The following is a 123,963-nucleotide window of genomic DNA, read 5'->3' on the forward strand; positions in this document are numbered from 1 at the left end:
AATTTTTCCATAATAATTCAAACCATGAATGAAAAGAAAGCTATGTATGTTGAGACACATCAGACAAGGCTGCGGAAGTACAAAGAAGAATATGCAGTAGAAATGTGGTAGCTCTTGACCAATATACATTGCAAAAGAGGGCAGGTTATGTCATGATTCAAAATGTGCAACAAGCACCCTCTCGTCAGAAGCAAAGGTCAAGTAGCCCATCTGTAGCTCGCTCTCCAAAAAGGCAAAATTAGAGTAGGGGTCTTCTTCTTCTCAAAAGGAACAATATTCCCCAAGCCAATCCCCAATCCATATAGATGATGAAGCATCTCTAAGGGAACAGCTTAGACAAATGGGTGGAGAAGGGGATGTGATTGTCACTTCTATAGACCTGGATGTTGGAGAGCCACAAGAACCTCCTACACCTTCCTTGGACCTAACCATTGCTCATTACCAAGGTAAGGAAATTGACCCCATAGTTGCACAAGCTTCTGAAAGATTTATTAATGATGAAAATTTTGTAAGATCTAGGGCTTTTGCTCAATTTTTGTGGAGATTAAATATGGGAAATTTTGAGAAAGCCTATGAGAAAATCAAGGCTGAGCAACTAGATAAACCTGACTCTGTTATTAAGGGAGAGGTGAAGTCAAAAATTTTGAATGATTTTGCCCAGTTTACTCCTAAAGCTGGGAGGCAAATAGTTAGACAGTCAGGAGTCCTCCTTCTTCCAGAATGGGATATAGCAAATGCTATTGTTTTTTATTCAGTAAGGAAGCAGAAAGATGTTCAACTAACAGCTACTGAAGAAATATTATAGGCTCATAGAGGAGTCAAATTTAGTGATAACCACCAAGCCCTTGTTATATGGTCCATGGAAAAGAGAAAAAATACTAGGATGCATGAGTTTCCCACTGCAGAGCATACTGGTACATTGATAGTATACAAAGCTGGTGAAGTAAGTAGTAAGAAAATAATGGGAATGGCCTCAGAAGTGTTGAAATTTGGTGGTGGTGTATCTAGCCAGGAAGAAGATAGATTTACCCAACTCAATGCTAGGTTTGAAGAAGTTTTAAAAGCATATGAGGAAAGGGGTATACAGATACAGTCACTGGAAAACAAAGTGTCTCAAATGGAGAAGATACTTGGGAAGAGAAAGGTGGGAGAATCCAGTGCACCTAGAATTGCATACCCTCCACAGTCATTTGATAGAGCAACCCCTATTGTTGAAATACCAGACACCCCTAAAAGGCCCCAATTCTATACTGCAGAGGACTTTGAAGAAGAAAAAACCAAATTACATGAGTTGCAAGTAGAATTAAAAAATCAATATGAAGGAAAATTAAAGCAGGGTGTGATGTATTTAAGGGATAAAATACAATGGTCAACCTTCTTTGATCAGTTGACAAGAATTGCAACCCTCATGGATGAGTTAAACAGAGATAAGGATAAATTGACTCCCCTTGCACATAAGTGGAGGGAGAGGAATAATGATATCACAATTATGTGTATATCTATCGTCCAAATGCCTTATCATCAAGTAGAGAAAATTTTTGATTTTTTAAATAAACTAGAAGATTTTGATGATAAAAGGGATTCTTTGCAGAAAAGATTAACACATTGTTTTTCCCAGTATATTGCTGAAAATTTCATTTTATTTCCTTGTGCTTTAGAATCTTTTGATACAATAAAGGAAAAGGAAAAGTGGAAAAAAGAGTTGGATGAAATATTTTATGAAAGGATCAAGAATATCATGAGTGAAACTGGCCACTAGTTCTGGGCAAGGACAAGCGAAGAGTTGGTAAAGATACAGTTATTTTATAATGCCAAGAGAAAAGAGTTTGATGATTTAGAGGAATTTGCAAATTCTTTAGTGATTATACAAAGAGAGGCTCTAAATTTTGATTGGCCAGATGATGCTGCTTATAATAAATGGAAAAATCAATTTATAGAACAAATGTCAGAAGATGATGAGGAGGAAAATGCAAAAGTAAAAGTTACCCTCATAGTTAGTAATGAAGACATGGAAAATCCCCAGATTAAAGTAAGTTTTCAAGTAGTTGAAGATGATACGTCACTTTTTAACCTCATGGCCACTTACTCCGAGGATGAAGAATTAGATCATATTTTCTTGTCTCAACATTTGAGAAGCATAACAGAAAGGGACCCACCAAGGAATGTTTGATGTAATAGCCTTTCTATTATTTGCTTTTGTCTTTTATGACAGATGTATGTTAGTATCTTTTAGAAGACACCTATCACTTTCTTTTAGCTTGAAGCTTGTTGCATCTCACACTACTTAAGTGAGATTCCAAGGCTAAAGAATGGTCTGAATTCTAATTTTCTAAGTGATATTCTTAGTCTGTCTTTGGTCCAAATTTTTGAAAGCAAGTTTATGATGTATTTTCTCTGTCAATTCTCTGAGAATACATGAATATAGAATGAGTTGTGTTTCTTTCTAAAGGTCATTTTGAGTCTATTGTAAATGATATACAATTTTCAAAGAAAATGAATACAAGTTGTGAACTATCCCCATATTAGTTCTTTATGAATCTTGTCTCCTTCCAATTACTTGGTTATCTTGATATTGTATAAGTAAAGGCTTGTGCAATTGAATGCAATCTAGTTAGTATATGTTTATCACTGCTATTAATTCAATGGATTAAATAAAAGCTTTGATGAATGTGATAAGGTTTCTTTAGTAATGGAAAGGGTTTTGAATGATAAATTCTGATAAGAATTGTTGATAGAATTTGTTGTAAGGCAACAAGTTAGATCTAAGAATTTGCTACAGACTCTGAACCCCAATAGATTAGGCACTAATCAAATTGATTCAGCTGAAGGAGAAGTATGTCACAAATGGTTGTCAAAAATGTAGAAATAAATCAATTTTACTTTTGTTTCCTGTAGATCTTCAAAGCTGGCCAGTACTTGTCTGCATGGAATGTTTTAGCTTCAGTTAGCCACTATTTTTAAGAACATCTGCAGATCTATAGAAGAAATTTTGGCCATATCTGTTATATGGGATGTGTTTATAAAGTTATTAAGAATTATGTATGTGTTTGAGGATTTTGAGATGAGAATCAGAATGAAACTAAAAATAATCCTCATACAGTTTTCCCAGTCTTGAATCATCCCTAGGTATACCCACCCTGGTTTTGCAGAGCCAAACGAGTAGAAAACCACCTTTGGTTTTGTTGAAGTTGGGTCCAAATGCTTTACATATGCAATTGTTAACAAGAATTTGCTGACCTTTAGATTGTATGAGTATTATCATCTTGGTATTAAGCATTTTGTTGCTTAGTAGTTTTAGTCCTTTTAAAACACCAAAACTTTCAACACAACACTCAAATAAAGTTATTAGCTCAATAATTCACTTTTAATACCTAACATTAAGTTTCCATATAACCACTTGTCATCATTATAGAAATTATATATACAATTTTGGCCAATAATCCTCATAAAGGTAAATATCAAATTGTGTTAACCTAATAACCAACCAAATCGATTGTCCCTAAGTAAGCATGCAATATCATGATATCTTCAACATATGTTAAAGTATCAACCACATCAAGTTATTGACAAATAGATTCTAAATTTACAACATCAACCTAATATAATCAAATGGAATCATGAAATTAGGTGAGACGCTATGTGTCATCGTTGAATAGGTTCTCACACTTTTTTACATGGATAAATGGTATGTGATTTATAAGAATATTCCCATGGAAGTTCATTCCTTATCTCTCAAATAAAACACCACATCTCATATATTTAGCCTTTCTAACCCTTTAACAAGGAACACATTCATAAAGTTATGGTTTCATTTAGTGCATAAGAGGAGGGGTCTTATACCCTAGTTTCAATAAATATTCAAATAAGCCATAGTGTTTCCATGTAATCAATATATTCTCCAACTTTCATAGTAATTTCAACCTTAAATACATCATCCATATATATTTCATCAAAAAAAACCCTGATCATGGGATATTGCCTCCATGCAATCATCCAGTGTCCCCTTCAAATATTACAATTATAGAACACACTCAATTGGTCTATTCATAATATTGATTATACAATCCATTTTTGTCGCTGGTATTGAGCCCAGATCACTCATGACTTGGCATTGATAAAAGTGGACACAATAGTTTTCTACCCTAATCTACCTTCAATTCAAAGCCATGAGATTTAAGTTTTAACCTCCCCCACATTCACATTCTTATCCATCTCTGCACATAATTCTGTTTGTACTTTATACCTTTGCTCTGCACCATTATCTTGTATTATTATGTTTTAAAAGTTAAATTAATATTAATATTTTCATTTGATATGTTACTTACTTTTATATGATATATGTTATTATATAATAATATTATGATACATAAAAATACATTTTTAATTATCTTAAATATTTAAAAATATTATTAATAAAACTTACATATAATAAAATATTTAAATTAATTAAGGAGTTTTCTCTACATGAAATCTTATTACTATTCATTTTTTATGCATTTCTAAAAGTTAAATAATAATAAAATTATTGTAATAAATAAGATTTTTCTGCATATCAAATATATAATTTATTATTGGCCCATTAAGGGACTTTCAAGGGTTCAACTTTCAATCAAAAATCATGTGGATAACTTATTTCCACTAAAATGACACCTTGGGACCACTTTTAGGTCCTCTAAATTCTCTATCAAGTTTGAATTCAAAATTCAACATGATAGTGACCTCTCCTAACACTCTCCCAAGTGGATTCAAATTTAATACTTAATGGGGTTTAAAATTTAGGTTAAGTGACTTCATGCCCCAAAACCCTAAATGACATGTCATCCGCACATGGACTATACAAGTTTCAAGTGACACATTAAGGCACATTACTGTGTTGGAAACAATTCTTCAAATTGTATGTTGCCATTGATGTTACACAAATGTTAGTATTAACCAAGCAATGGAGGACTTGCGGTATTAACCAAGCATATTCAGTGTTGACTGAGCAGTTGGGTATGAAGGGCATTCAATGTTAACTAAGCATTTGAGAAATGAAGGATATCCAACTTTCTAGTGTTAACCAAGTGATCAATCTTAGTATTGATCGAGTGACATTAGAATACACTTTTCTAATAATTAACTGATTGAGGCAAATTATTTGGATGTTTAATGATTATTTGAAAGGGTATCCAAGCTAAATTGACAAAGCTTATGATATATAAGAAAGATCAAGTAGTGAGGAGAATGTGTAAGTGGTAAGATGTGGAATAATAAGGATATATGAGGAAAGGAAAAAAGCAAAGCAGGAAAGTGTGAAAGATAAGCTACAAAGAATATTCTGATTAGTAAGGATGCAAAGCTCTTGCTAGAATAGAGATTTGAATCTACAAAGGAAGTTGCTTCATAAAGCAAGTCAAATTACTATTACCCTCTAACCATTGTAGCAGTGAAGAAATCTCTTAACAGAGGTAACTTAATGGCCATATTGTAAATTCTCTAGCAAGGTAACATTTCAAGATTGAAGTGTTTGAAGACCTCTAACTAGGCCACTCCTAACAGGGTGATCCAAATCCTCTAACATGGTCGTACTTAATAGTATGTATTGTAATCTTTAACAGGGTTGTCTCCTAACAGGGCTCACTTCATAAGAGTGAAAAATATTGTAACTAGTTGCATGGTGCTTTTCCCAAATTGGGTTTCCACATTAAATCTTGGTGTCATATGTGTTCATGTTCATTTTCTTTATGATTTATGTTTCTACAACTAAGTTACTAAAGGTTAAAATAGATTAATATTAACAAGACAGGTTTGTTAATTGAGTTTCAACATTATCTTAGATTTAACTGAGCTAGACAAGTATTACATTATCAGTGAAAAGTTTGATTTGACATCTAGGGACATGGAATTATTTTTTGGTAACTAATTCACCACTCCCCTCTTAGTTACTCTCTTCATTTCCAAAATACAAGTCACAATGATATGTCTCTAATTACACATGAATTTAAATCTATTACACACATACAATTCATGTTTATGAAATTAAACACATAACAATGAGATTTCAAATCTTCCAATAGATTCACCTTGGCTATATCGTGTTCACATAAGTTTGGGCCTTGGCAAACTCTGATTAAATTTCATGTTTCCATTCCCCGTACATTAAACTCAAGCATCAGTAGTCCAATAAAAATTTATATAAAGGTACATGTATATATATGCATAATAGCATTCGCCTTAAACTTGCATACTAATTTATCACAATTAACATTCCTTTCTAAACATTATCATATGAATAATTTGTAACATCAAGATATCATAATCTGCATAACAACCTTAATTCCTACTTAACATTACCAAATAAACATTTTGAATATCATCATGATTTATTTTCTATCATAACAATGAAACACTTAAACCATATCTATTAAATCATCAAATCATATAAAATAGGTCCTAGTATATAACATAGGTTAAAATCACCAAAATGTAAACATCAAAACTAGTATCTTTTCAATTCACTTAAACATAGTGAAATTACTATTAGTATCCAGTTATCATCATGAGATAACACATCATAAGGTGCATGTCCTTAAAATCAATTATGTCAGGTAATCAGGATGCTTTCATAGTCATGTCAACATATCATCCTAATATAACCGAAACATATCATCTTACATCCCTAACTTTCTTAGCTTTCTATCATATCCATGACATTTAGGGTTTATAACTAACATTTATGTCTATTATTGTTGGAACATCCTCTCCCTTCTTCATATCACTAGAGATTATATTGGTTTTTGTAGGCTAATGTATGGCTCTAGGTGTCTAAACATATATCATGGGATGATAATACCATTGTACTACACTTGACACACCATGTTATAAGACAAATTGCCCCGATACTCTATCATAGTAGTATGCCATGATCATAGGACTATGCCATACCTCTAGAAATCTCCTCCTCTGTGAATATCTCATTTGGTATCTATTCTCAAGACACTCCTCCATCTAGAGGTAAGGTCTCTAAACTATTTCATCATCTTGCATCTTATTAAATCAAAATCTCCAAAAAAGTGTGTCTCCAACTACCATATCTCAGCAAGAGGATATGCATACACTCTCAAAATGATCTTCTCTAATGTCATTGGAACTTTGGTTGGCCTTGTGTATATAAAATTCTCAAACAACCATACCTCTAAGAGTGTGCACATAGTCAATCTATCTCTCTGGTATTTGATAAGTCTTCTCAACTATGGATATAAAGTCATTAGCATACTCCTACCCCATGAAAAAATTTCTATCTCTCTCTACTACTTGTACCAAATTTATAAAGGTTATAGAGATATTTTCCCCTTACTATTTGGGGTCATGGTGCAGGATAATATACAACATATCCTCCATGTTAAAGCAGTATCTCTTTCTATGAAACCATGTAGATCGATGTGATATTCTCTAGATCACATCTATGGTCTACCTCTTAGACAATACAAGCATTCTTTACAAAAATATGCTTTGCATCTTTATCAAGATGTGTTCACACTAGAAGCCCTCTGAGAGGGAGTCAAAGTATCTAATCTACATCCTCTAAGGTCACATTGATCTCTCCTATGGGAACATAGAATGTTCATGTATCCTCATTTCATCAATTTATCAATGCTATCATCATGCTTGATAGAATTTCAATTATGGAAGTCAACCTACCGAATATAGGCCTACATCTCTAAGTAGTTGGATGTCCTCTTTGCTGATATCTAGCACTATCAAACTGACACTAGTACATACAAATCATAGCAATCAATAATAAACATTAGAAACTAAAAACTATGATGACCCGATCAATTTGGACAAGGTCAACTTTCCCCTTAACAGGGTCATCTTCCTCATGATCAAGGTCAACCTCCATAAATAGTGTCAAAATTTGTCCACCCTAAACATTAAATTCTCTGGTAGATATGAAATATATAGCATAAAAGTAAAAACTATGAAGCAAAAAAGTCAAAGCCATGCATATCAAAGTAAAAATCACTCTACATTATCACTTAGGTAAGGAAGTTGATCACTAAATGCCACTACTACTCTCAAAACCTCCATTTGTGTTCTCTCTAGCTCCTTCATTTGCACCACTCTTATTCAACTTCTTCAAGCTACAAATCTAAAACATGAAAGGTAAGTCTCTCTATTTATGATGTTTTGAATGTATATTAGGGTTACAATTAGGGTTTTCTTTCTATGCATTTAGAATAGGCATTCACTTTTATCATAAGTTGACCTAGATACCTCTAATTTTTTCATTGTTAGAAGTGTTGGAATTGTGATTTAGTTGCTTTCCCTTAGAAGCTAGTTTAGTGAAGTTCTTCAACCTTCCTTACTAGTTTTGATAGTCTTTTTCATCAAATTGTATTTTTATTCATAGGGTTAGTTATATCACCTCATTTTACCCTTTCCTAAAAGAGCAAGCCAAAATGGGAGGGGGGTACATATGGGCACCTATGAACCTCACACAATAATTCTTGGTAAGCTCTAGGTAATTTTGGATTTTTACTAATGCACGTGTTATGCAAGATGCGAGTACCAAATCTTTCTTCTAGGATCATGGTTTCTAGACTTTACTATATCCCTTTTATGGAAATAAAAATTTTCTTTTACTTGAGTTTGCATATTCATGTATTATCATATCTAGATAAAGTAGGGGCTAAATGTACCGTCTTAAATTGGAAGAACTTCAAAATATGACCATTGAGTACCTATTTAATGTAAATAAATGGTAAATATGCATTTAAGATGCATATGCAACTCCCTCCTTTCCTTTTCTTAATGGGATATAGGTAGGACCTTATAATTCCTCCTTGGCATTCCTATCTTATAACACAAAAATTGAGGTAGGATCTTTGTACTTTGGTCCTCCCCTTTCTCCTTATTTTAATCATTTTAACTCTTTTTTCACACCAAAATGGGATTTCCTCAAAATTTGCATTTGATTTATAAGTCCCAAGACCTATTTTGGGACCCCAAGATTGTCCCTAAGATTGCCACACCTAGTTGTTAGGAATGAAATATGCCCATATTGGACCAACATGCGTCCCATTTTGGGTCCCAATCATTGGTCCCTCCTTGAGATTTGGTATGAACTTGTTTTTTGAGCCCTATCAAACTACAGGAGAAAATTAATCTAAAATCCTTTATAAGCACCCTCAATTAATTCATTTGGCATAGATACACATGTGAATGATACACTAATCCTTTGTGAGCTCACAATCAAGAAAGATAAATAAATAAAGCACAAGCATATTTCATGTGAACAAGTCATTGAGGACATTTTCTCTTACTAAGTCTGCATTGAATGAGCTTTATAATAAGACAATGAGATGGTTCTTGCTAAGTATACATCCTAAGAGATACATAACAAGGTTATGATATGGTTTTGGGTTTATGAATTAAGGATCTACTTCTTAAGTGTTACTATAATGACTTTATCTCAATAAATTAAATCTCTCTTGTTAATCTCTTTAGGTTGAGTTTACAAAATTGAGGAGTTTTGATTCCTCTCCTAAAAGTTCAAAAGTAAAATTATCCTCCTTAAATATATTTTCCAACCTACTCTACTATATTGGTTTTCCCTCTATTATTCTTCTAACAATTAAATTGTCCTCATATCCATTTTCCAACTCACTCCAGTATATGTGTTCTCTCTATTAGCTCCCACAAACAATGTAACTCATTCTATTATATTGGTTTTATATTATCTCTCACAATCAATTTTTTTTATGAAATATAAGTTCTTTGTCTTTAACAAGTAGATATTATTCTCCAAATTAATTTACATACTTATTTCAATAAAGGCATTTTCCATATTATCTCTCAATAGAGTACTCACTACATTATAATTATGCTTATTAGCTCTCAATGGAGTTCTTACTAAATTGCACAAAATTTGTCAAGTGTGCACATTAAAAAAATGAAAAATTATGCAAAATATTTACTAAATTTTTTTCTTCTCTATTAGCTCACAATGGAGTTCTCACTAAATTTTGATTCTCCCTATTAGTTCCCCCTTATTTAAATTGTCATTATTGGCCTCAGGTCCAACCAATGGCTATGAAATAACTTTTTTCCAATACACCCAAAAGGTTTTTTTTTAGCACTTCCTTTTGACTATAGTAATTCTTGAAGAAAATAATGAATAGAACCCACTAAATCATTTGGCAAAAGGAGAAATAAAGCCCCATCTCTTTTACCAAACAAAATGCAACCAATTGTTCATATAATTCCAAGATGAAAGCCTATTATGGTCAAGTACCACTAGAAAGATAGTTGTATCTCTAAGTTCAACCTTCTCATTGTTCAAAATTGTGGCCATTTCAGAATTAGGCATAATGGTGAGAATAGTGTAAGAAGAATGCTTACCATATTGTCATCCATTTGCAAAAGAACCCTTGTCTAGGGCTTGAGTGGAAACAAACTTGGTGCCCCTCAAATCCTCGTGCATATTCTCTAAAGTTGATTTGAAAGTCTTTCTATGAGAAACAACAATGGTGCCTGAAGGTTTTGGAATGACTATCGAGGAATCATTTCATTAAAATAAAAAAATGGATAAATTGACCCCAAAGTCACAATAAATGTGACAATGGGTAAGAGTACACATATATAGTCACTTTTAGACAGATTGAACAACTACCTAATCTATATATAGTGACTTAATTCAAAGATTGGAAAAAAATATTTAACAAGATATCTTAGGATGAAGTGGCATAACTATGTAGTTGGCCAAAAAATTCTAGGTTGTGGGAGATTTATATTATTGGTTAGAGGCTTTTGTTAGGGACATGTAGCTCATAAATCAGTGGTTGTTCTCATTTGCTTAGAAGTCTATGTTCAGTTAATAAAGATCAGTCCCTTCTTTTGACCCACCACTTTGCTCTTATGACCTAGAAATTTAAAAACTACGCATGAAGAGATCTATGAGATGTACTTAAAGGGATAGGTTAACTAAGGATTTTTAACTAATGGCTTTTTTGTAGGGATTTAGATGAGATAGTTGAGTACAAATTTGTTAGAAAAAAGATATAGCCAACCTTATATGCTATAAGATCAACACTTCATAGGATAAACATAATAACATATGTTTTCTGATTACTATAATCTAACTTTGAGTCAACTCTCTAAATTCATGATTGTATCAAATTAAACGAATGCCTTCCATAGAATCATTAAGGTACCCTTAAATCAAGCAATATAAGGCATTTTTTGCAAGCTAAAAAATTATATAGGAGGGAATGAGAACATTATATTTATATGAACATAGGCATATTGTAATAAACATACAAAAACTAAATGTTTTATGAACAAAGTGAGGAGGGTTTAGAATTGTTCCTCCTCTACAAGCATATTTCCTACCATTGTACATGGTCATTATAGTAATTGAGTGCCCTACCCAAATTACCATCACACATCCTTTGCATTGGGAAAATTCTCAGCCTCAAAGCATTGTAGTTTTCCCTCAGGTACACATTTTGACGCCTTACTTGAATCTTGAAAATAATAAATTATAGAGCTCCAACCTGCAAGTTGTGTTTGGTTTAGAGTTGATTCCCCTACCTAAACCTTAACTAACAAGCAAGTATTACACAAATAGAGAGGAAACTACAATTTTAGAAGATAATAAACAATAGGATAGAACATTAAGAATTTTCCAGTACACACATAGTAGGCCCTACAAACATTATAGGAAATTGACGATTATTGTAGCACAATAATTTACTCCCTAACATTAAAATGTATCTCTAGCTCTAATGCCCAGTAACCAAGTAGTAAGAACAATTATGTACTTCTTAGGCTACTAGTACCTTCTTCCTCTATGTAAATATCAAAAGCTCAAACATATCAAGTGTAATTACATTCCTAGGAAGCATAGCACCCTCATGAGGCTTAATAATAATAATTGAGTACACCTTAAATAGTCACTATGCACCAGTGGTCGAATCATGGCTGCAACTTAATTAACTTTTACTTTGCATACTAAATGGAATAGAAATGTAAGATTTTAGAGCTTATGTGATGAAGGATCCCATGTGGGTTAGCATACTGTAATTTTGAATTTTGTAATTCCACATTTACGGCGATAAGAAGAAGCCCATATTTTGTTCTCACAAATTGCTATTGTTTCTTTGTTTATGTTATGTGTTTATGGAATTAAGGGGAGAACCCTTCATCAAGTGGTATCAGAGCTCAAGTTCCTAAGTGAGTGGATAGATCACCAACTGTGAGGTAGTTCACACCAAGATTGTGGTTTGAGCTAAGTGTGTAGACAGGTCACTGATTGTGAGTCAATTTGTACTAGAGTTTTAGCAAAATTGCAAAGATGTAGCTATTACAGCTAAGGGTTTTAGAGCCCTCTAGAGACAAATGCAAGAATTTCAAGAACAAATTCATAGAGGAATGAATCTGGTCATAGGAGATGACAAAAGTGAAGATAAGAGAGAAGAAGGAAACATTGATCAAGTAGTAGAAGATGAAGTTTTCAACCCAAAGGAGGAAAATCTTTTTAAAGCCATTTCCAAGATTGGAAAAAGACCTAAATGTGATATTCCCGCATTTTTGGGAAGTCTTAACATAGAGGAATTGATTGATTGGATCAATTAATTGGAAGAGTACTTTGAATATGAAGATATTGAAGATCTAGATAGGGTCAAGTTTGCAATAGCCAAATTGAAGGGTCACGCAAAGATTTGGTGGCAATAGATCCAAATGGAGAAAAATAGAAGAGGGAAGGACAAAATCACTAGATGGAATTGAATGATAGCTAAATTGAAGTGACTATTCATTTGTGTGGACAATGAGCTTTATTTTCTGAAGAAAATACAAGAGTTGAAGCAGTCAAGAAGATCTATTTAAGAGTATACCAAGGAGTTCTATTGAGTACTCATCAAAACTGGCCATGTTGAAGTTGACAAGGAGAAAGTTGCATGTTATCTTAATGGATTAAGGCCAAGCATTTAGGATGAGCTAAGTCTAGTTCAAATGACCAATATTGAGGAGGCATACCAATTTTCCCTAATAGTTGAGGAGAAGCTAAGAAAAAATTTTGATAAATGAATAGTGGAAGAGATCATGGTGGAAGATCTAGAAAATGGTCTTATGGAGGCCGAAATGATGATCAAAAGAATAAGATGAGGCAAGCAGTAGCAGTCAAAACTAGAGGCAAAATAATTCCAATCAGTTCCATGATAAGAACAATAGAGATCATAGAGGAAGACGAAGAGGGAAAGGATCTAGAAGAGGGGGTTTCAGTGGAAAATGTTTTCACTATGGAGAAGAAGGGCATAGAGAATTTAAATGTCCCAAGGAAGGATATATCAAAGAGAAAAAGACTAGGTGAGAGTTGCACATGTTGATAAAGATGGCAAAACATCCCATTCTAAAGATGTTGAAAGAGGAGAAGTCCTAATTAATCTAAGAGTCTTGCTAAGTGGTGAGAATGAACCTGATCAAAGGAGGAGTTTGTTTCACACCAAGTGCCAATATAAAGATAAGTGTTTTGATGTGATCATTGATGGTGGAAGTATTGGCAATCTAGTGTCAATAAAAATGGTCACAAAATTAAAGCTGGAGGGGCAAAAACACTTGTGTCCATACCATATTTCCTGGGTGCAAGATGACCTCAAGGTCATGGTCAGTGAGCAATGCTCAATGAAGTTCAAGATTGGAAGCTACGAGGATGAGGTTTTGTGTGATATCATACCTATGTACATATGTCATCTGTTGCTAGGTAAGCCATGGCAGTTTGACAGATATCTTGTAGATGATGGGCAAGAAAATACCTACACTCTGACAAAGGACGAAGTGAAACATAAGTTGAAGTTATTGAAGAAGAAAGAAGAAAAGGTATGTAGTGCCGCTAGAATGTGTTTTGTTGATGGAAAGGAGTTTCTCAAATGTATGAAGCATAAGTAGTATTTTTTTTAATCCCAAAAGATGGTAAAGAAGAAGTAGAGTAGGTACCTATAGAAGTTGCAGATTTATTGGGAGAGTTCCCTAATATTGTTTTAGATAATGTACCTGATGGATTACCCACAATGAGGAAGATCATTCACTAAATAGATTTGGTTCCGAGAGCCAACTTTCCAAACAAGACAATGCATAGAGTGACATCAGTGAAAAGTGAAGAGTTGAACAGACAAGTTCATGAGTTACTGTAGAAGGGGTTGATTTGAGAGAGTTTGAGTCCATATGTTGTACCATCAATATTAGTACCAAAGAAGAATGGAGAATGGAATATGTGCATAGATTCTCATGCTATCAACAAGATCACGATCAAGTTTAGATTTACATTGCCAAGGATGGATGATAATATGGACTGTTCGAGTGGAGCTATGTATTTCACAAAGATAAATTTGAAGAGTGGATACCATCAATTTTGCATCAGAGAAGGTGATGAGTGGAAGACTACCTTCAAGACAAGGGAAGGATTATACAAGTGGTTAGTCATGCCTTTTGGGCTAACCAATGCACCAAGAACTTTCATGTGACTCATGAATGAGGTACTGAAGGAGTTTCTGGGTAAGTTTTTCATCTTTTACATAGATGATATTTTGATCTTTAGCAAGACATTGGAGGAGTATTTGATGCATATTTAAAGGGTGTTTGATAAGTTGAGGGAAGAAAAGTTGTAGTACTTGGGATTTGTAGTATCAACAGAAGGTCTGAAAATGGACCTAGAGAAATTGAAGGCTATCCTTGAATGGCCTCCTCCAAAAAGTGCTACAGAGGTAAGATCTTTTCATGGACTTGCCAGATTTTACAGAAAATCCATAAGAGTTTTTAGCAGTATTTGTGGACCCTTGACTGAAACAATGAGAGGGGATATAGGAAATAATTTAAGTGGACTATAGGAGTAGATAAGAGTTTTACCATGTTGAAATAGAAAGTTATAGAGCAGCCTATTTTAGTACTTATAGATTTTAACAAGGTGTTTCAAGTAGATTGTGATGCTAGTGGAAGTTGTTTTGAGCCAAGAAGGTAGACCTATTGCTTATTTCAGTGAGAAGTTGAATTATGCCAAAAGAAAATATTTTGTTTATGATCAAGAATTTTATTCTATAGTTTACGCATTGAAGAAGTGGAGACACTATCTTCTTTCTATGGATTTTGTTTTGTATATTGGTCATCAAGCTTTGCAATATTTGAATAGTCAAGGAAAATTGTACCAAAGGCATTTGAAGTTGGTTGAGTTTTTGTAGATTTATACATTTTTTTTGAAACATGGGAGTGGGAAGTCTAATAAAATTGCATATGCTCTTAGTAGAAGACAAATTTTGCTAACAGAAATGTAGATTGATGTGATAGAAATTTTGTGAAGCATGGAAGGCTTGTACAAAACATGTTAGACTTGACAGGACGATGTGGTTGGACTTCATAATCCAAGATGGTATGTTGTTCAAAGCAAGTTAGTTGTGCATTCCAAGAAGTACAATGAAAGAGAATATCATCAAGGAGAAGCATAGTGGAGGATTGGCTAGACACTTTGGTAAAGATAAAACTATTACTTTGGTTGCTAAGAATTATTACTAGCCACAATTACAACAAGATGTAAAGAAGTTTGTATAGATTTTTAGAGTATGTCAGATCATCCACGGGCTGATGGACAAATAGAAGTTGTGAATCACAGTTTGGAAAACTTGTTGTGATATTTGGTAGGAGATTAACCAAAAGGATGGGATCTAATTTACCACAGGAAAAATTTGCATATAATAATTCTATCAACATGAGTACTGGTAAATCGCCATTCTAGATTGTATATGGGAGTAGTCCCATAAATGATTCTGAATTGAGGCAATTGGATAAAGGAGAAATAAGTAATGTTGAAGTAGAAGAATTTATTGAACATTTGAAGAATATCCATGAGGAGGTGAGGAGGGGAATTACTAAGATGAATACATAGTGTAAAGCTAAGGCAGATTTGAAAGAAGGTATAAGAAATTTCATATTGGAGATTAAGGCATGGTTCATTTGATAAAGGAGTGTTTTCCAGTGGGTACATATAATAAGCTAAAAATGAAGAAGTTCGGACCATGCAAGATAGTGAAAAGGCATGATTTTGGAAATGCCTATAAAGTAGAGTTGCCTACTGAATTGAATATTTCACCAGTATTTAACATTTTAGATTTGATAGAATATTATGAAGGAGGAGATGGATTTGAACTTGCAAAAGTGCAGTGATGTATTCCAGCAGCTAGTTTGACTACCAAGGAGATTGAGGAGATATTGGGCAGTCGTGTTGCCAAAAGTACAAGGAACAAAACTTATGAAGAATACCTAGTCAAATGGAAAGGGAGGCCAATAAAAGATTCATCATGGTTAGCAATGGAGGAGGTTAACCGTCTTGGTTTTCCTCTAAATACTTGAGATGTGACAAGGTCACTGTTGAAATTCTTTACAATAACTTGGGGGGGGGGGGGTGTGAATCATATATCCAATGTCCAAAAGTAAAAATAAAACATTTCACAGCTTAGTGAACCCATATCCATAAAACAATTTCATCATGCATGTATCCATTAGATTATGCAATCATTCAAACTTGTAGGTTATTGTCATATCAATTTGCAAAAATGTAAACATGAAACATAACAGATTCAATAACACATTTGATAGAATGATTTAACGTGGAAACCCAATTTGAGAAAAACCACCAGTAACATGCTACTCATTCTCACTCTTCCGAAGTGATGCCCTTTGAAAGGCCAACCCTATTAAAGGTCACAATGCACATTGTTAAATGTGACCTACTTAAAGGATTTCAATCACCCTGCTAGGAGTAGGCCTTGTTAGAGGACTTTAGATCATTCAATTGGAATATCACCTACTTAAAAGATTTACAAATGACTGTTAGGTCAACCTTAATCAAAAGTATTTACCCTAGAATGATACAATGATTAGAAATTAATAGCAAGGCTCGATCTGATAACAACTTACAACACACTTGCATATTATAGATCTCTATTTCAGTCCTCCATTCTACTTGGCTTTCACACTCTTCAGCTCTGATTGCTTGTTCACCCTTCAAGCATCCATACCCTTAAGCCTTCTTGCTTTGATTTCCAATATAGTCTCTTCTCTTAGGTCATTGAATGAAGCAATACTCTTAACTCATTTTCTTCTTTAGGTTCTCGCACATGACAACCCTTGCTTCTTACCAACCATCTCTATAAATAGAGAATTAAGATATTTTGTCATTCATCCTCCATTTTCCATTTTAGGTTTAGATTAGGTTAGTTAGGATTCAATGAATCTACCCCTTATTTCATTTCATTTTCTTTGAGAAATTTCTCTTTCAATTCTCTTTGAATTCACCTCAAAATGGTTCATCTTGAATTTTGTGCCACCAGCTCATCAATCTTATCTTCCACATGGTTTTACACAATCCAAAAAATCAAACTTGTTAGCTCATATTCATTGAATTCTTGATCTTTCTCATAATGCTGACACTTAGCATTAATTGGCTTCTAATGCTCAACACATATTACATTGCTTGGCATCCACTATCAAAACACTCGGCACAAACTAAATTTTACTGGTGCTCGGCATCAATTAAACTTTACTCGGCTTACACTATTTCACTCGACTTACATTGTTTCACTTGGCTTACATTGGAATTAAATTTGCACGGCTCTAACTAATTTTTGTTTGGCTTGTACTAACTTTTCTTGGCACCTATTGTCCACTTGGTCCAACTTGGTAGACAAACTCCATTTAACTTGTTCTTCTAAACTTAATTAGTGTATCCAACCTTTGCAACCTTAAGTAGATTATCAATGCACTATAATATCACTGTCTTAACTAATTCTTGTACTTATTTTCATGTCATAACTCAACCTTTCCTCTAGGTGCTCTTGTTACCTCATTTGAGCAAATTCTCTTCATCAATCAAATAAATGATAGTACTTAAATCATATAAGAAATTGTCTTGCCAGCAAGTAGCAGGTTTGACATCAGTGACAAAACAATGATTAAAACACATTTATCATACTTATATCAATCTATTTTCAACAGTCACTTATCAAATTACCCTGTGTGTTTGATGCAGGACTATCCTGAGTGTAAGAAAAATCTTGCATCAACCAAAAATATTTCCTTTTAGTTTCTTGAATAAGGGTTGTCTTAGTGTAGAGTTGTTGTTTCTAGAGCCTTGCTACTTAGGAAGTTAGACATACAAGCTAGTAGAGTCCTAATTTTAGAGGTAGATGTTCATCTTAGATATACCAGCCTACCAGTAGAGGCTTAGTGCCATATCATGAGTGTTCATAGATTTATTGTAGATTTTTGGTTTGCAATTTTGGTATAAAAACTTCATGCTCATCTTTGAAGGTGTAAATGTGCTCAGATGAGGCCTGAAAACTCGTCGGATGGGCACTTGCATGAAAATGAATCTATAGATCAAAAGTTGAGGTTTTCAAAAAGTGGTTATAATAGCCAATCAGAGAAACGATTCGAGAGTTATGGCCTTTTGAAGTTGGGTTGGCCAAAACTTCCAAAATAAACATCAAAAATGTATTTGGCTAACTATACATGTATTTTTAGGGTCTATTGTCCCTAAGTATTAAGTTTGAGTGTCTAGAACCCTCCTAGGCGGCATAAATTTGCCTATTTAAGAAATGCCTAAACATTGTCTAGGATAGCTCTAGGTGATAGTTCACAACTTTATCTTGCAAATTACTGTAATGAAATTGCCCATGTGGGTTTGCATATTGTAATTTTGAATTATGTAATTTCGCATTTGTGACGATAATAAGAAGCCCACATTTTGTTCTTGCAAATTTCTATTATTTCTAGTATTAAGGGGAGCACCCTTCATCAGTTTGACTTTAGATAATTGCTAAATTTAGCTTTTATATGAGTTCATTATACCCTACATTTTTGTGGCCATAAACAATAACCAATATTCACATGATGTACCCAAGCTCCTATAATGGCATAGACTTATGCACTTATTCAAAGAACATACTTGTACCAACTATATAACTGTAATGTCCCTTCTTTGGGGGCATTAGAATTATTAAGAAGAAATGAATTTACAATATTAAATTTGACTTTGTAAGCTAGAGTTTTATTATTAAAAGTCAAATTAATATTCCATGTGGTCACAAGAGGACAAGGAGGAATAAGATGATTTATCACAGAGAATTTGAAGAGTCACAAGAAATAGGACGAAGGCCAGAGGGGAGCTGAAAAGTCTCAGGATTGTGTAGTAAAAGAGGAAAGAAGTTCATTGTTGGTAGGCTTGATTTTATTATTCAGTTTAGATTTCTCTCTTAAGAGTCTCAGAAAGCTTCAACTTTTAGCTAGTTGGAGGACGTAGCCCCTCATGCTAGTAGACAGTGGACGCAAACCCATTGTCTCAAGAAACATCACTTCAAGTGTTTCATTTGCGCTTACAATTTCTTATCCTATTGTTCCAATTCAACTATTAAATTTGTATTTAGAATTGGTTTTCTGTGTATTGGTTATTGTATTGTTGTTGTATAATACAATAACGTTTTAGTTGTTGGTTTCTATATTGTTGTTGTATAAGGCAATAACATTGTTTAAGGAATTATAAGAATTTGTTGGTTTTATATACCAGTTTGTAATCCATGGTTGCATGTTGATATTTTGAATGTTATTGCAAAATAACGGGTTATATGCTTGTGGAGAACTTTCTAGTTTTATTATAGCATTGTAATCCTTTAGCCTAAATCCAAATTGAATGTTATATCCAAGGAGAAGTTAGTCAAATTTCTATTGGGATTTTTGCTAAATTTCCTTGTACTGAAGTACATCTGCCATATTTTAGTTCTGGTCATATTGTTCAAGGAGAAAGTTAGTAAATATCCAATTAGGGATATTAGAATTATTAAGAAGAAATGAATTTACAATATTAAATTTGACTTTGTAAGCTAGAGTTTTATTATTAAAGGTCAAATTAATATTCCATGTGGTCACAAGAGGACGAGGAGGAATAAGACAGTTTATCAGAGAGAAGTTGAAGAATCACAAGGAATAGGGCAAAGGCCAAAGGGGAGCCGAAAAGTCTCAGGATTGTGTATTAAAAGAGGAAAGAAGTTCATTGTTGGCAGGCTTGATTTTATTATTTAGTTCAAATTTCTCTCAAGAGAGTCTTAGAAAGCTTCAACTTTTAGCTAGTTGGAGGACATAGCCCCTCATGCTAGCAGACAGTGGACAAAAACCCATTGTCCCAAGAAACATTGCTTCAAGTGTTTCATTTGTGCTTACAAGTTCTTATCCTATCGTTCCAATCTGACTGTTAAATATGTATTTAGGATTGGTTTTCTGTGGATTGGTTATTGTATTATTGTTGTATAATACAATAACATTTTAGTTGTTGGTTTCTATATTGTTGTTGTATAAGGCAATAACATTGTTTAAGGAATTATAAGAATTTGTTGGTTTTATATACCAGTTTGTAATCCATGGTTGCATGTTGATATTTTGAATATTATTGCAAAATAACAGGTTATATGCTTGTGGAGAACTTTCTGGTTTTATTATAGCATTGTATTCCTTTGGCCTAAATCCAAATTGAATGTTATATCCAAGGAGAAGTTAGTCAAATTTCTATTGGGATTTCTGCTGAATTTCCTTGTACTGAAGTACATCTGCCATATTTTAGTTCTGGTCATATTGTTCAAGGAGAAAGTTAGTAAATATCCAGTTAGGGATATTACAATAACCCTTAAAATAGCTTTATACAATGGATCTAGTAGCTTAAAAGTTCCATTTCCAACAACAAGAGCTCTTATGTCACTCTATTGATCCCTAATCACAATTGTTGTGCAAGTCATTCGTCTCCAATTGCAATCTATGTTTAGGCTTGGACATTTTTTGCATCTCATATTTAGTCTTGAAAGTGGAAAAGAAAAATCATGGAAAAAAAAAATTAAAGTTATTCTACTTAATTTGATAGTTCCACCTCACAACATGAGAAGATTGTTCACATTTTGACAAAGTTGTAGATTCAATGGGCTCTTGGTCCATTGGTGAAGTTAAATGGCTCATAAAGAGACAACCATTGCTAAGTGCAAGGCTCCGACATCATAAGGGATGAGGTCAAGATCATGCCTGGGGTGATTTTGACAATGTGGATGCCCCTCAATCCTTGGCTCTAAGTTGAAGAGGTTGGCATGTGGGCCCGTATTGGGTTCCTAAAATGTTTATATGGGTGGCCTTTGCTACTTAATAACTCCAATGCTTCATGCCTCTACTAAGCTGCCTCATATGTCTAAAACCTCCATATAAAAAAAGATGCAATTTAGGTATTGTCAAATCAAGCTTAAAATATGTTTTCTATTAGCATCTTCCTTTGACTTTTGTTTTTATTTTAGAGTGGTGCATTCAATTTCAAACCATATATAATAGCTATAAATTTTAGAACACTATTTGGTGAATATTGTCACTACCATAATAATTGAATTCAGAAGGATGTGAATGAAAATGATTGTTACCTTAACTAAACAATTTTTTGCTTAGGTGTGACACATCTCTCTTTTTTAGATCATTCATTCAAAATAGTTATGAATTGAGATAATTTTTTGCATTTCTAACTAACAAATCCCATTGATTTTCCAGAGAATTCACACACCATGGTGGTTCACAACTTGAAAAAGGATTTTTAGATCTTCAATTCACACAATATTTTTTAAGCATTAGTTGTAGCAGAAAGCTTTTCAATATAAGGTGCTTTTTGCAAGATGTAGAACACTATAGTAGGAAATGAGGATACCATACCTATATAGGTTAGAGTAGATAAAGATTACATATTGTAATAAACATAAACATATGCAAATCAAATATCTTATGAACAAAAAATGTTGTGAGGGTTCAAAATTATTCCTTCTTTGCAATGTTTCACATCATCGTATCTATATGATCTCTCGATTGACAGATCTAAGTAGTGGAAAGTCCCTATCCATGGCCATCATAGTAATTGAGGACCATGCCCGAATTACCATCACACCACCTTTGCACTGGAGTCTGCAATGCAAAGGCAACAATTTTTAATTTTTAAAATATCACAGGAAGATGGTGACTCCAAAAAACTTTTAGAGATTGACTAAGGATTGGACAAAATTTATGCCTTCTGTTTTCTTTATTTTGTTTCATGTGTTGCGGCTGATGATTGGACAAAAAGTCTAGATTTTCCATGTATGGCTTTTAAAACTTTAATAGTAGTTTTAGCAATGGTCTTTATATTTATGTTTTTATAATAAACACTACTATGAACATTATTAATGGGGATGGGTTAAGTAGGTTTTATGTTGAGGGTGTGCATATTTTTATCATTTTGGGTTGTTTGTTGTTAATGGGTTTTCCATCATTTTGATCTAAATATCAAAAATAAATTGTCATAAATTACATTATTGAGTGGATTCAATGTTAGGGAAGGGTAATTTATGATTTTAGGAGTATATATCATCATGGGTTATTATTATTATTTGTGTGATAATTTAATTATTTAAATTTTCATCTTTACAATTACTATTTTTTAATTTTTTAAATATCACCATGTCACATGTAATAGCTTGAATTGTAAAATGTTATAAACAAACTTTTATTAGCTTCAAGAATATTTGTTTCGTATATTCTCTACTAACAAGGCCAACCACGTGAATAATGCATTCATGCTTATTATTATACTAATCCAATTATGTATTAATCATGCAAGAGTTGCTTCATTTAGATTAGTTATTATTATTTGTGCCTAATAATTTAATTATTTAAAATTTCATCTTTACAATTATTCATTCTTACTTTTTTTAAATATCACCATGTCTTTATATTTATGTTTTTATGATAACTATTGCTATGAACATTATTAGCGGGGATGGGTTAAGTAGGTTTTGTGGGGTGCAAATTTCTATTGTTTTGGGTTGTCTAGAATTGGGGTGCAAATTTTTTTGTGGGGTGAATTTGTTTTGGGTTAATGGTTTTTCCATCATTTTGTTCTTTATATTTATGTTTTTATGATAACCATTGCTATGAACATTATTAGTGGGGATGGGTTAAGTATTTTTTGTGGGGATGGGTTTTTGATATTGTATGTTGTGGGTATGCAAATATTTATCATATTGGGTTGTTTGTTATTAACAATTTTCCATCATTTTGTTCTTAATATTGTCACAAATTACATTGTTGAGTGAGCTATTATTATTATTTGTGTGTAATAATTTAATTATGTAATAATCATGCAAGAGTTGCTTCATTGAGATTAATTATTATTATTTGTATATAGTAATTTAATTATTTAAAATTCCATCTTTAAATAAAGAAGCTTCTCTTAGCTTCAAGAATATTTGATTCACATATTCTCTACTAACAAGGCCAACCACGTGAAGGTGGATGCTTATATGGCCTTCCTTGAGAGACCTAAACACAACATCACACGAAATAAGACAACCCATAACACAAAGCCCCATAAGTTCATTTTATTATTTCATTGTTTTACATTTTATTATTGTATATTATTGAGTTGCTTTTGTGATATGCATTGTTTAAAAGGAGAAAAATTATTTAAAAGTTTTTAAGGTTGTTTAGTTGTGTTGTAATAATGATAATATGTGGATGTCAAATAGCACATTTTTATCTATTTATTTTAATCACGTGTAAATAAAATTAGTCCTTTAGAATTTAATATATGATTATACGAAGTGTGAGGTTAACACATGTTTATTATTATGGTGATATAATTATGTCATGTTAGTTTGATAACAATTGTTTAAGATTGTTTACCATTAATAGTCAAATTATTTATGAAATTGTGCTTTGTAGCTTTAATATTAAGATTAAATTATTTTAAAAACAAACACTAAATTGATAATAATTATTTAAGATTATTTACCATGCATGACCCATTTCTGGAGGTGTCCATTAATAATCAATTTATTTATAAATTTTATATTAAGATCTATATTAATAAATTATTTTTAAAAATAACACTAAAAGAAACAATGCAAGAGACCCAAGTGGCTTACCTTAAAGAATGGCCTTGACCTATAAAACCATTCTTTAAGCTACCAAAAAAAAAGACTTAAGGGATAACCATGGCCAACGGGCATTCCCTTAGTCTTTGAAGGGTTTCAACTCCTTCCAATAACTTTCTTTTATTGGCCATTGTATTTTTACATGTTACAAAACTAGATCAATGTTTGATCAAAATTTTACAAAGGAAATGAAAAATGTCTAATAGATCCCTTGCTGCTCTGAATTTATACCAACAATTTACCTCTTATGATTGCACCTTCAATAATGGTGAAAAGAAGTTAACTAAAAAAAGCCTTTCGCCCTAAGGATCCTCATACTCCGCCTATCATTATCAATGACAAGATGCAATATTATGTATATTAAGAAGAACAATGCAATGAAATTATATGCAAGAAAGAAACATATAAAACAAGGATAGGTATTAAAGATACGAACAACAACAACAAATTTAAACATCAAGATTATATTCATACCATGTCTCTTTTTTCTATTATTTTCAACAACACCAAATGCATCAACATCAATAATTTCAGCTTTTATGTATTGTATCAACTCATTGAAATTCTGATAGCCACATAACTTGAATAGTTCCTGAATACAAAATACATAAGAACATAATAACCTGAACATGCTGGTGATTAAATAATGACACTACTTAATAGATATAAAGAATTTGAAGAAAAACAAAAAAATGAAATTTAAAAATGAAAAAGAAAATACAAACCTAAACTTACCTTTGAAGCGTTTCCTCAAAAATGTTATCTGTAACATCATAAAAAAAAAAAAGTATAAATCAGACCATTCTTAAATTTCAAATAAAAACTCAAAACATCCTAGAAAAACTAAAAAGCTGAAGAATTTTGATCCTCACGGATTTGCTTTTTAGAATTTCTAGTCACCAATACAGATTTACAAGAATTCTGGACAATCAGGAGGTTGATTGCCACTGTTTTGGGATCACCAGTACAGAAAAAAGTAAAATTTGGACACTTCTGAAGTTGATAATAACCCAGAAGAATTGAAGGTATGAACATCACTGTGCATATGAAGGCAGGAGTGGCGGAGAGGTAATTCGGCATTAGGCTCGTCAATGATTGAAGAATCTATCTGATATTGAAGGTATGAACATGACTGTGCATATGATAAGTGACTCTGATGTTTGTGAAGCCAAGCTCGATGTGGATGTTTGAATGAATAGAGGATGCTACAATGCATTTGTGCAGAGCAAGGCCAATCACTTCGATTTGATGGGATTCTCCCAATCTTGGCATATGCACTCATAACAGCTACAAATATATCAATAAAATCATCAAACTCCAAGAGCACGATGGCAATCGATTGAGACCATGATCAAAGGTGTATGAAGGAAGTACGCCATATGTTCGACAAAATGTCGATGACAAGTTAGCTTGAACATAATTCAATGGCAGTGACCTCCAAATGGCTACTTTGAGAACACGAAAGGCCTGTGAATTCCAACTTCGCATTAGGCTCGTCATGATGGCATTAGTCTCGTCATGATGGCAAGAGTGTCGGATGAAATCCTAAGATTCAGAGAGGTAATTCGGCATAAGGTTCTATGCTCACAAAGCATTTCAGTTCCTCCCATTTTGTAAGCTGACAGGATTGTGAAATTGATACCCCATCCAAGAGTAAATTGAATAAGTCGAAGCCCAAGGAAGATGAATCCAAGAATGCCCCAATAATGGAAAGCGATATGCGATGAAGAGCAGGTTGAATATTGAACATCAAGAATATAATTCAAGTCAACAAGGTAAACAATGAAAAAGCTTTCTAGTTTTGAAGCCGAAAGGCAGAGTAATCTTTCTCTTATGTTGCAGTGAATACAGAGAATGGCCAAATTCACCCCAAATGCACACGTTAAAATTGTGGTCCATTCACATGAAGAAGACTATGAAGTGGAAATTTTATTTCAGTTAGGGGAATCTGTTCTGAAACAAACGCATGCAAACTATAACGCTTTGAAGCTGGGGAATCTGTTCGCTTATGGTAACAAATGTTGTGATAATCTATTGGGCACTTTTCCCCATGGGAATTCCTTACAAACTAGTAGATTGAAGGTTCTGTGACTGTAATTTGACAGTGATTGAATCGATTAAATGGATAACCTAACATGTGAATACATGATTTCATGGTGACAGTTATGAGGAATTGGCAGACCTGTGTAAAACGCAGGTGTTGAATTATGTCTGATTGAGCAGTTGATTAGGTGTTGTGTCAATTTATAGTGGGATTGGGCTAAATATCCTTAGGGGAGAGAGATTCAAACCCTTTTCATAGTTATAGTCTAACAATTGCCTTACATTACCAACTTTCCTTTCAGAACCCTAAATAGACTAATTAAAACTGAACCTAACACCAAAATCACTTCAAACCATACAATATAAAGACAATTAATGAGAATTATGAAGTCATCGAATGTTCAGACTAAAATGAAAGCTTGAAAAACTAGAAAAAGTTTCAGATGTCTACGATTTGCCAATGTTTGTGAAAATGTATTTGACAATCAGCTTACCTGGAAGAAGAAAGGTTATGGGTGAAGAACTAATTTGACCTTCGTCCACTGCTGCTCCTTCCTTGCCCTGCCTCTGCAGAATCCTTTGCTACCCAAAAAACACAAAAGCACAACAAGAACATAAACAGAAAAACAGAGACCAGAACTCAAAACCAAAATCACCGATGAACATAAATAACAAACAGACCAGAGGAACAGACACCAAAAGCAAAATCAAAATAGAAAGACCAGCGTGGACACTGTAGAAAGAAAATTGAAAGATCCTAAGGGAAAAAATGCTTAATACGACAGAAAGAAATGAAAAATAAGAAGAAAGTATTCGAGAAGAGAAAATTTCACAAATAAAAGAAACAAACTGTGATTTTCATTAAGGATGGAATTATTTATACTACCCTTATTTTCCTTTTTTTGCACTCATGTTAAGTTCAAAATTTCTTACCGTTGGCATTAGATATTTCACATTTCAAATTGTTTTGAAATTTCTTTACCATTGGATGTTTTGATTTCAAAAAAATTGATTGAAATTTTTGAAATTTAGCCGAATTCTGTGATTGACCATTTCAAAGAAAAAAAAAAACGCAATTTTAAGTTCCAAGTAGCAGTTTAAAATGTTTTTTTGGAATTTTTAGTTTCCTTTGGCAGTAAACTAATGGAATCATGAGGTTCCATATTAGTTACATACTCTAAAAATTTCAAGATATACTAATGTTTGCAAAAGCTATATTAATTTGCATGTTTTTTTGGAATTGAAAAATACAATTTTTTTAAAAAATTATTGACTCGTGATGAAAAAGGCAATGAAAAAATTCAATTTTCTTCAAGAAAAATACAAATATTTTTTCAAACACCTTATTAATGAATGCATTAATTGTAACTTTATCTTTTTCACATTTGTGACAAGTGGATAAACTTTTTTTTTGTTTAAATCATTTTTATAACACCTCTTAATGAATGCATTAATTGCAACTTTATTTTTTCAACATTTGTGACAAGTGCATTAAAAAAAAAAAATTTAAACAATCATTTGTATCTTCCACTTCACAAATATGTCTAATAATTTTCCTTACCAAGTTCAAATATAGACTTCAATGTTTTATATTTTCTTATTTTAAATATATTTATTACTAATTTTACATTGATGTTTATTTTTGTAATTTGTAAAATGTTATTCAAATATAGATATTTTAATCAAATATAGAGTTAAACATATTTCTTACTTTAAACACACTTATTATCTTCTATTATTTTACAATTTTGCTCAAATTTTTTGTACCATTAATACTACCCCTCAAACTTACTACATAATGAACAATTTTTTTAAAACTAAATATTTCAACTTATAATTGAATTGGTAGAAATGAGTAGTTCATTCATATAATATAATTTTTATTGTTATTTATATATTTTTTAAAATAATAAAATTATTAATATTTTTCAAATTCTCTTCAATTCTCTCTATTATTCTACCTTTACTTGTCCTAATAATAACATATCATTCTCTCTTTTAGCTCTCTCTTCATATAACATTATATCACATGGGCCATAGGCATCTTTGATATCAACACTAGCGTAGTTGTATACATCCAGATAAATGTTATCAACATTTCCATTTTAAAAGACACTTCAACATTTTCTATTAGTTCCTCACTAAACAAAAAAAACTAATCTTGAGCCATAAGTTTCCATCAGTAAAACACAGAAGCGTTGACAAGATAGAGATCACTACAAAAGCTATTTCAGTCAACCATAAAAATATAAAGGCAGGAACTTTGGCGCATGCACCCATTGTTTATTGTTATTATTAGAAATATGTTTTTCCTCTTCAAACAATATTTAATATTATTCGAAGACCTTTTTATATGTTTAATGTTTATTGAATTTGTGTTTTTTTAACATATTTTAGTTAAATTATAAATTTATTTCTAATTTAATTATTTTCTCTCTAATTTTGGTAAATTATATTTTTTGATTGACGAGTTATCAAAAGGAATTTTTAAAGGAAGATTATTATATTTTAATTCAATTTATCACATTTTAAATTTATTAAAATTTAACCTTATTGATAATGCTTTTATAATCTAAAGAAATAAAAGAATAAACTATGAGATCTTAAGGTAGACGAAGAATTTAACGTAGAGAAAAAAAATGAAATGAAAGATTTTTAATGAAGTCCATAAGACCAATGATTTAAGAGACCAATAGAAGACCCATTAATCAAATTGTTCTATCCATTTTGTTGTGGATCTATGGTAACAAGATGGTTACCTTGTAAAGTTTTGGTCCCTCAAAAAGTTCTTTTGTGTTGTTCACCCGTAAGGTGTCTTTGTATTGGTTGCAGATATCCTCATATGCAATACAATCTTTGACATAATGTCATTTTGTTTCCATCACCCCCTTGTTGCAAAACCTATAGATTATTTCCCCCCACCCTTCTCTTTAGGGACCTTCCATCTACCAGTTTCACATCTCAAATGGTGTGATCCGAACCTCAATTGAGGGATTAAAATTTTAGCCTTTCCTTTGATGTCAGCTCCTAAGTGTTCTCTATCGCCATGTTCGCATGTGGGGTTGAATTCTTTGACATAGTAAGTTTTTTTCCTACCTATCTGATTTATCCACATGGCAGCCCTATTTTTTTCTAACACCCTTTTTTTTTTTAATCTCTAAACTGGTTTCCAAGCACTATAGGTAGTCAATGTTTCATTTGTTGAACCATTTGCTATTTTGTTTCCTCCACATCTTTCTTCGATAATCTAGCTCCTTGCCAACCACCATCCTAAGTCGATGATGTATATCCATATTTTCCACTTTTCTTAAATAGCTTAACAAGCAAATAATTGTTGAGGCCTCCACCAGGAACATCATGCCTGCTTCTGCCAAGAGAATCTTGTAGGGAACCATTGACTTGACTTTGAGGTTAGTGGTAGTGAAATGTTTTTGTATTCTTTCTATTTGTCACCATTTATTGTTTGATATGTTGCTCCTCACTGTATTGCAAAGGTAGACCACTTGATTACCTGATGATGACTTAGTTGTTTACAAAGTGCCACATATGGGAAATTGTTGGGTTGACTTCAGAATATTGTGTGTGGGAGGCATGATCAAAGATGAATCCCACAACTTGGTCAAAGACGAAGACATTGCAAATCGAAGATACACCTGGATGAATTGTTTGCTAATCTAAAGTCATTTTCCACAGCATGACAGGTACCTGGGTGAAAAAAGAATCACTGCTAATCAAAACTGCAACAAAATTAATAACATCCATTATTAGATTATCCCTCAGTCTGCTCATGGTACACAAGCAAACAAATGAATTGTTTCAGCTTTTCATTGACAGATTAAAACCACATGCCAAATTTTCCATATGCTCACTCAGTCTTTCGCAAAAAGGAGTGGGTGATCTATGGAAATATGTGGTGTCAATTTCTTTTGAAAATCGGAGGGACCATTCCATTTCATACACTACATGTTTGGGGCCCCGTATTTGATCTTTCAAGACACAAGGCAACATTATTCTAAACATTTATAAGTTGCAGATCATTATTTTTTTGGTGAAAGTAATTTGGCATATATCCCACATTGGATGTTTGGGGGTTTCCTCTAATACTTCTATATACAAATGCAAATAACTTTGGTGTCAAAAGAAATGCACTTATGCACACAAGGTGAGTTCCCACCTCGACCCATGAGGCATGCCTTAGCAAAAAAAAGGTAATTTTGATGGACACGACAGTGACACGACAGTGACATGAGTGATGACATAGAAACCAGATAGCTAATAGAAATTTGACATGTGGAACGCACATCGAAATGATTGAGTTGGACGGAAAACCCATTGTAGCTTCACGATAGGCTTCCATGTGGCATGCAGAACCTACATGATGAAATCAGCAAGGAGGCCACATGTCACAAGGCCGCAATGCCGCAATAAGAAAGTGGGTTCTAACAAAGTCATTGTAGCCTCGTGATGTGTCGACACATGTCCGTGAGGCCTGACACAATAGTAATGAGGTGTGAAAATGGGCTAATCAATGCTTGCCACGTGTCACTTCAAAAGTTCAACCAGTTGACCGCATTGAAAATCAAAAAGAAAGGCTATTTCAAGTATTTCAATAGAAGGAAACATTTAAAGGAGCTTAAAAGGACAATAAATTAAAAAGAGATTAGAGTTTTGTGCACCTACATAGACTTGTACGTGCATTTCTTATAGAATGGGGTTTTATTATAAAGTTTTAAACATTATAATAAAATGAAATATTTTAAATCTTTCAAAGGGCATGCTCATTGTACAAGTTTGTACACTTCAGATGAATGTTAGGGCTGCCAATGGAGCCCAAATATGAAACTATCATATACTGTTGGAAAGGTCTCAGAGTGAGATTTTTATTTTTGGAGACCAAATAAGTGTAGGTCTTACTGTATGTGAGATGTTCTCAATTTTTTAAAACAAGGGCTTTCTCAATCTGTATCTCTTATTTCTTCCATTGCAATTCAAAGTCAGTTCATGGACAAACCATCATGTGGGTTTGTCTCAAATTTGGCAGAGATGCTCCTCATTAGGTTATTTTCCTTGGGAAGCATTTAGTGGGAATTTCATAGGAGATTTTATCATTAGTTTGGAGGTTCTTCCAGTAGGGGTTTTCTCATCATTTGGAGAGATATTTTGCAAATTTTTTTGTTGAAATGATGAGATTTGATCTGGTTTTTTGTTGGGGAGAGATGAGAGAGGCTTTGCAACAACATAATATGGAAAATGAAGGTGACATTTGGCATCCAAAGATTAGATCTGACCCTCTTCATTTTCCTATATCATCTTCTTTCTTCACATTATATAGGGTTGGTTCTAGCCCATTGGACAAGTTTTCCATTATTATGATTCTATCATTCTCTAGCATTCTCTTTTGTATGAACATCATGTTGGACATTTCTTTGAGCAAATATATGGATCTATGTTGAGTCCTTGGTAGTTTTGTGAGTTTATTGAGTCATATATGTATTGTAATTGAGGAATAATAGAGTGCTAACGAAGATGTTGATTTTCATACCTCTCACTAAGCATCATCCCCATTCCCATCATTAGCCTATACAAGCAGTCAAGGCATGAGAGGAAAAAAAATTCAACTTGTCTTTTTAATGTGCGTCTAAATATTTTACACGACTTACAATGAGTTACCCTTACAGTCACTTTGGGTTGTGACCACCATTGCAAGTCACTACCATAAGATGCACCTAGGCTACCTTCCCAAACCTCACAAGTCACAATTGTGTCCTATACCATAAAAGCATTGACAATCAAATTTGGTTCCATGACAAGCAACTCAAAATGCATTGGTTCTCAAGACTTGAGTCATCATAGATGTTCATCAAAATAAATCTTATAAACATAAATCTCAATTTGAATCATAAAATACATCATGACATCTAGTCAAATAATCATAAAAGAAATCTCAAAAGGCTTGGGTGAAAATCCTAGTTTGGACAACTATACAAGTCACATAAAACCATCACGTAATACATTTCATGAGATTTCAAAAAATATATAAGAAACACATAGTTTTCAACCATACTGTTTACTTCCATCATTTGCTATCTTTAAATCATTAATGACTTATACTGTTAGGTTGAACATTAATATCCATTACATTTTTAAAATATAAATATGACTTCTATTTAAGTCCAATATTAATATTTACTTTTCTTTTAATTCATAATGCGACTACAAATAACTCAAACTTGAAATTCTAATTCTAATTTTTTTTTATAATTTCTCTCATAATAATAAATATTCATAACTAGATGATTACATAGTGAACTCCACCATAACTTCTCTTAAGTTATAATAGAACCACAAATATATAGGTATTAACTTCCCACTTGCATTAATAAATATAAAATCACTTATATACAACTAATAGTTTAACTAGACTTAAGAAAATATTGATACTAACATCTACTTTACAAATAAATGAATAATACTTATTTAATTTTTGAAATTAATATATAATATTTTTTTTCATATACATACATACATACATACATACATACATACATACATATTTATTTATTTATTTATTTATTTATATATTTATATACATATACATATACATATATACATATATATACATATACATATACATACATATATATACATATCCATATATACACATATACATACACACACACACACACACACACACACACACACACACATATATATATATAAAACTATTCAAAAAAAAAAAAAAAAAAAAATTTAAAGTGATAAGCATGCAATTAGTATCTTCACATCTCTATGATCTTCTTAAACATGCAAACATAATATACTTAATTTTCTATCTTGAATGCATCTATTTTTCATAAAGATTTTCAACCAATAATTATGTTTAAATCTGAGGCAAATATATATTTTGTTTGATAAATCTTTACAAGGGTTTCCATTGAAGTTTTTGAATAATTTTTTTTTAAACCTCAGTAGATAATAATCATTTTCCTTTAAAATTTAATATTGAATTTTCATTGGTTGCTTAGATTTGGGTTTTCTAAATCAATTTTCAGCAACATAATTGTACAATTTACATTTGACAACAGTTTCCAAACAACACATGAATAAAATTCTATTTCCTAATTGCAAATAAGAATTGTACTACATATTTTATTCCATAAATTCTAACAAATAAATTTTAGCAATATGGTAGACACGAGGTAGATAGATATTCCAAAATAATTTACACAAAGGAGTTCATAAACCCTACCTCATTCTGAGAGCTGAAACTCTAGAGAATCTGGTGAATACATGCAAATCCAAAAACTCTCAAGCTTTCAACAAGTTATTTAACTTTAATTCTCAAATCGCTCTCCTGAACCCTGTGTGTCATAAAATTAACTACAAACCCTCTAATAAAGAGTCATAAACCCTAACTAGGATTTCTATTCCCTAATTTTCTAAAAGTCATTCAATTTTTTTAAATACAAATATTTTAATTGTTTAATTTTTCCATGCATACTTAAATCCACTTTTAATTAAAAATATTCTTTTTATTTTCTTTTCTTCCCTTAATTATTTATGCAAGGCACTTTTAAAAACATAATCTATTATTTTGTTTATAATAATTAGAGCTTGAGATTTACAATGTAACTCTATTTTTAATCATTATTAATTAAATAATTATAATAAATCAATATTTACTCTTTAATACTTTAATTCTCTTTTTACTCAACTTTCCAATTTAGACTTTTAAATTAAAGCACACATTTACTTAATTTCCAATTAATCAAATACCATCATAATTTAATTTATCCTTTCTAAATCAAATAATATTTAATAATTCAAAATTTATAAGATTAATCCAAGCATCATAATTAAATTATTTATCAAGAAATTTACATAGCCAAACCCAAATAAAATCAACATAAGCAAAACTGACCAAAGTTAAAATAAAACAACACACACACACAAAGAAAAACTCTCAAGTTTCAAAAAGGGTAGACAATTAGATACATGTCCTCCATCTCAAGACAAGTAATTAGGCTTTGGCTATGATTGGACCTGTTGAAATCTAATTGAAAAGATCACTATTCAAGAAGGGAGATTATTGAAAAGAAGGATATTGTTGATAAAGAATGTTTTCAGTCATTATTTTGTCACTGATATCAAACCTCCTATTTGTTGGAATGACAATTGCTTACAAGATCCAAGTACTATCACTTAGGTGATTGATGAAGAGGATTTAATCAATAAGATGTAACAAAAGCACTTAAGGGAAATGTTGAGTTATGGTTTTATAATGAAGTATAAGGATTAGTTAAGACATTGATAAAATGATGTATTGATAATACACTCGAAGATATAGAGGTTGGCTACACTTAGAAACTTTAGAAGAATAAGTTGTAACAAAGTTGTCTGCAAAGCTTGACTAAGTTCATCAGTGGGTGCCAAGCAGATTATTAGTAAGTGTTGAGAAAATGTAAAATCTAGTGTGTTGAGTGAAACAGAAGAAGCCGAGCAAGTTCAAGTGCCGAGCACGTAATAGGTATTGAGCATCAGAAAAATTTAGTTGATGCCGAGTGAATTCACAGTAGGTGTTGAGCATCAATAAAACATAGTTGGTGCCGAGTAACACAGTATGTGCCGAGCATCAAAAATTCAATAGTGTTGAGCTATTGCATTATTTGAAAAGTCAAAGATTCACCAGATCTGAGCGGACAAGTTTGTTACCTTGAAGTTTGTGAACCAGATGGAAAATAAGAATGATGACCTAGTGGCACAGAATTTTAGGTTAACCATTTTTAGGCAAATACAGGTGGATTCTACAAGATGTTTCTAGAAGAAACAAGATTAGGGGTAGATTCATTGAATCTTACCTAATCCATTTGAACCAAAATCAAGAGCAGAAAGATTAAAGCGGGAAAAGTATTCTAGACTTCTATTTAAGGAATTACAGGTCAGGAAACAAGAGTTGTTGAGTGGTTGGTTGTGGTGTCAATGAGAAGGCATCGTAAGGGAAGAATAGAGTACAGAGACTCTACTTCAATAAGTGGCCATAAAGGAGACAGTATTGGCACATCGAGCATGGAGACTCAAGGAGACAAAGCTTGAAAGAAGGACAAGCTGTCAAAGCTGCAGAGACTGAAAGCTAGGAAAATTTGTGAGCTGAATTGAGATCTAAAATCTACAAGTTATGTTGTGAGTTGTATCAGATCAAAAGCCCTTATTGTTACTCTCTGACAATTGTATCAGTTAGGGTAAAATCCTATGGACTTAGGTTGGTTTAATAGCCATTTGTAAATCCTTTAACAGGGTGACATTCCAAGTGAATGTTTTAAAGTCCTTTAACCAGGCCCACTTCTAACAGAGTGGTTGAAATCCTTTAACCAGGTCACATTTAACAGTGTGTTATAGCCTTTAATAGGGCAGGCCTTTCACAGGGCATCACTTCTGAAGAGTGAGAATTGAGTAGCATGTTACTAGTTATTTTTTCCCAAATTGGGTTTCCACATAAATCATTGTGTTATGTGTTGATCTTTCATATCTTATTCCTACATGTTGATTTTCAATAACTTGCTAAGTAAAAAAGTTTAACTTGGATGCATGCTTAGTTTAAATGGACTCACTATACTTAGTGAAAAAGTTTTATTAGGATATTTGGACCTTGAATAACTGATTCACACCCCCCCCCCCCCGCAGTTATTTTAAAGCATTTCTAACAATTGGTATCAGAGTCATCTGTTGATTTAGTTTAAAGGTACTAGAAGCAGAAAAGATCAAGATGTCCAAGAGAGAAGTTCCCAAGCTCAACAAAGATAATTTCGGTACATGGCAAAGTCTAATGAAGTTGCACCTTGGATCAATAAGTGATCATGCACAAACCTCAATTGAAGTGGAACATGTTGATCCATCTATCCCCACTACAAAAGATATGAAGAAAAAGAAGGAGCACAATTAGGCAATGTTGGAGATTGCCTCTACCTTCAACTATGTTGAATTTGATGACATCAAGGGATGTGACTCTACATTCAAGATGTGGAAAGCCTTGGCTGATGTTTATGGAAGAGATCAGAATGTTCAAAAAGATAAAAGAGAAAGCCTCAGAGGAAAGTTTGATGACATGAGAATGGAGGAAGGTGAGAACATTGCTCAATATGCCTCTAGAATAAAGGAAGTAGTAAGTGCAATAAGAAGTTTAGGTGGTCATTTAGATGATGAAACTTTTAATAGAAAATTCTTAAGAACTTTTCTCCCTATCTATGCTATTAGAGTGTTAGCCATCCAAGAATTAAGATGCATACCAGAAAATAAGCTAACTCTTGAAGGTATAGTGAGAAGACTTACTACATTTGAGTTATCCAACTTTGATAACTACAAACTTAAGAATCTTGAATCTACTTTCAAATTCAAGCTGTTGTTGAAAGATACTGAGGAGGTGAAACCAAAGAAGAAGAAGAAGAAGAAGAGAAAGGTAAAATATGCATCCAGTGATAGCAGCACAGATGAAGAAGCTGTGGAACAATTAGAAGCATTGTTGGCCAGAAGATTTTACAGAGGCAAAGGTAAATTCAAAGGTAAGTTGCCTATCATTTTTTTTAATTGCAATGAAGTAGGACATATTGCTACAAAGTGTACACAGAAAAAGAACTATAGAGAAGGAAACAAGCACAAGAATAGAAGAGAAGATGATAACAGAGACTACAAAGACAAAGGCAACAAGTGCTACATTTTTGAAGAAGAGGATTCGGATGAAAATGATGATGAGATAGTCTATGTAGCTATGAAGGATGAGTCAGATGAAGATGAGGCAACAACACTAGTAACGTATGTAAAAAAGAATGAGAGATGGATCATAAACAGAGGGTGCTCACATCACATGACAGGAGGCAAAATTAAGTTTGTTACTTTTACTCAGTATGATGGAAATAGTGTTAGATTTTGAAATGATGCTCCATATCTAATCAAAGGAAAAGGATCCATTAAGCTTATAGAGAAAATTTTATGTGATAATGCATACTATGTTGAAGGATTGAACTACAATCTACTGAGTGTGTCACAATTAGGCAATGTAGAATGCAAAGTAGAATTTGGAAACAAAACTACCAAAATCTATGATACTGATGGAAATCTAATGGGGAAAAGAGACCAAACAAAGAGTAATTTATTTTACCTAGATATGGAGGATGCAGCCTATCTTGTTGTTAGATTTGATGATGTATGACTATGGCATAAAATGCTATGTCATGTCAACTTTGATAATCTGATTAGCATCAGCAAAATGAAAAAAGTCAAAGGTTTACCTAAACTAAAGAAGCCTAACAACACAATGTGCAAACTATGTCACTAGGAAAGATGACTAAGTCAAGTTTCAAAAGCAAGACCTATACTTCTAAAGAAGTATTAGAGTTAGTCCATACAAATTTATGTGGCCCAATAGAAGTACAAAGCTACAAAGGAGATAGATATATAATGGTGTTTGTAGATGACTATTCTAGGATGATGACTATCATGTTCTTAAAGTAAAAATATGATGCATTTCAAATATTTAAGTGGTATTTGGCCAGGGTTGAGAAAGAAATAGGAAAGAGTCTGAAGTGCCTAAGATCAGACAGAGGAGGAGAATTCACATCAAAGGGATTTGAGACATTTTGCAATGATAAAGGAATCAAGAGACAAACATCAGCACCTAGAACTCCCCCACCGAATGGTATTGCAGAAAGAAGGAATAGATCAATGATAGACTGTGCCAGAACATTGTTGATGGAGAAGAATGTTGCTCTAAAGTACTGGAGAGAAGTTGTTAGTACTACTATCTACACCCTAAATCGAGTACAAGTCAAGAAAGGTACAAATGCAACACCTTTTGAACTATGGTATGGTCACTCACCCAATGTAAAACATTTCAAAGTGTTTAGTTATAAATGCTATATTCTTAACGATTCTAGAAATGGCAAGTTTGATGCAAAGAGTGATGAAGGCATATTCTTTGGATACTCCACTAGAAGTAAAGCATATAAGTGTTTGAATAGTAACACTAACAAAAATGTGGAGAGTGCAAATGTAAAGTTTGATGAGCATACAAAAGTTCAAGTTGGTGAAACCAAGAAACCAGAAGAGTACAGATCCTTTATATACTTCTATGAAGGAATGCCTGCTAAAGAAGAAGTTGCTAATCAAGTTGGGAATCAACAAAAAGTTTCAATATCAGCCGAGTCACAACCAGTGAATGTCGAGCTGCATTCAAAAGCTGAGTTGTACAATGAAGAAAATGCACATTCTGATTCTGAAATCAATACACATGAAAGAGATGATGAAATACCTGAAAGAGATGTGCACAGTGACTTTGAAGATGAAAGACCTAACATGCAAACAAGGATAGAGCCAAGGCTATCCAAGTATGTGTGAAGACATCACCCTACAAAACAAATCATTGGTGACAAGGAAGCTAGACCAATGACCAGGAATAGACTAAGAAATGAATCATGTCTGCTGAGCAAGATTGAACCCAAAACAATGAAAGATGCACTACAAAATGATAATTGGCATAAAGCTATGGAAGAAGAGATTGAGCAAACAGAGAAAAACAAGACTTGGACCTTAGTTTCAAGACCAATTAATAAGAATGTGATTGGTACCAAGTGGGTATTTAGGAACAAGGTAGATGAGAATGGTGAGATCATAAGAAATAAGGCCAAACTAGTCTGTAAAGGTTATGCACAAGAAAAAGGATTGGACTATGGAGAAACATTTGCCCCTATTGCAAGGATGGAAGGAGTAAGAACACTACTTGCATATGCTGCCTACAAAGGTTTTAAAGTCTACCAAATGGATGTAAAGTCTGCTTTTCTGAATGGTGTACTGGAAGAGGAAGTCTACATAGAAAAATCAGAAGGATTTGCTAATGACAAAAACAAAGATATGGTTTGCAAACTGCATAAAGCACTCTATGGTTTGAAACAAGTGCCTAGAGCATGGTATGACAGACTTCACAAATATTTTGTAAAGATAGGATTTGAGAGAACAGATGATAACAACAATCTGTATATTAAGACAGAAAAAGGTAAATACATTTTGATATCTGAAATCTTTGTTGATGATATAATATTTGGAGGAAAAGATGCACTGTGCAAAGATTTTGCTCACCAGATGAAACATGAGTTTGAGATGTCAATGTTTGGAAAAATCAAATTCTTTGTTGGATTGCAAATACATCAACTGAAACATGGCATATTGGTAACTCAATCAAAATATATCAAGGAGATACTCAAGACATTTGGCTTAGAAGATTCAAAATCATTCAGTACACCAATGGTAACTGGACATAAGTTATTCAAGAATGATGAATCAGCTGAAGTAAATCAAACCATGTACACATCAATGATTGGAAAGCTATAGTATGTTGTGCATAGTAGACTAGACGTTGCATTAGTTGTTGGAATAGTGGCAAGATTTTATGCTAACCCAAGAGAAAATCACCTTATGGCAGTAAAGAGAATATTGAGGTACCTAAAAGGGACAAATGACTTTGGTTTATACTACAGGAGATCTGAAAAAATTGAGTTAAAAGCCTACACTGATGCAGATTGGGAGATAATATAGATGACAGAAAAAAGCACCAGTGGAGGAGCACTTTTCTTAGGGAAAAAGATTAGTCACTTGGACTAGCAAAAAGAAAAGTTGTACCTCACAGTCCACAGCTAAAGCTGAGTATATTGTTGTTGTTATCAACTGCACCAATATTGTATGGATTAAGCACCTGTTGAAAGGTATGAAGGAAGAGGTGACTAAACCTATGATACTCTATTGTGATAATACAAGTGCCATCAACATATCAAAGAATCTTGTGGTGCATGCTAAAACAAAGCGCATTGCAATTAAGTATCACTTTGCAAGAGAACTAGTGGAAGACAAGCAAGTGAAGATGGAATATGTCAACTCAAAGGAACAAATTGCTGACATATTCACAAAAGCATTACCTAAAGATGCATTTGAGTATCTTAGAGGTAAGTTAGGGTTGATACCCCTATCCAAGGCTGTTTGAGTAATAGCAAGATTGGCCTGCATCAAATGAGTTGACTGTTGAAATGTTATAAATTGATGCAAAGGATACTTACTTTAGGTTTTGCCTGAAGTAATTAAAGTACTAAAATTCCAAACAAGTCACAAGAAAGGTGACAAGGGAAGAAACTAAACTTCCTACAACTGCTACACTTGCATAATAAGATGTTGAAGTACTATGTCTTTGGCATTGTTGTCAAAGAGGGAGAAATGGCTAAACTGATCAAAATAGTAAGCTACAGAAAAGAGGGAGATGATACCAAAATGGCAGAAACTAATCAGAGATGTAGAGGGAGAAAGGAAAGAAAAATAGCAGAAAGGAAAGAGAAAGGAAACAACAGTTAAGAGGGAGAAGTAGAAGCTAAGGAATCAGTTAGGATAACAAATCAGAGAGGGAACAAAACAAAAAGGTGAAGATAGTTTATCAGCAAAAGAGATATCCCTAATACTTTGTAAGAGGGAGTTACTTACAGAATTCAGAGGGAGTCATAAGAAATTCAAGTTGCTGATAGAATGAACAACTTTGGATACAAAGTTTTCTTTTTGGCATTTTACTCACTGTTATTAACCTAGTTAGCATTTTGATAACTTGGTAGATCAGTTTAGTTTGCCATCAATGCCAAAGAGGGAGATTGTTGAAATATGATTTAAAAGATCACTATTCAAGAAGAGAGATTGTTGGAAAGAGGGAGATTGTTGATAAAGAATGTTTTCAATCATTTTTTTGTCACTGATGTCAAACCTTCTATTTGCTAGAATGACAATTTCTTATAAGATCCAAGTACTATCACTTAGGTGATTGATGAAGAGGATTTAATCAATAAGATGTAACAAAAGCACCTAAGGTAAAGGTTGATTTATGGTTTTGTAATGAAGTATAAGGATCAGTTAAGACATTGATAAAATGATGTATTGATAATACACTTGAAGATACAGAGGTTGGCTAGACTTAGAAACTTTAGAAGAATAAGTTGTAACAAAGTTGTCTGCAAAGCTTGACTAAATTCATTAGTGGGTGTCGAGCAAGCTAGTTCATGTCGAGAAGATTATTAGTAAGTGTTGAGCATCAAAAAAATTTAGTCGATGCTGAGTGAATCCACAATAGGTGTCGAGCATCAATAAAACATAATTGGTGTCATGTAACACAGTATGTGTCGAGCATTAGAAATTCAATAGTTTCGAGCTACTGCATTATTTGAAAAGTCAAAGATTCGCCAAATCTGAGCTGACAAGTTTGTTACCTTGAAGTTTGTGAACTAGATGGAAGATAAGAATGATGAGCTGGTGGTACAGAATTTTAGGTTAACCATTTTTAGGAAAATATAGGTGGATTCTATAAGATGTTTTTAGAAGAAACAAGATTAAGGGTAGATTCATTGAATCTTACCTAATCCATTTGAACCAAAATTAAGAGCAAAAAGATTAGAGTGGAAAAAGTGTTCCAAACTTCTATTTAAGGAGTTATAGGTCAAAAAACAAGAGTTGTTGAGTGGTTGGTTGTGGTGTCAAGGAGAAGGCATCGTAAGGGAAGAACAGAGTACAGAGACTCTACTTCAATAAGTGGCCATAAAGGAGATAGCACTAGCCCATTGAGCATGGAGACTCAAGGAGACAAAGCTTGAAAGAAGCACAAGTTGTCAGAGCTGTAGAGACTGAAAGCCAGGAAAATTTGTGGGCTGAATTGAGATCTGAAATCTACAAGTTATGCTGTGAGTTGTATCAAATCAAAAGCCCTTATTGCTACTCTATAGCAATTGTATCAGTTAGGGTAAAATCCTATGGACTTAGGTTGGTTTAACAACCATTTGTAAATCCTTTAATAGAGTGACATTCCAAGTGAATTTTTTAATGTCCTTTAACCAGGCCCACTTCTAACAGGGTGGTTGAAATCCTTTAACCATGTCACATTTAATAGTGTGTTGTAGCCTTTAACAAGGCAGGCCTTTCAAAGGGCATCACTTCAGAAGAGTGAGAATTGAGTAGCACGTTACTAGTGGTTTTTCCCAAATTAGGTTTCCATGTAAATCACTATGTTATGTGTTGATCTTTTATGTTGATTTTCAGTAACTTGCTAAGTAGAAAATTTTAACTTGGATGCATGGTTAGTTTAAATGGGTTCACTATACTTAGTGAAAAAGTTTTATTAGGACATTTGGACCTTGAATAACTAAGTCACCCACCCCCCCTCTCAGTTATTCTAAAGAATTTCTAACATGACCTGAATACTATCTCCCCATTCTTACCATTAAGGTATTGCAATAAGGCATGCTCATCTTGGCAACTAAGGGAAGTCAATGCCCGATACTTGGAACCCGTATAAAAAAGGAGCATGTGCGTGTGCATATATATCTAAGCTAAACAAGCAATGGTAGGGAATGGTACATCGTATAGATCTTGACTCGTGGGTGACTTTGACTCCTTCCCTCATCCACACCGAGACATCAAATATAAATATAAAATAGGCACACACGCCATACACATGCAAGTATGGGGTAAGTATAATCAATAAAGCATGAGTATAAGTAGCATTATATTCTAATATAAATAACTCATCATCATCATTTGAAGGCATATCGTATGACATCACTATGGGAGAAATTACATTTACTAATTAATAGTAATTTATGAAGGTAAGCATAATTATTGAATAAACACATGAAACTATCATCATTGTAAGTAAGTAACCATTACTATCTGGTATAATCAATGATCCTACATATCAAATTATCATATTTTAAATATCAGTTAAGGGTTAACATGTCCATAGAAGAGTTAGATAGAACTTTAACAACTAATTCTAAATTGATAGTAAAGGAGGGATATTATAATCATCCTTCTTGTATATGGATTCAAGTGCCAGTTCTTTGAAGATGTCTTTGGCCTTTACCAATGTTTTTTCCCTCTCATGTCTTTTGTTAGATAATTTTGTTATCTTGAACTTCTCCAAGATTTTTGTATACTTTGTTAGTTCTCTATCATTGAGATCATAAACATTCTTTACCGTTTTATTTGTTTTGATTGCTTCTTTAGATCCACCTATTATTCTCCTTCATCTTAAGATGTGGATGATGAGACCAATTCTAAGGATTCATGTCTCCCTCTTCTTCTATTCTTGCTATCAAACTCCTCCTCTAAATCTTGCTTTCTCTTGCCTTTGACTAACTTCTTCACACTCCTTTGTCCTCTTGATAGTGTATTAAATGGCCTTGTTTCAATCTAAGTATTCTCGTTCTTAGATGATGGAAATCTAGTTTGCCTCTTCTCTCATTCATTTTCCTTTACCTATTATCCCTATTTAGTGGTGTATTCCATAGAGTCCTTTGGGATCTCCATTAAATGTATTTGTTTTTCTTCTAGTGTAACATCACTAACCTAGTCTTTATCTTTTGTCTTCTCCCCTTCCTTTTCAACTTCATATTTTTCTTTTGTGGGACTAGTCAAATTATGACCTTTCTCCTCCATTATATCCTCCAGACTAGAGTGCATCATTAAAACATCGATTATTTTAGGATGAATGTCACTTGTTTGTGTATCATCAATATGTTGATCTTCCACCTATGGTGGTCTTGTAGTCTTCTCATATTGTACTTCCTAGTTCTCCTAAGGATCTTTGTTCAAATCTTGATTCACCTTGTGCATCTGTAGGTTGGCATGCTATCTTCTATCCAAGTATTCATGGATACGATCGAGTGCATACAAAGGGTGCATCAAGAGTGATGTGGAAAAGGGGTGCAGTGTCCACTATAGTTTCCAAAGGCCGAGGCAATCTAGGTTATCATGCATCCTTCCTTTTCATCTGGTCCCCTATAGTTTCCAAAGTATGATGGAGCATGAAGATTTATAAGTATTAGAGAGTAGGGGGGTATGTGCAGGATCATGGTGTGCCAAAAAGTGGCGATGTGAAGAAAAAAAGAGTTTGAAGACGCCTAAAAGCGCTTCAAAATCCGCTCTAACTTTTTTTTACCTATCCAGGTTCCAAACCTGGAAGGTTAAGCCGAGCCTTATCAAATATCCGATATCATATCGGATATCCAATATCATATCGGATATCCGATTTTAAATCCAATATCCGACTAAAAATTAAAATCATATAATAGTATGATATATTATTTAATATTATTATTATTGATATAAAATAATAATATTATTATTAAATAATATATCATACTATTATATTATAATAATATTATTATTATTTAATATTATTATTATAATTATTATTATACTATAATATAATAATATTATTATAATTATTATTATACTATAATATAATAATATTATTATACTATAATATAATAATATTATTATAATTATTATTATACTATAATATAATATTATTATTATTATAATAATTATTATACTATAATATAATATTATTATTATTATTATATTATAATCGTATAATATTATACTATAATAATAATATTATAATAACATATTATATTATAATAATATAATATAATATTTCATATATTATAATATATAGTAATGTAATATAATATATATATATATATAATATAATATAATAATAAAAAGTAATATCTTATAATATAAAATATAATAAAAAAGTATAATATATTATAAATTATAATAATATAGTATAATAATAATATTTTATATTATAATATATAGTAAATTAATATAATAAATATAAAATATAATATAAAAATATATAAAATGTAATATATATGTTATATTATATATATTATAATATCAGATATCCAATATAATATCGGATATCTGATACCTGCGCATGGATTAAACACAAAATCACAGACCCGTGGCCCTTATTTTCACGTGAATTTGGGCCAGTCAGATTGGATATCAGATAATAAATCGGATATCAGATAGCAAATCGGATATCAGATATTAGGTATGTTTCCCCCCCCCCCCCCCCCCCCTAACTCATTTTTAACCTAAATTTAATAGATTTTAACAAGATTTTGTTTGTTTTAGTTGAATCTAGGGTTTTTTTGACAAAAATGGTTAAAATTTAGATTTTTTTTAATATATATTACATTTTGCAATTCAATAGGAATGGCTGATCAAAATGATGACACTGAGGCAGGGAATAATATTCCTTGCAACCCACCACCAAACGATCCAGTATCCCCACAAAACCGTCCACCAAATGATCCTCTACCTCCTCAAAACCCTCCTCGAATCGAGGATTTGATAAATGAAAATCTCACTGAGTTGAGAGGTTTGCATAGAACATACAATAATGTACCTGCACTGGCTCCTATGTTATCCACGTTAAACATCATAGTGGATAACATTGAAACTCTTACAAACCAACAAAATGCCACTCTTCGTTGGTCTGATGAAATGCACCAGATGTTTGATGATGGTTTGGATTATGATGAGGTCGCGGCCCTCAACATAACCAAAGACGATTTGGCAAGCCTTTTTGCTAACCCAAAAACGAGTATACCAGTTGACCCAAAAAAAACCAAACTATCGATTAAATGGTGCACAAATGACGCCATACGTGCAAATTTTTGGGACCGTTGGCGGATGGTCTTTGATATCCCTCCACATGGCAATTTAGACATACCATTTTATTTCCTTAAAAAATTATATGCAGAATTTGTGTTGAAACTTAAAGTGAACTATTGGAGCATGAAGCCCAACATGGGCTTAGGACTAGGAGCTCCTCAGGATAGACCGTCTTCCCAGCAGAAGAAACTTGGCACTTTTGTCCCCCCCCCCCCCCCTGATATCTCCCCCCCTCCTCGAGTGCAGCATCCAGATATTATGGCAGAGGCTAGCTCTCAGACCATCAGAGCCATTCATAGGCTGAGTAGCCTAATGATATCTTAGGCTAGGTCAATCTTGCCTCCTCGTGTTGATGATGTTGGTGTCAGTTCATCATCGGCTAGCTCATCACACATTTGTGTGCCTCACACTTGCATTACATGCAAGAATATGTGCTTGGGTCCCATAGGTGATCTTCCTGAGTATCATTTTGTATTAGACGAGGATACACCAGACGCACGTGCAGAGGCTACAGACCCTGATGCGAGAGAGGAGGGGAATGTAGAGGCATGGACTCCTTCGGTGTCGATACGTGTATACATTTTTTTGTTATGACATATGTGATTTAAAGTTAATTTTTATAATAGAGTAATTTTAATTTTTAAGCCATACTGACTTTTACATGTATGTGATCTTCATTCATGTTTAGTTGATGACCGAGGAGGAGCTCAGACAGATAGATGATGCTACACTCTCGGCCATTTCATTTGGCCTTGAGACATCTACGGTACATTATGTTGTGTTCGCATTTCTTTTTTCTATTTGATATTGTAGCATATATGGTTGCTAATCTTTCTTTTATCTTGCAGATACCACCTGCCCTGGGGGGACAAAGTGCGGGGGGTGAGCCAACAAGCATTGACAAAGGAAAGGTAATTAGATGTTTTCTAATTGATTAAATATTGATGCATTCTTGTAAAATGTTTGTGGTAATCTCATTTAATTACATTATTTATTGTATATAGGGTGTGGCTACTGGCGATGAGCCTGTACAGATTCGACGTCCTAGATCATCAGGGATTTTCATTCGCACAGAGAGCCCCATTGTATGTATAAGTATCATTTATTTTTTATTTTTTTAATTGATGCAGAGGAAAGTATGATTGTTGTTCTATACAATTTCTATGATTTTTTCCGTACCAATAATGATTCATGTCTTGCATATGTTCATTACAACTTAAATAGGCTTATATGCACCTGTCCAACCGACCAAGTTGGTTACAAAGGTTTATTTAATCAAACAAATACCAAATTACTACTTTCCCTCCAAAACTAATATGACCGTTTGAATTTGAAATTCAAATTTCAAACTATAGTTTTATGCATTCCCTAACTTTCTAAACTATTCCATTGACTCAAAATTGGTCATATGGATTTATTAAATGCAACTAAGTAAATTTCCAAAAAATTGAAGTTTTTATTATTTTTTCTCCAAACCACCGTACACTCTGATCTCCCCCTTTCAATTGAGATCACATGACATATATAAAGGTCTACATGACCGTTGGAACAACCATATAGGCGTTCCCAACCATAAAACAAACAAACAACCACTTTTTGCTAATACTGTTTAGACTCTAAATACCCTATTCTAAGGCCTTTTGGTCCCATGGAGTCACTTGGTTTATAACCACACCAAAATGCTTGTGGGCCTTATATGTGCCTTTATTACAAAACAAAGACCAACTTGTAAAATATGGACCAAACCTTTATTCCAACTTCCTAATCTACTTGAATCCTCGCTTTCATGGAGTGGCAAGGTGTCCGGCAACAGAGATACTTGTTCCCCCCTGCCACATAGGTTAGGTGCCCTGCACCACCTTTCCTCTCTCTCATTCTGAACACTAGTCCACCAAGTGAGTGATGTTCCTCTCAGCCTTGTTGTTGCTACTTTTACCTTCTTATCTGCCTCTATGTCTTCAAGATCAAAGTAGTTCTCAAGGGCCTCTATCCACCCTAGCACTTCTTCACTATCCATTTTACCCTGGTATATTGGAAAATCAATATGGTTCTTCCCACCATTACCTTGTACTGCCTTAATGATTCTCATAAATCTCCTTTCTTCAAGATCATCTGTTGTCTCATGCTCTTGCCTTGCATTACCAACCTCTTCTTCTTCATGGTTCTCTCCATGATTTCTTCCTCTAACCTCTTCTCCTCTAGGTTCTTGCCTTTCCTTTTCTAAGGATTCTATCCTTGCAATAAGCTTCAGCCTCTCTCTTCTCATCTATCTTTCTTCCCTCACTCTAGATGCTTCAAGTTCTCTCCTCTCTCTTTTCTCTTTTGCCAACTCTTCTCTCAATTCTTCAAGTTCTCTAGCCATTTGATTTTTAGGAGGCATTTTCACAACAAGGTTTCTTCCTTCCCAAGGGCCAACTCACTGATTCTCTTTCTTTCCTCACCAAGAAATCTCTGGACACCACTTATGTACCTTTCAACTCTAGGACACACAAGGAGGAATTAGACACACCAAGGCTTCAACAAAGGGACCAACACACTAAGGATTTTCAAGATTATAGGTCTTGGTCACACTCCTAAACACCCAAACTTCAAAACCCTCCTTAAAATGGCTTAAAAACCAGGGCCTGCTTGTTCAAACCCCAAAACTCAATTCTAGAACGTTTTGACTTGTCTAATGACAAGATATGATCATGACAACCTACATGAACCTATCAAATGACACATCTACCATATGAAATCCTAAAATCCTATCTCATGCCCAATTACAACTTTCTTCCACATATGAGTCCAACATTATAACTTTGTATGCTTCCATGAGCCATAAGTGGTGCAAGGATTGCCCAATTGACTTCAAGAGATGTTCCATGACCTCTGTAATGCCTTGGATCTTCAATGTTCCCCTGATGAGCATGGGATGCTCTTGCATCACTTATCTTCATAAATAAATTCAAAACTAATTTCCGTGATATTAACAACTACTATTTTGTATCTCATAGGAGACTCCTAGTGCACATGAGGTTCGACGGGACAGTTATGTAGATTTGATGACGCAGCCACTCACTCCTGAGGAGGAGCCTACAATAGTAAGTTGTAGTTTGAATTCATGATTAAATATGTTATAAATTTAGCATGCTATGAATTATAATGTTATAGTTTAAATTGTAGATTCATCTGACAAAGGTATTTGAACATATACAGCCCACAATCACAGAGGTACCAGCATTGCCAAGGGCATACGAGAGGACTCCTGACCGGCGCAGGAGGTCGACGAGAGAGGTATTTATTATGAAATTTTGATAGTATTAATCTCCAATACGGAAAAGATCATTATGCATTTGAGTAATTCAATGTTAGATACGTAGAATCATATAAATTTAGTAGTCTAACTTTGGGTTTTCTTTTTTTGTTTATGTAGGAGGCATCCGATCCACCTAGTGCGCTATGACCTATGACCCCCTTTGACCCATATGAATGATTCGAATATGTCCCTAGGGGTCCTAGGACCCCTAGAGACATATGTCATCGTTTAATGGGTCAAAGAGGGTCATAGGTTACCCTATCACCCCATTTGACCCATATTACCCATTTGAATATGTCCCTAGGGATCAAACGACCCTTAGGAACATATGTCGTCGTTTAATGGGTCAAAGAGGGTCATAGGTCACCCTATGACCCCCTTTGACCCATATTACCCATTCGAATATGTCCCTAGGGGTCCGAGGACCCCTAGAGACATATATCATCGTTTAATGGGTCAAGAGGGTCATAGGTCACCCTATGACCCCCTTCGACCCATATGAACGATTCGAATATGTCCCTAGGGGTCCTAGGACCCCTAGAGACATATGTCGTCGTTAAATGGGTCAAAGAGGGTCATAGGTTACCCTATGACCCCATTTGACCCATATTACCCATTCGAATATGGACCCCTAGGGACATATGTCGTCGTTAAATGGGTCAAAGGGGGTCATAGGTCACCCTATGACCCCCTTTGACTCATATGAACGATTCAAATATGTCCCTAGGGGTCCTAGGACCCCTAGGGACATATGTCGTCGTTTAATGGGTCAAATGGGGTCATAGGTCACCCTATGACCCCCTTTGACCCATATGAACCATTCGAATATGTCCCTAGGGTCCTAGGACCCCTAGGGACATATGTCATCGTTTAATGGGTCAAAGGGGGTCATAGGTCACCCTATGACCCCCTTTGACTCATATGAACGATTCAAATATGTCGCTAGGGGTCCTAGGACCCCTAGGGACATATGTCGACGTTTAATGGGTCAAAGGGGGTCATAGGTCACCCTATGACCCCCTTTGACCCATATGAACCATTTGAATATGTCCCTAGGGTCTTAAGACCCCTAGGGACATATGTCTTCGTTTAATGGGTCAAAGAGGGTCATAAGTCACCCTATGACCCCCTTTGACCCATATTACCCATTCGAATATGTCTCGGTCCCTTTGACCCATATTACCCATTCGAATATGTCCCTAGGGGTCCTAGGACCCCTAGAGAAATATATCGTCGTTTAATGGGTCAAGAGGGTCATACATCACCCTATGACAACCTTTGACCCATATGAACGATTCGAATATGTCCCTAGGGGCCCTAGGACCCCTAGAGACATATGTCGTCATTTAATGGGTCAAAGAGGGTCATAGGTTAGCCTATGACCCCATTTGACCCATATTACCCATTCGAATATGTCCCTAGGGGTCCTAGGACCCCTAGGGACATATGTCGTCATTTAATGGGTCAAAGGGGGTCATAGGTCACCCTATGACCCCCTTTGACTCATATGAACGATTCAAATATGTCCCTAGGGGTCCTAGGACCCCTAGGGACATATGTCGTCGTTTAATGAGTCAAAGGGGGTCATAGGTCACCCTATGACCCCCTTTGACCCATATGAACGATTTGAATATGTCCCTAGGGTCCTAGGACCCCTAGAGACATATGTCATCGTTTAATGGGTCAAAGAGGGTCATAGGTTACCCTATGACCCCATTTGACCCATATTACCCATTCGAATATGTCCCTAAGGGTCCTAGGACCCTTAGGGACATATGTCGTCGTTTAATGGGTCAAAGAGGGTCATAGGTCACCCTATGACCCCCTTTGACCCATATTACCCATTCGAATATGTCTCTAGGGGTCCGAGGACCCCTACAGACATATGTCGTCGTTTAATGGGTCAAAGAGGGTCATAGGTCACCCTATGACCCCCTTTGACCCATATTACCCATTCGAATATGTCCCTAGGGGTCCGAGGACCACTAGAGACATATATCATCGTTTAATGGCTCAAGAGGGTCATAGGGTGACCTATGACCCCATTTGACCCATATGAACTATTCGAATATGTCCCTAGGGGTCCTAGGACCCCTAGAGAAATATGTCGTCGTTTAATAGGTCAAAGAGGGTCATAGGTTACCCTATGACCCCATTTGACCCATATTACCCATTCAAATATGTCCCTAGGGGTCCTAGGACCCCTAAGGACATATGTCGTCGTTTAATGGGTCAAAGGGGGTCATAGGTCACCCTATGACCCCCTTTGACTCATATGAACGATTCAAATATGTCCCTAGGGGTCCTAGGACCCCTAGGGACATATGTCGTCGTTTAATGGGTCAAAGGGGGTCATAGGTCACCCTATGACCCCCTTTGACCCATATGAACCATTCCAATATGTCCCTAGGGTCCTAGGACCCCTAGGGACATATGTCGTCGTTTAATGGGTCAAAGGGGGTCATAGGTCACCCTATGACCCGCTTTGACTCATATGAACGATTCAAATATGTCCCTAGGGGTCCTAGGACCCCTAGGGACATATGTCGTCGTTTAATGGGTCAAAGGGGGTCACAGGTCACCCTATGACCCCCTTTGACCCATATGAACCATTCGAATATGTCCCTAGGGTCCTAGGACCCCTAGGGACATATGACTTCGTTTAATGGGTCAAAGAGGGTCATAGGTCACCCTATGACCCCCTTTGACCCATATTACCCATTCGAATATGTCCCTAGGGGTCCTAGGACCCCTAGGGACATATGTCGTCGTTTAATGGGTCAAAGGGGGTCATAGGTCACCCTACGACCCCCTTTGACTCATATGAACGATTCAAATATGTCCCTAGGGGTCCTAGGACCCCTAGGGACATATGTCGTCGTTTAATGAGTCAAAGGGGGTCATAGGTCACCCTATGACCCCCTTTGACCCATATGAACGATTCGAATATGTCCCTAGGGTCCTAGGACCCCTAGGGACATGTCATCGTTTAATGGGTCAAAGAGGGTCATAGGTCACCCTATGACCCCCTTTGACCCATATTACCCATTCGAATATGTCCCTAGGGGTCCTAGGACCCCTAGAGACATATATCGTCATTTAATGGGTCAAGAGGGTCATAGGTCACCCTATGACCCCCTTTGACCCATATGAACAATTCGAATATGTCCCTAGGGGTCCTAGGACCTCTAGAGACATATGTCATCGTTTAATGGGTCAAAGAGGGTCATAGGTTACCCTATGAACCCATTTGACCCATATTACCCATTTGAATATGTCCCTAAGGGTCCTAGGACCCCTAGGGACATATGTCGTCATTTAATGGGTCAAAGGGGGTCATAGGTCACCCTATGACCCCCTTTGACCCATATGAACAATTTGAATGTCCCTAAGGTCCTAGGACCCCTAGGGACATATGTCGTCGTTTAATGGGTCAAAGAGGGTCATAAGTCACCCTATGACCCCCTTTGACCCATATTACCCATTCAAATATGTCTCTTGGGGTCCAAGGACCCTTAGGGACATATGTCGTCGTTTAATGGGTCAAAGAGACCCCCTTTGACCCATAATACCCATTCAAATATGTCCCTAGGGGTCCTAGGACCCCTAGAGACATATGTCATCGTTTAATGGGTCAAAGGGGGTCATAGGTCACCCTATGACCCCCTTTGACCCATATGTACGATTCGAATATGTCGCTAGGGGTCCTAGGACCCTTAGGGACATACGTCGTCATTTAATGGGTCAAAGAGGGTCATAGGTCACCCTATGACCCCTTTTGACCCATATGAACGATTCGAATATGTCCCTAGGGGTCTGAGGACCCCTAAGGACATATGTCGTCGTTTAATGGGTCAAAGAGGGTCATAGGTTACCCTATGACCCCATTTGACCCATATTACTCATTCGAATATGTCCTTAGGGGTCCTAGGACCCCTAGGGACATATGTCGTCGTTTAATGGGTCAAAGGGAGTCATAGGTCACCCTATGACCCACTTTGACCCATATGAACAATTCAAATATGTCCCTAGGGGTCCAAGGACCCCTAGAGAAATATGACGTCGTTTAATGAGTCTGAGAGGATCATAGGTCACCCTATGACCCCCTTTGACCCATATTACCCATTCGAATATGTCCCTAGGGGTCCTAGGACCCCTAGAGACATATATCGTCGTTTAATGGGTCAAAGAGGATCATAGGTCACCCTATGACCCCCTTTGACACATATGAACGATTGGAATATGTCCCTAGGGGTCCTAGGACCCCTAGGGACATATGTCGTCGTTTAATGGGTCAAAGAGGGTAATAGGTCACCCTATGACCCCCTTTGACCCATATTACACATTTGAATATGTCCCTAGGGGTCCGAGGACCCTTAGAGACATATATCATCGTTTAATGGGTCAAGAGGGTCATAGGTCACCCTATGACCCCCTTTGACCCATATGAACGATTCGAATATGTCCCTAGGGGTCCTAGGACCCTTAGAGACATATGTCGTCGTTTAATGGGTCAAAGAGGGTCATAGGTCACCCCATATGACCCCATTTGACCCATATTACCCATTTGAATATGTCCCTAGGGGTCCTAGGACGCCTAGGGACATATGTCGTTGTTTAATGGGTCAAAGGGGGTCATAGGTCACCCTATGACCCCCTTTGACTCATATGAACGATTCAAATATGTCCCTAGGGGTCCTAGGACCCCTAGGGACATATGTCGTCGTTTAATGGGTCAAAGGGGGTCATAGGTCACCCTATGACCCCTTTTGACCCATATAAACCATTCGAATATGTCCCTAGGGTCCTAGGACCCCTAGGGACATATGTCGTCGTTTAATGGGTCAAAGGGGGTCATAGGTCACCCTATGACCCCCTTTGACTCATATGAACGATTCAAATATGTCCCTAGCGGTCCTAGGACCCCTAGGGACATATGTCATCGTTTAATGGGTCAAAGGGGGTCATAGGTCACCCTATGACCCCCTTTGACCCATATGAACCATTCGAATATGTCCCTAGGGTCCTAGGACCCCTAGGGACATATGTCTTCGTTTAATGGGTCAAAGAGGGTCATAGGTCACCTTATGACCCCCTTTGACCCATATTACCCATTCGAATATGTCCCTAGGGGTCCTAGAACCCCTAGGGACATATGTCGTCGTTTAATGGGTCAAAGAGGGTCATAGGTCACCCTATGACCCCCTTTGACCCATATTACCCATTCGAATATGTCCCTAGGGGTCCTAGGACCCCTAGAGACATATATCGTCATTTAATGGGTCAAGAGGGTCATAGGTCACCCTATGACCCCCTTTGACCCATATGAACGATTTGAATATGTCCCTAGGGGTCCTAGGACCCCTAGAGACATATGTCGTCATTTAATGGGTCAAAGAGGGTCATAGGTTACCCTATGACCCCATTTGACCCATATTACCCATTCGAATATGTCCCTAGGGGTCCTAGGACCCCTAAGGACATATGTCGTCGTTTAATGGGTCAAAGGGGGTCATAGGTCACCCTACGACCCCCTTTGACTCATATGAACGATTCAAATATGTCCCTAGGGGTCCTAGGACCCCTAGGGACATATGTCGTCGTTTTATGAGTCAAAGGGGGTCATAGGTCACCCTATGACCCCCTTTGACCCATATGAACGATTCGAATATGTCCCTAGGGTCCTAGGACCCCTAGGGACATATGTCGTCATTTAATGGGTCAAAGAGGGTCATAGGTCACCCTATGACCCCCTTTGACGCATATTACCCATTCGAATATGTCCCTTGGGGTCCGAGGACCCCTAGTGACATATGTCGTCGTTTAATGGGTCAAAGAGGGTCATAGGGTGACCTATGACCCCCTTTGACCCATATTACCCATTTGAATATGTCCCTAGGGGTCCTAGGACCCCTAGAGACATATATCGTCGTTTAATGGGTCAAGAGGGTCATAGGTCACCCTATGACCTTGACCCATATGAACGATTCGAATATGTCCCTAGGGGTCCTAGGACCTCTAGAGACATATGTCATCGTTTAATGGGTCAAAGAGGGTCATAGGTTACCCTATAACCCCATTTGACCCATATTACCCATTCGAATATGTCCCTAGGGGTCCTAGGACCCCTAGGGACATATGTCGTCGTTTAATGGGTCAAAGAGGGTCATAGGTCACCCTATGACCCCCTTTGACCCATATGAACAATTCGAATATGTCCCTAAGGGTCCAAGGACCCCTAGAGAAATATGTCGTCGTTTAATTAGTCAGAAAGGGTCATAGGTCACCCTATGACCCCCTTTGACCCATATTACCCATTCGAATATGTCCCTAGGGGTCCTAGGACCCCTACGGACATATATCGTCGTTTAATGGGTCAAAGAGGGTCATAGGTCACCCTATGGCCCCTTTTGACCCATATGAACGATTGGAATATGTCCCTAGGGGTCCTAGGACCCCTAGGGACATATGTCGTCGTTTAATGGGTCAAAGGGGGTCATAGGTCACCCTATGACCCCCTTTGACCTATATTACCCATTCGAATATGTCCCTAGAGGTCCTAGGACCCCTAGGGATATATGTCGTCGTTTAATGGGTCAAAGGGGGTCATAGGTCACCCTATGACCCCCTTTGACCCATATGAATGATTCGACTATGTCCCTGGGGTTCTTTGGACCCCTAGGGACATATGTCGTCATTTAATGGGTCAAAGGGGGTCATAGGTCACCCTATGACCCCCTTTGACCCATATGAACGATTCAACTATGTCCCTAGGGGTCCTAGGACCCCTAGGGACATATTCGAATGAGTACTATGGGTCAAAGGGGGTCATAGGGTGACCTATGACCCTCTTTGACCCATTAAACGATGACTGAGTATTATGGGTCAAAGGGGGTCATAGGGTGACCTATGACCCTCTTTGACCCATTAAACGATGACATATGTCCCTAGGGGTCCTAGGACCCCTAGAGACATATGTCGTCGTTTAATGGGTCAAAGGGGGTCATAGGGTGACCGATATGAACGATTTGGCTATGTCCCTGGGGGTCCTAGGGACATATGTCGTCATTTAATGGGTCAAAGGGACCCCCTTTGACCCATTAAAGGACGACATATGTCCCTAGGGGTCCTAGGACCCCTAGAGACATATATCGTCGTTTAATGGGTCAAAGAGGGTTATAGGTCACCCTATGACTCCCTTTGACTCTTATATATTAATAATATACATATTAATAATATACATATATATTAATAATATACATATCAATATAATAATATATATATATATACATATACATATTACATTATTATATTTAATGAAAATATTACGTTATTATATAAATATATTAATAACATACATATTAATATAATAATATTTATAATATATATTATATTTAATAAAAATATTACGTTGTTATATAAATATTATATTATTATACATATTACATTTAATGAAAATATTACGTTATTGTATATATTAATAACATACATATTAATATAATAATATATAATACGTATTTTATATATATATAAATTACGTTATTATATTTAGTAAAAATAATAATAATATATATTATATTTATAGATTGTAATAAGATTAACATAAGATATTATTATATATTACTAGATTATATCTTGTATGTTTACATTACGTTATTATATATATATATAATATATTAAAATATGCCTTTACATATTAATATAAGTGAAATAATTTAAAAATAAAAAACTAGAACGTTTAAATCGAATTTCCCTCCAAAATTTGAAGATTTTTGGAATTTGACTACCGAGCCATATCGGATATCCAATGTCAAATCGGATATCCGATCAGGCTTGGTATTTACCAAGCCTGCCCGGTCAACCCCAAAGACGTGTTTATAGAGAGTTTTAGTGATACTCAGACTTCGGGTAGCCGTCTGCCAATGTTATTTTGATCGAAATTGAATGAAATGAAATGGGTTTTTTAATATCGCTCTCTAGATTCCATCAATATAATTTCTGTCAAATTCTGAGTTCGATAAGTATTTATTAGTTAATTATCAATGAAGATTATTGTAAAGTACTGATTGACATACTGAATGAAAAATAGCTATAACTTTCAAACGGTATAACATTTTTTAAATCTAAAAGTTGTGTCACATTCTATACTTCGCCTAGTATAAGAAAAAAATAAAAAAAGAAAAATTTGATCAAATTTTCTATTAGTTAGGGTGGTCAGACACAGGACTTTTTTTAATCCAAAAATTTTTTGGTAGAAAATTCATATTTAATTATTTATTTGGAATAAAAATATCAAAAAATATGCGTCACATCCGGGCATGAGTCTAGTTTTCATATCTATAATTATATTAAAATAATATTATGATTTGATTTTGATTAAGGTGGTCAGACATACACCTACTTTTTATTTTCGCCCTGAAATTTTTTTAGTACTGCATTAAAATTCAAACTTTTGACCAATCAATTATTTTTTTCTCCTGATAAGGCCTAGTAGTTTAGAAACTACATTCAATTTTCTACAAATTATTTTCTTACAACTTTTTGATATAAAGTCCATAACCACTTCAAAATTATGTGTCAAGTTGACATAAACCTGATTTGTTGATTTTTCACTGCCACTTAAGGCCATAGTTTGGTACACCATGATCTTGCACATACCCAGGGGGGTCCTTGGATTGAATCTCCATGCATGGGTAATACATGCAGGTAGAGCGGGAAGGAATCCCCCTTAACTAAATAAAGAAAGGAAGGGTATAGGGCATGATTAGAGTGAAGATGTCGCCCATATATAGATCTTCTGGCACACCATCCTGTCCTTCTATCAAATTTTTTTCTTAGTTGGTGCAGTGGTCTATTCTATTATCTCCTTATGTGAACCCTAAGATTTTTTTGACTTGGTTGATGCAATTTTACCTATCGTTTCCCATGGTACTTTTTTTGGATCATGTTCTTCTTCAAGCTTAAGTCTTCCTGACTATAAAGTTTTTTCCAAAACTTCTAAGCATGTTGAATTGCTTCTTTTCTTAGGCACATGGTTACTAAGTCTACATTGACTGGCATGTCAAAATCCTTCTTGCATGAGTCTACCAGTCTTTTTCTTTCATTATCATCCATGTTAGGCCTTATATTTACTAAAGGATCATCTAACATGCCCTTACACTTAAGGATTACATTTGTCCATTTTTCACTAATTATTGTGTCCAACTCATAGGGTACTAGAGGCTTGGTGGTTTTTGGTGTACTATTGAATATTCTCATACTAAAAAATACAGCATTTACAATTTTATCCTTATTTACCTTGTTAAATTTTGAAAATCTATTTTTTGGGGTAGGATAGTTGACATTATGCTTAATATCATCTAGTATGTTCTTGAAAGTAAGCTTCTTACCTTCTTTAGTGATTTGAGACTTTCTATCTTTGTCTTCTCCTCAGACTCTTCTTCCTTCGGTGGGGTTGGAGACTTCTTCTCCTCCTTTTCTATTTCCTTTCTTTTGTATATTTTTACTGTAGGGAGACTGACAGTAGTAGGGATCCTCTTCGTGGTTTCCCTTTCCAATTCATGTTAGAATGATTTAGAATAACTGAGGGGGGGATCAGTTATTCTCAGGTCTAGATGTACCAATTCAACTTTTGAACTCTTCAAACAACTTAGGTCTAATCATTAAATAGCTTAGTCTCTATAGTAACTTATCAGTAACATAAACTTTCCATCCACTATCTCAATAATAACTAACTTGTAGAATGTAAAACATTAAATAGAAAAACATCTCAAATAACATCCACACAAGTAAGACACTAGAATTTAACATGGAAACCCAATTTGGGTAAAGCCACTAGTAACATGCTACCAATTTTTCACTCTTCTAAAGTGAGCTATGTTAGGAGTCAACCTACTAAAGGCTACAATACACACTGTTAAGTGTGTCCCTATTAATGGCTTTAATCATCCTGTTAGGAGTGACCTTGTTAGAGGACTTGAGAACATTCCATTAGAATGTCACCTTAATTATAAGATTTACAAATGATTGTTAGGTCAACCTTGATTAAAGGATTTCAATTGATACAATGGTTTAAAAGTAACAATAGGTTGGTTTGATAAATACAACTCACATTGCAAATACAAATCACAATAAATCCCATCTACTAATTCATTGACTAAACTCCATCATTGCCTCTGATCTTCTTAGAAAATCCTTCAGGCAATCACTTTTCACTTCTACTCTTCTCCTTCTTCTCAGCCTTCTACTCTAGTTCGCTAATCAATAAAACTATGTGGGCTAGGAATCTCAATTCCTTCACAAAATAACAAATCCTAACACTCAGCCAAAACATTTATCATCAACCTTGGTCATCACTAGAGAACTCAGTCTTCACTTACTATCTTGCTCGACTTACATTGACTTTGTTTGGTCTAACTTTTCTGATACTCTTTCTTTATTAGTGTTTGGTCAACACTATATTTGCTTGGATTCTACTGTTCACTTGGTTAACACTAGCACAACTTGACTTCAACTACAAATTTTGTAATCTTTTACTTTGAACCTTAGTTTAACCTATGTATTTGGTCCTCCATTGGTAATATCATCTAGGGTTAAACTCAACTATCTTCTCCGCTCAGTGTTATGATTAAACAACACATTATACTCTTAAATTCCAATTGATCAAGGGCCCATTGAAGTTCCACAAACGCAGACAAACGCAGAAAGTCTCAAGAACCCATGACGAATTGAAGGTATGATGGTAGGAGTGGCAGAGAAGTAATTCGGCATTAGGCTCGTCAATGATTGAAGAATCTATCTGATATTGAAGGTATGAACATCACTGTGCATATGATTTGTACGAAGTGACTGTGATGTTTGTGAAGCCAAACTCGATGTGGATGTTTGAATGAATAGAGGATGCTACAATGCATTTGTGCAGAGCAAGGTCAATCACTTCGATATGATGGGATTTTCCCAATCCTGGCATATGCACTCATAACAGCTAAAAATATATCAATAAAATCATCAAGCTCCAAGAACACGACGGCAATCGATTGAGACCATGATCAAAGGTGTATGAAGGAGGTGCGCCATATGTTCGACAACATGTTGGCAATAGGCTCGTAAATGATGGCAGGAGTGTCCGATGAAATCCTAAGATCAATGTTGAGCAGAGAGGTAATTCGACATTTCGCTGTGTGGTTCTATGCTCACAAAGCATTTCAGTTCCAAGAAATTGATACCCCATCTAACAGGAAATTGAATAAGTCGAAGCCCAAGGACGATGAATCCAAGAATGCCCCAATAATGGAAAGCGATATGCGAGTTGAATGCTTTCTTCAGACAGACGAAACTGAATAAGATATATAAGATATATAAGTGTGATTAAGACATGAAATTCTTTATGTAGAAGTAGAATTAGAAACAACATTGTAATTGCAACAAATATGTTATGATGCTCCGACCTTCCGCCACCAGCGATTTGAAGAGGCAGACAGAAGCCTGCGTAGCTGTTGGAGTTCCCTAAATTTTCGAAAATCTCAGACGGATAATCAACAGCCGCTCCAGCCAAATCAGGGAAGGAGGTTTCAGGCTCATGTCCATGAAATGGGCTTTTCTTAGAGAAATTTGACTACTATTATCTTATTAGTAGTAGAATGCCTCTTTTGACTCCCATCACAATCTCTTTATCACGCACAAAATAATACTTCACAAAGAGGTATTCTGGGGAAAGCTATGGACATTTCAAAGCAGAGTTCATTTGGGTCATTTGGATCAAAAGAAATAGGGATACAATACCATTGCAAAATTATAGGACGATCTTATTACACAATCACAAGATAAAATGTTAGATAGTGAGATACAAAGTGAAAATTAAAGCAGACCAAGAGGCAGAACCGAAAGCCTCAACCACTGGAAGACTGTAAGAATAATTTGTTATTGTAAATTTAGACAATCGGTGATCACAATAGACAAAATATGTTTAAATCTTTGAAAGGTTCATGTCCCGTGGAATACATACATAATTATTGAGCTTGAAACCCACACGTTGAGAAATTTCAGAGCTATAACTTATCTTTAGAATAAAATACAGTCTTTACAGCGATATGCGAGTTGAATGATAATAATAATGAATTATTATGAAGAGCAGGTTGAATATTGAACATCAAGAATATAATTCGAGTCAACAAGGTAAACAATGAAAAAGCTTTCTAGTTTTGAAGCCGAAAGGCAGAGTAGTCTTTCTCTAATTTGCAGTGAATACAGAGAATGGCCAAATTCATTCCAAATGCACACGTTTATATTGTGATCCATTCACATGAAGAAGACTATGAAGAGGAAATTTTCTTTTAGTTAGGGGAATCTGTTCTGAAACAAATGCATGCAAACTATAACGCTTTGAGGCTGGGGAATCTGTTCACTTATGGTAACAAATGCTGTGATAATCTATTGGGCACTTTTCCCCGTGGGAATTCCATACAAACTGGTAGATTGAAGGTTCTGTGACTGTAATTTGACAGTGATTGAATCGATTAAGTGGATGGCCTAACCTGTGAATACATGATTTCAGGGTGACAGTTATGAGGAATTGGCAGACCTGTGTAAAACCCAGGTGTTGAATCATGTCTGATGGGGCAGTTGTATAGTGGGATTGGGCTTTATACACTTAGGGGAGAGAGATTCAAACCCTTCTCATAGTTATAGTTGGCCTATCGATCACAACCACAATGCATACAGTAAATGCAACTAGTATCAATAACCATAGGCCAGGGTTAGGGTATTTTTGTAAGTTGGAAAAGGTTAGGGGTTAAAGAGTCAACAAATTCGAAGCATTGAACAACCATCGATTTCTGATCTATATGCCCCATAATACTAATCCCCCAAAACCTAGTATTTGTTGGCTAAATATTTTTTCCAAACATATGCTCCACTACCAGAGATTGAAAACAATCCGGAGACATTCTTTGAAAAAGACAACTAACAATTGCCTTGCATTACAAACTTCCCTTTCAGAACCCTGAAAAAGACAACTAACAATTGTCTTATATTACAAACTTCCCTTTCAGAACCCTAAATAGACAAATTAAACTGAACCTAACACCAAAATCACTTCAAACCATACAATATAAAGACAATTAATGAGAATTATGAAGGCATCGAATTTTCAAACTATAATGAAAGCTTGAAAAATTAGAAAAAGTTTCAGATGTCTACAATTTTCCAATGTTTATGAAAATGTATTTGACAATTAGCTTACCTGGAAGAAGAAAGGTTCTGAATGAAGAACTAATTTGACCTTCGTCCGCTGCTGCTCCTTTCTCTGCCCTGCCTCTGCAGAATCCTTTGCTACCAAAAAAACACAGACCAGCACTCAAAACCAAAATCACCGATGAACATAAATAACAAACAGACCAGATGAACAGAAATAACAAACATTACAGCCACCAAAAGCAAAATCAAAATAGAAAGACCAACGTGCACAATATAGAAAAAAATTTGAAAGATCCTAAGGGAAAAAATACTTGGAAAGAAATGATAAATCAAAAGAAAGTATTCCAGAAAAGAAAATTTCACAAATAAAAGAAGCAAACTGTGATTTTCGTTAAGGATGAAATTATTTATACTACCCTAATTTTCCTTTTTTTTGCGGATATTGCCAGCTCATGTAAAGTTCGAAATTTCTTTACGGTTGGCATTAGATATTTCACATTTCAAATTGTTTTGAAATTTCTTTACCATTGGATGTTTTGATTTCAAAAAAATTGATTAAAAATTTTGAAATTGAGCTGAATTCTCGTTGACCGTTTCAAGGCAAAAAAAAAAAAAAAAAACTTAGTTTAAACTTTTTTGTAATTTTTTATTGTTATTATTACAAATATGTTTTTCCACTTGAAACGATATTTAATATTATTCAAAGACTTATATGTTTAATGTTTAGTGAATTATGAATTTTTTTAACATATTTTAGTTAAATTGTAAATTTATTTCTAATTTAATTATTTTCTCTCTAATTTTGGTAATTATATTTTTTAATTGTTGAGTTATCAAAAGGAATTTTTAAAGGACGTTTATTATATTTTATTTCAATTTATCACATTTTAAATTTATTAAAATTTAATCTTATTGATAATACTTTTATAATCTAAAGAAATAAAAGAATAAATTATGAGATCTTAAGGTAGCCTAAGAATTTAAGGTAGAGAAAAAATAAATGAAATGAAAGATTTTTAACGAAGTCCACGAGACCAACAATCTAAGAGACCAATAGAAGACCTATTAATCAATTTGCTCGGTCCCTTTTGTTGTGGATCTATGTTAACAAGATGGTTAACTTGTAAAGTTTTGGTCCCTCGAAAAGTTATTTTGTGTTGTTCACCTGTAAGGTGTCTTTATATTGGTTGTGGATATCCTCATATGTGGTACAATCTTTGACATAATGTCATTTCGTTTCCACCAACCCCTTATTGCAAAACCTACAGATTATTTCCTCCCACCCTTCTTTAGGGACCTTCCATCTACTAGTTTGACATCTCAAATGGTGTGATCTAGACCTCAATTGAGGGATTAAAATTTTAGTCTTTCCTTTGATGTCAGCTCCTAAGTATTCTCTATCGCCATGTTCGCATGAGGGGTTGAATTCTTTGACATAGTAAGTTTTTTCCCTACCTATCTGATTTGTCCACATGGCAGCCCTGATTTTTTCTAACACCCATTTTAAAAAAAAATCTTTAAACTAGTTTCCAAGCACTCTGGGTAGTCAATGTTCCATTTGTTGAACCATTTGCTATTTTGTTTCTTCCATGTCTTCTTTTGATGGTCTAGCTCCTCGCCAACCACCATCCTAGGCCGGTGATGTATATCCATATTTTTCACTTTTTTAAAATAGCTTAAGTGAATAATTGTTGAGGCCTCCACCAGGAACATGCCTACTTCTGCCAAAAGAATCTCGTAGGGAACCGTTGACTTGACTTTGAGGTTAGTGGCAGTGAAATATTTTTGTATTCTTTCTATTTGTCACAAGTTATGGTTTGATACGCTGCTCCCCACTGTATTGCCAAGGTAGACCACTTGATTACCAAATGAAGACTTAGTTGTTTACAAAGTATGATATGTGGGATATGGGAAATTGTTGTGTTGACTTCAGAATATTGTGTATGGGAGGCATGATCAAAGATGAATCCCACAACTTGGTCAAAGATGGAGACATAGCAAATCGAAGATAAACTTGGATGAATTGTTTGCCAATCTGAAGTCATTTTCCACAACATGACGGGTACCTAGGTAAAAAAATAATCATTACTAATCAAAACTGTAACAAAATTAATAGCATCCATTATTAGATTATCCCTCGGTCTACTTATGGTACACAAGCAAACAAATGAATTGTTTTAGCTTTCAATTGACAAATTAAAACCACGGCCCAAATTTTTCATATGCTCACTCAGCCTTTTGCAAAAAGGAGTGTGTGTGATATGTGGAAATATGCGGTGTCAATTTCTTTTGAAAATCGAAGGGACCATTCCATTTCAGGCACTACATGTTTGGGGCCCCTATTTGATCTTTCAAGACACAAGGCAACATTATTCTAAACATTTATAAGTTGCAAATCATTATTTTTTTGGTGAAAGTGATTTGGCATATATCCTACATTGGAGGTGTGGAGTTTTCCTCTAATACTTTTATATACAAATGCAAATAACTTAAGTGTCAAAAGAAATGAACTTATGCACACAAGGTGAGCTCTTGCCTCAGTCCATGAGGCATGCCTTAGCTGACAATAAGGTAATTTTGATGGACACGACAATGACATGAGTGATGACATAGAAACCAGATAGCTAATAGAAATTTGACATGTGGAAGGCACATCGAAATGATTGAGTTGGACGGAAAACCCATTGTAGCTTCACGATAGGCTTCCATGTGGCATGCAAAACCTGCATGATGAAATCAACAAGGAAGCCACATGTCACAAGGCCGCAATGCCACAATAAGAAAGTGGGTTCTAACAAAGTCATTGTGGCTTCATGATGTGTCAACACATGATCATGGGGCCTGACACAACAGTGATGAGGTGTGCAAATGGGCCAATCAATGCTTGCCACATGTCACTTGAAAAGTTCAACTAGTTGACCACATTGAAAATCAAAAAGAAAGGCTATTTGAAATATTTCAATAGAAGGAAACATTTAAAAGGAGCTTAAAAAGACAATAAATTAAAAAGAGATTAGAGATTTGTGGGCCTACATAGACTTGTACGTGCATTTTTTATAGAATGGGGTTTTATTATAAAATTTTAAACATTATAATAAAATGAAATATTTTAAATCTTTCAAAGGGCATGCTCATTGTACAAGTCTATAGACTTTAGATGAATGGCAGGGGTGCTAATGGAGCTCAAATATGCAACTATCATATACTGTTGGAAAGGTCTCAGAGTGAGCTTTTTATTTTTGGAGACCAAATAAGTGCAGGTCTTACTGTATGTGAGATGTTCTCAATTTTTTTAAACAACGGTTTTCTCAATCTATATATCTTATTTCTTCCATTGCAATTCAAAGTTAGTTCATGGACAAACCATCAAGTGGGTTTGTCCCAAATTTGGCAGAGATGCTCCTCATTAGGTTATTTTCCTTTGGAAGCATTTAGTGGGAATTTTAGAAGAGATTCCATCAGCAATTTAGAGGTTTTTCTAGTAGGGGTTTTCTCATCATTTGGAAAGATATTTTGCAAAGTTTGTTGTTGAAATGATGAGATTTGATCTAGTTTTTTTGTTGGGAAGAGATGAGAGAGGCTTTGCAAGAACATAATATGGAAAATGAAGGTGACATTTGGTGTCCAAAGATTAGATCTGACCCTCTTCATTTTCCTATATCATCTTCTTTCTTCACATTATATAGGGTTGGTTCCAGCTCATTGAACAAGTGTTCCATTATTACGATTCTACCATTCTTTAGCATTCTCTTTTGTATGAACATCATATTGGACATTTCTTTGAGCAAATATGTCATGGATCTATGTTGAGTCCTTGGTAGTTTTGTGAGTTTATTGAGTCATATATGTATTGTAATTGAGGAATAATAGAGTGCTAATGAAGATGTTGATTTTCATACATCTCACTAGGTATCATCCCATTCCCATCATTAGCCTATACAAGCACTCAAAGCATGAGAGAAAAAATAATTCTAACTTATCTTTTTAATGTGCATCTAAATATTTTACACAACTTACAATGAGTTACCCTTATAGTCACTTTGGGCCCTAACCGCCATTGCAAGTCACTACCATAGGATGCACCTAGACTACCATCCTAAACCTCATGAGCCACAATTGTGTCCCATACCATAAAAGCATTGACAATCAAATTTGGTTCCATGACAAGTAACTCGAAAGGCAAAGTAGTCTTTCTCTAATGTTGCAGTGAATACAAAGAATGGCCAAATTCAACCCAAATGCGCACATTTATATTGTGGTCCATTTACATGAAGAAGACTATGAAGTGGGAAAAAAATTTCAATTAGGGGAATATGTTCTGAAACAAATGCATGCAAACTATAACGCTTTGAGGTTGGGGAATCTATTCACTTATGGTAACAAATGTTCTGATAATCTATTGGGCACTTTTTCCCATGGGAATTCCTTACAAACTAGTAGATTGAAGGTTTTGTGATTGTAATTTAACAATGATTGAATCAATTCAATGGATAACCTAACCTGTGAATACATGATTTCATGGTGACGGTTATCAAGAATTGGCAGAACTGTGTTGAATTATGTCTGATAGAGCAGTTGATTAGGTGTTGTGTCAATTTATAGTCGGATTGGGCTAAATACACTTAGGGGAGAGAGATTCAAACCCTCATCATAGTTATAGTTGGTCTATCGATCACAACCACAATGCATACAATAAATGTAATGAATATTAATGACCATAGGGCAGGGTTAGGGTATTTTTGTAAGTTGGAAAAGGTCAAGGGTTAAAGAGTCAACAAATTCCAAGCATAGAACAACCATCGATTTCTGATCTATATGCCCCATAATACTAATCCCCCACAACCTAGTATTTGTTAGCTAAATATTTTTTCCAAACATATGCTTACATGCCACTAACAGAGATTCAAAACAATCCACAGACATTCTTTGAAAACATTGAAAAAGATAGCTAACAATTGCCTTACATTACAAACTTTCCTTTTAGAGCTCTAAATAGACAAATTAAAATTGAACCTAACACCAAAATTACTTCAAACCATACAATATAAAGACAATTAACGAGAATTATGAAGGCATCAAATTTTCAAACTGTAATGAAAGCTTGAAAAACTAGAAAAAGTTTTAGATGTCTACAATTTTCCAATGTTTATGAAAATGTATATGACAATCAGCTTACCTAGAAGAAGAAAGGTTATGAATGAAGAACTAATTTGACCTATGTCAGTTGCTGCTCCTTCCTCTGCCCTGCCTCTGCTTCTTCCTTTGCTACCAAAAAAACCCACAAACAAAACATGAACATAAATAGAAAAACAGAGACCACAACTCAAAACCAAAATCATCAATGAACATAAATAACAAATAGACCAGATGAACAGAAATAACAAACATAACAGACACCAAAAGCAAAATCAAAATAGAAAGATCAGTATACACACTATAGAAAGAAAATTGAGGGATCCTAAGGGAAAAAATTCTTAATACGACAGAAAGAAATGAAAAATCAGAAGAAAGTATTCCAAAAGAGAAAATTTCACAAATAAAAGAAGCAAATTGTGATTTTCATTAAGGATGGAATTATTTATACTACCCTAATTTTCCTTTTTTTGCGGCTATTGCCAACTCATGTAAAGTTCGAAATTTCTTTACCATTTGCATTAGATATTTCACATTTCAAATTGTTTTGAAATTTCTTTACCATTTGATGTTTTGATTTCAAAAAAATTGATGGAAATTTTTGAAATTCAGCCGAATTCTACAGTTGACCGTTTTAAAGCAAAAAAAAAAAACTCAGTTTTAAGTTCCAAGTAGTAGTTTAAAATGCATTTTTGGAAAATGATATTTAATATTATTGAAAGACCTTTTTATATGTTTAATGTTTAGTGAATTATGAATTATTTTGCATGTTTTAATTAAATTATAAATGTATTTCTAATTTAATTATTTTCTCTCTAATTTTGGCAAATTAAATTTTTTAATTGAGGAGTTATCAAAAGGAATTTTTAAAGGAAGTATATTATATTCTAATTCAATTTATCACATTTTAAATTTATTAAAATTTAATGTTATTGATAATACTTTTATAATCTAAAGAAATAAAAGAATAAATTATGAGATCTTAAGTTAGTCGAAGAATTTAATATAGAGAAAAAATAAATGAAATCAAAGAATTTTAATGATGTTCACGAGACCAATGATCTAAGGGACCAATAGAAGACCTATTAATCAGTTTGTTGAGATTTCTCCAAGTTGTCCCTTTTGTTGTGGATCAATGTTTTTGAATTAAAAAGTAGCCAAAACAAGGGGGTCTATGTGGATCTATGTTAATAAGATGGTCACCTTGTAAAGTTTTGGTCCCTCAAAAAGTTATTTGTGTTGTTCACCCATAAGGTGTCTTTGTATTGGTTGTGGATATCCTCATATGCTGTACAATCTTTGACATAATGTCATTTTGTTTCCGCCACCCTCTTTTTGCAAAACCTACAGATTATTTCCTCCCACCCTTCTTTAGGGACCTTCCATCTACCAATTTCACATCTCAAATGGTGTGATCTGGACCTGAATTCAGCGATTAAAAATTTAGCCTCTCCTTTGATGTTGGTTCCTAAGTATCCTTTATCGCCATGTTTGCATGTGGCATTCAATTCTTTGACATAGTAAGCTTTTTCCCTACCTATCTGATTTGTCCACATGGTAGCCTTGATTTTTTCTAACACCCATTTTTAAAAAATCTCTAAATTGGTTTCCAAGCACTCTAGGTAGTCAATGTTTCATTTGTTGAACCATTTGCTAGTGTGTTTCTTCCACGTCTTCTTTCGACGGTCTAGCTCCTTCCCAACCACCATCCTAGGCTGGCAATATTTTCCACCTTTTTTAAATAGCTTAACAAGCGAATAACTGTTGAGGCCTCCACCAAGAACATGCCTGCTTCTACCAAGAACCTTGTAGGGAACCATTGAGTTGACTTTGAGGTTAGTGGTAGTGAAATGTTTTTGTATTCTTTCTATTTGTCGTCATTTATGGTTTGATATGCTGCTCCCCACTGTATTGCCAAGGTAGACCACTTGATTACAAGATGACGACTTAGTTGTTTACAAAGTATGATATGTGGGATATGGGAAATTATTGTGTTGACTTCAAAATATTGTGTGTGGGAGGCATGATCAAAGATGAATCCCACAACTTGGTCAAAGATGGAGACATAGAAAATTGAAGATAAACATGGATGAATCATTTGCCAAATTGAAGTCATGTTCCACAGCATGACGGATACCTGGGTGGAAAAAGAATCACCGCTAATCAAAACTATAACTAAATTAATAAATTTCATTATTAGATTATCCCTCGGTCTTCTCATGGTACACAAGGAAACAAATGGATTGTTTTAGCTTTCCATTGACAGATCAAAACCACAAGCCAAATTTTCCATATGCTCTCTTAGTCTTTCGCAAAAGGGAGTGTGTGATCTATGTAAATATGTGGTGTAAATTTCTTTTGAAAATCGGAGGGACAATTTCATTTCAGGAACTATATGTTTGGGGCCTCGTATTTGATCTTTCAAGACACAAGGCAAAGTTATTCTAAACATTTATAAGCTGCAGATCATTAATTTTTTGGTGAAAGTGGTTTGGCATATATCCCACATTAGAGTTGTGGGGATTTCCTCTAATACTTTATATACAAATGCAAATAACTTAAGTGTCAAAAGAAATGCACTTATGTACACAAGGTGGGCTCTCGCCTCGGCCCACGAGGCATGCCTTAGCGGACAATAAGGTAATTTTGAGGGACACAACAATGACATGAGTGATGACATAGAAACCAAATAGCTAATAGAAATTTGACATGTGGAATGCACATCAAAATGATTAAGTTTGACGGAAAACCCATTGTATCTTCACAATAGGCTTCCATGTGGCATGCAAACCCTACATGATGAAATTGGCAAGGAGGCCACATGTCACAAGGCCGCAATAAGAAAGTGGGTTCTGACAAAGTCATTGTGGCTTCATGATGTGTCGACACGTATCCATGGGGCCTAATAGAGCAGTAATGAATGTGTGCAAATGGGCCAATCAATGCTTGGCACGTGTCACTTCAAAAGTTCAACCAGTTGACTGCATTGAAAATCATAAAGAAAGACTATTTCAAGTGTTTCAATAGAGGAAACATTTAAAAGGAGCTTAAAAGGACAATAAATTAAAAAGAGATTAGAGATTTTTGGGCCTGCAGAGACTTGTACGTGCATTTTTTATAGAATGGGATTTTATTATAAAGTTTTAAACATTATAATAAAATAAAATATTTTAAATCTTTCAAAGGGCATGCTCATTGTGCAAGTCTGTAGACTTCATATGAATGTCAAGGGTGCCAATAGAGCCCAAATATACATCTATCATATACTATTGGAAAGGTCTCAAAGTGAACTTTTTATTTTTGGAGACCAAATAAGTGCAGGTCTTACTGTATGTAAGGTATTCTCAATTTTTTAAAACAAGGGCTTTCTCAATATTTATCTCATGTTTCTTACATTGCAATTCAAAGTTAGTTCATGGGCAAACCATCATGTGAGTTTGTCCCAAATTTGGCATAGATGCTCCTCATTAGATTATTTTCCTTGGAAAGCATTTAGTGGGAATTTTAGAAGAGCTTTTATCGACAGTTCAGAGGTTTTTCCAGCAAGGGTTTTCTCATCATTTGGAGAGATATTTTGCAAAGTTTGTTGTTGAAATGATGAGATTTGATCTGGTTTTTTGTTGGAGAGAGATGAGAGAGACTTTGCAATAACATAATATGGAAAATGAAGGTGACATTTGGCATCCAAAGATTAGATCTAACCCTCTTCATTTTCCTATATCATCTTATTTCTTCACATTATATAGGGTTGGTTCCAACCCATTGAACAAGTTTTCCATTATTATGATTCTATCATTCTTTAGCATTCTCTTTTGTATGAACATCATATTGAACTTTTTTTTGAGAAAAAATATGGATCTATGTTGAGTAATTGGTAGTTTTGTGAGTTTATTGAGTCATAAATGTATTGTAATTGAGGAATAATAGAGTGCTAACAAAGATGTTGTTTTTCATACCTGTCACTAGGTATCATCTTATTCCCATCATTAGCCTATACAAGCACTCAAGGCATGAGAGAAAAATATTTCTAACTTATCTTTTTAATGTGCATCTAAATATTTTACACAACTTTCAATGAGTTACCCTGACAGTCACCTTGGGTTTTGACCCCATCGCAAGTCACTACCATAGGATGCACCTAGACTACCTTCCCAAACCTCACAAGTTACAATTGTTTCACATACCATAAAATTGCTAGCAATCAAATTTGGTTCCATGACAAGCAACTCAAAATGCATTGGTTCTCAAGACTTGAGTCATCATAGGTGTTCATGAAAATAAATCTCATAAACATAAATATCAATTTGAATCATAAAATACATCATGACATCTAGTCAAATAATCATAAAAGAAATCTCAAAAGGCTCGGGTGAAAATCCTAGTTTGGCCAACTATACAAGTCACATCAAACCATCACAAAATACATTTCACAAGACTTTAAACAAAATATAAGAAACACATAGTTTTCAACCATATGGTTTAATTGCATCATTTGAAATGTTTAGATTGATCCACAAGGATATGTTTATCAATAAAGTAAGAATATACATGTTTACATAAATTATTAAGCTAATATACTTATTTAAATGAATAAGTATTTAATGTCAAATCTCCTTGTGCATATAAAAAGTCTTGCAATATTATCATGTTATTAATTTAAATAATCTGTAAATCATTGATGACTTATACTATTAGGTTAAAGATTAATATCAATTACATTTTTAAATAAAAATATGACTTCTATTTAAGTCTAATATTAATATTTACTTTTCCTTTAATTCATAATGTGACTACAAATAACTCAAACTTGAAATTTTAATTTTAATTTTTTTTTATAATTTCTCTCATAATACTAAATATTCATAACTAGATGATTACATAATGAACTCCACCATAACTTCTCTTGGACTATAATAGAATCACAAATATATAGTTATTAACTTCCCACTTTCATTAATAAATATAAAATCACGTATATACAACTAATAGTTTAACTAGACTTAAGAAAATATTGATACTAACATCCATTTTACAAATAAATGAGTAACATTTATTTAATTTTTGAAATAAATATATATATATATATATATATAATTTTATAAATTTCTAAAATTAATAAATTATATATATAATTATTCAAAAAATAAATTTCATATTTTTAAAAAAGCAATAAGCATGCAGTTATTATCTTCACATGTCTATGATCTTTTGAAAACGCAAGCATAATATACTTAGTTTTCTATGTTGAATGCATCTATTTTTCAGAAAGATTTTCAACCAATAATTAGTTTTAAATCTGAGGCAAATATATATTTTGTTTGATAAATCTTTACGAGGGTTTCTGTTGAAATTTTTGAATAATTTTCTTTTAAACCTCAGTAGATAATAATCATTTTCCTCTCAAATTTAATATTGAATTTTCATTGGTTGCTTAGATTTGGATTTTCTAAATCAATTTTCAGCAGCATAATTCTACAATTTACATTTGACAGCGGTTTTCAAACAACACATGAATCAAATTCTATTTTCTAATTACAAATGAGAATTGTTGTACATATTTTATTCCATAAATTATAACAAATAAATTTCACCAACATGGTAGACATGAGGTAGACAGATATTCCAAAATAATTTACACAAAGGAGTTCTCAAACTCTACCTCATTCTAAGAGCTGAAACTATGGACAATCTGGTGAATACATGCAATTCAAATACTCTCAAGCTTTCAACAATTCTTTAACTTTAATTCTCAAATTGCTTTCCTGAAACCTGCGTGTCATAAAATTAACTACAAACCCTCTACTAAAGAGTCATAAATGCTAACTAGGATTTCTATTCCCTAATTTTCTAAAAGTCGTTCATTTTTTTTAAATATAAATATTTTAATTGTTTAATTTTTCCATGCATACTTAAATCCCCTTTTAATTAAAAATATTCTTTCTTTCTTTTTTTCTCCCCTTAATAATTAATGCAAAGCACTTTTAAAAACATAATCTATTATTTTGATTAAAAATAATTACAGCCTGAGATTTACAATGTAACTCTATTTTTGATAACTATTAATTAAATAATTAATAAATCAATATTTACTCTTTATTATTTTAATTATCTTTTTATTCAACTTTCCAATTTATACATTTAAATTAAAGTACGCATTTACTTAATTTCTAATTAATCAATTATCGTCATAATTTTAATATTTCCTTTCTAAATCAAATAATATTTAAACATTCAAACTTTATAAGATTAATCCAAGCATCATAATTAAATTATTTATCAAGAAAATCACATATCCAAATCGACATAAAATTAACATAAGCAAAACTGACCAAAGTCAAAACCAAACAACACACACAAAGAAAAGCTCTCAAGTTTAAAGGGTAGACAATCATATACATCTCCTCCATCTCAAGACAAGTAATTAGGCTTTGGCTATGATTGGACCTCAATACTATCTCCCCATTCTTACCATTGAGTTATTGCAATGAGGCATGCTCATCCTGGCAATTAAGGAAAGTCAATGCCCGATACCTGGAACCCATATAAAAGAGGAGCATGTGCGTGTGCATATATATCTAAGGTAAACAAGAAATGGCAGCGAGTAGTACATGATAAGGGAAGTCAATGCCCGATACCTGGAACCCATATAAAAGAGGAGCATGTGTGTGTGCATATATATCTAAGCTAAACAAGAAATGGCAGGGAGTAGTACATGATATAGATTCTGACTCGTGGGTGACTATGACTCCTTTCCTCATCCACATCAGGGACATGTAACATAAATATAAAATAGACACCCACACACACACACACACACACGCGCGCGCGCGCGTGCAAGTATGGGGTAAGCATAATCAATAAATTATCATTTGAAGGCATGTCATATGACATCACTATGGGAGAAATTACATTTACTAACTAAGAGTGTTTTATGAAGCTAAGCATAATTATCGAATAAACACATGAAACTATCATCATTATAAGTAAGCAATCATTACTATCTAGTATAATAAATGATCCTAATATCAAATTATCATATTTAAGTATCAGTTAAGGGCTAACATGTCCACAGAAGAGTTATATAGAATTTTAACAAATAATTCTACATTGATAGTAAAGGAGACATATTACAATTATCCTTCTTGTATATGGATTCAAGTGCCAAGTCTTTGAAGATGTCTTTGGCTTTTACCAATATTTTTTCCCTCTCGTGTCTTATATTAGATCATTTCATTATCTTATACTTCTCCATGATTTTTGTATAATTAGTTAATTCTCTATCATTGAGATCATGGACTCTCTTTACCATTTTAGTTGTTTTGATTACTTCTTTAGCATCCACATATAATTCTCCTTCATCTTAAGATGTGGATGATGAGACCAATTCTAAGGATTCATTTCTCCCTCTTCTCCTCTTCTTGCTATCAAACTCCTCCTTTGAATCTCACTTTCTCTTGCATTTGACTAATTTCTTCACACTCCTTTGTCCTCTTAACAATGTATCAAATGGCCTTGTTTCAATAAGAATCTTCTCCTTCTCATATGATGAAAATCTAGTTTGTCTCTTCTCTCATTCAGTTTCCTTTACCTATTATCCCTATTTAGTGGCTTATTCCATTGAGTTCGTTGGGATCTCCATTAAAGGTACTTCTTGTTCTTCAGGTGTAACATCCTAACCTAGTCTTTATCTTTTGTCTTCTCTCCTTCATTTTCACCTTCATATTTTTCTTTTGTGGCAACAATTAGATTATGACCTTTCTCCTCTATTATGTCCTCTAGACTAGAGTCCATCATTGTAACATCGATTATTCTAGGATGAATATCACTTGTTTGTGTATCATCGATATGTTGATCTTCCACCTATGGTGGTCTTGTAGTCTTCTCTTGTTGTACTTATTAGTTCTCCTTAGGATCTTTGTTCAAATCTTGATTCACCTTGTGAATTTGTAGGTTGGCATACTACCTTCTATCCAAGTATTCATGGATACAATCGAGGTGCATATAAAGGGTGCATTGAAAGTGATGTAGAAAAGGGGTGCAGTGTCCACTATAGCTTCCAAAGGCCGAGGCAGACCATGTTAGGATTAACCTTAGACAGAAATAACAGTTACATGTAAATATAACCAATATCAAAAAATAATAGATAGCACAAAAGAGAACACAAGATGTCAAGATTTAACGTGGTTCACCCAATCCCTGGGCTACATCCACCAAACAACAAGTCCAATATTATTATTATCTAGTGATTACAATCTGCAATCCCTTACAATTCAATACTGTCGCAAGAAGCTACAATATCACCATTAGATTATGAAATTCATAAACCTAAGCCTTTTTATATAAGCTTTTTCCACTTACAAAATTAAGGCTAGAATTAGTCATCCAAATAGGAAAAATAGCAGTCAAGATGTTTTACAATATAAGGACATTTTTTGCTTCAGGGGTGCTACCCCTTGACCCCATCTTGGGGGCACTGCTGCCAAACCCCTATAGAAATAATATGGGGAGAGAAAACATGCTAAATAAACGTTTGAGTGTGATGAGGCTCCACATCACAATAATCTCCCACTTGGAGACTGATCAGACTCCACGACAATAACCTCCCACTTGGAGATTGATCATAGCACTACTAAACTTGTAGCTCCCACTAGAATGTAAAACCATCCTAGACTCTGTTGTTCTTTTATTTTGTTCAATCTAGAAGACCAACTGAAGTTGAAGAGGAGTTCAACTTTTCCCTCGTTACTACCTTGGTAAACATATTTGTTGGATTATCATTTGTATGTATCTTCTCCAGCTTTAATTGTCCATCATCCAAAACTAACCAAATGAAATGGTACTGCAACTATATGTATTTTTTATTTGAATGCAAAGCTAAATCCTTTGCAAGATGTATGGAACTCTGGCTATCTATGAACAAATAATTATCCCTCTGTGGGTGTCCTAATTCTTCCATAAAGAACTAAAGCCATATCACCTCCTTGGCTTCCTTTGTAGTAGCAACATACTCTGCCTCTATAGTGGATAAAGCATTAACCTTCTGTAATCGAGAAGCCAAGCTTACTACTACCCCACCAATAGTAAATGCATAACCTATAGTACTCTATCTAGTATCAATATCCCTTACCAAATCTAAGTCAACATAGCCCTATAAATTAGTAGTAGAGCCCCTAAAATGTAAACACTTACTAGATGTTCCAATGTTCAATTCTTAGATGACTCATATACTTGCTAACAACTCCCATTGCATGTGTAGTATCTAGCCTAGTACATACCATAACATACATCAGGCTTCTTACAGTTGAAGCATAAGGTACCTTGGACATCTTATCCTCCTCTTCTTGTGTCTTTGGACACATCTCCTTAGTCATCTTCAAATGACCAGGGAAAGGTGTGCTGACAATTTTAGTATTCTCCATAAAGAAACATTACAACACCTATCAATATAATCAACCTGAGATAATGTCAATTTCTTGTTCTTCCTATCTTGACAAATCTTCATACCAAGGATTTGTTTTGAGGCCCCCAAATTCTTTATAGAGAACGAATGTGCTAACTGTTCTTTTAACCTGTTAATGTGATCCATGTTAGACCCAGCTATAAGCATATCATCAACATATAAACATAAAATAATATAGTTGTCATCATCTAACCTCTTAAAATAAACACAATGATCTGAATGACACCTACTATATCCATGTTCATGCATAAAACTGTCAAATTTCAAATACCATTGCCAAGGTGCTTGCTTCAAGCAATATAAACTTTTCTTCAATCTACACACTAAGTTATCCTTATATATCTCTTTATCCAAATCACCACAAAGGAAGGTTGTTTTAACATAAAGACACTCCAAATGCAAATCTTTAGTAGCCACAATACTTAAAATAGTGCGAATAGAAGTCATTTTCACAATAGTAGAGAATATCTCATCAAAATCAATGCCCTTTTTCTATGCAAATCCTTTTACCAGTAACTTGGCTTTAAATCATTTCTTACCTCCATCCTCTTCTTTCAACTTGTAAACCCATTTATTCTGTAAAGTCCTTTTACATGCAGGCAACTTGCATAAATCTCATGTCTTATTTTTTAGCAAAAAGTCCATTTCTTCTTTCATTGCAAACTCCCACTGAATCTTTGTATCCACCTCCACAACTTCATCATAACATTCAAGTTCACCTGCATTAGTAAGTAAAATAGAATACAAAGAGGGAGAAATTTTTTTGGAGGTCTACTTAGCCTTGTTGACCTTCTAACAGTCCTTGGTGTGTGTGGTATTTGTTGTTGTAGTTTTTGCAGATCATGAGGAATTGTTGGACCATCATCTTTTGGAGTATTATCCAGCACTACATAATAATCTTCTTTTTTCTCATGTTGTTGTACAACACTTTCTCATTGAATATGACATCCCTACTTCTTACAATTTTACAATTTTTAAAATCCCAAAGCCTATAACCAAATTCATCAATGTCATATCCAACAAATACACATTTCTTTGACTTAGCTTCCAACTTGGTTCTATTTTCAAAATCTATATGAGCAAATGTTTCACAACTGAAAGTTTTGAGAAAAGAATAACTCACCTTCTTACCAATCCATGCTTCCTCTAGAATACCACAACCCAAAGGAGTAGAGAGACCTCTATCAATAAAATATACAACAATATTGATAGCCTTTTCCCACATGTTCAAAGGCAACCTTGCATGCAACCTCATGCTCCTTGCACGCTCCATTATAATCTTGTTCATGCATTCAGCCACTCCATTTTCCTATGGAGTCCTTAGAATGGTTTTTTATCTACAAATACCATTAGTGGAGCAATAATCTTCAAATTCATGACTATAATCCTCACCACCATTATTAGAAATGAGATATTTTAATTTCTTACTAGTCTCATTTTCAACCAAGCATTTACATTTCTTAAAAGTTTTAAATACGTCATATTTCTGTCTAAGGAAATAAACCCATACTTTTCTAGTTGCATCATCAATAAATGTAACATAATAATGAAAACCACCAAGGGAAGATACCTGAGCTAGTCCCCATACATCTGTATGCACAAGCTCTAATCTCTCACTTTTTTTTTCCTTCTCACTCTTCACAAAACTCAATCTCTTTTGTTTGTCATACACACAAATTTCACAGAAATCCATATTAACACATTTTAGCCCTAGTAAAACTTGATTTTAATGAAGTACTTTCATACCTTTCTCACTCATGTGCCCAAGTCTATTGTGCCATAGCGTTGTATCAGAATCTACATAAACAGTTTGTTCTCCTTGCTCAACTATAGCAACTATTCCTAAACATTCATTTTTCTCTTAAACAATTAAAGTAGAAGGAACAATATGACTTGTACAAAGATATAAGGTGCCTACTTTCATAGCTTTTGCTATTACAAGGGAACCTTTTGAAACCTTCCAATTTTTATCATTAAAAGTAACTAGACAACCCTCATCACCGAGTTGCCCTGCTAAAATTAAATTCCTACTCAGCGTTGGAACATGTCTTACCTCATGTAGTAGCCAATGATTCTCATTCTGCAACTTAATCTTAAATTTTCTCTTTCCAACAATTTGACAGGGTTCATTATCCCCCAAATAAACAAGCCCACAATCCCCTTATACATAATCAATAAAATAACCTCTATGGGGTGTAGCATGCAATGAAGCACCAGAATCTAAAACCCATGAATCATCAATAATTTCTAAAGAAAGAAGAAAATCATCCTCTTCGAATTTGTTACTTACTACATTTGCCTCCTTGTTCCCTTCTAGTTTATCTCCTTCATTATTATTTTGAGTCCAACAATCTTTCTTCTTATGCCCTAGTTTACTATAGTACTAGCAATCTCTTGGTCCTCTAGATTGAGACCTCTTCCCCTTGACTTTCCTGTTGATTTCCCATGATTTCCAGAATTGTTTCCTCTCTCAGTCGTGTTGCCTCTACTTTGTGTGTTCAAAATACTTTATGATGTAGATCCACCCAATGTTTTCCTACAAGTTTCCTCCCTCAAAATAACACCAATCACATCATCAAATTTTAGGGTATTAGATCCAAAAACATAAATACTCACAACCATTACTAAGCTATTCCAGCTTTCAAGCAAATAACACAAAATCAAGAGAGCCATAATTTCTTCATCAAAATTAATACCCACAAAAGATAACTAACTAGTAATAGTATTAAACTTATTTAAATAATCTATAGTAGATCCACCTTTTGTCATCTTTATATTAAATAAACGCTTCATGAGAAATACCTTGTTTGAAGCGGAGGGCTTTTCATACAATTTCGCTAGGGTTTGTATCAACTCTTCTGTCATCTTTTCTTTTGTAATATTAAATGTCACTGATGGTGCAAAGCATAATTGAATGCTTCCAAGTGCCTTTCTATCTAAAATCTCCCAATACTCATCTGTCATAGTTTCCTATTTCTTGGATTTTCCTTCCAACGGCTTCCATAAATACTTATGATAAAGGTAGTCCTCCATTTGCATCTTCCATAACTAAAAGTTATGCCCATTTAACTTCTCCAACTTTAGCTTACCCTCGTTTGCCATTGCTCCCACTCAACTGTGAGACCATTCTATAGAGGATAGCTAAAAAAAAGCGACGGACCTCACACAAAAATTTTAGTTACATGCAAATATAACCAATATCATAAAATAATAGATCACACAAAAGAGAACACAAGACACCAATATTTAATGTGGTTCACCCGATCATTGGGCTACATCCACCAAACAACAAGTCTAATATTATTATTATCTAGTGATTACAATCTGCAATTCCTTATAGTTTAATATCGTTGCAAGAAGCTACAATATCACCATTACATTATGAAATCACTAAACCTAAGCCTTTTTATACAATTTTTTTTCTCTTACAAAATTAGGGCTAAAATAAGTCATCCAAATAGGAAAAATAGCAATCGACACCTTTTATAATATAAGGGCATTTTTGGCTTCGGGGGTGCTGCCCCTTGACCCCATCTTGGGGGCACTATCCACAAACCCTCATAGATATAATATGGGGAGAAAAAACTACATCGAATAAACATTTGAGTCTGATTAGGATCCACATCACAATAGACTAGGTTATTATGCATCCTTCCTTTTCATCTAGTCGCCTATAGTTTCCAAAGTATGATGGAGCATGAAGATTTATAAGTACTAGAGAGTAGGGGGATCCTTTGATTGAATCTTCATGCATGGGAAATGCATGCAGGTTGAGCGGAGAAGGGATCCCCCTAACAAAATAAAGAAAGGAAAGGTACAGGGCATGAATAGAGCATAGATCTTGCCCATATATAGAGCTTCTAGCACATCATCCTTTCCTTTTGTCAAATTTTTTTCTTATTTGGTGTAGTGGTCCATTCTATTATCTCCTTATGTGAGCCCTAAGGTTTTGTTGACATGGTTGATGCATTTTTACCTATTGTTTCCTATGGTACTTTTTTTTGGATCATGTTCTTCTTCAAGCTTAATTCTTCATGACTATAAAGTTTTGTCCAAAACTTCTTAGCATCTTGAATTTCTTCTTTTCTTAGGCAATTAATTACTAAGTCTACATTGACTGGCATGTCAAAATCCTTCTTGCATGAGTCTACCAATCCTTTTCTTTCATTATCATCCATGTCATGCCTTATCTTTGCTAAAGCATCATCTAACATGCCCTTGCACTTGAGGATTACATTTGTCCATTATTCACTAATTATTGTGTCCAACTCATAGGGTACTAGAGGCTTGGTGGTTTTTGGTGTCCTATTGAATATTCTCATGCTGAAAAATACAACATTTACAATTTTATCCTTATTTGCCTTGTTAAATTTTGAAAATCTATTCTGTGGGGTAGTATAGTTGACATTATGCTTAATAGCATCTAGTATGTTCTTGAAAGTAAGCTTCTTACCTTCTTTAGTGATTTGAGACTTTTTATCTTTGTCTTCTCCTCAGACTCTCCTCCCTCTGGTGGGGTTGGAGACTTCTTCTCCTCATTTTCTATTTCCTTTCTTTTGTATATATTTACTGTAGGGGGATTCACGGTAGTAGGGATCCTCTTCTTTGTGGTTTCCCTTTCCAATTCATGTTAGAATGATTTAGAATAACTAAGGGGGTGGGATCAGTTATTCTCAGGTCCAAATGTACCAATTCAATTCTTGAACTCTTCAAACAACTTAAATCTAATCATTAAATAACTTAGTCTCTATAGTAACTTATCAGTAACATAAACTTTCCATCCACTATCCCAATAATAACTAACTTAAAAAAAATGTAAAACATTAAATAGAAAAACATCTCAGCTAAAATTCACACAAGTAAGACACTAGGATTTACTGTGGAAACTCAATTTGGGAAAAACCATCAGTAACATGTTACCAATTTTCCACTCTTTTGAAGTGAGCTATGTTAGGAGCCATCCTATTAAAAGGCTACAATACACATTGTTAGGTGTGTCCTTGTTAAAGGATTTAATCACCCTATTAGGAGTGGCCTTGTTAGAGGACTTAAGAACATTCCATTAGAATGTCACCTTGATTATAGGATTTACAAACGATTGTTAGGTCAACCTTGATTAAAGGATTTCAATTGATACAATGGTTAAAAAGTAACAACTAGTTGATTTGATAAATACAACTCACATTGAAAATACAAATCAAAATAAATCCCATCTGCTAAGTCATTGACTAAACTCCATCACTACCTCTGATCTTCTTAGGAAATCCTTCAGGCAATCACTTTTCACTTTTGATCTTCTCCTTCTTCTCAACCTTTTTCTCTAGTTCACTAGTCAATAAAACTAACAATGACTAAACTCTCTAGGTTAATCCTTATACCTCCTTAAATAGTTAACTTTGATCTTTTTTTTCTTAAACATCACCATTGATCTTAGGGTTATGATCAGATTCAACACATACAATGAATCTATCCACCTTCTCATTCACCTTCTCCCCTTCTAGTAACTTCTCTCCAAATCCATGCCTAGAAATGCTCAAACACAATTTCTCTTGCATTAAATGTTCCATCCCACCAATAATTATCTTCAATATGCTTTGACTAGTACAAAAATTTAACTATGTCAACTAAGAATCCCAATTCCTTCACAAAATAACAAATGTTGACACTCAACCAAAACATTGATCCTCAACTTTGGTCATCACTAGATAGTTCAGTCTTCACTTATTGTCTTGCTCAACTTACATTGACTTCATTTGGTCTAACTAATTTTATGATACTTTGCCTTTATTGGTGTTTGATCAACACTATATTTGCTTGGCTTCTACTATTCACTTGGTTAACACTAGCACAACTTGGCTTCAACTATAAGTTTTGTAATATTTTGCTTTGAAGCTCAGTTTAACCTATGTATTGGGTCCTTCATTAATAATCTCGTCTAGGCTTCAACTCAAATATCTTCTCCACTTAGTGCTATGATTAAACAACACATTATTCTCTTAAATTTCAACTAATCAAGGGCCCATTATAGTTCCACATTACTCAACCTTTCCACTAGGTCCTCTTGTTATCTCTTTTTTTCGAATCCTCTTCATCAATCATCTTGATATGCCACTCAACTTAGGTAGCAACCATCTCACCAATAAGGTTTGACATTAATGACAACTTAATAATTGTTCCAATTGTAGTTTCCAACAATTTAGGCTTGAGTGAAGTCTCATCTTTATGTTCTTATTCATCTTTTATTTCTTCTTCTTATTCTTCTCCTCTACAACTGTCTTATGTTTCTCCTTTAGCTCTTTCATCTTTTCCTCATTTATTTTTACCCTTTGATGTTCCTTTTTAATAGGAATTTTTAGCAATCATTCAATGTGTTTCCTTATTGACTCTTCTTCAATCTCCTAGAGTAGCTTTGTTAACCTATGGGTTTGAGGTTGAACCACTTGCACAATGCACATGTTCATGCTTGCTAGGAAACACATTTCCCTTCTGTAGTCCATAACAAGACTTAAGGGTACCCTCTTCCTCTTTTTCATTTCAAATTAAAACTTTTTGAAGTACCCATTGAGTAGTTTAGGGGCTTTAGATCCCAATGTTTTGTACATGTTGGTAATCTAAACATTGCTGTGACTCCTAGTATTCCACTAGAATTTTAGAAATCCAAGAAACTCATTTTTAAAGAAAAAGAACATATAGACCAATATATCTCTATATTTGAAGATATTTTTGACATTGTAGTCAAGTTTTTTATCAATGACACACACTTATTCAGATAGTAAGTATCTACTAAGCTTATTGTACAGTGCTAACCAAGTATTTCAGACTCTATTGAATTCTATAGTTGCTACCGAGTTCAAGGAACAATATTCAGTTTGCACCAAGTAGTTTGTGTTGGTCTTAGATTGGTTTTGACAAGTGAGTGTTTATACACTTAAGTTATTTACTTAGTTCATGCTAAACAAGTAGTACATGCTGAGCACACCATGTATAAGTTAGAGAGCATGTCGAGTCAACAGTGAGTGCCAAGTCACTCAAGTGTCGAGCAGACAGTATATGCCAAGTGATTTAGGAGCCAAGCAAGCAGTGCATGTCGATCCATTCAGATGTCGAGTCATAGCATTGACATTAGTATATGCCGAGCATCAGAGACTTCAGATGTCGAGTAACACAGTTTTGACATAGTTGTTTGTATTAGCACAAACTACTATGTAAACCATTTTTGAGTTGAATTGTAGATTGAATTACAATATTTTGGTGATAAGAATGAATCTTAAGTTGGAATCCCTATGATTTACATGCATCCAATCAGGTAAAGGGAAGGTTTAAGTGGCAAAATAGATGTATCACAGCCATTGATTCATACATAACCTTAAGTCACCTAGGTCTTCTTAAAGAGGACAAACCCTAAACTTTATATGAGTGTGAAAGGGAATGAATGAATGATCAAGGAGAGTTTTGCATGTGAAAACCAATACATTCATGGTGACCAAGGTATTATGATTTGAAATTACATTGCAAAATTAGTTAAAGTAAATAGTGAACAATAGAGAGACATTTGATCAAGAAGGATCAAGAATACATCAATGTAGAAGTGATACATCATCAAGCAAAAAAGTGCTAATCCTAGGATCAATGTTGAGACATTCTAATAGGTGAATCAGTGAAATCTCTTAACAGAGAAGTCCTAATAGGTTGTATTAAAATCCTTTAACAAGGTGCTTAGTTTATTATGAGTTAAAGTCTTTTAATAGGGCACACTTTTAACAGGTTGTTGAAATCCTTTAATAGGGTAAAGATCTAATAGTCTTTGTAAACCTTTAATAGGGAAGACCTTTCATAGGGTAGATCATGTTTCATGATCAAACATTGTAACCTTCATTAGATACACTTTATTATTGCAGTAGTGAAGATTTGTGGGTGTCATCCCCACCCCAGTTTTACCTTCTCATTGGAGGGTTTTTGGGTAATCATATCTAGTGTCATATATGTGTAAATGCTTACTTGTTTACATGCTTTAGATGTACATGCTTTTACATGGTATTTCAATTTACTTAATTGAATGTATGAGATGGATGTGTGGTGAATGTTTTATGGGTCAAAGTTTAAAGCACTGATTCCCCCTCACCCCCCCCCCCCCACCCACTCTCAGAAGTTTACCTCTCCTATTGTAATTCCAACAATTGGTATCAAGGCTTTGTTCTCTCAAAGTGAAGCTTTGTAGCTTTGAGGAAAGATCTTGGAAATGGAATTCTACAAGTTGAGAAAGATTATTGAGAACCAGGAGATTGAAATACATCTCATTCTACATCAATTGAATGAAGCAAGAGAAGATTTAAAGAAATCTTTAAAGAGAAGGAAGGAAATTGCTATTGAGGAGAATGACACACAATACAAAGAGATAGACACTATTAAGGTATTTGCAAATGGAGACTCTAATGAATTTGATGCATCAATTTCAAATCTAATGGAAAAGAACAAAACCCAATTTGAAGAAATCAAAAATCTCAAATTAGAGAAAGAATCACAAGCCGTACTACTACGTGAGGTGACTGAATAGAGAAAGAAAGCTATGGAAGACAAAGCCATGATTGAAGATGACAAAAGAGTTTTGATCAATAAAGTGGAAGAGAAATCATCAGAAGTGACTAGGATTGCTAACATGCAATTGGAAACTTTGGGTCAAATGATGAATGCCAACCATGAATTGAATGCCAAATACATTAAGATAACAACATTAAAGCTGCAGAATGAGCAATTGAACAATGACCTAAAAAGGGAAAAGGGATTTGTTGAAAGTTTTAATAAACCTAGTGAAGCCATCAAATCCTTTGAGTAATTAATGAGAGCCCCTATATCCAACAATGATACATCTAGACTAGGATACACAAGTACTAAAGAAGGAGAGTTATCCAAAAGTGCTAAAGAAAGGAGTAACAAAGGTAAGAATTCCAAACCTACTTTTCATAGTTGTGGTAAGAAAGGACATACTATCAATGTATGCAAGAGTAAGATTGTAAATCAAAATGTTAAGAAAAAGAGCATGGGTCACTATCATAAGCGCGTCAAACAAGGTCATTAGGCACATGAATGCAGAACCAAGACCATACACACTCAAAGATTTGAAGGATATTGTTATAACTATCAAAAGTATGGACATAGAGATTTTGAGTGCAGATCCAAACCCATGTGGTCATCAAATGGGAAAACAAAGGTAAAGAACAAAGGAAAATTTTATAATTGGGATTATAATACAGGGTATAGTTGTCACTACTATCAAGAGTATGAACATATTTAGAAGAATTGTATAAGAACACACTTCAAGAGTGACTAAAAAGGTGGTTGAGCCAGACCACATGTTTTAGCTACTTGAAGATTGGTCACATCAATCAATATTGTCCAACAAGGTCAAAGACACCAAGTTGTGAGTTCAATAAAGACAAAGGCAAGGCAGATATTGAAAATGTTAGAAATGAAATGAACAAGACATGGAAGAAAAAGGAGGATTGTAGCACATCAAGTGGAGAAGGGATCACTTCACCCAATGGGTCAGGTGATCACACCTCATCAAACTAAGCAATCAAGAGGTATGTGGGACTAATATTCAAAAGTTATATCATACATCAGTTCTAAAGGATTTAGTTCTAAAAAGATTACATAAGCATGAATAAAGATGCAAGGTGTTATTAGGAATCAAAGAAAAATATTTAATTTTTTCATGTTACTGTCAAGCATGAAAAGTTTCCTATGATTACTGAGTGAAATGCTAGAGGATGTCGAGCTAATAGATTGGCTAGCTGTTACTGAGCTCGTAATGGTTGCCAGAGAATGGAAAGACTAGTGGATGCCGAGTGAGCCAAAAATTAGTTGATGTCGAGCTTATAGCTGTGTAAGCACTCAACATTAATTGCAATATTTCAAAAGTGGTATTTGATCAATTTATGCTCATTTAACATCATTTGAAATTGAGAGAGAGCAAGAAGAGCTAGAGGCAATTTGGAAATTTCATCTGAAGTGTTTGCAGGAGATTTGAATAGCTACTCAACATCATTTCATCAGATTTTGCAAAGTATTTATCATGTGTCAAGCTATGTTGTTTCTAATTTTGTAAACCCTAGTTTTCTAAAATGGAATCCACGTCTTCAAAAGCAAAAGGTATAGAGGGAAAAGAGGTTTTAAATGTTCAATTGGTCAGAAATGAGGTAAAATAACTTATTTTCAAGGCCATTCCAAACATAGCATACCAACAAGATCCCTTCGGTGCATTATCTATGATACCACCACAAGTTTTAATGATTCAGGATGCTAGAAAATGTTATAATTGTAAGATTGGTAGTATTGGTGACATAGAAATCAGAGAAGAATATGGAAAATTATGTAAAAACAGTGTGTTAAGGGAAGAGTTCAAAATTGTAGAAAAGAAAGGGTTTAACCCATGCCCTAAATTTCCCTAATGCTTTCAAAATTGAATGGATTAAGATTTTTTTGAGTAGAATTCATGATAGTTTAGTGTGGTTAGATAATGAGTCAATCAAAATATCAAAGAGAATAATCCATAGAGTAACAGGGTATCCAATGATTAGCCGAAGACTATGAGAAGTGAGTCCAAAGAAGTTATTGAAAAGAACATAGGGGTTGTATGGAATAAGAGGGGAATGACCATAGAAACCATCACAGATCCTTTGATAGATTTTGTAGTAAGTGTAATTGCACATAAGTTTTACCAATCAAGTAGATTGAACAGTGTACCCTACATTGCAGTAGATATGGGTTACAAGATTATGAAGAAGGATCATACATATGATCTTGCCGAGTTGCAGCTACAACAATTGATTGAAAACCTAGGAGCAACAAGGAAAACAAAGAGTGCTTAGTGTAAATTCAGATCTATTTTGATATGTATCTTCTTTTATGTTCAGAACACAGTTCCTACATTTGGTACTATTGCATGGAAGACAAATAGGTCTATTGTAGTTCAAATAGGAGAGTTCATTGAACAATTAGGTGAAAATTTTGAGTCAATAATGACTAGTTATTTTGAGGACTTCAAGCAATCCATGAAGAAGAGATTGAGGATTCCAGTATCGTTAGTGGAAAAACATTATGATGATGTTTGTTTCCTAGTTGTTGCTAATTACATATTTGTTCAAGCAACAATTCCAAGAGTAAGATGGTTGAGGCCATTAGGCTATGAAATTAACATTGATGAGGCCTCTGCAGCAATAACAACATTACTTGCAGAAGAAGTAGACAAAGACGCCAAAGCATTCAGTAACTATGAGATGGCCAAGTCTAAGATTACTATGGAGTTGAAAATTGCCTCTATCATCAAAAAGAAGGATAAGTTAGTAAAGAAACTCAAAGAAAAATTTGGTGAAGGTGTCGAGTAGGAAGATGAAGAGGAAGAGGATGAAGAGGAAGAAGACACTCAGATTCAAGCACCACTTACATTGACACAAGGAAAGGGTGAAGATCAACAAGAGGAAGAAACATAAACTACAAAAGGTGTTGAGGAAGAAGAAGCTGAGGAAGCACCTATTCCTACTTATCAGAAGAAGAGAAAGGCTAAGGCAGAAATAGTGACAAAACCCAAGAAGGTTGCTAAACCAAGCTAGCCCAAACCTACTACACCTACCACAAAGGCTAGTGCACATGTCACTACACAAAATACTAAAGAGAAAGCCAAATCTATAGAGTAGGAAGGTGAAGCACACAAAATACCAAGGAGAAAATACATTTCTCAAACTAAAACTAATGAGGAAAGAACTGAATCTAATGACAATAGCCAATTCCTAGTGGTAAGTCATAATCCATCTTCAGATCTAGACAACCTATGTGAGAATGTTAGAAATATTACAGATTTATCAGGATTTTCTCACATTGATTTTGAAAATCTTGGAAAAGATGAAAAGAATCAAGTGGAGGAGGAAATATATGCCATGATGGCTACTTTTAAGAAAGCTCCTCTAGAGATTGCCAACTCCATACCTAAAAGCCTATATGCAAGAATTGAGCAAAAATGACACTATTGTTTAGATACTGAAAGGAAAATTGAAACTGCCCTCGGTCAAGCTATGCCTAAACTTAAAAAGGCACAAATAACTAAAGCCATAGAGAAATATGTTGTTATATTTGTTCCTAAATATAGAGCATTCAACATATTACAGAATAACATAGAAGATTTTGTAAGGAAGACTACACAGATGTGGAAAATTTCATACAAGCTAGCTACAATCAAAGCAGGAGAATAAAAGCCTATTGAGGTCAAAGATGATGACAATAATGAAGGCATAGTTGAGGGAGGTACTGAAATGAATGAAGATGATTAGGCAACAGTTGAGAAAGAGCAGCAACAAGAATAGAGTGTAGAAGTTACACAAATGCCAAATGTCAACCCTCCATAAATAACAAGTGCAAATATTGAAACTATCATAGTAAAGGATGTTTCTGATCTCACTATTCAAAACATCAATCCCCTAATAGAGGAAGACTTGAAAAAGGTACTTGATCAATCTACACTATAGGCTAAATTGTGTGACAACCCTGTATTGGTGAGTGTAGATGAACTTTAGAAATCAGTGACTAAAACTACAAGGGAGGAGGTGAAAACACAAGAACCACCTACAGTTACCCCTCAAGTCAATATTGTACAATCTTCAGATAATGTACCAAAAGTAGCACCAAAAAAGGTTGAGACAATTGAAGAGGATAAGGTGGAGACACAAAGTCAAACAGGTCAGATAGATTCATCTGCACCTCCAACACAAGTTCAAGGTGCAATCCAAAGCAATGAGGTAGAGAAGGAAAAGCCTAAAGAGATTGAGTTGACACCCAAGTTGTAGGAGCTAGCAACCATTTAAGCACTAGTAAACTTTACCAGAATCTAGCACTCCTTCCAATCACACTCTTCAGAGGCCGAGTATAGATGCAACACCTTTGCAATTCTTAGTGCCAAGTCCAAGTTCATCAAAGATAGAAGAGGTAATAATAGATGGAGATATAAGTGTAGATGAAGAAATTGTTTTGCCAAAATATGATTATGCAACAATGACAATTGAGAAGATGGGTATACTTCAAGAAGACCTGGCTAGAAAGAAACATCAAGAACTGCTCATAAGGGAGCATAGGTAGAAGCAAGCTTTTCTTGATATTAAATACATCTTCTTGGATGCATGCAGTCTGCCTACTCCAAATGAAACAAAGCCACTTATTGAATAATTGACTAACATAGTGGAAAAGGTAAGTGATCCAGACCTTGATACTAATGCAAAATTATTAGAATGGTCTGAAAAGAAGTTTCAACATAAAGTGAATGAGAAGATATCTAGTGATACAACACTTACACAAGTTGCATTGGCAACTAAAATAGATAGTGTGAAGAAGGTACTTGAGAACATTTTCTCTTTGTACACCAAATTGTGTAATCTTACACCCTTCAAACAAGATACAAGGAATTACATCCTGAGCTTGGAAAGTCAAATACAGTCATCCAGAGCTAAATTGCCCATGACTCCAGCTCAAAGTGAGAAACACTTGAGACCCTATTGCAAACCTAGAGTCAGTTAGTAGCACTATTTACAGATGAAGCCAACATAAGGGCTAAACTGATAAGCATCCAAACTTCATTGACTCCTCACATGGAGATTTTGCACAAGGAGTTAGGCTAAAACTCTTATGAAGAAAGACCCCAATATTTCTACATTAGATGGCCTAGTACACCTTGCTGCAAAGCTAGCCATCCAAATTAAATCTTTGGAGATAGCTTGTGACAATTGGGATGTCACTCTTAAAATTATTCTTGAGGTCCATAAATCTCTCTTGGACAAACACACTATTAGTGTATAACCCATTGACATTAGTGTCAAAAAGGGGGAGATATAGAAGGAGCAAAGAGGGAGTAAGAGCATGGGGGAGCAACCATAGGAGAGCTAGCAAAGAACACAATAAAGAGTATGCAAGCCAGTAAAAGAGTATCAATTGAGGCATATCTACTCAACAAGAGTAAGATTTTGAGCATAGAATAGATCAAACAACTCAAGGGGAGTCATAAGATTTTGAGGTATATAAGTTGTTGCAAAATTTTGATATTTTGAAATTTTGTACAAAAGTTGAATAAGCATCATGTTATGCTCGTAAGAATAAAAGTATTAATGCATGACCCAGTGTTTTTGACACTCATGTCAAAGAGGGAGATTGTTGATCTCAGATTGCTTTTGACAAGTGAGTGACTATACACTTAAGTCATTTACTTAGTTCATGCCGAGCACAAAATGTATAAGTTAGAGTATGTTGAGTCAATAGTGAGTGCCGAGTCACTCAAGTGTCAAGCAAACAATATATGCCGAGTGATTTAGGAGCCGAACAAGTAGTGCATGCTGAGTCATTCAGATGTCAAGTCACAATATTGTCATTAGTATATGTCAAGCATCAAAGACTTCAGATACCAAGTAACACAGTTTTGACATAATTGTTTTTATTGGCACAAATTACTATGTAAACCATTTTTGAGCTGACTTACAGATTGAATTATGATATTTTGGTGATAAGAACAAATCTTAAGTTGGAATCCCTATGGATTACATGCATCCAATTAGGTAAAGGGAAGGTTTAAGTGGCAAAAAGTATGAATCATAGCTGTTGATTCTTACCTAACCCTAAGTCACCTAGGTCTTCTTAAGGAGGACAAACCCTAAACTTTTTTAGCATGAAAGGGAATGAATGAATGATCAAGGAGATTTTTGCATGCGCAAACCAAGACATTCATGGTGACTAAGGTATTATGATCTAAAATTGCATTGAAGAATCAGTTAAAGGATAACAAAGGAAGGAAATAGTGAACAATAGAGAGACATTTGATCAAGAAGGATCAAGAATACATCAGTTTAGAGGTGATTTGTCATCAAGCAACAAAGTGCTAACCGCAGGATCAATGCTAAGACATTCTAACAGGTGAATCAGTTAAATCTCTTAACAAAGTAGTCCTAACATGTTGTATTGACATCCTCTAACAAGGTGCTTACTTTATTGTGAGTTAAAGTCCTTTAACAGGGCGCACTTTTAATGAAGTGTTGAAATCCTTTAACACAACAAGACCTAAAAGTCTTTGTAAGCCTTTAATAGGGAAAACCTTTTTAGAGGGTAGATCATGTCTCATGATCAAACATTGTAACCTTCATTGGATACACTTTATTACTGCATTAGTGAAGATTTTTGGGTGTCATCCCCACCCTAGTTTTACCTTCTCATTGGAAGGTTTGTGGGTAATCATATCTGGTGTCATATATGTGTGAATGCTTACTTGTTTACATGCTTTGATGTACATGCTTTTACATGGTATTTCAATTTACTTAATTGAATGTATGAGATGGATGTATGGTGAATGTTTTATGGGTCAAAGTTGAAAGCACTGATTCACACCTCCACCCCACCCCCCCCCGCCACCCAGAAGTTTACCTTTCCTATTGTAATTCCAATAGTTTATACTAGGTTGATGATTATTAGTGTAAACCGAGCTTCATAAGGTTTATCAAGTCTCTTAGTGCAAACTAAGTTATGCAATGGCTACTAAGTTTGCAGTTTCAATGATGTGAATATAGTGTTAATCAAGCCACTCAGTGTTAACCAAGTCATTTAGTTTATACCAAGCTCATAATAATAGCATTGACTGAGCTATATAGTGTAAATCAAGTGATTTAGTTTATATGTTGAGTTCCGCAGTATTCATTGAGTCACCAATGTAGACTGAGTTCAGGCTACTTAGAAGTGATCAGTATGGACCAAGCTTCTACATCTACCAAATGCATGATGATGTCAAGCATTGACAATGGATGTCGAGTATCAATACCTCACCAAGCTATTCTTCAGAACATGAGTTCCTGCAGTTGGGTTGACTTTGTGTATTTTGTGCAAACTTGTATTGTAGCCAATTTTGTTGATTTGTAAATTGGATTGGTATATATGTAATGTATTGTATCACAAGAAAAAAAATTATGAAAGTAATGTAACAAATAGTGAAGAGAAGAAGTGTGAAGTACAAAGGCTACAATAGTATAAGGAGTAGTAAAGATTTATCTACTGCAGTAAGGTGATCATTACACTCAAAGGTATCTCATTCAACAAACCAAGTTACAGATCAAAGATCAACCACTATTTCATCATAATAGGTGTATCAGTTAAATCCTTTCACAAGGTAGACTTAACAGTCCTTTGTAAATCTCTTTACCGAGTGCATACTTCATTATATGTTTGTAAATCCTTTCACAAGGTGGACCTAGTAGTCCTTATTGCTCCTAACATGGTAGATCATCAGAAGTGATCATTATAAGCCTTAATAGGCCAACTTTATACTGCAGTACTAAATCTTGTGGGTATCATCCCCACCCCAATTTTACTTTCTATTTGGAAGGTTTCTGGGTCACCATATTATGTGCCAAAGTGTTATGAATGTTTTAATGCTTTCAGTTTTCATGCATGCAATTAGATCAGAATACACATGAAGGATTAATTGGTAAATAAAGGATTAAGTTTTATTGATTACTGATTCAGCCCTCCCTTCTTAGTATCTTAGCTTATCATATATATTTCCAACAATTGGTATTAGAGCTTTATGGTTCTCAAAGAAAAGTTTAATAGCTTGAGCAAAGATCAAGAGGCTATGGAGGTATTCGTACTTGGTAAGGCTATTGACAATGAAAATTTGGATTTGTAATTGGCTATTGGGCAACTCAAGAAAGCAAAATAGCAACTCTCTCAATTCTTGAAAAGAAGAAAAGATCTTGCAATTTAGATGAATGACAAACTCTACATTGAAGAAAGAATTGAAGACATCCATTTAATAAGCAATCTTGATGAAGCAAATGAAGCAATCAAAGAAATTTTAGAAAAGAATGGTACACTTGAAGAAGAGGTAAGAATGATGAGAAGAGAGAAAGAAATTTAGTCAATAAGATTCTGTGAAGTCATGGAAGACAAAAATAAGGTAAAAGAAGAGATAGAAGGAAAGAACAATGAAATTTAGCACCTATCCCTTCAACAGGTAGACTTCATTGATCAGCTCACTAATGCAAATGAAGAAATCTTGAATCTAAGATTAGAGAATGAAAGATTGCATAATGATCTAAACCACTAAAAGGAAAACCAATGAGAATGATGAAATCTCAAGCAGACATGGATGAACTAAATGAGAAAATCCAATTCAGACAAAAAGGAAAAGTGGGAATTGGATACACAGAAGAAGGTGAATCGTCCAAGCAAGGAGCTCAAAAGAATCAAAGACCTACTTGCAGTCACTATGGTAAGATAGGTCATACATTGAACAAATGTTGGAGTAATGGGAAAGCTAAATTCAATGGAAAATGCTACAATGGCAATAAGCATGGTCATAGAGCTAATGAATGTAAGGAGAAACATAAATTTGAAGGTAAATGTCACAAATGCAAGAAGCATGGGAATAAATCTTCAGAGTGCAAAACTAAGATATTGAATCTAGCAGAATAGATTGTAAAAGCTATATTTGGTTGGGACTACAACACTTGGTGCATATGTCATTACTATGGAGAATTTGGATACATTGGAATGAATTGTGTAAAACATCACATGAGGACAAGAGACACCACTAAAAGATGTTTCATTTGTATAGAACTTGGACACCTTACCAAGAACTGTATGAATACTAGAAGAGTTGAAGATAAAAAGAAAGCCAAAGCTGATAACATTAGAAAGCATATGAGACAACAATAGATTCCAAAATCTTTTGAGAATGCAAGTCCAAGCAATGATGAACATGTCACTCAAGAATTGGGTGACTCAAACATTTCTACTTGATCTCCCACAAGGAGAACTAGAACTAGGATTCTGAAGCAAATAATTTACATCAGTTCTAGTTAGCTAGAAGGAAAGATCCGTATCAGCATTCAAGATGCAAAGGGATCACTGAGTATCACAGAAAATGCTAGACATTACCGAGTGAGGTTGGGTTGCAAAACCTGTCGAGCAAGGTCGTGAGTTACTAAAGTTATTATTGTGGATATTGAGTCATGAATGTTCCTACTGAGCATTTAATGCAAATTAAGTAGAAGATAGTCTGTCATTAGTGAAGTGTTCATACTAGGCATTTATGGTGATTGAAAGGCAAAATTTGATAAAAAGGGCAAAATCGAAGTCATTTGTTACCATGAACTTTCAAGAACTATCTGTGCAGAGCAATTTTTAGTGCATCCAAGCGATTTGTGCAAATTACTGTTAAAGATTTTTCTGTCATTGCAAACCCTACCGAGCGATGGCATCCACCGATAGCAAATCAAAGAAAGGATCTGAGATGTTGGTTTGAGGTGTGGAATAGAAAGCACCAAACTTCAACCTTAGTTTAGTAGTTACAGAAACCTTAGATCCAACTAGAGCACAATCATAGATTCCATCCAAGGTACTATTGATAAACAATATTTGTTCACATTTTCGATGTTCTATCCAAGATATAGGAACTCTAGAAATGGACGAATGTTTGTAAGAATTATGTGTGAATGGTGTGTTAAAACTGGAGCATCAACACTTGGAAGTGACGGGTTTGACTCACATTCCTCACATACCACGAGATTTTCAAATTAAATGGATAAGATTTATTCTTAGTCACGTGCATAATGGATAGCTGTGGTTGGAACAACTTATTTTGATAACAAAGAAGATGATGCATCATATTATAGGTCTTCCAATGCTAGCAACGACTAAAATGAATAAAACCATAAGTCAAGTAGAATTGGAGAAGAAAACCCTTGTCGAGTGGGATGGAAGGGGAATGAAAATAAGTTATGTCAAAGATATGGAATTGAAGTTCAAAATACATGTCATTGCACATAAGATATATAGCTCGAGTCATCTAAACAGTGTATCCTATGAAGCAGTGGATCTTGCATTCAAAGTGGTCAAGAACAATATGTCATTTGACCTAGCTGAGTTGATGTTGAATCAATTCAACAAAAAACATTGAGAGCATACAATTTTCAAAGAACAACCCTTGTAAGTTTGGTTCACTCTTAACTTTTCTATTTTTCTTTGTGCAAAATTTCTTCCCATTAAAATGTATAGTTGTGTGGAGAAAACATGGACCCGTTCTCTATCAAATCAATGAGTATATAGCAAAAATGGGAGAAAACTATGTTAGCATCATAGATTACTATTTTGATGCATTTAAGGACAAGATGAATAACATATTTAGGATCCCTAAGAAACTAGTAGAAGAATAAAAAGATGATATTTGTTTCATGGTTGATTGTGATAAAGTGTATATACAAGCAATTTGACCAAGAATTGCATGGGTCAAGCCTTTAGGTTATGAGGTTAACATTGATGAATCCAAGGACATTATTGAAGCATTGTTAAATGAGCCTATTGATTCAAAAATTTCATATTTGGGCACATATGATGAAGCAAAAGAAAGAATAGAACTAGAGATAAAACTCCCTCAAGCGGTTAACAAAGGGAAGAAAAGGATTGCAAAACTGAAACAATCTAGCACCACTCTCCTGTTGACAAAAGGAAAAGGAGATGAAATAGAAGATGAAGAAAAGTCAGAAGAGGATGAGCTAGTAAAGAAAAAGGTTAAGGTTATTATAACCAAACCTACCAAACCATCTACTACAGTGTTTACAAAGAGGGCATCTAGGAAGAAACAAGGAGGAGACGTAATCTTCAAATGGCCACCACCCTCATTCCAAGAAAAGTTGAAGGAAATTGACACTGGAGCTGGTATGGAAAATTTCAAATCACAAAGGTATGAGTTAAGAACTACAAAGGAGCATAAGAAAATTGAACACATGGTTATGTATAAGATGGGCAAATGGAAATATTCTTCAAACTAGCTTGTACAGTAGATTCCAAATGATTTAATGGAGAAAATTAAGCCAAGATGGGAACATGCTACGAAAACTACAAAAGACATATATGAGCAAACTCTAAAGCAACTCATCTCAAGTTTAAATGACAAGAAGGTGAAAGAATCTATCAAGCAAAATGAAGAGAAACTTACATTGAAGTTTAACTTTTGTTTGATATTGATCAATAGCATTGAACATGTGGCAAGGAATGCCAACAACACATGAAAAAAAAAATTAATCTTCATAAGCAAAGTGATTTTGTTGTTAGCGTCAGTTACAAGGAGGATGATGATGATGAATATGACAATGAAGAAGAAGGAAATGATGGAGAAGAAACACATTATGACAATATAGATGATGAGGAATAGGAATAGGAAGCTACCGAGGAAGATCTCCCTAAGGTTCAGAACATAGAGGAGACTAACCCTAAGAAGATTGCAGTAGCAGTCATAGCCTCACTTCCTCATTCTTTGAGTGAAGCATTAAAGACATCAAGCTTTGAGAAAGCTACAACAAGATTGGTTGTGCCAAACATTACAAGTTAAAGCACTCAATTAATATTTACACCTGTTCAACTTAGTACTTCATTGACAGAAGTGACAAGCACTTCATCTACCGAGAATTCAACACTTCCTCCACCATTAGTTTTGGTCACACAAGGTATTTCTTCAATAAGTGTAGTGCCTACTTTTTTTGCTAGTCATACTATTTCTACTATTGTTTCTATTCTGAGCTTGCAAATAATAAGTACAAAGATAGTTGAGACCAAGCCTTAACCAAGTAAAAAAAAATTGAGCAAAGGCAAAGATAAGGAAGAAGAAATTGATCTTAATGAGGAGATAGTTATCCCGAATTGTGGTATCTCAAATCTTAACCTTGATCAAACGCACATTATAGGAGAGCTACTTCAAAAGAAAGCTAAGCAACAAAGGCTTAGAGATGAAAGGAATAAAGAATTTCAAGTGCTTGAAGATGCAAAGAATATTCTTGCAAAGGCACTCAGCACTGAGGTTGACACTTCTCAACCAATTTTGGCTTTGTTAGCAGAAGTAGTCCATAAATTCAACAAAGATTTGAATGGACAAGAGAAATTGCTGCAGAGAGCTGAGAAGAAATTTGAGAACAAAGTTTTGGAGCTAATAGCACAAAAGTTTGCAATTCATCAAGTAGGCTTGTCTATTATTCTAGGCTCTTTGGAAACCTCTTGCAACAATGTAACTTCCTTATTCGATAAACTCTATGACACATCAATTTTCACCAAGGAAATTAAAGATAAAATTTCAAAGATTGATGAAGATCTAAATGTAAGTGCACAACAATTGCAACTTGACCCAAGTTACAGCTCTACCCACTATACAAAGATTAGATTTCTAACTGATATGCAAATAAAATTGCTAAGAGAAGAAGCCAGAATAAGAGCTACACTTGTAGACATTCAGGGCGCGATTATCTCGAACATGGATGCATTGCAGAAATATATCGCACATGCTAAAACCCTCATCCATGATAACAACTTCTCTATTGTAGACCACATGATAGAACTATCAGCATAAGTTTAGATTGCATTGCACACAAGCAAGGTGTTGCAAGAAAATTGGGACAAGACAATGGCATTGATTCTAAAGGTACATTCTAATTTCTTGTCACATTTTGGTATTGTTGTATAGTATATAGAATACACCTTTGGCATTTATGTCATTAAGGGGGACATGATGTATATAAAGCGTACTATATAAAGGGGAGAAGATGTAAAGTATATTGTGTATATATGTATGGGGGAGCATTATTGTCATGAACCCTCCTAAAAGGGAATCCTACAATTATAACTGAATAAAATTATATAATAATAGTTTTATATGATTAAAATATATATCATCGATTCTTCACACAAGAAACATTATTGACAACTATATAGATAAATATCTGTAGTCCATTTATTCTACTTAATTATTTATATCATTCATAAATTTATAGTATTCCTAATCATTATTATTATTAGTAATATACATTAATAAATATGCCTAACCTGATTGCACTTCCACTATAGATATTTAAATATAAATCTAACAAACAAAATACAAAAACATACTAACCTAAATCATTACATAAATCCATATAATAATACTCAATACATAATCTAGGGACACATTTTTCCAAGATCAGCGATATAAATGCAAAGGGTTGTAGTACAACAAGGAGGGAACCAAATCACATTGGGAAATAAAAAAAGGTGGTACCAACTACAACAGGATTGAATATTATGTTCCCAGTAAAAGGCATGGAATGAACGTTGCCAAGGATGAAGGAGATCATCACTAATCGCACTGGTCGGAGCACATTCAAACAAGGAAATCATTATCACTGAACTCCATTTGGCAGGAGTAGCATAAATTATTCCAATCGCATTTAAGATGTGGATGAAGAGGGTGACAGATGATGAGGCATATTAATGTCTCAAATTTGATATAGTTCTATAGTTTGAACTTACTCTTTGGGCCTTGTGAAAAACATTTCAAAAACATTTGTTTGAAATATCTTGTGAACTTATTTTGGATACGGCTAGAGCTTATTAAACCTATGGATAGTGGGTATGACATACTTTGCTTAATATTATACATAGAATGCAGTATTTCGTATAAATATTTTAAGTTATGTTCTAATATTTGAATAAGAGTAGGAATGTTATCGTGCATATGTGTTCTGGATGTTTCTAACTTTCAAGAAATGGAGAAGTGACGCAAGGAGTGGTGATTACCGCATTAAAGGAAGAAGATGATGAAGACTGATCATGGTAAAGAAAGTACAAATCAATTTCTATGGATAAGTCACGCCTGTAGAGGAGTTATTATTCTAGAAAATCCAAGAAGACCGACTTGCTATATTTATTGCAAGTTGTTATTATGTTGCTCAGTAGTAAATGTACTATGTCATGGTTGATCTTACGCCTTCTTTTCTGGCGATGTTTGTTCAAGAATTTTATGTTATGTTTTTAATAAGTATCCAATCCTCTATATAATGGATTTGGGATCATCTTAGTAAAAAAGTAATGAATAAATAGATAATGTTGGTTTAAGATTCAAAAGTGTGTTTTTTGTTCTTCATGAATTATTCGGTCGATGTAACTAAAGAATGATTTTAATGAAAGAGTGATTTTGGAATACTTCTTGCATTAATAGATTAGTAGAAGCTAACCAGGGGGGCTCACTTGGGAGGTGGAATAGATTTAGGTAGAGTAGATTCATTCCTTGCAATTTCCTCTTTTAAGATAGATTTACTGTATCAGTCCTGTAGCATTGTTACTGTGAAAGTTCCTGTAGTACTTGTGGAAAATGATCATAGTGGATGTTTGGAGTTGTTAACTAGTTTAGATTCATTTTTCTTAAAGCTTTCCTCAGTTATCTATTATTAGCCCAAGTGTGTTTACTATTCTATAACAGTAGTATAGATTCCTTTCATGCATTTTACCTTCCTACAACATAGGTGTTAAGACTCTTAAAGGAACTTAGTGCACATACCACGCTGACCGATTTCAAGTCCTACGTCCCTGGGTTGAGAATTCAAATGTATTTCATGATGAAATAGATAGTCTTCAAAATAGACATAGTATCATTGCGAGGAATAATGGTGTGATTATCTTCATCTATTATGGAACCGTACAATAGCACTGGTACTGAGGAGTGTATCGGGTTTTGTGAATGAAAGCTGATACATGGGCAAAGATTGAAATATATTTACAAAGACCCAATAAACATAAAAAATACATAAATAATAATGATTCTGGGGAGAATTTACAAGGGAACTAAGTTCAGAAGGAAGATCAATAGATAAAGAGGATATTGATAATAATAATAAGTTTTAAGTTTAATTTACCAATAAAGTAATTGGGGCATAAATCAATAAATAAGAGAGTGGTACAACTATATGTTATTAGGAGAGATTCCTAATCTCAAATATACTTGATCTTATATACAAAGTCATTATTGTGTGTGTGTGTACATACATACATACACACACACACACACACACACACACACACACACATATATATATATATACATATATATATATATATATATATATATACATATATATATATATATATACATATATATATATATATATATATATATGTATATATATATATATATATATATGTATATATATATATATATATATATATGTATATATATATATATATATATATATATATATATATGTGCTCTATACTTGGAAATATGTGGAATTTATATTTATCTTAAAGGGATTCCGATTTCTTGAACTATACATATACATATACATATATATATATATATACATATGTATATACATATATATATATACATATGTATATACATATACATATATATATATACATATGTATATACATATACATATATATATATACATATGTATATACATATATATATATGTATATATATATGTATATACATATATATATATGTATATATATATATATATATACATATGTATATATATATATATATATATATGTAGATATATATATATATGTATATACATATGTATATATATATATGTATATATATATGTATATACATATGTATATATATATATATATATATATGTATATATATATATATATATATGTATATATATATATATATATATATGTATATGTATATGTATAGTTCAAGAAATCGGAATCCCTTTAAGATAAATATAAATTCCACATATTTCCAAGTATAGAGCACATACTTGAAGTTATTCATAAGATCTTAAATTGGAAACTAAGAGCAATTTGAAGGACATTCAAAATGGGACATTACAAGTGGTATCAGAGCATCTTTCTTGCTAGCTTGTGGAAAATAGTTAATGCAAAAATACCAAAGGGATCAGAGAGCATTAGAAAGGGAAGGAAGGAAATAGTCCACCAAAATGAACCATCACATAAGTAATGAATTGAAAGCCTTCATGGAACAAATGAACTGAACTACTCAAGCACTCATGGAATAGACTGAAAGAAATGCTCGAGCTATAACTGAGCAAAGTGAAACAAATTGACTTCTCGTAGAAGCTATCTGTAATGTAAACAAAAATGGGAAAGATAAAAATTCTCACCAATCCAAGAATGATGATAATAATAATAATCAATTACATACACCAGAACCAGAACGTAGACCCACGAGACCCCCTTTTCTACCTGGAGAAGAACAAGAAGATGAGGATGGGTTAAATGAAGTAAATAATATAAATGACATTATAAACAAGCACTCTAAATTTGATTGTCACTATCTAATATAAAGAGACATATACACCAAGAGAAGGGACTAAGAGAAGAGATAAATAAAGTGAGTCTTCCAAAATTTGATAGATCAGAAAGAACTACAACACACTCATGGGTACAAATGTTAGATACACATCTTTCTTTAAATCCTATGACAAAAAAAGGCACTATTCAATTTGTTGTCCTTCATTTAAGAGGAGTAGGACAAGATTGTTGGCAACATGGCCTTAACAACTAGGGACATAAACAAATTAAGAGTTATGATGAATTCACCCAAAAACTCATAAAGTGATTTGATCAAATAGACCCAAAATGTTACTTCAAAGGATTAACCCAACTTAGACAAGAAGGGTTAGTGATGGAATTTGCTAGAGATTTTGAAAGGTTATTAGCCATCGTACCTGAAATATCACAAAAGAGACTCACTTATTTATTTATAGATGGGTTGAAGGAATCAATCAAGAGTGTAGTGGAAGCAAATGAACCAAAAAATTTAGAAGATGCAATCCAAAAGGCATTAAAATTTGATATGCACCCAACAAAGGATAGGTCCAAGAACCATGCACCGAGCACACATTCCAGGCATTGTGAAAAAGAAAGAAATCAATCCAAGGAATTCCAAAAAAATGAGTTATGTTACCATTGCAAGGAATCATGGAACGTGGCCATAAATGTAGAAGAGAGCTCAAAAGCTATCACAATGAACTAAAAAGAAAATAAATTATGATTTTATTGCAAGGAAAGTTGGGAACCAAGACATATATGTGGAAAGAGAAGCCAAATTTGAAGAATGGACACCACACTTGATAAGGGAGAAGAGGAAAAGATGAACAAGAGATCTAGATATAATCAAGAGTAATGAAGATGTGAAGGACTAACAAGAACTAGATAATCTCCTAAGTAGACCACCTTGATGGATGTCAAGTGTTGCCATTAAGGTCAAGAGGGCCAAAGTTTCACTCTTGGGCTTAGGTGGGATATTTAAGAAGAAAAAGATTTCCATCTAAGTATATCACCTTTATGGATGCCAAAGTGTTGCCGTCAAGGCCAAGAGGGCCAAAGTTTCACTCTTGGGCTTAGATTGGGAAAAGAATGTTAAGATGGACATCTACGTAGACCACCTTGACAAAATGGTATAATATTTCCATCAGGGCCAAGGGGGCCAAAGTTTTGCTCTTGGGATTAGATTGGCCAAGTTAAGAACCATTGACATCATGTCAACTTAATTCAGTTAAGAATTGACCAAGTAGACCACCTCATTGGATGACTGATGCCTTCCACTAAGGCCAAGGGGGCTAAAATTTTGCTCTTGGGTTTGGTAGGATATTGGTTTAGAACTAATTTATCATGACTCAACTTTTCTTTGGAGCTATTATATACATGTACATGCTAATAATTATTTGTGCTTATAGGATCCATGAACAAAAAGTGTAATGGGGAAGTATATTTTGTAAATAATTCCCTTTACTCTACTTCATTGTGAGAAAAAAGTTATAGAGAATCAATAAAGAATGTATGATGTGTCTGCATTGTGTATGCTTCGTGTCTTCATCTGTCTACATTGTGTATGCTTCATGTTTTCATGCATTCATGAGACTACTTTGTGTTTGCTTCATGTTTTCATTCATTAAAGATGTATATCTCCTAAATCTTCTAGGCCTTTTGTATGCAAATATGTTTTGTGTCTATGAAGGAGCTTGTGCATGAATGATATTGCTTGAGGACAAGCAATTTTGAGGAGGGGAGACTATCATGACCCCTCCTTAAAGGGAAATCCTACAATTATAATTGAATAAAATTATATAATAATAGTATGATTAAAATATATATCATCAATTCTTCACACAAGAAACATTATTGAAAACTATATAGATAAATATCTATTGTCCATTTATTCTACTTAATTATTTATATCATTCATAAATTTATATTATTCTTAATAATTATTATTATTAGTAATATACATTAATAAATATGCCTAACCGATTGCATTTCCATTATAGATATTTAAATATAAATCTAGCAAACAAAATATAAAAATATACTAACCTAAATCACTAAATAAATCCATATAATAATAGTCAATACATAATTTAGGGACACGTCCATCCAAGGTCAGTGATATAAATGCAAAGGTTTGTAGTATGATAGGAAGGAGGGAACCAAATCACATTGAGGAATAAAAAAGGAGGTGGTACCAACTATGACAGGATCGAATATTTTGTTCACAATAAAAGGTGTGGAATGAACATTGCCGAGGATGAAGGAGATCATCACCAAATCATGCTGGTCAGAGCACATTCAAACAAGGAAATCATTATCACTTAACTCCATTTGGTAGGAGTAGCATAAATTATTCCAATCACATTTAAGATGTGGATGAAGAGGGTGATAGCACTGGTACCGAGGAGTGTATCGGGTTTTGTGAATGAAAGCCAATACACAAGCAAAGACTGAAATATATTTACAAAGACCCAATAAACATCGATAATACATCAATCATAATGATTTTGGGGAGAATTTACAAGGGGACTAAGTTCATAAGGAAGATCGATAGATAAAGAGGATATTGATAATAATAATAAGTTTTAAGTTTGATTTACCAATAAAGTAAAAGGGGCATAGATCAATAAATAAGAGAGTGGTACAACTGTATGTTATTAGGAGAGATTCCTAATCTCAAATATACTTTATCTTATATACAAAGTCACATATATATATATATATATATATATATATATATAGTTCAAGAAATTGGAATTCCTTTATGATAAATATAAATTCCATATATTTCCAAGTATAGAATACATACTTGAAGTTATTCATAAGATCTTAAATTGGAAACTAAGAGCAATTTGAAGGACATTCAAAACGAGACATTACAATTATCATATTATATATATGTACAGATATTCAGAGAAACATCTCTTACAAAAGAAATTTTGAATCTTAGAAACAAAATACTCTACCGAGTTGAAGACACGGGATGAAGAATAAAGATTGTTTTGAATCTTTGAGAATTCAGTTTTGATTTATAAGTGTTTTTGTCACTAATGCCAAAGGGGGATATTGTTGACATTGTGTAAGAATTTGGTATAGCTCTAATACCATGTAAGAATTTTCCTTAGGTAAAAATCACCCAAGATCAAGGAACTCAAGCACAAGCACAAAAATGAACCAAAAGAGTATGATCAGAATAACAATATGATATTCAATTGATGTACATACACATTAAGAGGGCCTGAATATAAAGGCCTCTGGAATGCTTTTAGAATGCCTAGGAGTCAACATTGATAAGTCTTACAACCAAGCACATGTCCACCAGGACTGGATTATCCTCCATTAAGCATAGGAGTAAGTGCGATGATGAGAGGATAAGCCTACAAAGGTGTAGTACGTAAAATTATGTTGTAGACACCATGTGCTAAAATAAGAGTGCAAATAACTGTGTTGTCTACATGACAACTCAGTTAATTATGCAAACTCCAGTGTTCTAGACACCATGTGTTGAATTAGAGTTGCTTACTCCAGTGTTGTCAACATGACAACTCATAAGAGTACGCAAACTCCTAGGTGTCAACCTAAGAAATAATAAAATAATGCATTGACCTAAGTAAACTTAAGTAAAGTGTAAATAGTGAATACTTATTTACACCAACACCCCCCCCCCCTCTTAAGTGCAACTTAGGGGAATGCACTTAAGCTCACAAAAGCTAGGATGAAAATGCATGATGGGTCTCAGCTACTAGGCCATGTTAGGTACCACTGTATAAAATGCAATGAAATCTCTCATAAAGTGGAGAAAGAGGGAAAACCTCATGGGGAAAATCCTCCCCCAAAAAGAGAGATGAAAAAATAAGATGCATGGATGGATGGAGTAATCAAGACCCCCCATTACAACATACATCAAGTATATACAATAGAGAAGTATGAGAAGAACACAATCTCAGAAGAGGAAAAGGTCCCCCCCATAAGAGAGAAGAAGAAGAAAGGAGATAAGGTGGTCCTCCCCCCCCAATGTAGAATGTTGATTAGTGATAGTTGCTCCAATGTAGAAGGTGATCCATGACTACTAAATAATGTTCCTCCCCTTTGTAAGAAATAATCTCATAGGTACAAATGAGATGCTTCCCCTATGTGTAAAAAGAATCTCGATCATGAATGGTGTCTCTGAAACCTGCTCAACTGTCCCTATGTTGATACTGACTGTCCCTTCCAATACTGATGAAAAGGACAATGTTGGATCTAGCAAGGATGGATGTAGAACAAATTCCAAAGAACTATCTCCTCAAATGATAAAGAAACCTCTTGCAACTGTTGTACATAAGGATCCACAATCATATCAACCTGGTAAGACTAATCATGTAGAGAATGGATAGGAGGGTCAGAGTGAGCCCTTGCAAAAACTGAAGAAGGATCTTCTTCATTAAAGAGAAGATGCATATCATCAATGATATCTCCCAAATTTGTTATGTATGACTCCACAAACAAACCTAAAATATTTTCTATGTAGTCCTCCACTGATGCTAGAACTAGAAGACTAGGTGTACCCTGTTGTGTTGGATTACATGGAATTATCACTGTAGCAACGTATGCATGTGGAATATGTTGATGTTGTGACATCATGTTGTATCTGTCAATAGGATCCCACATATCTGAATTTGTTGAATCAGTACCACTGTTGTCACTATCAGTTTCCACTATGTGTGAAGTACAGAGAGGATTAGAGGATAAGCTATGTGAAATTTCCTCAAAGTGAGCATTCCTCTTTATAAAGATCTCATGAGTCTCAGGATCCATAAGTCTATAGGCCTTAACACTATCTTCATATCCGATGAAAGTACAAGGCCTTGGTGGTGGTGCCTTGCATTCCCTGGAAGATATGTGTGCCCATGCTAGATAACCAAAGACTTTGAAGTGTCTCACAATTGGTTTTTTGCCGCACCATGCCTCAAAAAGAGTCTTTCCATCTGAGGCATTATGAGGAGACCTATTAAGTATGTGATTGGCATTGCTTATAACTTTGACTTCAAGTGATGGATCAAGATACTTGGCTCGAATCATACAACTTGCCATAGACTTAAGAGTTCTAATCCTCATTTCTACAACACTTGTCTTTTGCGAACTGAATGCTACTAGATTTTGAAGATCAATAACCTCAAGTTTACAAAAGTCTTTAAATCTTGAGTTCACGTATCTACTTTCATTGTCCATTCGTAGAACCTTGATGACTTTCCTTGATTACTTTTCAACATGACTCTTGAAGGCTAGAAACTTATCAAACACTTCATTCTTGTGATCAAGAAAATTGACCCATATGTAGCGTGAAAAGTCATCAACGAAAGTGTGGATGTAGCGACCCTTGCTAACTGATGTTACTGCAAAAGGACCTACTAGAACTATGTGAACCAACTCAAGAGCAACTGGTGCTCTCCAAGACTTCCCTTTATCAAACTTCTCCTCTAGATGCATATCCATGGAACAAGTTGAACATTCACCCTTAGAAAAGTTGATTGTAGGTAGACCTTTGACCATATTATTTGAGCAAAGTTGATGAAGATAGCGGAAGGCAAGATGACCATATCACTCATGCCATAATTTGCTTTGTGAATGAGATTGAGTCAACAAGGCATGTAAAGGAGACTTAGGCACAAAATGGGAGAAGGAATAAAGCCTTTTGTCATGATTGACTTTACCCACTGTAACCAATCAATCATCTTTAAGATTGTGCACCATTACTAAATCAAAAAGGAACTCAACTTTATTGCCATCTCCATAGTGAGTGATTTGGTAGATTGAAAGGAGATTAGAGCTAAGGTTAGGAACATAGAGAACTTCTTTGAACTCTCCATTTTCCATCTCCACTTGTCCTTTCCCTTCAACTTCCATTTTTGTATCATCTCCTACAAAGATGTGAGGTACCTTAGACTGCTTCAATGAAGAAAAGTCTCCTTTTGAAGAACCCATATGATAGGAGGCACTAGACTCAAGAATCCATTCCGTTAAAGAACTTGAACTGGCCATAAGTGCTTGCCCTTTTCTCTTTGAAGTGGATGGAGTTGAATCCTTGGAAGCATGTGCCACATTGATTTTGTTCTTCCTAAGTAAGTTTTCCAACTCATCGATTCTCTTAGTCTTGCAATGATGCTCATCATGATTCAGTTTCTTGCAATATGCACAAAATAATTTGTCCTTCTTATCATTTTTTCCCTTCTTGTTGGAAGAAGAATTGCCTTGCTATGAGGAGGTAGATTGTTGTGTCTCTGAAAGTGATTTTTGCTTCCATTGCTTCATCTTGCTGTTGGTAGAAATTTTTCCTTGTTGGTTTGATTGGTTCTCATTAGTAGCCACCAATGCTTTGGTCTTTGATGACTTGCATTGGTCTTTGATGACTTGAGAATTCCCATATCTATCAACTTGGATTGTTCCAACATCAACATTTCTGCAAATCCATCAAATGTAGGCTTGGTGAAAGCACTTCCCATGGTCAACCTGTGAGTGTTGTAACTCGACACAAAAGATGCATACTTTGAAGGTAGCCTCTTCAAGATGTGATGAATCAACCGATCATCCTTCATGGGATTACCACAATCTTTAATTAGTGTTCTCAATTCATTGGCTTTGTTGATATAATCTTGAAATGTGTCAAAATTCTTAGGATCCAATAGAAGTAGATCATCCTCAATTTGGTATCCCTTTTCCTCATCCATCTTACCATACAATGATTCAAGTTTGTCCCAAGAAGGCTTGGCTTCCTTGAAATTGGAAATATGGAAGAAGAGATCTCTATGAACAAAACTCCTGATAATTTCTAAAGCCTGACTGTCTTTAATTTGCTAATCAACTAGTGTTGTAGCATCAATGGGTTTTACAATTGTACCATCAACATAAATATTTAAACCTTTTTCCATTAATCTTCTCCATACATTATCTTTCCATGTAGTATAATTGTGTGAAGTTAGAGGTGAAGCTTTAGGTGAACACATGATGTAGAAAATGAAAAAGATCACAAAAGAAAGACACAAGAACATAAGAGACACCCCCCTATTCACTCAATCAAAAGACCCCCCCAAAAATGATGCTTTTGGCACTTTATATGCAGTGCATGTACAATAGGCCAATTGTCAAAATGTATAAAGTGGACTTCTGATTTTTCTATTTACAACTACCTTCTGAGGCTCTAATCTATCACTAAGCACTGTAGCTTAGATGTACAACATTTTTGAAAAGTAATCAAAGCAATACAATGCAAGAAAGGACCTAATTCTGAAAGTGATATTTTTGTCCACACAACCCTATAATCTAATTGCAGATTTGGAAAGTAGACAAAAAATTAAGCACTTTCAAAAAAAATGGAACCTAAAAATGTGTCCAGGTGAGTCTGTACGGAGTGTTTGAAGTTGCAAAATGCAGGATTGGATAGGTATAGTCCCCAAAAAATACAATTTCTGACAAATCTATGCACCAAAACCAAAAAAGAAGAGCAACACTAAAAAGTTCAAGAAATTCTACCCAAAATCAAAAAAATCACACCTGATTAGGAGTCTAGATGACTAAGTTATGGCCTCCTGAAGTCAGACTATCAAATCAAAACTACATTTGAAGAGGGGTCTGGGCAGAAAACTGTGAGGTTAAATTTGATGGTCAAACGATCATCACAATAGTTCAAATTTTCCTAGAAATGATAATCAGACGATCGTCAAATTTAGCATCGTAAAATGCTGATGTCAATAAAAAATCCCCCTTGCTAACATAGTAGGTTGACTAGATGTATGATTGGTACAAACTGTATGGAATGAGGCCATGTGTCAATGTATGGAAGCGCTACTAGGTCACCAGGTTCGACTGACATAGACACTGAATGGTAGCTAACGTAGCTCCTATGTGGAATAGCTAAGGTGTCTGAGTGTGGAGAGGACACGTGGTGGTCAGTTGACATGTGTCGCTGAGCGAGAAAGTGAACTAGCGGTCTGCATAGCAGAGTCATTGAATGTCATGTGGCAATTGTCTGAGCTATTCGCAGGTTGTATAGCCATGTGGGTGGGCACAACAAAACCACGTAGCAAGGTTTGAAATAGAAAAAGTCATTGAGAAATGGGTTACCAATTGCTAAAGAAAGCTTTGTCGGGCCAGAGATTGGAGTTTTGGTTGGACATTATGGCTGCCAAAATGGTGATCGGTGCTGGAAACCTTGATCGGCGGGGGTCGAGAAATTGTGGTAGCGGTGGCTATATTCTATTTTGTGATGTCGGGTTGTTGTTACGAGCAATCTGCGGTCAGAAAGGTAAAAGACTATCGCCAATGGGAGTAATTTCGGTGGAGTAGGAGAATATTAGTCCCACATTCATTGTGGAAACTCCCTTTGAAATTTATAAAAAAAAGGCCACTTATTACAAAACAAACAAAGCCATCGGGTTGCTGGGTTGTGTGGTCTAGAAATGTAGTTGGTCGATTTTTGATTGTAGTTTGTTTGCTAGATTCAGTATGTGGAAATTGGAATTTGAGTCACCGAAATAAATGGAGTATTCTAAGTTGTGATAGAATATTCTCTGTGGGGGCTGGGGTTTCACCAGCCGGTTCCTACAAAAAAAAAAATTGTAGGTCGTATAGGCCAATTTTTTTTTCAAAAATTTCAAAAAAATTGTAGACAAAAATGTAGAGAAAAAATATTGATCTGAAACAAATTAAATTGCAAATCTAATAGATCATACCGTACTTGTAAATCGAGCCTTCGGGTGCCAGTTTGCAAAAAAAAATTGTCTCAAATTTGACTATGGCCTAAGATAGGCGAATTTATAGTTGATTTTCACTGAATCGACATTCTGGACGTAATGGTGAGGTCTATTTTGGCTCTAGACACTCCCAATGACTTTGATACTCTAGATCTGGGTTGAGGTATCCTTAGAGAGGTGAAGGAAGATTGGTCTCCAATGGCTATGTGAAGAGAATTTCCCTCAGCTCTAATAACATGTAAGAATTTGCCTTAAGAAAAATCACCCAAGATCAAGGAACTCAAGCACAAGCACAAAAATGGACTATAAGAGTATCATCAAAATAACAATATGATATTCAATTAATGTACATACACACTAGGAGTGCTTGAATATAAAGGCCTATGGAATGCTTATAGAATGCCTAGGAGTCAGCACACTGATAAGTCTTACAACCAAGCACATGTCCAGCAGGAGTGGATTTTCCTCCATAAAACATAAGAGTAACTGCAATGATGAGAGGATAAGCCTACAAAGGTGTAGCACGTAAAATTATTTTGTAGACACCATGTGCTAAAATAAGAGTGCAAATAATTGTGTTGTTTACATGACAACTCAATTAATTATGTAAACTCCAATGTTATAGACACTATGTGTTGAATTAGAGTTGCTTACTCCAGTGTTGTCAACATGACAACTCATAAGAGTATGCAAACTCCTAGGCATCAACCTAAGAAATAATAAAATAATGCATTGACCTAAGTAAACTTAAGTAGAATGTAAATAGTGAATACTTATTTACACCAACACATTGCAATCAAGTTTGTTATTAGTGACACACACTTATTTAGACAATAAGTATCTACCGAGCTTATTGTATAGTACTAACCAAGTATTTCAGACTCTATCGAGTTCTACAATTACTACCGAGTTCAAGGAAAAATATTTAATTTGCGTTGAGCTATTTGTACCAGGTTGATGATTATTAGTGTAAACTGAGCTTCATAAGGTTTACTGAGTCTCTCAGTGCAAACCGAGTTATGCAGTGGTTACCGAGTTCTTTGTTTCAGTGATGTAAATCTAGTGTTCACTGAGCTACTCAGTGTTAACCAAGTGATTTAGTTTAAATCAATCTTGTAGTTATAACGTTGACCAAGCTATGCAGTGTGAATCAAGTGATTCAATTTATATGCCGAGTTTCGTAGTATTCACCGAGTCACCAGTGCAGACTGAGTTTAGACTACTTGGAAGTGATCAGTATGGACCGAGCTTCTACATCTACTAAATGCACTAAGAATTGACAGTGGATACCGACTACCAAAACCTCACCGAGCTAGTCTTCAAAACCTGAGTTTCTGCAATCGGGTCGACTTTGTGTAAACTTGTATTATAACCAACTTTGTTGATTTGTAAATTGGATTCGTATATATGTAATGTATTGTATCACATCCAAATAAAGTATAAAAGTAATGTAACAAATAGTTAAGATCAGAAGTGCAAAGTACAAAGGCTACAACAATATAAGGAGCAACAAAGAGTTATCTATCATAGCAAGGTGATCATTACACTCAAAGGTATCTCATTCAACAAACCAAGTTGCAGATCAGAGATCAGCCACTGTTTCATCCTAATAGGTGGATCAATTAAATCCTTTCACAAGGTAGACTTAACAATCTTTTGTAAATCTCTTTACCGAGTCCATACTGCATTGTATGTTTGTAAATCCTTTCACAAGGTGGACCTAGCAGTCCTTATTGCTCCTAACAGGGCAAATCATTAAAAGTGATCATTGTAAGCCTTAACAAGCCAACTTTATACTGTAGTACTAAAGCTTGTGGATATCATCCCCACCCTAGTTTTACTTTCTATTTGGAAGGTTTTTGGGTCACCATATTGTGTGTCAAAGTGTTATGAATGTTTTAATGCTTTTAGTTTTTCATGCATGTAATTAGATCAAAATACACATGAAGGATTAATTGTTGAATAAAGGATTAAGTTTTATTGGTTATTGATTCATCCCTTCCCTCTCAGTAAATTAGCCTATCATATATATTTCCAACAATGTGCACTCTTATCTCTCTTTATTTTCTATATCATTTGCATGTGTAACCATTCACTTAGGTTAATTGAGATATGTTCCTTTATTATTTGGTCTGTATTGTAAACCAATTTTCTCAAAACACTATTAACCTTGATGGAGTGATTGAGTTAGTGTGTAATAATTATTGTTGCAAACTTTACCTTCTCATCAATGATGTCCTTCAGTAAACACATGCATCCATCACGGTGACATCCAGTTAAGCCAACCACTTCTTTTGGTGAATATTTCTTAATTGTCGAGTCACTTTTGATTTTGGTGAACCCTATGACTCTCTTGATCACTTGTTTTATGATCTTGTAGGGTTTTTTGAGCCACATATACTTGTTGTACACCCTACTAATTAAACAAAAATCTAACCCACTCATCCCTAAAGAAATTGGGGATATCAGTTGCGCGTTGTAGGATTTTCACCTCTAAAGATCTTCAAAATCTAGTTTTCATTCATCCTCATGATGGACATCTTGATAATTTGTTTAGATTTCCTTGTCATCTAACTTAGATATCCTATCCTTCAGATAGGTGCTCACATATTTAACAAGAAGAATATTTCCTGGGAGTGAGGATAGGGCTCCCATCATATCCTTTTCATTTGTTCTCTTTAGAATGGGTTTGTAGACTGGTGGATTGCTTTCCTCTCCATCTATCTTTTCAACTTCAAATAGTTCCAAGTATTTTTACTCTATCATTTCTAGATCGATAAATATCTTATTTCTTCTCACACCTAGCTTCTCTGTTTAAACTATTGGACTGTCTTTCACTTCTTGCTCAGATTCGTACAAAAATATCACTGTAATATCACACTTCAATAACTAGGGTTTTATGAATATAAAATCTCAAGAGATTTCAAGTTTTCAAAGTGATATAGACTATGTGATTTATCTATTAATAGATCCATAAAAAGTAGTGTTTAGGTTCTAATGGTAAATATGTCTCTTACCTACCTCTGACTTTGTATCGTAAATTATTTTTGATATGTCATCACATGGTCAATATGTTATTGAAAACTTATCCTATCTTCATGTGTAAATAATTTTAAAATGGTGATCACCTTCCAATTACCTAAGGAATTACTCTTTGTGACCTACCAGTTTGTATATGGGAGCTAGTGCATGACTTCTCTAACTTATATAACCCCTTAAGATTTTCTAGTTTAACTTGTTTGGGAAGTCTCACCATTCGCTAGCGAGCTCACAACCTCTCTAGTTTTAGCTTCAACATCTTCTGAATTCTTCTTGGTCCATGGCTTGGAAAAGTCCTTGTTGACTTGTGCATTATCAATGCTCTTTTGTTTCCCCTTCTTGTCATGGAGTTATTTCTTAGGTTTATGTTTGACCCAATAATTCTTGGTAGTATGAAAAATCTTACGACATTATTAGTGTGACATATGTGTACTATTCCATGGTCCATAGCTTATAGTAGAATTCAAGATGACCATCAAATCCACAAGTAGAGAAACCTTTATGGCATACATGTTCCCAATCTTTGGAGATGACTGATTTGATTGAGCTTTTGACCTACAATCCTTGGTTTTGTGACCATACCTATTACAATGGTAAAAATAGCCTTCTTCTCTTGCCTTATTTACAAGATATATTGCATAAATGTACACTTTATCCATACTAATGGCAGCTGTTGCAATACCCTTGATAGGCATGCTGAGTACTAGACATTGCTTGTTGTGCCAAAAAAATTGTTTTATTTCCTACTTTACCACAACAATAACAAGTAGGTTTTTTGGATGTTTCTTGGCCAAATAATGGTACTAGAAACTTGCAATAATGGATTACCTTTCCAAGATTGGACACCCTAATTGGTTTCAAAATGAATTATTTGGTCTCATTTAATTATCGACCAAGGGTGTAAACTTGGAATGGCATTCACAAAGTATATGCTTTAAGCTTTCTCAATCTTAAGACTAACCTATGGAATTCAAATACTTGAGCTTCAGGATAACTAAACTAAAACCAGTAAATGAAATTACTCTAACAAAGCATGTAATCACGAATAGAAGCTACTATAATCACCTATGATGCAGGAATAGTTCACCAAATCTATTCTCAATGCTTGCAGGAGCAACAAAGTTCTACCTTACTAGAAATAAACAAGGAAATGAAATATACTCTTAATTGAATAGTTCACTCACCAAGTGAGTCCTCTTGGATGAGTGAATAGGAAATGCAATCAAGATAAAAGATATAAACTTTAATTATGCATTATGTTCATTTATGGAGAAAGATTACACTTAATTGAAAAACAATATCATAATAGTTTTGCTATGAAAATCAACTCATTCTACTTCTTTGAGTGCCATCAAAGTTATACAATCGATATTTTAAATGAAACAACAACTACTTCCCAAATCTAAGATCACTCCATTAATGAGGATCAATTATAGACTCATAAATTTCAAAATAGAAACAACATTAACCACGAATAAATCCTTTAGGAATATAGCAAGTTGTGGAAGCTACATCTATGTGCTACAACAACATAAAGCAATAAATGATTTCCCCTACTTGCAAAGGTCTAGCAATCCATGATTGGCTTTGACTACTCCATCATTGAAATGTTGATCCTTGAATACCTGTGAAAAATACTTGCAAAATAATCAATGTGCACACAACCTTCCATATACATATTTATTCTCATCATCAATATTAGAGAAAAGGTGTAAAGTTTCAATCACTAGTAAATTTGGACCTATTTTTCAATGCATGGGTGGTCAAAATTTGGACACTTAAACATCAAAAGTCAACATCACTAGAATTGTGTCAAAAGTTTGATGCACCACACGACTATCAATTTATTGAGAAACTATTGTACAATTAATATCCAATCAAGGAAACAAGGAAGAAGAGAAATAAAAAGAGAATGACTCTAGCAAGACAAACCAGGAGTAGAAGGCTCCACTGCCACCAAAGACAACATCAAGCAAGATCATAGTTACCTCAAAGGATAAGAAGCAAAAGAAAAAGAAGAAGAAGACAAAAAATAGCAAGTCCAAATCTGTTACACTTGATGAAGTTACTATCATACCTAATTGGAACCCTAATACTCTTGACCTATATGCTCTAGTTCAATATGGAGAAATATGTAGCAAGGTGGTAGAGTAAGATAAACTAAAGAAGGAGATGAGACACAGACAAGTGTTAGATGTAACAAAATATATTTTGTTGGATGTTGTTCCAGATACACTCTAGATTTTAAAAACCCTTATTTTGGAACAACTAGTACATTTAGTTGATAAAGTGAATGAGTGTAATGTGGATACACATAAAAAACTATTGGAGAGATCAAAGAAAAAGTTTAAGAATAAAATGTTGTAGAAGGCAGCACAAAAAATCACCATATACCAAGTGTAACTTTCCACTCTTGTTCAAATGGTATTTCTTTGTTTAAAATGTTGTGTAACATTCTAAATCTTAATTAGGAGATTAAAGAAAAATTGCAAAATGTTGGTGAGGACATAAAGTCTAGTGTAGATGGATTAAATGTTAACCCAAGTTCCTACATGGTCCATTACTCCCGAGTGAATATTTATACAAGAGTTCAACATGAATTGTTGAAAGAAGAAGCCAAGACAAGAGTAGAGATAAAAGAGATGAAAGCTTTGTTGTTACCTCATCCTGAGGTTATGCAAAAACATATCAAAAAGGCCAAGGAATTGATAGCTTTGTTGGATTATCAATTGCAAAACACATGATAGAACTTGCAGTTAAATTGAAAGTTAAGAAACAAACACTCAAACTTTTAAAGACAAATTGGGACAACACTATGACTACTATAATAAAGAATTACTAGAATTTTATTGATTAATTAGGCATCCATTTTAATTAGAAATTAGATTTTTTATTTTGGGATAAGTGTCAAAAAAGGGGGAATGTGAGTATGAGTATGATTATGATTATTCTTATAATAGAATAACATTTAGGGGGAGTAAATGCTATGTCGGGAGATATAAGGATTTTAACATGTAAGTATTGTAAACCAAAAAAAAATTGGAAAAGATTTTGCAATATATATACTATACTGAGTGTAAGGACATGATGAGAATGGAGTATACACTTCGGGGGACTTAAACAATTTTTACTAAGACATTTTTTGAGCTACCATGCCTAAGTTTTTCACCATTAATGCCAAAGGGGGACAATACTACTCTGATACACATTCATTGTTTTCATTTGTGCAAAAAGGTTAGTTAGTGAGAATAGAAGATGATGGTCGGTGAACATTGTTACCAAGGCATAGTATTAAATGATTCAAGGAAGAACAATTTTTTTTTAAAAAGATAATATTAAGGAGTCACAACTTGACAAATGCATGTTGCAATTAGGTTGTCAAATAAATAGGCGTTCAGAATAGATCTATTCAGGGCATTAGAGAAGAGGTTAAGTTCATTAGAGTATGGTATGTGTTGATACCTACTACTTTTACTAGTAGAAGAGAATCTCTTTAATCGGTGATTTATTGTAGAGTAATACACTCAAGAGTAATCATATTGCATTGATAATTCCAATTGGACCTTAGACAACACGTTTGATCTTTTGAACATAGTTTCACAATTGTATTGTATTAAAATGGGTATAGATAAATAAGTTCATATTCGTGTTTGGTATCAACCCCTATAAAATTCCCTTTTTTATACTCTATACTATATTCATAATATATACATGTAATTTTGAGTCATGACTCATGACACTTCTTAACTAGATACCCAAATGGATATACGTAATTGTCTACATCTCTTTGTTTTATATATCATGTTTATTTTTGTATATCAATATCTCTTCATTTCACACTATAATACTACCCAGTGTGTATGCCAAGTATTATAAATGTTTAAATGTGTGACATGAGTAGAGTTTAACAACTAAATATTTAAGTCTATAAATCTAATTCCAATAACTACTTTTCAATTTTTGAATCTAATTATGTAGCTGAACTTTTATAAGTTACTAATTAATAAAAGGATGCTACTACTCCTAACTTCCTACACACTAGCGTGAGTTAAGTTATCATTCTAACTAGTATTTAAACTTTTTATTTTACCATCCTACTCACAAATATTGACTAAATCGTCTCACATTATCTATCAACTCATTTATTTATATTTATTACTAATATAAAGTATTATCATTAACAAATATAATTTTATTTGAATTTCATAGATTAGTATTAATTTGTGGGTTAGAATAAATAATTTAATAAATGAATGATTGACTTGTAAGTTGGTATGATTGCCAAGTTAGTAAAGGTTCAGACTAGGTGTTATTAACAAGAATCCTTTGTTAATGATAATACTTTATATTAGTAATAAATATAAATAATTTAGTTGATAGATAATGTGAGACGATATAGTCTGTTGGAATTATAGATGAAGTAACTGAGATGGGGGGGGGGAGGGTGGGTGGTGAATCAGTTACCACAAAAAAAAATCCTAATCCCTTAGATGTCTTAAATAACTAATTACTACTGATACGCGGTAAACACTTCACAAAAATGATGTAACTCAATAGATTAACTTGTTACTGATCTTTAAGCATTCATAATTATTAGCATGCATCCAAAAGTAAATAACATGAACACAAGAGACACTAGATTTAATGTGGAAACCCAATATGAGAAAAACCACCAAGTAACTAGCTACCAATTTTCACTCTTCTAAAGTGAGCTCTATTAGGAGCCAACCCTATTAAAGGTTACAAAACATACAATTAGTTGTGACCCTATTAGAGGATTTAATCACCCTATTAAGAGTGGCCTTGCTAGAGGTCTTTAGAACAATTCAACTGAACTGTCACCTTGTTAGAGGATTTAAAAATGACTGTTAAACCAACTCTATTAAGAGATTTTGAAATCACTACTACAATGGTTAGAAAGTAACAATGAATTGACCTGAATATGATGCAAATAAATTTTTTGATTACAGATCTCTATTCTGCGCCATTAGATCCTCCTTGATCAAATATAGCTTTGTTGCTCCTCAATGATCTCTGATCATCCTTCAAAATTCGCTCTCACAATAATTAGTCCTCCTTCTCATTCATATCACATCAAATCCATCACACACTTAAAATTTGCAACTTGACCTCTTATATATACCATTCAGATTAGCAAGTCGGTTCATTCACAAGTTACATTTACCAATAAACCATACATTAGTCGTCTACAAATATTACATTAAACAAATAAACTTTATTTCACAAAACAATGAAATCCTTCATTGGCCGACCCTACTCAATAAGCACTGCTCCAGAAACAATTTCTTGAGTTAACCATCTCAACTCGGTTAACACTGCAAAATTTGCAAAATCCTTTGACCGCCGAGTGAACTTGGTAAGAACTGAATTTCCTTCGCTGTCCATGAGAGCTCAGTAAGAACTGTCTCTGCCATATTTCCCTTTGATGATCAAGTAAGCTTGGTAACAACTGAATTTTCTTTACTAACCTTGAAAGCTCGATAACAACTATCTGCACAAGGTAAAGCTTGAGAACGCTCGGTAGACACTGTAAACCTTCTTTGCTAACCTTCTGAGCTCGGTAGACTTTGTCTTTTGCCTTGCTAACCAACAGAGCTCGGTAGACTCTGACTGATAACTAATATGACATTTGTGTAACATCAAAGACAACACACAATTGAACAATTGTATCCAACAATCTCCCGCTTTAGCATTGATGGCAACACAACATGTCATAACATAATAAAATTTGAAAACAAGTCTTTTTTGACAGAATGCTTCTCCCTATTATATTTCATTCCACAAAACTCCTCAAATACAATAATCTCCCTCTTTCATAGAAATCTCTCCCTCTTGCATAAACTCTCTTTTTCTTGCAAATTTCGGAAAGATATGACAGTAAACTTTGCCTCTTTGATAACACATGCCAAAGACAACACAACTTCAAGTGAAATTCAATGTACCTCAAGTACTGATTCATATGCAATGTCTTCATTACTTTGCTGCATCAACTAATAGATCTTTTAATTATGTTCATGTTGATGCATCACTAAAATTGTATTTTAGTGAGCTTCAAATAGGGGAATGACCCCTAACTTACCTCTTAGATACAAGAATGCATCCTTAGGTAAAGGCTTTGTGAATATGTCAGTAATTTGTTCCTTTGTATGGACATATTCCAGTCCAATCTCCTTATCTTGCACCACTTCTCTAACAGAGTGATACTTTATAGCAATATGCTTGGTTTTTGAATGCATCACTGGATTCTTGGATATATTAATTGCACTTATATTGTCACAAAACATAACAACAGGTTCTTTGATTTCTTATTTCATACCTTCCAATAATTGTTTAAACCAAGCAATGTTTGAACAGTTTACTGCTGCTACAACATATTTAGCCTTTGCTGTGGACTCGGATGTACAATTTTGCTTTTTACTTGTCCAAGAAACCAACCTCTTTCCAAGAAAGAAAGCTCCTCCACTTGTACTCTTTCTACCATCAACGTTCCCTGCCCAATCTGCATCAATAAACACTTTTAAATCCATATTTCCTCCAAGTTTATACCATATTCCATAATCTTCAGTTTTTTTCAAATATCTCATGATCCTTTTAATTGCCATCATGTGATTTCCTTTTGGTTCATCATCCTTGGTGAGTTTCATGATCCACTTCTTTTGATTCATCATCCTTGGTAAGTTTCAATCCAATACACATAGGAGTCCCAACTGGTTTGCAGTCTTCCATACCAAACTTTTTTCAGTATCTCCTTGATGTATTTAGATTGAGTGATGTAGATGCCATTCTTATTCAGCTAACTTTGAAGACCAACAAAGAATTTGATCTCACCAAACATTGACATCTCAAATTCCTTGTTCATTTGTTCTAAAAATTCTTTGCACAGATCATCATTTCCTGTGAACAAAGTATCATCTACAAATATTTCTGCCAAAACAATCTTATTATCTGGTCCTTCCTTGATATATAAGCTACTATTATCATTAGTTCTTTGAAAACCAATTTGAATAAGATAGTTATGTAATCTTTCATACCATGCTCTAGGGGCTTGTTTCAGACCATACAATGCTTTATGTAATTTACAGACCATGTCCTTCTTGTTTGGATCAACAAAACCTTCAGGCTGTTCAATGTAAACCTCTTCATCCAGTATACCATTGAGAAATGTTGACTTGACATCCATTTGATAAACTTTGAATCCTTTGTGTGCAACATATTCAAGTAAGGTTCTGACACCTTCCAATTTTGTAATAGGAGAAAAAATTTCTCCATAGTCTATACCTTCTTCTTGAGAGTATCCTTTGCATACTAATCTAGCTTTGTTTCTTGACGCCTTACCATCTTCATTTAGCTTATTTCTGAATACCCACTTAGTTTCAATCACATTTTTGTCTTTAGGCCTGGATACAAGAGTCCATGTTTTGTTTTTCTCTATCTGCTCTATCTCTTCATTCATAGCCTCAATCCATCTTTCATTTTCTAATGCATCTTTAACATTTATAGTTTCAAAATCAACAAGTAAACAAGTGCCTTTCAACTTACTTCTTGTCATTGTTCCTTCGAATTTATCTCCAATGGTCTGATTTGGTGCATGATGCTTCCTGACATACTTGGTTAATACAGGTTCCTTTCCTTTTGAACACTTTGAATTTTCATCCTCTTGCACTTTAGCTTCAGGTCTAGTTGCTCAGGCTTGGTAGCTGTTGATTCAATAGCTTTTGTTTGCAACTCGGGTCCTTGTAGCTCGGTAGGTATTGGCTCGATTTCTTGCAACTCGATTATTGAAGACTCGGGAGTTGAAGACTCCTGATTGACATGTGTATCTGGCATTGTATCAGGTTCAATGTAAACAAATCTTCTGTAGTCTTTTGGTTCCCTTTTGCTTTCTTCTTCAGTTCTTTCTATAAACTGCTTTCTTCTTCAGTTCTTTCTATAAACTCGTCAACTTTGACATGTGCACTTTCTATGACTTTGTGAGTAGACAAATTCAAACATCTATATGCTTTACTTTTGCAAGAATATCCCAAAAATATTCCTTCATCACCCTTCACATCAAATTTACCTTTTCTAGGTTCTTTCAAAATGTAATATTTGCTTCCAAATACTTTTAGGTAACTTACATTGGATTTGTAGCCATACCATAACTCATAGGGGTTTTTGAATGAGTCCTTCTTCAGCTATACTCGGTTCAAGGTATGAACTATAGTAATGATAGCTTCCTTCCAGTATTTGATAGCAATGCTCTTTTCAATCATTAAGGTTCTTGCACAGTCCATGATAGATCTATTCCTTCTTTCAGCTATTCCATTTTGTTCAAGAATTCCAAGTGCTAAAACTTGTCTTTTGATTCCCCTTTCAATGCAAAAGTTATTGAACTCATGTGAAATGAATTCACCACCTATGTCTAACCTCAAACATTTCAGTCTTTTGCTTGTTTCCTTGTCTACTCTGGCCAAATACCATTTGAACTTTTCAAATGCTTTTGATTTCTCTCTTAGGTACATGACAATCATCATTCTTGAGTAATCATCAACAAAAAGAATGAAGAACTTTTCACCAATATAACTTTCAATGCCAATAGGTCCACACAAATCAGTATGCACAATTTTTAAAACTTCTTCAGACTGGTAGTTCTTGCTTTTAAAGCTAGTCTTTCCCATCTTGCCAATTTGACAATTCTTGCATAGACCAACCTCTAGTTTCTTTATGTTAGGAATACCTCTTACTTTCCTGAATTTACTTATCTTCACCAAGTTATCAAAGTTCACATGACACAACCTCCTATGCCATAACCAACTTTCTTCAACTTGAGCAATACAACATGAACATTCACCAAGTTCAAGATCAAACAAGTTACCTTTTGTTTGAGTGCCTGATCCAATTAGCTTTCCTTTGCCATCCAACAGTCTTGCTTTTCCATGCATGAATTCCACTTTGAGTCCATTATTGAATAGTTGTGCCACACTCAACAGATTGTGTTTTAGTCCTTCTACCTAATATGCATTATCACATACAAGTTCTTTGGTTAGAGAGATTCTTCCTTTTCCTTTTATGCAACAAGGTTCATTATTACCAAATCTCACACTGCCACCATCATAGTCTTCAAAATGTTCAAACTTAGTTTTATCACCAATCATGTGATGAGAACAACTACTATCTATAATCCATGTATCATTTTTGCTCACATGAGAAATAAGTGCCATTTCTTCATCATTATCAGATTCATCCTTTACAGTAATGTAAACAATTTCATCTTCTTCTTCATCATCAAAATCATTAGAATCCTTAGCCATGAAACATGGTTTCTTACCTTTGTCCTTGAATGATTTGAAATTTGTCTTGCCATTGCACTTGTGACCTTTCTTCTCATCCTTTTTATGCTTATTTGGGCACCTGGTAGTAATATGACCAATTTCTTCACAAGAAAAAACATATTAGAGGAACCTTACCTTTGTATTTCCCTTTGCCTCTTGAATATTTCCTTGCTAGCAGAGCTTCAACCACCTCAAGATCATTATCTGAATGCTATTCTAATTCTTCATCACTATCTGAATGAGGATCCTTTATCTTCTTTCCTTTCTCCTTGAGTGAAAGCTTCGCTTCAAATGTTGATTCAATGTTCTTGGCAGTTGGAACATAATTATCATAGTTTTCTAGCTCGAATGCAATCAATCTTCCAACTATGGCCTCTAAATTTATCTTATGATTTTCTTCACATCTTCTTTCTTGAATTATAGAAACTTTGATTGCATGAATAGGAAGTAGAGTTCTAAGAACTTTACTTATAACCGTTTCCTCCTTGATATCTCCTCTAGATGCTTTGATTGCACTAACACATGCTTTAACTCTTTCAACATATTTTGCTATGTTTTCATCCTCTCTCATCCTCATATGATCAAATTGTCCTCTCAAACTTTTTGCCTTGGCTCTTCTCACATTATCATCACCTCCATAGATCTTTTTTAGTTTGTTTCACATTTCAAAGGCAGTTTTACAATCCTTGATGTCATCAAATTCTTCATAACTCAGGGCAGATGCAATATCTATCATCATGTTGTTGTGAGTCTTCTTTTTAGCAATATCATTGACAAATAATGTACCAGCAGGTTCTGCATATTTTTCATCAAGGTACTTCAACCCTGAATCACCAATAGAAGCCAGATGAAGTCTCATCAATCCTTGCCATGCTAAGAAGTTGTCCCTATTAAGTCTTGGAATTTCCCTCTTGTAAGACATCCTAATCTTTAGCTTAGATCCTTGAAATCTTTCCCTGCAAGCACCAAAAGCTCTGATACCAATTGTTGGAATTATAGATGAAGTAACTGAGGGGGGGGGGGGGGGTGTGAATCAGTTACCACAAAAACAAATCCCGAT

General features: G+C 34.3%; 1 protein-coding gene across 1 annotated transcript; it reads right to left on the reverse strand.

The window, feature by feature from the left end:
* Positions 1-23,906: 23,906 nt before the first annotated feature.
* LOC149531548 (uncharacterized) lies at positions 23,907-121,419 on the reverse strand. The gene is made up of 7 exons (XM_089808358.1): positions 121,256-121,419; positions 62,394-62,461; positions 62,129-62,217; positions 26,546-26,633; positions 24,744-24,771; positions 24,483-24,600; positions 23,907-24,331 (listed from the first exon to the last, which is right to left on the reverse strand). The coding sequence occupies exons 1-6, from the start codon at positions 121,417-121,419 to the stop codon at positions 24,558-24,560; spliced, it is 480 nt and encodes a 159-aa protein (XP_089664484.1). The 3' UTR covers positions 23,907-24,331; positions 24,483-24,557.
* Positions 121,420-123,963: the final 2,544 nt, after the last annotated feature.

Source organism: Cupressus sempervirens, chromosome 11, assembly GCF_028749045.1.
Source record: "Cupressus sempervirens isolate cs-2001-9-10 chromosome 11, ASM2874904v1, whole genome shotgun sequence".
In the NCBI taxonomy this organism is placed as follows: Eukaryota; Viridiplantae; Streptophyta; class Pinopsida; order Cupressales; family Cupressaceae; genus Cupressus; species Cupressus sempervirens.

Excerpts from the sequence above, each read along its gene's own strand:
- LOC149531548 (XM_089808358.1), bottom strand. The coding sequence starts at position 121,419 with ATGCCAGATACACATGTCAATCAGGAGTCTTCAACTCCCGAGTCTTCA. Across the intron at positions 26,634-62,128 it reads CAGAACCTTTCTTCTTCCAG|CAAAGGATTCTGCAGAGGCA; the intron begins GTAAGCTAATTG and ends TTTTTTGGGTAG. Across the intron at positions 24,772-26,545 it reads CATAACCTTTCTTCTTCCAG|ATAACATTTTTGAGGAAACG; the intron begins GTAAGCTGATTG and ends ATGATGTTACAG.